General features: G+C 50.3%; 5 protein-coding genes and 1 long non-coding RNA gene across 13 annotated transcripts; 2 read left to right on the forward strand and 4 right to left on the reverse strand.

Annotated features, from left to right (window-relative positions):
- The first annotated feature begins 1,000 nt into the window (after positions 1-1,000).
- Positions 1,001-12,605, forward strand: Klhl30 (kelch like family member 30). Of its 3 annotated transcripts, XM_029538834.1 has the most exons (9): positions 1,067-1,115; positions 2,241-2,278; positions 3,595-4,440; positions 5,339-5,474; positions 7,214-7,300; positions 7,844-7,999; positions 8,904-9,092; positions 9,480-9,625; positions 11,204-12,605. In XM_029538834.1, exons 3-9 carry the CDS (start codon positions 3,667-3,669, stop codon positions 11,459-11,461), a joined length of 1,746 nt encoding a protein of 581 aa, XP_029394694.1. In that variant the 5' UTR covers positions 1,067-1,115; positions 2,241-2,278; positions 3,595-3,666; the 3' UTR covers positions 11,462-12,605. The 3 variants fall into 3 exon arrangements, with proteins under 3 accessions (XP_021054441.1, XP_029394695.1, XP_029394694.1); XM_021198782.1 differs by lacking the exon at positions 2,241-2,278 and having other exon boundaries at positions 1,001-1,115; XM_029538835.1 differs by lacking the exons at positions 2,241-2,278; positions 7,214-7,300 and having other exon boundaries at positions 1,029-1,115.
- A 3,802-nt stretch (positions 12,606-16,407) lies between these two features.
- On the forward strand, positions 16,408-23,885 carry Erfe (erythroferrone). Its single transcript, XM_021197829.1, has 8 exons — positions 16,408-16,623; positions 18,054-18,176; positions 19,095-19,197; positions 19,783-20,042; positions 20,115-20,223; positions 20,309-20,399; positions 21,076-21,154; positions 22,035-23,885. The coding sequence occupies exons 1-8, from the start codon at positions 16,456-16,458 to the stop codon at positions 22,131-22,133; spliced, it is 1,032 nt and encodes a 343-aa protein (XP_021053488.1). The 5' UTR covers positions 16,408-16,455; the 3' UTR covers positions 22,134-23,885.
- On the reverse strand, positions 23,534-49,114 carry Ilkap (ILK associated serine/threonine phosphatase). 3 transcript variants are annotated; one of them, XM_029538674.1, is made up of 12 exons: positions 48,933-49,114; positions 40,639-40,704; positions 40,114-40,170; positions 38,025-38,116; positions 36,897-37,023; positions 34,269-34,375; positions 33,615-33,708; positions 32,373-32,460; positions 30,973-31,094; positions 28,133-28,252; positions 25,968-26,049; positions 23,534-25,199 (listed from the first exon to the last, which is right to left on the reverse strand). In XM_029538674.1, the coding sequence occupies exons 5-12, from the start codon at positions 36,959-36,961 to the stop codon at positions 25,065-25,067; spliced, it is 813 nt and encodes a 270-aa protein (XP_029394534.1). In that variant the 5' UTR covers positions 36,962-37,023; positions 38,025-38,116; positions 40,114-40,170; positions 40,639-40,704; positions 48,933-49,114; the 3' UTR covers positions 23,534-25,064. The 3 variants fall into 3 exon arrangements, with proteins under 3 accessions (XP_029394534.1, XP_021053487.1, XP_029394533.1); XM_021197828.2 differs by lacking the exon at positions 23,534-25,199 and adding an exon at positions 25,487-25,742 and having other exon boundaries at positions 38,015-38,134; positions 48,933-49,108; XM_029538673.1 differs by lacking the exon at positions 23,534-25,199 and adding an exon at positions 25,487-25,742 and having other exon boundaries at positions 38,025-38,134; positions 48,933-49,106.
- A 6,553-nt stretch (positions 49,115-55,667) lies between these two features.
- On the reverse strand, positions 55,668-56,819 carry LOC110321163. Its single transcript, XR_002380503.1, has 3 exons — positions 56,686-56,819; positions 56,291-56,408; positions 55,668-55,975 (listed from the first exon to the last, which is right to left on the reverse strand). It is a non-coding gene; the product is annotated as an uncharacterized LOC110321163 (long non-coding RNA).
- Positions 56,820-62,132: 5,313 nt separating this feature from the next.
- On the reverse strand, positions 62,133-64,523 carry Hes6 (hes family bHLH transcription factor 6). 2 transcript variants are annotated; one of them, XM_021198351.2, is made up of 4 exons: positions 63,690-64,473; positions 63,526-63,612; positions 63,363-63,444; positions 62,133-63,124 (listed from the first exon to the last, which is right to left on the reverse strand). In XM_021198351.2, exons 1-4 carry the CDS (start codon positions 63,768-63,770, stop codon positions 62,700-62,702), a joined length of 675 nt encoding a protein of 224 aa, XP_021054010.1. In that variant the 5' UTR covers positions 63,771-64,473; the 3' UTR covers positions 62,133-62,699. The 2 variants fall into 2 exon arrangements, with proteins under 2 accessions (XP_021054010.1, XP_021054012.1); XM_021198353.2 differs by having other exon boundaries at positions 62,996-63,124; positions 63,403-63,444; positions 63,690-64,523.
- Positions 64,524-67,605: 3,082 nt separating this feature from the next.
- On the reverse strand, positions 67,606-110,413 carry Per2 (period circadian regulator 2). 3 transcript variants are annotated; one of them, XM_021197958.1, is made up of 23 exons: positions 110,264-110,413; positions 101,543-101,781; positions 100,724-100,789; positions 99,618-99,772; positions 96,372-96,493; positions 95,440-95,641; positions 91,664-91,715; positions 90,726-90,868; positions 89,237-89,315; positions 86,633-86,739; positions 86,002-86,155; positions 85,631-85,739; positions 84,407-84,532; positions 83,733-83,817; positions 81,653-81,815; positions 81,440-81,546; positions 80,010-80,174; positions 78,440-78,679; positions 74,266-75,062; positions 72,736-72,922; positions 71,775-71,967; positions 70,761-70,911; positions 67,606-69,657 (listed from the first exon to the last, which is right to left on the reverse strand). In XM_021197958.1, the coding sequence occupies exons 2-23, from the start codon at positions 101,761-101,763 to the stop codon at positions 69,508-69,510; spliced, it is 3,774 nt and encodes a 1,257-aa protein (XP_021053617.1). In that variant the 5' UTR covers positions 101,764-101,781; positions 110,264-110,413; the 3' UTR covers positions 67,606-69,507. The 3 variants fall into 3 exon arrangements, with proteins under 3 accessions (XP_021053617.1, XP_029394842.1, XP_029394841.1); XM_029538982.1 differs by having other exon boundaries at positions 67,691-69,657; positions 99,618-99,769; positions 110,264-110,345; XM_029538981.1 differs by lacking the exon at positions 110,264-110,413 and adding an exon at positions 106,643-106,724 and having other exon boundaries at positions 67,691-69,657.
- Between the last annotated feature and the right edge of the window lie 6,450 nt (positions 110,414-116,863).

The following is a 116,863-nucleotide window of genomic DNA, read 5'->3' on the forward strand; positions in this document are numbered from 1 at the left end:
CAGAGGTAGCCAAGGTTGTACCTTGTGCTGTGGCTGGACTTGGTAATGTGTAAGAGTTACTCAGGTGGTACTGGTTTTGAAGGCATGAAGGGGTCACGAAGAGCAGCTGAGCTCGGCACTGTGCGAGGCCATGGAAGGCCACTGGTGAAGATATAAATCCTTTCCTCCCCAACTTGCTGCCTGGTCATGATGTTTGTGCAGGAATAGAAACTGACTGAGATCCCCCTTACCTGGGAAGCTTGGCTCTTGCTCTCCTCAGTTCCCTGACACAACCTGCCCTTGGGTGACATCAGTAACCTAGACTCTGTCTGTGAAGTGTGTCCCCATGAACCAAACACTACATGGAAGATTACAAGCCTCAGCTGCTTTATTTTTAGATGACCCTATTTCTTCACTGCCTGGAGCACTCAGGGTGGAGGGAAACACCACCCCTGGAGGGTAGCCCAAGGCCAAGGCTTTGTTTATTGCATAGGGAGAACCCCAGGGTCTCCTACCTGCACACCCAGGTGTCAGGAAGCCTGTCCCTGCCCTGAGCACAGCCTTTACCCCTGAACTCTCACCCACTACCACTGTGGACCCCAAGCTTAGAGACTAGGCTGACCAACCTGTGCTTACTCACGATGTGACTGTCCCGTTCCACAGAGGGACCACGGCTATCTGGGTCCCTGTCAGTTCAGTGTGAAGCAGTTCAAGAAGGTCCTGAGCAACCTTCTGTGGCCCAACGGGCCCCAGGACAGACTCCTGCTGTCTCCATCCTGCATGTGTCTCTCTTACATTCTCAGCCCCCCCACCTCAGCCTGACTGCCCAGGATGAATTAAAGCACCAACTTGTCCAAGTTCCCTACTGTAACCCAGAGAGCCCCTGTGTGATAGAGACAGTGTGCGTTTTCTAAGGAGACAGTCTTCGAAGAGCTGTGACCTCACTCCTCCCCCTACCATCCCCCCCTTCCACCCATACAGAGGCTAAAAATACCCCTAAGTTCCCACGTGGCCTGCCCAGCCCAGCCCAGCCCAGCCCAGCCCAGCAGGCTCCTCGGTGGCCCACACTTCGGCCTAAGTCCTGCCCTTTGGTCTATGCTCTCATCCAGTAGTAGCCTTAAGGAGTCTACTCACAGGTAAGACCGGGGCTTCTACAAGGAGGTGGGTGCTGCTTAAGCTTAGCAGAGTCCTCTACAGGCAAGGGGCTCCTGGGAGCTGGATGGGCTCAGAGAGAAAAGTTGGACTTTAGGAATGCAGCCAGAGCCACACTAGCAAGGCTGCATTAAAGCTCTTGGCATGAACACGCCCTGAACTCCCACTTTACCCTCCAGCCTCTGTGGAGCTACAGGGCAGCAGGTGCCCGCAGGGATCTCTGAGGTGCCTTGGAGATGTGCAGTGTGCATGGGCCTGGTTGCACCATTGTAGCTATGGGCGATAGCCAAAGAGTCCAGCAGTGACCGGAATGCAAGGCCTGTGGGTGTTGCCTTGGGCACAACCCTTTCCTGCACGTGCCTCAGCTAAAATACTACAACCCCAACCAGAGGCCTCCCTAAGAGGTTAGGCAGGACGGATTCCTGGTGGCTTTGAGGGTCCTCTGTAGGCCTAAGCCAAGGCTGCTCCTTGAACATCCTCCTGAGTAGGTGCTTAGGCAGGTCCCTGTGCTGTAGGAAGCAGAGGGCAACCGGGGATGGGGGCGTGGGTCTCAAGCTCCCAGCCAGCCATCATGCCGCAGGCCCCGTGATTTGCCAGTTCACTGGAGAGTGCTCATCCTTTGATGTCCCTGTGTTCCAGGAATCCACCAGGCTCCTAATCCTCTATCACTGTGGTGGCTGTGTGAGGGACCCCTGGGAGGGCAATGCACTACCACTGTGCAGCTTTCAGCTGTGAGGGATGCGGCCTCTGTTTATACCCTCCCATCTCTCCTTTCCCTTGTCCCTCCCCTCCCTCTCCCCCTTCATGCTTTTTCTTTCTCAATTCCCTTCTTTCTTTTCCCCTCACCCCTTTCCCTTTCTCCCTCTTGCTCCGCCCCCCCCCCCCCCCCTTCTCCCCCCCCCCCCCCCCCCGCTCTGCTTGCTCCGGCCCATAGGTTCTTTATTTGTTTCTCATTATGGATGTTTTTGAGTCACCATGTAGTTGCTGGGATTTGAACTCATGACCTCTGGAAGAGCAGTCGATGCTTTTAACCGCTGAGCCATCTCTCCAGCCCAGTTCCCTTCTTTCTAAAAAAAGAAAACAATAATAATTTTTTTTTCTTTTACAAGGTCTCACTCTATAACCCAAGCAGACCTTGAACTTACTGGTAAGCCTCCTGCCTCAGCTTTGGGATTTGTAGGTGTGCCCCACTGTGACCAGCGACTGTTATCTTTGGCGGTTTTCTTAGGGCAAAATACCAGACATGCATACCGTTAGGTCTAGAAGCGGAATCTGCTGACAGGCCATGCACTCAACAGGACAGGAAGCTGCTGTGGTTATATTTTGAGTTCTATGGTTGCAAGCCAGGCTCTGAACTCAGGTTGCCGCCCCTTGCCCCGCCCCTCAACATCTGCTTCCTAGCTCCGTGGGCTTGGGTTGATGACTCAAAGTCCCTGGATCAGTTTCTCTGTAAAATATCCGCGCTCAGTTGGCAGAGTGGTGACAAGGCCAAGCGTGAACACAGGAAGAGGCCCGAGGGGCTATGCACAGGCGCTGCCTCAAGGGTGACTGCACCAGAGTTGACTCAAACCAATCGCCCAGCAAGTTCACGCAGACAGGCAGTAAAAACCAACGGCACAGAGTAAAACCTAAAAGCACCTCCGTGGCCAGCCCAGCAACATGGCGCCTGAGAGGGAGTTGCCTCTTGGGCTCTTGGAGCAGAGAGGTTCCCTAACTGTTGTGGGAAATATCTAGAGCTAGCCCCTGCACTTGCTCGGTCTCTCAGCCTGCCAACTCGCCAGCCCTACCGGGGCCCCCAAGTTCCTCTTGCCTTCACACAATGCCCCACACACCCCTGGTTAGCCATCTCAACACCTAATTACCCAGCAGAAACAAGTCTCTTAAGCTTATAGTTAACCAATCGGATTTACGTATTCATTTAATCACAACTTACAAGATGCCAATGCAATAATTTCAGAGCCAATCGATAATGATAAAGCTTTAACACAATTATTCTAACCTTTTGATAACACATCAGCCTCCATTCTGATTCTCTCTCTCTCTCCTGAGACCTCTCTTCTCAACTCCTCACTCCGCCTCCCTTTTCCTGTCCAATCACAAGCCTCCTGCTGCCCTAATGTGATTGGATGAGAAAAATCCTGCACCACCTAACCTTGGAGGTCTAAGCTGTAGAAGATAGGAGGCCCAGGGTTTGTGTGCTCTATATAATATGGTCCTGTGTTACCCTAATTACCTGGCTATGAGGAGTCTAGCCCTCAGCATTCTCCCTATAAAGTGTAAGCCACAGTTGCCTTACCCATAGGGCTGGGGACCTGGGATAGAGCAGGATGTGGGATGCCCGAAGTGGCCCTCACTGGCACTTGCCAGAGGTGAGGACGGACAGCTGATGTACAGACAGTCACACAATGAATCACAGGTGCACGAGACTGTAGCTTTCATGGCTGACCCTGCTTTTCTACTTAGGTCTTCAGGGGCGCCCCAGAACTACATCCGTGAAAGAGGGTGGGCTACAGGGGTCTCTGTGTGCACTGCATCATGGTGAGGAATGTAGACGACCTGGACTTCCATCTGCCTTCACACGCCCAAGACATGCTGGAAGGCCTGCAGCGTCTGCGCTCCCTGCCCAAGCTGGCCGATGTCACGCTGCTGGTCGGTGACCAGGAGCTGCCCTGTCACCGCAGCCTTCTGGCGCTCAATAGCCCCTACTTCCATGCCATGTTTGCCGGAGACTTCGCTGAGAGCTTTTCGGCACGTGTGGAGCTGCGAGACGTGGAGCCGGCTGCGGTGGGGCAGCTGGTGGACTTCGTGTACACGGGGCGGTTGACCATCACTCAGACTAACGTGGAGGCGCTCACCCGCTCCGCCTCACGCCTGCACTTCTCCACTGTACAGAAAGTCTGTGGCCGATACCTCCAGCAGCAGTTAGATGCCACCAACTGCCTAGGCATCTGCGAGTTTGGGGAACAGCAAGGCCTGTTAGGGGTGGCTGCCAAAGCCTGGGCTTTCTTGCGGGAGAACTTTGAGGCGGTGGCCCAAGAGGATGAATTCTTGCAGCTGCCAAGAGACCGGCTGGCCACCTGTCTAGCCAGCGACCTGCTGCAGGTACAACCAGAGCAGAGTCGGCTCGAGGCCCTGCTGCGCTGGGTGCGCCATGACCCCCAGGACCGGGCTGCCCACCTGCCGGAGCTCCTCAGCCTGGTGCACCTGGATGCTGTTCCTAGGCCCTGCGTGCAACAGTTGCTTGCCACGGAGCCACTGATCCAGGAGTCAGAGGCGTGTCAGGAGGCCCTGTCCCAGGGCCACAGTGCGGTGAGTGAGGGGGGGGGGACTTCGACCTAAGAAGTGGAGGAGAAGCCCCTGAGCCCCCATCTGAATGGAGAGAAAAGAGTGCCAGCATGCCTCCATCTTGCATGGCTCCCTTCTGAAGGCTGGTCTTCTGACAGAGCATCACCATCCATCTCTCAAGGGTGTCATGCTCTGAGGCCCAGGGGGAGGCGCCTAGAAGTGTCTCTACCTTTAAGAAGCCCATCACTGCTGGGTGGGTGGTGGCACACGCCTTTAATCCCAGCACTTGGGAGGTAGAGGCAGATGAATCTCTGAATTTGAGGCTAGCCTGGTCTACAGTGTGAGTTTCAGGTGGCCAAGGCTATCTGTCTCCAAAAAAACAAAACAAACAAAGAAAAAAGCAGACCCTTTGTACAGGGTGGAAAGGCCACCACTGGGAGGGTGCTAGGGGCATCAGGCACAGGCTGGCAGTTAGGAAGGACTCCCTGGAGGAGCTGGGCCTTAGAGGAGACACAGGAGTTGAAAGGAGGAAGATGAAGGAAAACCATCCAGGATGATGGGTAGCTGCATTGGGGTGGGACACTGTGAGAACTGGAAGCTGTCACCAAGTGCTCCTGAGTGGTTCTGACTGAACCCATATGGAATTCCATCTCTGCTCATACTGGCAGCAGGCAGATCCTAAGAGAGTGACAGGCCTGGTTCTCTAAAGGTACTCCAGAGCACTTGAGAAAGCACTTTGTGACTAGTGAGAGGCACAGCTCACCATGGGGTGGGGGTGTGGATAGGGTGGGGTGGGGGTATGGACTGGGTGGGGGGTACACCACTATGTTCAGCCTATGCACAGGCACTGAGAGAAGACTACACATGACTCTCAGGCTAGACAGACAACGGCTAGCCACTCTGACCTGGCTCCTGTCCACAGGAGCTTCCTGGTCTCCCACAGAAGATGCAGGAAGTGCTGGTGGTCGTCGGAGGACGGGCGCTGGAGGAGGAAGAGGACGGTGGTGAAGAACCCAGCCTCCACGCTGGGAACTTCGCTTTCTACAACACCAAGGCCAGTAAGTACCTGCCATGCTTGTCCTGGACATGATAGGGTACACCCAGTCAGGTGTCCAGTGAAGGGGGGGGCCTGCCTCTGGAAGGTTGAGTTTTGAACCTTACCAGAGTTGCTGAGGAGCCTGGTGGCCATGGGGAAGAGGGTGGGAATACTCAGTCCACTTCCCTCTGGTAGGAGCTCCACCTCTGGTTTTTGTTAGGCCCTGGGGGCTGGGACAAAAGGGCCTAGGCCAGACAGTACTATTAAGGGTGAATGTCTTCCTAGCCCATCAGTTGCTCTAGGTTCTCCTGCCCTGTGCATCCAGTGTGGGAACCAAGGCTCTAGGAGAAAACAAGAGGGTGCAAACAGCCCAGGAATGCGAGTTTGGGTTCTGGGTCAGCTCAAATTGGGATCCAGTCTGGCCCTGAAACAAGTCATCTAGCCTCCCTGGATATGTCTTGATTTTTCTCACCTGTGAAATGGGTTCCCCATGCCTCCCATATAGTTGTAAGGGAGCCTGGGGAAGGGGTAGTTGGTCACCCCGTAGGCCATCTCCCCAGGGGAGCTCTTGGGAAAATGCTGATGAGGGCTGGTTGGCTCGAGGGCCGAGGCTGGTCGCCAGCACCATCGCATCGGCTCTGGCGGGCTGGAGGAAGGCCAAGGCCAGCGGTCCAGGTCAGAGGCTTATAGTGGGGATTTGGGGTTGACGTCAGGAGAGAGCAGCTGGCTGGCAACAGTGGCCTGCCGATTGCTGTGCCATCCTCATCCTGGGGTGACACAGACATGAATCAGGGGACACTCCGTTCCTACCCATGGTGCCAGACTCTCGACTCACCAGGAGCCCTAGAATTCTACATGTTCCCAAAGTGTCATAAACAGTCAACAGTCCAGGGGACTTCCCCAGGGCCTGGTCTCCCACAAACACTTGCAAGGAGTGTCCATTCACAGGATTCAAGTTTCCCACGCCTATGGTCTTATGATGATCTCGTTCCAAACATTCCCCATCATGTCCCTCACAGTGGTGACAAGAGTGAGAACGGCTTAACAGTCACCGTGGTGGGCGTGTCACATGCATCACTCATCTCGTGCCTTTTTAAATTTGTGTTTTACACTTATTTATTGATATGGGGTGGGGGGATGTGTGCCACGGTGCGTGCACAGGTGGGAATCAGAGAACAACTCGTGGGAGTCGGTCAGTCACCTATCACTTGGCATCCAGGGATCAAACTCAGACCATCAACCCCCATGGCAAGTGCCGTCACTGGCTGAATCATCTCTCTGGCCCAGTTCATCCCCATTTGATAGTCAGGGAAACCAGGGCTGGGCCTTGTCTACATTCACACAACTGGCACACGCAAGGCAGGATTTGGACTTCACTCTACTGCTGCAAGGCTGGTATCTCGCTCTCTGTGCCTCTTGGCTGCCTTGGAAATGGAGAGAGGCTTGGGAGAGACACATGAATGGACGAGTGAACGAGTGCGTTACTACCTTCTAGTGATGCCCACACACAGTCGCTACCTTCCGGTCAGTGTGGCGAGTTTCAGGTCAGCGTGACAAGAGCCTGCAGATCCTGGGTTACACTTGTCTAGGCTGGGCCCCCAGGCTGGCACTGTGGGGGAGTACAATGAGCAGCACACTCCAGATCGTCTCTACCCACCTTTTTTTTGTCACTGCTAGTGACGGGGACATTTCTACAGTTCCTGGAAAAGACACCAAGGCATAGCCACTCTGACCCCCTGCCCACCTCTCTCTCCTCCCCAGGGCAGTGGATGGCACTCCCGGACTTCCCCGATTACCACAAGTGGGGCTTCTCCCTGGCCGCACTCAACAGTGATGTTTACGTCACAGGTGGGTGGCCCAGAGCTCCTAGGGACACCCTGATCGACTTGATAGAAGACAGGGCCCTCAAATCAACTCTCCCACCCAATAGGATCCTTGAAGGTCTCCCAAGACCTTCCAGGCCTTTCTACACCTCTGAAAGTGAGGGATCTCCAGAGGTAGAGATGGCAGGGTCAGAAACTGAGGGACATCCTTGGCTATATATAGCAAGCTCGAGGCCAACCTGACTCAAAAACAAGCACAAACCAAAATAATTTTAAAACAGATAAATAAGTTAAAAAACCAGAGTCCAGGGCTGGAGAGATGGCTCAGTGGTTAAGAGCACCGACTGTTCTTCTGAAGGTCCTGAGTTCAAATCTCGGCAACCACATGGTGGCTCACAGCCATCAGTAACAAGATCTGACTCCCTCTTCTGGAGTGTCTGAAGACAGCTACAGTGTACTTATATAGAATAAATAAATAAATCTTAAAAAAAACCAAAAAACAAAAAACCAGAGTCCACTGACAGGTGCTAGGAGCCACCACTGTGTATACTGAACTTCTCACCGACAGGTGGTTCACGGGGCACCAAAACAGATACCTGGTCGACTACCCAGGCCTGGTGCTTCCCACTGAAGGAAGCTGTCTGGAAGCCTGTGGCACCCATGCTGAAAGCCCGCACGAACCATGCCAGTACAGCGCTGAATGGAGAGATCTATGCCATCGGTGGTGAGACCTTCCTCCCTAGCACCATCCATACCCCTTGTTCCTAGAGCCACTGGTCCCCACCCCACATCATCACTGGATGCTACTAGGGAGAGCTCTCTGCCTTTGGGGGTCAGTGAGCCCCATGCTGATAGTCCTCAGAAGCCCTGGCTGGAGCATCCTGGGTAGCAAGGAACTAGCCAGCCCCTGGCTTCCTATCCTGAAGGACTCAGAGCCTCAGGGCCAGCAGGAATGACCACACATACCCAGGAACTAGGGCCTCGGCCCTCAGGTCAGGGTCACTGCAAACCTCTGAAGTGAATGACCCACAGCGACCTCTGTGTTGCTACCGGCTTCATGCTTCATCGTCCAGACAACCCGGTGCCACTTATGAATATTAAAATAAGACTCGCGGGCAGCCTGGAAGCCACTTCTAGTGTCTAATAGATGAGGGGGGGAGGGTCCCCTCTTCTCAAAGAATTGCTGTGTTCCTGGCCAGAAAGCAATGAACATACCTACTCTCCAAGTCCCAGGCACCTTGGGGACCCCAGGGTCTCACAGAAGCTTAGGCTAGGAAACATGTATCCCATAATAAGTTCTCACTTATGGCATACCCGTTCCACTGGGGGGGCTATCACCATAGTCTTATGCCTTACAACCTGCTCTCCCAGAACTGGCCTGAGGGACCAGTGCTCAGCGTCCCACGTGCATCCCACCTCTTGGTGTGGTCTTGGATAAGCCCTTCTGCCTATCAACAGGACCCAGGTCACAGAATCCCAAGGTCCTACCTCCTCCATTCACCCTCACTTCCTGGGGCTCTAGAGCCATCCTTGCTGCCTCCGAACATCCAGACCCTCAGCTTTTGGGAGGCTCTCCTATGCCTAGACCCCGGTACCCTGACCCTGCCACTTAAGACATCCTCTCACAGGCACTGCCCTGGATGCAGTGGAGGTAGAGCGTTATGATCCCTACACGGACAGCTGGGCTCCCGTCGGCCCTGCGCCCAAGTATGTCAGTAACTTCTCAGCTGCCAGCTGCCAAGGCCGCCTCTACCTGGTGGGCTCCAGTGCCTGCAAGTACAACATGCTGGCTCTCCAGTGCTACAGCCCCGTGACAGGTAGGAAGGCCACCTCCCTGGTGGCCTGTATTCTTGGGGTGACAAGGTCCAGCGGTTGGGAGAAGGAGGCCATGGTTTCTGGACCTGGCAGAAGAGAGCCACCTGCCCACCATGGGCTGGATAGATGCAGAGGCTCAGGGGTTCCCAGCAGCCTGTGGGAATGAGGTGGGACAGTAGCCAGGTCAAAGCCCCGTCCCTCCTGCCTGCTATACCTCCGTGAGAGAGGCAGGCTGGGCAGAGAGGCCTCACAGCACACTGCCCTGGGCTTATCCCATTGGCAGAGTGTGCTGTGTTTCTGTAGGCTTCGGGTTGGAGCCCTTCATGACTTCCCCCAGTGAGGAGGCGTCCCCACCTCCTGGTGACGTTATCGATGCATGTGCTCTGCAGATGCGTGGAGTGTCATCGCTTCGCCTTTCCTGCCCAAGTACCTGTCCTCTCCACGCTGTGCGGCTCTCAATGGAGCCCTGTATCTCATCGGTGACAACACTAAGAAGGTCTATGTGTACGATCCCGGGGCCAACCTGTGGCAGAAGGTGAGCCACCCCAGGTCTCCCTCCGTTGTTCCCTGGTGGAGCTTTGCTGGACTCCTGACACCTCAGAGATGCAATAGAACGGAGGTGTGTGGAGGAGCGCCAGAGAGGCCAGCAAAGAGCAGAGGCAAGCCCTTCAGGCTCTCTCTAGAGCAGCCACAGTGTCAGTGGTGATGGAGACACAGACGATGACTGTGGGTCACTGTCGGATCTCTTTCCCTTGAGCTCTTGTCTTCCTTCTCTGGGATCCAATCCATGCTTGGCGCTGAGCGCCTCTGGGACAGCCATGGACGGAAAGCGAGAATCACTTGTTAGTCAGGAGGTCATGAGCATCCCACTCTGGAAGGATCAAGCCAAGCTGGTGGATCCTGCACTAAGAGTGAGGAGAAACTATCTCCCCAGGACCATTCTACCTTGCCCCTGTTCTTCAGGCCCAGGAAAGGGTAGGAATTGAGCATGCCCAGATGCCAGCCTGGGGGGGGCCTTTCTCCTTAGTTCTAGGCTGGATGTTCTGGGTCAGTCCACCTACCTCAAGATTCTCAGTCCCTGATGAAATGGTGCCTCCTCTTCCCCCCAGCCACCAGTCACCCTGGTCATGCAGCCCCACTGTGTCCTCCTGCCCACAGCTGCCCTCTGGCTTCTATGTCCCACTGACTGGAAGCCCCGTTATAGTAGCCAAGCAGGTGCAGAGCAAGCCCTGCCAAGGTGCTCTTCCTTGAGCCTCCCAGCTGAGCCACAGCTGGGCCGGGCTCCCAGGAGTATGGATCCTACTTGGACTTTATCGGGTCGCAGGCAGGGCGGCTGCTTGCAGTCACCTTCACATGGAGGTAGTACCAGCCTTTTCTGGTGCATCTGTCTCCTCCAAGAGAGATGCAGGGGGGGGTGGTGGCAAGGCTCAACTCACACCCTGTCGGAGGCAGCTCTGGACTCAGACCTCAGCACCCTACTTGGATTCTGTGACTCCAGGGCCTGAAGGAGCCACCCTGTTAGATGTAGGCTGGAGAGAGACCAGGGACTCTCTGGTAAAGAGAACCTGATAGAGCCACAGCGAGCAGTGATCAGCTTTGGGATTCAGGGTCGGGCGGTGGCCCCATCAAGTGTTGTGATTATGAAAAGATAAAGAAATATAAGATATATGTTCTATGGGGGTGTGGTGAGGTATGGGGAAGGGGATGTCTCAGCAGGACCATGCCGAGGCATCCCTTCCCACTGAGGGACCAGACCCACAAGGGTATAGTTTAGGATAGAGTTTAATCAGGGCACTGGGACAGGAGTTAAGAGGGTAGTGGAGGCAGAGAAGGACAGAGAGGAGGAGAGAGTAGAGAAGTAGAGGCCGGCCATGACCGTGTGGAGAGAGGCAAGAGGGAAGGGAAGAGCCCAAGAGGGTAAGAGAGAAACAAGCGGGATGCGGGCGTAAGAGAGGGAGGATGGGCAAGCAGCCCCTTTTATAGCAGGCCAGGCCTATCTGGCTGTGGCCAGGTAACTAACTGTAGGGTGGAGTTTAGACAGAATGCTAACATCAAGGACATCCCTGTTTTGACCCTCCCATTGCCCCCTGGCCCTGATAATTGCCATCCACAGGTGCAGTCTCAACACAGCCTACACGAGAACGGCGCATTAGTGCCTCTGGGTGACCTGCTGTACGTGACGGGTGGTCGCTGGCAAGGCATGGATGGAGACTACCATGTGGAGATGGAGGCCTACGACACTGTGAGAGACGCCTGGGCCCGCCATGGCTCTCTACCCCGTCTCTGGCTCTACCATGGCGCCTCTACCATCTTTCTGGATGTCTCCAAATGGACACAGCCCTTCATCCCCACTGCCCCTCAGGAGCACTAAGGAGGGAGGAGTTCCTGGCTCTGCTCCTCATTGTCCTGTGCAATGCCACCCACCCCCCATGCATGTCCTCTGTTTACTGTGAGTTGCTGCCCCCTCCAAGGCATGGACTGGGCTCAGTATCAGATGACACAGCTCTGGGGCTACCAACTTTGCCACCAGTTGTAAGAGGGAGCGAGACCCTGATACTCAACTCACACAGTGGGGGAGAGAGCTCTGCTCTCCCTGAAGACCCCAGAGAAAAAAGCTAAGGGGTCCTGGACTGTACCCTCAGGGAAAACAGGCCCTTCTTGCCTGGTGGTGACGGCTCTTCTTGCTCTACCTACCGTGGTTTGGGCGGAGGGGGGAGCTGTGCAAATGGGGAGTTAAAATAGAATACCCCAAACACTGAGCCAGGGTCTCAAGCTTGGAGGCCCAGCCTAGAGCAGGCCATGAAATGCTCTTTGACCATGTCCACAGCTTCCTCTCTCCCCTCTTTCCTCAGATTCCACATCCGCCCCACATGGGGTGGCTTGATGAAGGCCGGGCTCTCCCCATCTCTAGCCTCTGTGTGTTGGCACTGCGTTTACATAGCTGCTTCTGGGAGGAAGGTGGCTCTGCTCCTCCCTGGGTACCTCTGCCACCAGGAAAGCAGCCCCGGAAGAGATGCTGGGAAGGCAGGGGATGCGGTACAGGGCAGGAGAGTGACAGGATTCTCTAGGAGAGTGGTTCTCACGCTTCCCAGGGCTGCGACCTTCAATACAGTTCTTCATGTTGTAGTGACTTTCGACCATAATACTGTCTTCATTGTTATTTCATAACGATAATTTTGCTACTGTTATGACTAAATATCAGATATGTAGGTTATCTGATAAATGAGTTAATGTTTGATATTCAGGGTATCTCACACCTGATCCCTCACCCTGGTCTGCAGGGATTCTAGGGGTGGCCCTGGGGTTTGTCAGAAGCTTGCTTCCGGTGGTCGGCTAAGATGGGGTGGAGCTAACATCTGATGGACCCTCCTGCCAGTTATGATATGATTTAGCATGACTCAGACCATGGTCTCATGAGGTCATGCAGTTTTTCAGTCTCCACATCTATGTCCCTTCCCCCTCTTGCTCTCCTCCAGACGAGGCGCCAGACAAACAATAAAGGGCTCTCACTGTGTGAGAGCGGCATGCTCTGTCTGCTACAGGCTGCTGAGGACCAAGACTGTAGGTTGGGAGTTGGTCTGGCCAACACCGGCTACTAGCCCACTGAGGCGTGAGTGGCCTCCAGCTCCCATTGAGTGCAGACTTCTTCTCTAGGACTAGCCCGGGGGCTCAGAGTGGTTCTTGACACGACTGAGTTCTGAGGACAGGACTCCAGGCTCTGCCCGGATTTTGCAAGTCTGGATTCACTTTGCTTCCAGACCTGACTTCATGCCTGTCTTTGGGACAATTGAGCCAACTCAGAGATCAAACAGGGCAGGGGGCAGAGGTGTTACTTCTAAGAGGACAGAACTCAAACCTGGGCTCTAACAGATCCCATGGTGTTAGGGGTTCGAATAAGACTCATATAGGCTCATATATATATGAATGCTTAGTCATCAGGGAGTAGAACTGTTTGAAAGGATTAGAAGGATTAGGAGGTGTGCCTTGTTAGAGAAAGTATGTTACTAGAAGTGGGCTTTAAGATTTCAAAAGTCTGTCTCATACCAGGCCTAGTCTCTCTTGGCCTACAGATCAGGATGTAGCTCTCATCCTGTGAAAACAGGATGAGTCTATACCATGGGGGATGTCCTATAGTGTTTCCCTGAGCTATCCCAGGGCTGAAAGAGTGAAGCTGACTTTAATCAGAAACAGGGAGTTGTTGGAAAGGCCACACATCCCTGGACGAGTGTGAGTGGGGGAAATCCTGGAGAGAGACACATGGTTCTCAGCTTTGCTGAACTGTGTTTCACCTGGTCATTCTGGTGTCAGTGGCATAACTGGTGTTCCAAGAGGAAAGGTCTTCCAGCTACGGAGCTGGAAGTCTCCAACTGGGGGCCAGTTTCAAGGGTATGCAGCTGGTGGGGCAGAGCTGTGGAGATGCCAGGTGCTAGCAACAATAGGGTGTCCTGACCACCACCAGCTTCTAGAGACCAGGGAAGAGGCAGATGCCGAGAGAACACAACTTTAGCTACAGTGTCTGCTGTGTGTATGTGTGTATGTGTGTGTGTGTGGGTGGGGGGGGAATGTCCCTACCTCTACTGTACCCATCTCCTGCTAGCAGCCTGACAACCACCCACTGAGCAAAGCAATCAGAACATATGGAGGGAAGACAAAACAATGGCAGAGTCCACTAAAGCCACCCTGGGGGCACAAAGTGAGCAGGAAGAGGGACAGCCACCAGCATAACACACAGAGACTGGAGCATACCAGACACTCAGGAGATCCTCCTGTAATGCAGGGATGGCCACAAGGCACCCCAAGAATCATACCCCAGAATCCTCAGGAAAACAAGGACTGGGACATCTGAAGCTAGTGAGGACTTCTAGTTAGAATATGGAGTGCTCAGTAGCACATAAAGCCTACAGGAGCACCCAGACCCCTCAGATCCCTCTGACCCCTCAGGAGAGCACTCAGACCCCACTGGAGCACTCAGAGCCTTCAGGAGCACTCAGAGCCTTCAGGAGCACTCAGAGTCTGAGAGTACTTGAGCCCCCATGCCTCAGTCAGTGTTCTAATACTGTGAAGAGACACCAGGACCAAACCAATTTTTTTAACGATTTACTTATTTATTTAATGTATATGAGTACACCATAGCTGTCTTCAGACACACCAGAAGAGGGCATCAGATCCCCATTACAGATGGTTGTGAGCCACCATGTGGTTGTTGGGAATCGAACTCAGGACCTCTGGAAGAACAGCCAGTGCTCTTAACTGCTGAGCCATCTCTCCAGCCCCAACCAAGGTAATTCTTACAGGAAAAGGCACCTAATTGGGGAATTGCTTCTAGTTTCAGAGGTTTAGTCTCTTAGCACCATGGAATTGAGCACAGCCGACATTCATGGTGCTGGAGTTTATCTGAGCTACATCATGAGCTGCAGGCCAGAGAGACTGGGCTCCCCCCTGGCATGGGCTTTGAAACCTCAAAGCCCACCCCTAGTAACACAGGTCCGCCATCAAGGCCACACCTCCTAATCCTTCTAATCCCTTCAAACAGTTTTATTCCCCGATGTCTAAGCATTCAAATATATGGGCCTATGGGGGCCATTGTTACTCAGACCACCACACCCTAGGAGCACTCAGAGCCCATAGGAGCATTCAGGGCCTACAGAGCTGCTGACTGCAAGACATGGTACCTGGGCCTGGGTGTGCCTTGGTTTGGGGAATCCTTGATGCTCCAAAGCTCTATCCCCCATTTTCCTCCTTGGTATGTTAGTTCTGATGGTCCATCCACATGCAAGGCATACATAGCAAATGACACCACTGCTAGCTGCAGGTACTCTTGAGGCCACACAGCCAGTCAGCCTCAGGCAGGCTCCCATTGTCTTTGAGTAAAGGGAAGATTTCATGCCCATGACCTCATCAGTCTACGGCCTTCCTTTGAAGAAAGAGGGACACGGAGAAATCTTGGCTCATTGAACTGCCAGGAAACTGGGTCAAGGCCATGACATGAGGTCCCAGGAATGAGGATTAGATTTCTGCCACGCAAGAAGGCGCAGGGAGGTCACTTGCTGCTCTGCCTGCCCGGGTCCGACTCACTCAGCATGTCCACTCAGACCCAGGCACCACCCTCAAGGGTCCCACTTCTGAAGAAAAGCTGCTGCTCCTTCAAGTCTGTGGACCCTATGCTTAGTGCCCTGTGAGCTTTACCATGCACTCCGGTCCTCCAGAGGATCTTGCTTGCAAACATACAGGAACCTTTCCTGAATGGCCAGAATTCTGGGGCTACGCGCCTGAACTGGACCGCGTCATTACCTTGAGCTAGGGTCCAGGAAGCCATGCCAGTACCAGAACTGTCTGGATCTGGGCCTCTGGAAGAACCCATGACATCACTGGGACAGTCCGTGGTTTGGGAAAATAACTACTTTCACATGGCAACAGATCTGGTTGTCAGCGCTCCAGCTGGGGCCCTCACTGTGAACAGAGTAGGGTCACTTGACATCTTAGAGTCATGCTTCCCAAAGCAAGTCCCTTCTTTGGAGCCCTCTTCTAGCCTTTAAGGGCACCTGGACTCACACAAATGCTTATGCACACAATTTAAGATGAAAACAAATCAAGCAAGCAAGCAAACAAAGAAAAAACACAACTCAAAGAAACCCAGGTGTACTGCTTTATCTACAGCCAATGTCATGACAGCAGCTCAAGGCAGATAGGCCTGCCTCTTTGGAGAACTACCCAGAAAAGGCCTCCTTGCAGATCATCCTTTAGGATTTGCCACATCTGTCCTGGTTGAATGCCCCGTGGTGGGCAATGGGCAGTCTGAGCTCCATCTGCCCGGCTTAGGACATCAGAGAGATCTGACCTTTCAGTCAGACTGGGTCAGTTCTCTGTAGCTTCTATTAGCAGATTCAGTAGCTGGAACCTGAGAGGCCCTAGCTGTGCAGATACATCCGGGGTGGGGAAGAGCAGGAAAACCTTACAAGTGCTCCAGGTTCCCCAGCTTGAAAAGGAGGAGCCATGAGGGCTGCCATATTCTCAGGTACTCAACTTGTCATCAAGGCCTGGAACCAGGAGATTGGAAGGAGCGGGGGTGGGGGGTGGGGGATCGTGCAGAATGGTGAAGTGGGTGTCCTTAGAGAAAAGAGGGTCTTAGAGAGCCACGGGTGCAGGTCTAGGAGAGGAGAAACTGACCCTGGGCTACAGCAAGTGGAGGCGTGCACGGACCGGATCGGGGCCCGCCTCCTCTCGGGGTCGCCCTGTGCCTGCAGAGCGTACCCTAGCCGCGAGGGGGCGACGGCAGTGAGGGCGGCGCGCGCGAGGCGGGGGATTCAAGCGCGTTATAAGGCGCCGACCTGACCAGCCGTGTTCTTTGCTGCCGCCGCCGCCAGCATGGCCTCGACCCGCAGCCCCGTCGGAGCGCGCACGCTGCTCGCCTGCGCCAGCCTACTCGCCGCCATGGGCCTCGGTGTCCCCGAGTCCGCCGAGCCCGTGGGGATTCATGCACGCCCGCAGCCGCCCGGGGCCGAGCTCCCCGCCCCGCCAGCCAATAGCCCGCCGGTAAGACGCAACCGCGCCTCACATCTTCCTGACCCGGGGGGCCCTGAGACGGTGGGGAAGGTGGCACCTCTTGCTGCGCAGTGTCCAACACTGGGGATACGCCGCTATGAGGGTCTCAGTGAGACCCTGGGTTGGGTGGATGCTCCCCCTGTACCGTGGCTTTGGCGGCAGAACTCCACTAGGCCAGTAGGAGAGATTGGGAAAGGTGTGAAATGCAGTTAACTTGCTCCTCGTGAAACTGGAAGACTGGTGGGAGAGCAGGGCTTTCAGATCTAGTTCCTTTTTGTTAGGTGACTGCGTCTGGGAAAGGAGTGATGTAACCAGGCTCTGCCTGTGATCCCTCCCAAGATCTCCACCTGAACTGCTGGGGTGGAGACGCTGGCTGGGGAGGGTGTGGCCAGAGGCCTGGGGAGGGCGGATTGGTAGCCTTCATTGGAGCGGGTCAGTCCTGTTGGTGAGAGCTCAGGGAAGAGTTTCAGGGTCTAGTTGTTCGCTCATGCTGTGGGCCAGGCACAAGGAAACCCCTGGCTAGCGTTCTTCAGTTCTCAGCACCGCAGGGGCCAACAAAACATCCACTAAGACAGCTGGAGATGGTTACAATACCTCCCTCTGCAAGGCATCCCTGGGTCCTTCCACCATTCCACACCTCCTTTGGTCGGAGTACAAATGTCCCTGTTGTCTGCAGCCTCCCCCCAAGCCCCAGTCAAAACTTTCATGAGATCCAGACATAGTCATCAGGAAGTGGGGAGTAGGCTGGGACCTCCCAGTGGAGAGTTGGCCTTGGAACCTCTTTGGGAGGGTCAAGGTGTCACCAGCTCCCACTCCAACTCCTGGGGCCCCGGACCAACATGGCTCCATGTATTTTCAGTGCTGCCCTCAAGCTGACAGTGGTCTGAGTCCAGTCCATACACAGGCCACCGGACCCCTGGACGGGTCAGTACACCTGTCCTGACCTATAATGAAAGCACTGCATCGCGAGTGTCCACTGAGGGCATCAGACCAGCAAGAAACATAGAAACCTCCATCTTCCCGACACAGCAGCCTGGCCTGTGACCCACAAGACACCGGTTTGGGTGGTTCTGAGATCCTGGGTCTTTCTGTCAGACACTGGAGTCTGTGCCCTTGACTTCTAAGGCCTCTTGAACCACTCATTCCTTTCCTAGCTGGTAGCCCTGCATGGAACCCAGACCATTTGAGGCTCACTAACTGCCCTATTTGCCAAAGGCCTCTGCTAGGAAACAGGGCCACTGGCAGAGCTTGGCTCCTTGGGCCAGTGTTTTAGAAGGCTGAGAAAGGTAAAGGTTCAACACAGTGGCCTAGAGTCGTGACATCTGGCTCCTCTGCCCCACTGCTCCCCATGATCTGTGACCATGGTGGCCCTGAGGGCAGGGTGCCACCAAGCAAACCAACTGTGGCCATCTGTGTTCCAGGAGCCCACCATTGCGCATGCACACAGTGTGGATCCCCGGGATGCTTGGATGCTGTTTGTCAAGCAGAGTGACAAGGGCATCAACAGTAAGAGGAGGAGCAGGACCAAAGCCAGGAGGCTGAAGGTGAGCAGCTTGTGCCCACCACCTCCACGAGCACCCTAGTACTCTTTCCAACAGCAGAAGCCATGGAAAGAAACACAGGTTCAAGAACGAAGCTGGCGTCCAGCAAGTCAGGAGTTAGCCTTCAGGATGCCAGGTCCTCCCTAGATTTTTCCTTTGTGGCCAGAGGGAGACGCTCGCCCAACATATGCTTAGGAGTTGGGTTAGCTTCAGGCTGCTGGAATGGTACAGGATGGGAGCCTCTCAGTATGGCCCTGGCTTGGGCAGGAAGCTGGCACTTGGACCTGATGGTTGACTCCTGCATTGAGTTCCTCTAAGTAACTCTGGATCAAGGCTGGGCTTCACTGTGTGTTGGGTTTCTCAATTGAGCGTCAGCCTTACCTGCCCAGGATATGACGAAGTGGGTCTGGGGGTGAGGTGGGGTGTGGTCAGCCCTGCCTTCATAGGCCACCTGGCCTTGCTTAGGCCTCTCTATGCAGGAGCTCACCTCCTTCCCTTAGGTCCTGACCCAGACCAGTATAAATTCCTTCAGGGGGTCCAGAACTAAATTCTGGGCCAAGTGCAGTGCTGACTTGTTATGTCTCAGGCCAGACTGAGATACATGTCCCCAGAAGCAGCCTGGGTGGTCCTTTACTGGGAATCACATCCAGAGAGGCAGCTGTAAGGCTCTTTTGCATACAGAGCCTGCCATGCCCCGTACAGCCCCTAAGAAGCTCCACATCTGCACAATCCCATCCTTGCCCATGGCCTGCATTCCCTGCTTGTTGACAGAGGAGTATGAGAGCCCTAAGGACCTCCACCAAGGAGGGAAGAGCCCACAGCTAAGGCGGGAGCTCTCCTGCCAGTCTTGCTGTAGGACCCGGCAGAGGGGTCATCCATGGTCTCCCCTCAAATGTTCTTATCACCAACCTTCTCTTCCAGCTTGGCCTGCCAGGACCACCAGGGCCACCAGGTCCTCAGGGCCCCCCAGGTCCCTTTATCCCAACTGAGATTCTGCTGAAGGAGTTCCAGCTGTTGCTGAAAGGTAGGGGTGCCACCCTCTGGGCACATATTGTGGTGTGGGCAAACCAACAGGGCATCTCTAGAGGGTAAAGTTCAGGATCCAGCAAACACCTGCAAACATGTTGCTTCCCTGTTGGCAGCCCTGCCTGCCATGGGGTGGGACTGTGAGTGGGAGCCATGCGGCAGGTGGAAGCCTCGGGAAGGAAGGCCTTTTATTGTTCTTCACGAGGACCAGCCCTGCAGCCTGCTGCTGGGGAGTGGCTGTCACTATCTTCTGCTAGGAGCCTTTCCTGTTTCCATGCCACAGCTTGTTTGGTTTTCAATAAGCTTCCAGAGGGTGAGGAACCTTTGTGTTTCTCCCAGTGTAGCCACAATAAGTATTTATATACAACTTTCCCAAAAACACAGGTGCGATAGAGGGTGAGGCTAGTGAACAAGGGTGCTGGGTGCTGGATATGCACTTGCTGGAGCTTGTGTGAGATGGTGAGACGGGAAAGTGGCAGCTGCTAGATCAGGCAGTAATGTCCCCAGGTCCACCAGTCTCAGTCACCACGCTCTAAGGCCACGGGCTGGTGAGCAGAGTAGTCCACTGACTGCTTTGTGTCAGGTGCAGTACGGCAGCGAGAGAACAGCGACCTGGAGCACTGCACCAGGGATCTCACTACACCAGCCTCGGGTAGCCCTTCCCGTGTCCCAGCCGCCCAGGAGCTTGATAGCCAGGACCCAGGGGCCTTGTTAGCTCTGCTGGCTGCGACCTTGGCCCAGGGCCCGCGGGCGCCACGTGTGGAGGCCGCGTTCCACTGTCGCTTGCGCCAGGATGTGCAGGTGGAGCGGCGTGCGCTACACGAGCTCGGGATCTACTACCTGGTGAGTGGGGATGCGGCTGGCTAGGTGGAGCAGGGTGGGGACCTAGGGTGACCTCGTCTGTGTGCTCTGTAGCCCGAAGTTGAAGGAGCCTTCCGCCGGGGCCTGGGCTTGAACCTGACCAGCGGCCAGTACACTGCACCTGTGGCTGGCTTCTATGCGCTTGCAGCCACTCTGCACGTGGGTGAGGTTCGGGGCGTGGCGATGGGAGGGACCGCCCACTGCCCTGGCCCTGCCAGGGTGACCACCATGACCTGTCCTCTCCGCAGCACTCACCGAGCAGCCAAGAAAGGGACCACCACGACCCCGGGATCGTTTGCGCCTACTGATCTGTATCCAGTCTCTCTGCCAGCACAACGCGTGAGTGGGTGCTGCGGCCTGGCCCTTTTTAGTGTAAAGACCCTCCTCCATTTCTACTACCCTTGGGGCATGGGGGACCTTGGCCCCTACCCTACCCTAACCCTTCCCAGGACCCATGAGATAGGCCCTTCCTGATTCCAGGACTCTCAGAGGAAGAGCCTCTGTAGGGCCTTTGTGGGATTCTAGGAGTCCTTCTTTGGTCATTCTCCTGCTCCTCCCTGGTGAATTTGCCCAGATGACTTTTATTCCTCATTATTGGTGGTGTCCACCCCGTGTGCCTCATTTGGTCCATGAGAACAGGGACTGTGACCCTCTGCCTGGTACCTGGAATGGACGCCAGGCAAAGGGCAGGTGCTCTGCATAGTTGGAAGAGGTGTGAGTGAATAGGGGGGAGGTCTCAGACTTAAGCTGGCTTTGGACTTCCTGAATCTGCTGCTTTTGTGTGTCACCTATCTTGGTTTCCCATCGGAGAACCAGGCCTTTGTGGCCTTGCATGGATCTGGCCTTCCCTGTCTTTCCTCCTGAGGACCCAGGTTCAAGCACCACCTCCTAGGGATGATGGCTCTGGACCTAGCACTTTACTCCTTATGGTGTTGACCACTGAATGCCTGCTGCTGAGTGCAGTGAAGCTGGTGAGCCTGGGCACAGGCTGACCCTCTTTCTGTCTTGGGCGCAGCTCCCTGGAGACTGTGATGGGGCTGGAGAATAGCAGCGAGCTCTTCACCATCTCAGTAAATGGTGTCCTCTACCTACAGGTGTGTGGGGCCGTGCTGGCCATGTGGGTAGGTGGTTTAGGGGGTGTTAGCAGGTGCTCCAGGTTATTGGCATAGCACCCTTGGACACACTCAAGTGCTGACGATGCTGGCTTGAGAAGAGGAGAGCTTCAGGTCCCATTCTCCCTCCAACTCTTGTCCCCCAGCCCGTGTTGGTGCAACAATAGTTTCATTTTCAGACCCTCCAAGAATCTGATGTGACAGACAGATGCTTCCAGCCACCCAGGCCCTCCATGGCCAGGAAGGTGGGGGGCACAGAACTTGATGAGGCCTGAGCCCCTGGGACTGTGGGAGACCCAAGATAGTTATATGTGGAACCTCAGTGACAGTCTCTTTTGTCACTGTGGTTGGCACTTAGTAGAAAGTAAAGAGGTGTGTAGAGCGCTCATGTAGTTCTGCGGAGTTCCAGGGTGGGTGGCTTGGGTCAAGCCAGCTGTAGTAGTGCTGTTAGCATGAGTTTCATTGAACTCAAAGGATGTGTACTACATGTGGGTCCTCAGAAGCAACTTCCCTGGGAGGGCCTCAGTTCTTATTCTGGCAGTTTCCAGGGAATGTGATGCCACATTGGGGCAGCCGGAGCGGAATAATGCTCATGATGGCTCTACAGGCCACAGCAGGCTGGGCCAGAGGAACCTGCTCCCATATACTGAGATGGAAACACTGGAGAGCAATAGAATAAGAGCCACTGTGTGGGGTTTGAGTGCGAGACTATCCAGCATTGGCTCTGGACTAAGGTGTGGTCTTCTCCCACGTGGGGCAGAGTAGGGCATAGTATGGACATGACTCGTGTTGAGCACTGTAGGCTGTCTAGGGTCTCTGCTGCAGGGCCAGCCAGATAACTGACATATGCTCTTCCCTCCAGGCAGGACACTACACCTCTGTCTTCTTGGACAATGCCAGCGGCTCCTCCCTGACGGTGCGCAGTGGCTCGCACTTCAGTGCTGTCCTCTTGGGCCTGTGAGCAGCTGCTGCAGGCTCTTACCCTTACCAAGCAGAGTGGTGACAGTGGCCCTGTGCACAAGGAAGCCCACTGGACCTCTGCACACGCTGGCTGTCGCAATGCCTCTTAGCATAGCCACTGTATTCCTACAGAGGTGATGGAAGCCGGCTCTCCCAGAACCAGGAGCAATTTGTGAATATCCTAAGCCCTGCTTGGCTCTTCTGGGACCATCCAGCTTACATGGTAGCACTTACTCTATTCCCAGCTACAGAACTGGCATCCTTGTAGCTCTATACAGGCTCAAATTCCTTCCTGTGGCCCAGCAAACTAGCCAGGCCACTCACTATCTGGGACAACTCAGCCTGCACAGGGCAGGACTATAGGGAAATGACTGTAGGTCCTTAGTGCCTAAGAGGGAAGCCCAGACCTTCTTGGACCATACACTGTCTACCTGGGCTCCTGGGTTCCTGTCCTGGAGTATTCTCTAAGTCTCTGCCTAGAGTACAGCCTCAGGGGCCTAGGGACTTCAGGGGCCAGCGATCCTGGGCCTGGCAGCAGTTTCTGTGTCTGGGGTAGGCACGATGACCTGCAGGCCCCTGGTGAGCACCCTAACACACTGGAGCTGTACTCCTTTGCCATCCCTCCCACAGGCAAGGCCATCCTTGTCCTCTACAAAGGCCACCAGCCAACTTCCCAACCCTCTGAGGCTCTGGCTCACTGCTAGGGCCCCACACTAAACCAAAGTTTGAGCACAGTTATCCACACAGGGCACCTGCTCACAAGTTTCCCTCCTGAGACTCCACTGCCAAGGGGGTGGGTGGTCTGGCTGAATAGGCAGCTTGGGAGGAAGAAGCTGACTGAGGGCTCTTCCCATGAGAAGATGCAGGGCTGCCACCCTGCAGCCTGTTTCAGTGGTTTTCCCATTTTTAACAAAACATGGGACCAGACCCTAATAGGCAGTGGAGAGGACTGGACCCTCCAAGTCCTGATGGCCTGCTGATGAAAGAGCCAGCATGTCCACACCCACCAGCTGCTTTGGGATCTCTTGGCCTAGCAGGAGTGCTCAAGCCTGGGACAGAGGGATAGCTCCAGTTGCTTCATCTTTCAGCTGACACCAAGATGAAGCTACCACATCAGAACGCCCTTCTATAATCGGACCTGTCCCCAAATCAGGCTGCCAACACAGAGCAGCAGGTGCCTGGGGGGCTGGCCGGATTCTCAGTATGGCTGGTACCCACCCTACCAGGAAGCACTGTGCTGCCCTGGGTCCTGACTCCCTGGCACTCTGATAAGGACATGAGGTGGACACACCCCACCCTTTTCTGGATTTCACTTTGTATCCAGTGGGCACAGACATGTCAGTGACGTTATCTTCTACCCTTGAGAAAGCCACATAAGCACATATCTTACCTTCCAACAACTGTGTTACACAGCAACTTAAAAGTATTTATTGTCATATTGCTAGGCAGGATATATTTATGTAATGGATCACACAAAGCCATAACAATGAAGGGCAGACCTGAGAAGCATGACCTCCTCTTTCCAGCTTACCTCACCAAAGACCATGAGGGGTAAGCTCTGGAAAGCAAGGGAGAAATGCCTTTGGGACTCCTACTGAAGTAGCAGGAGAGGCTCTTACTAACCAGGAAAGCCACAGTGCCAAGAGTCACCCAAACAGAAGCACTTGGGGACATGGGTCACAGCCTGTGGGGCACTGAATGGTTCCTGGGTTGCTATGAAATTGCTAAATTAAACTGTTTGGCTTTCTGATGAGTTGGCATTCTCTTTCAGTATGCCAGGCTGCCCAGGTCCTAGTCTCCAAGCAGGATTGCTGTCTCTCAGTCCCTGTAGGCAGGGTAGCACTGATGCTCTTGAAGTTACTTAAAATTTATTTGAATTACGTTTATTTGGGAGGTGCAGATATGGAGATCAGATGACAACCACAGCAGTTGGTTCTCTTACTTTGTGGGTCTTGGAGACTGAATCTGGGTGCTTAGGCTTGGCAGAAAGTGCAGCTGAACAAGCTCGCTGGGCTCACAGTGCTATTTTGAAAAGGTTTTATTTCTCTGTGTGTAGTACATGCAGAGGTCAACTTTGGGTGTTCCTCAGGAGCCAAGCACTTTGTTTTGTGGGGACAGGATCTTACTAGGTCCCAGATGCAAGGTCTGAGGATCTGCCTGTTCCCACCATTCCCAGAACAGGATTATAAGCTGTGTGCTACCACACTTGGCTTCTTGTGTGGATACTGGCAATTAAAGTCAGGCCCTCCCGTAAGGGAAAGCACTTTCACCAAATGAGCTGACTCCAGCTCGACACCCTCTCTAGTATGTTCGGTTTTTTTGTTTTGTTTTTTGAGCAGTGTCTCAGGCATCTCAGGCTGGCCTCAAACTGGCTATAGTGGAGGGTGGCCTTCCAATTTTGATCTTCCTGCCTCTAATTGGATGTTGGGGCTATAGGCATGTACTGCCATGCCTGGTTTATGGTGAAGGCACCCAGGATTCCAAGCATGCTAGGAAAGCCCTCCACCAAGATGTCTTCAGCCCTGAGTGGGTTCTGAGGCAGGGTCTTACTATGTAACCCAGGCTGGCCTTCTGAGTATTTAAATTTAGGGACATTTGTATGCATTCAATTTCTATTTATGGCTTTTCCATGACAGACCCTAAGAAGTCATCTATGGTTTGTACAGGATATTTTGAGGTCCTTGTAGCATCTGCAGTACATTTTCTAACTGGCCAATAGTGATATGGCTGTGGAGGAGGATAGTGACTATTATAAAACAGGTCTGGAAAGGCAGCTATGTAGTATTACAGTACCCAGCCAGTGTTTATACAAAATCTACAAAAGCACTTCACTAAACAGCCCCAACACTGATGTTCCTACACAGAAGGTGTTTGGAGAGAGGTTAGAAAGTTCTTTGGGGGCCAATCATGCCCAGAGGTTCCCTGCCATGGCTTAGACCATCCACTCAGGCAGCAGAACCAAGCACTCCTGAGATTGACTTGACAGCTGAGTGTAAGCCAGGATAGTAGTCATCTCAGGACTCACTTCAGGGAAACAGGAACGAGCTAAACATAGTTGTCTAGGAATCTGGTGAGACTGGCATGCCCATGTGGTAAATTCATTTATGGACCCAATTTCAGCCACACCTGAGCTCCTGCCAGAAATGTGCTCTGTATAGAAAACCAAACAGAGCCCTATTATCATCCTGTCATCCTACTGCAAGGTCCCACTTCCTCAAAGGGTCACAGTGAGAGCAAGAGCCTGTGAACTACTAACAGGTCATCATGAGTTTGTCCAAGAGGCCCATGATGGTTCTGACAAGGTCAGATCCAGAGCACATTCTAAAGCAGTTAACTCAGGACCAGTCACTCAAATAACTAGGAAAAAAAGAAACCTTTATTTACAACCATGGAAGTCCCACAGGAGTACACACAGCGTGCACAAACAAAATGAACCTGCAAGTCAAGAGCACATGTCAGTGTGCTGGCCTCAGTGTCCTATCCGCACCACCATCACCGTCACGTTGTCTGCCGAGCCCCGCTGTACCGCCTTGTTAGCCAGCCTGTTGCATGCTGCTTCATAGCGGGCATCAACAGCAGGCTTCCCTTCCCGGGTCTGGATCTTGTCATCCTACCAAAGGGATGGGATCTGAGTGAACAGGGCACCAGCCTCTGTCATTCTCTCAAGACACTGCGGCCAGGGCAGGGCCTGCTCTGTCCCTAACCCAGGCTGGCAGGACAGTGCCCGGTGAGCTTCACAACAGGGCTTATGCTGACAGTTCACAGATTACTCCTGACACAGGGGTCCGGGGACAAAGCAGCTGAGACAAGTGGCACACCCTCTAAGATGTCTCACCTCAAGGCAGGACAAGATGAAGTTCACAGCTTCTTCTGGGGTAAAGACCTTGAAAAGCCCGTCGCAAGCCAGCAAAATGAACCTTGGATACAGGAAGAAACAAGGGTCTCAGCCACAAGCTCCTGAACAAAGGTGACCTGAGAGGTCAGTGAGGAGCGGCTGGCTGCCACCGTTAAGGAAAGCCCTGGTTCCACTCAGTACCCTAAACATAAAAAGAATAATGGTACAAATATGTGTGTAATCTCAGCCCTCTAGAGGTAGAGAGGGGTTCATTCTGGCTACACAGCAAGTTTGACTCCAGTAGGGCAAGTTGTCTCAACAGACCCAAACCAACCAGGCTTGGCTGTTACACCTTTAATCCCAGTGCTCAGCTGGCAGAGGCAGGCGGATCTCTAGGCCAGCTGGTGTATATAGTGAGACCCTGTCTAGAAAAATAAAACAAGGGGCTGGAGAGATGGCTCAGCAGTTGGGAGTACTGACTGCTATTGCAGAGAACCCAGGCTCTACACCCACTTGGCAGCTCACAACTGTAACTCTAGGACCTCACACCCTCACACAGACATACTGAAGGCAAAACACCAAAGCACATAAAAAAAAAATAAAATGAAAATGAATCAAAAAAACAAACAAAAATCCTCAAAACCAATCCAGTAGCACTGTGCCTGCCCAACAACTCAATGGCCAAGAAAATTTTAAAGCAATAGAATTTGTGTAAGGAAGCTGAAACTCTTTAAAATGAGTTGTGGTTTACAGAGGGATGCTATATACCACAAGAGGGACATTTTCCCCCCTGTAAATAGAATCACAGAGACCTCAGAATGAGATGCTGCATTCTGGTTCCTTAGGGACAACCACGGCAGCAGGTATGTAGTGAACGTCCCTGTGAGCCACCACAGGCCCAAGGATGGAGAAGCAGCAGCACCCTTGGGTGTGCCTCCCTGCTGAGGGTCTGAGGTCCTAGAGTGGATATCCCCACTTTCTGGTCTGAACACAGCTCACTGTGCCTGAGATGCCCAGAGGAAGCCTCTGAGCATTTCTGTTCTGTTGTGGAAGCCGCTGTTCTCTTGGCCTGGCTTTAAAATAGCTTCCTGCTTTTGTTTCTTAGCCTGTCCAGAGTCTATTTTCTGACAGGGCACATGCCTAGACATATTTTGTGAGCACACAATCTGAGGTTGAGACATGGTGGGCACAAGTCTAAGCAGGCTACTCTTTCCAGTATTTTTCAATCAGACTCAGAATAGTCAATCACAGACATGGGCTTAGCATAGCACGGTCACTACACACTCCTGCTGTCATAGTTGTCCCTAAGGTGACATGCTATGAGAGCACAGAAGAGCCCAGGCAGGTGGCCTGTCCTAATCTGGGGCAGAGAATGCCATAACCGTACAAGGGGCCTCCAGAAACATATTTCAATACCCCAGGATAACTGACAACGTAGCCTAGGCAGGCAGGTGTCAGAGCTCGGCTTTTCCTGGCAGGTCTGGAGGCTGCCGTGTGGCCTATACGCTCTGCCACCAGCCCCTCCTCCAGCTCAGTCCTGTTTCCCTGAGCTCCTTCCATTCCTTCTGCTCATAGTTTGGCTCAGCCTTCCCCCATCCTGTTAGGGTCAAGACAGCTGCTACCTTGCCCTTAGTCAGTCTTGCTAGGTTCCCTGTGCTACCCTCACAAGCCTGTGCCTGGTCTTGAGCTACCTGCAACAGGATGTTTTTCTCAGCCACTCAGGCCTTGATTTATAAGCTAAAATCCAAATGCCTTGGCAACCCCACAGATCCTGCTCAATCTGTCCCCAGAACTTCTTCCCATTTTCCCCTCCATCCACCAAGTCCCTAGCCACCAAAGACCTGGCTGTTTCACGCTATACATGACTGAGTGAACATGGTCAGGATAGTCTCTCTAGAATGGATGCCTCTCCCCCACACTAAAGCCTCCTAGCACAACCCCTCCATTCCTGTGATAAGCAAGCATCCATCTCAATTGCTTTCTGACCACCATGGGCCCTGTGACACCAGAACCCATAGGTGTCTGTCTCTGTACCACAGGGCCAGACACACTGCACACCCCTCCCTAACTTCCCCCAGCAAAGGCTGAACGCAGATTGGAGGGAAGTCAGGAAGAGAAGCAAGCCCCTATATGGTACACCCACACTTTTGGTGGCCATTTTTTACCTGTCATTGGGGGTCAGCTGGCAGCGTCTGATATCAGGCACAGATGTGACCCCACAGCGCTTGTACTGCCCATCTCCAATGGAACGAGATACCTCCAGCACGCCCAAGACACGCCCATCTCTAAAATGAAGGGAACAACGTCAGACTGTCAGACTTGACTCATCCCAGGTCCCTGAAAGCAGAATCTGAGAGTCCACAATAGCTGAGTCTGACATTTCTTTTTGTTTAGTGTTTTTGAGACAGGGTTTGTGTAGCCCTGGCTATCCTAAAACTCATAGTATAGACCAGGCTGGCCTCCCAAGAGATCCACCTGCCTCTGCCCCGAGTGCTGGGATCAAAGGCACTCACCACCACCACTCAGATAGCCTAATATTTCTTTATTCCAGTGAGGTACAGACACAAACCGAGGTCATTCAGGTCTCGCTCCCCTCGGGGATGGGGACTACACAGCTATACACTAGCAGCAACAATGGGCACCATCTAACCTAACTGTTGATGAATTCAACAGTGAATCTCACAACAATGCCTATACCCCTTCCCCAACCTCCCATGCCCAGTTATTCTGACAAGATGATATGAGTCCTACGCCCCTTATGTGACTACACACACAGCCTGTTTGTGGATGGCCAGGAAAGAGGGTGGTTAGCATTCTAACTGTCGAAGCTAGGCTCAGAGGATATCTGAAGCTATGACTCCTAGCTGCTGAAGCACTTTCACATCAGCAGAGCTACAATCTCACTCATGATAATCTCTCTCACACTTTTTTGTGAAGGAAAAAACAGATGAGCTGTAAATCAAAGAGGTACCTTAGGCAGACACTATGATCAGAGAACCAGTGTGGAGTAACTGCCCCAAGAACTATGCTAGCCCAGGCTCTCATATTGACTCCCTGGGCTCTGAGGACAGCATTTTTAAGACTTACTAAATACCAAAGCAGTGTGGTGGTTTAGTATCCTTGAGGTTCCTGTCACAAATGAGATGCTGTACAGATAGATAGGTGGGACAGGAAGTTCCTCCTGGGCTGGTGCTACAGTTCTGGAGGCAGGACTCAGCCTGGCCATCACCCCCAGTGACTCAGTTCAGCCACCCTGAATCAATGTTTTTTAATCCCTAAAGACTTCTGCTGTTTCCTGGGGAAAAACAGAGCATTCTAGAATACAAATTATTAAACAGAACTTGAGTAATGGAAGTGCCTAGGAGCAGTACTGAACAGGAACAGTGAGGGTGCTCGGCTTGGGAGCACCCATATAGGAAGCAGCCCCAAACTTAAGAGCCTTGAGAGGACGTCTTCTGCAGCTCTCAGAGCTTAGCTATGTGCAGAGCCTTCCTACTCCAGTTCTCAAAAGCGAAGCCTCCTGCTCTCCCTGGGCCTGAGGCTCATCTGACTCCTGAAGAAAGTAGGAGACCACTGACTCCTTCAGCTGTGGGGAAGGGAAGAGTGCTCCACCCTGGAGAACAGCAGAAGCCCAAAGCCGTGACACTAGGACTTAGCCCAGCCTCAGGTACACGATGCCGATGGACTGCAATGCCAGTGTCTTCAGAAAGCCTGCCAGGCTAGACCCTTCCTTGTAAAAGAAAAGTAAACCTCTCTTCATGCGCCCAGAGGAAGCCCTGCTACACACTGCCTTCACTGTAAGGAACTCACACTACTAACAGGCTAGTCTTTGTCATTTGTCAATGGACACCACACTGCTGCCCCCTTGTGGCTGTTGAGGTGATGTAGAAATGGCTCTCAACTAATGACCCTTTAGTACAGTTCCTCAGGCTGTGGTGATCCCCAATCATAAAATTATTTTGTTGGTACTTCGTAACTGTAATTTTGATACCGTTATGAACCATAATGTAAATATCGTATATGCAACCCCTCTGATCATGACCCATAGGCTGGGAGCTGCTGGTGTACAAACTGTGGTGCCCCATCCTGCGTGACCCCGTGTAACCTGGCTGCCTCCCTCCATGCCCAGCAGCCATGCACAAAGCCTCCCGGCTCTCATACATTAGAGAAGAGAGACCCTTCAGGCTTCAAGTTCAAACACCCCAGCAGCTTAGCTAAAAGGACATTTTTTGAACACTTATCTCCAACAGAACAAAAAAAAAACTTAAGGACAAATTATAGAAAGAACCAGAAAACAGGGCCACATTTAGAAGGCAATGTCCATGAAGTGGAAGAATGAAGTCCTCATTTCACCTCTGGGCACACAAGTGATCGACTCTGGTCACATGGCCTTTGAAGACAGTGGTGTGTGAGCTGAGGTGGTACAGCAGCAGTCGTGACCCTCCCTCTGTGTCAGCAACAGCACACTCTGAAGGCATCCCTTTATTAACTAATTTTTCAGAAAGTGCCTCCCCACATTGCATAGGTGGACCTTGAACTCCTGAACTCAAATACTCTCCTGCCTCAACCTCCCAAGTACCTGGTCTACTAACCACTAGAGACTTTCAGTGCCACAGGGCAGTATATAAACTGGGCATGCTAAGGCAGGCCAATAATTCCAGAAGTGAGGAGCTGGAGGCAGGAAAATCAGAAGTTTAAGGCCAGCTTTGGCTATAGACTGAGGTGAGGCCAGCCTGGGCTAGATGTGACCCTGTACAAAAACCAAGCAAGGACATTATGAGAGAAGCTCCCCAGACACACTGAAAATAGCTGAGTGGTAAGTATTGACTTGAGACAGGTTTTGTCTTTTGTGTAGCCAGGGAGACACTTTCTACCTTTACTGAGACACAGATGAACTAAGTTATTGATAAGCACTGCAAGACCTGAGAGTGGGCCTTACTGTGCACATTAATCCTCAATGGTGTGGAGGCCCGAGTCCCTGGGACTCCCATAATGCCCTGGATACCTGACATTCCCTCCAGCCTTCTGTATCCTCATGCGCTCTTCATACTGAGTTGGATTGTGCTCTTTGCTGAGGCTTAAGGCTGCATGCTTTTGACTTTCCTCATTATATCGACAAAGGATTGCCTGGGAAGACAGATCACAAACCATGGATTCAGTGAGCAGCATCTAGGACTCAAAGGGAGACTTACAATGACTTCACATTCGGTTGCCCGCTGACATACAGAAGCTCAGAGAATCCAGCATCAAAGAAATAACTAATTGGAAAGCTGTTCTCACTCTCAGGGTGAGAAATCCCGTTTTGGTGTCAATTCTGGCATAAGCCTTGCTGGCTGACTGTAGCCAATCTCTCAAATGGCCATTGTTGGTGGCATCCATGACAAAGATGGGAGGCATTTAACAAATACCATGGCCAAAGTCAGAAGTCTGTGAGCTTATCTGAGAGTTGAGGATACGGGCAAGCACACACTGCACCCTGTGTGCTCCCACGGCCATGGTTCCTGTGTCCGTTTCACAGAGGACACTGAAGCCCAGAGGGGTAATTTGCCTAAAGTCACATAAAGAACCAGGGTTCATACTGTGTCTGGGTATGAAGAATTTTGGAGGAGGGGGGGAAATGACACATATTTCCTCCTGTTCTGGTTTGAGTAACTTGTTCTAAACACTTATATACTAGAATCTGTCCATAGAGGCTCCCAGGAACCTAAGCTCCCTGGGGACAGGCTGTCACCTCAGTTTACAGCTGCATTCCTCATGATGAGTACCAGCCCTAAGCACCAGAGGAAGAGTTGTAGAGGCTGCTTAGTATGAGTGGTCACTGGCAACTGAAGGACACAGGGCTGGGTGGAAAGCAACTTGTTGAACATAAGGCCACTCCCTATAGCACCTGACCTGTCCCCAGACTCCTGTGCAGATGTGCTTGGCCTTGGACTTCCCCTTCACAGCTCTCAAGCTACTCTGCAGTCAAACGCCTTGGAAAGGTGGAGTTAATACTTTCATTCAATACCAACTATGTCAGAAAAATGAGGATCTAAGTTACTTGCACACAGATTTCACTCCAAACAACAGCATCACTTAACAGTATGGCAAAAAAACCCCAAAAACAAAAACAAACAAAAAACCCCAATAAAACAAAAAACCCAAAAACAAAAACAAAAAACAAAACAAAAAAACAAAACCCTCTTGGCAGGGGGAGACAGCGTCTCGGTGTTAACCAGCCAGCTCGGGGTCCTCTGGGAGAACAGACTGCCCTGGCTCAGCTGCTGAGTCCTTCCCAGGCGCACACTGGAACACTCCTTGCAGAAACCCCACTAGAAGGCCCAACCAGCCACCAACACTTTAACTTGCTTAACTTCTCTCCTTGAGACATGCTGTCACCTAAGCAGGTGGCTCCGAGCCACATACCCGACTATCTCCAAGGTTGGCGATATACAGGATGTTGTCCACAGCCAGGACACACGTGGCAGTGGACCCGTCTTTCCAGGCAGGCTTCCTGGAGAAACACATCAGAAATGTAGTCACCACTACTGGCGAGTGCCCAGAGACTAACTTATAGAGCTAAGCAGCAAGTCTGCCAGGCTAAAAGAGATTGTATCCTCTGAATACTCCATAGTTTGGATATGGGTAGCGTCCCCAGATGCTCCTATGTCAAGGGTTGGGATCCCATGGTAATAGTAATGGATACTATTAGGAAGTACTGTGGACCTCTAGGAGATGGGGCCTTACAAGAGATCTTAGGTCACTGTGAAAGTTTCCTCATAAGGAGCTGTGGGATCTTACTGCAAAGTCCTTCAAGGGGACTGTGGGGCTCGGGCCCATTTTCCCTGTCTCTTGCTGTCTGGCTCATGAGCACACATGCTGACACTCACTGTCACTATAGTATGCCACTCGAATCAAAGGTCCGAACTAACTGTGCTGCTCCATGCTGTGCCTCAAGTCCAGAACAGTAAGCAGAAACAAAGCTCTTTGTTGGGGCATGGAGGGGTTACACACCTTTGGTTCTCTCCAGAGGCCAGCCAGGAACACACAGTCTCAAAACTAAAAACAGACACCAGACAATTCTTCCTAACATAGCCCAAGTCAAGGGCTTTCATTACTGTGATGCAGATACACACATCTTCCCCCCCCCCCCTTATATGTACGAGTGTTTTGTCTGCATGTATTCAAGTGCATACCTGCTGTTCCTGGAGCCCAGAAGAGGCCATTAGAACCCTTGGAACTGGAGTTACAGAAAACTGAGAGCCACCATGGGAGTGCTGGGTCCTCTAGAAGAGGCAGCCAGTGCTCTTAACCACTTAACCATCCATCTCTACAGCTCCAACATACATTTTTCTAAAAAGCATTTTTTCTGCTTTTTAAATTTACCTAAAAAAGTATTATTGTATGTGTGTGCATGGTGTGCGTGCATGCATGTGTGTGGAGGGAGTATCTCCTTTTACCCTATGGAACTGAACTCAGGGAATAAGAATAAGAATCATCCTGACTGGCTTCCCACTGGCCCCACATCCTCCTTAGTTAATGGTTGTAAGAGCTCATACACGGTGCTGGGTACTCCTGAGACAGAAAGCATTGTGCTAAACAGCATCACAAGACCTGAGGTGCTCAGGAAAACACCACACATTGAGCATTCTGCAAGGATATACTCACTGGCTTGAAGCCTGTTTCAGGAACTCTTCATCGGTGTGCTTAAAAGTATCTAGCAGGCACCTCTTTACAGTCTTCTCCACACTAATTATATCTCCTGGTAGAGAAGGGTCAAACAGAGTAATCTTTCAAGAGGAGAAGGCTGCTGCCCACTCTGTTGGTCATTTTCACATGTAAACTTTTTTCTAAGCATGTTCTTGTCAACAATCTATTTCCTCACCTGTAGGAGCACCATGCAAATTCCATTGTACTGGTTTCCACAGCGTGGAGGTAGACAAGACACTAACCACAACGCAGACACTTAACAAGCTAAGAAACGGTGCTTTACTTACACAGGCCTTCTGATCCCTAAGCTCACTCCTTTAAGCCTAAGATTTTTTTTTGGTGATAGAGATATATGTAGCCCAGGCTTCAAACTTACTGTGCAGCTGAAAATGATTTTTGAACTTCTCATCTGCCTCATGAACCATAATACCCAGTATACATGGTCCTGAGGATTGAATCTAGGGCCTCATGCATGCTATTCAGGTAAACTATCGACTGTGCAATATCCCCATCAATGACATTCTGCCAAAGCAAAACACCCAGTCCGACAGACTCAACCATGCCAACAGCAGAGGCAAGTCAAATGTCCACGGGTTCAGTTCTCAGTCTCACCTTTAGGAAATTTCCTGATTAAGTTCTGGTGCAAATTCTGTGCAGCAAATTTCGAGGCTCGTATTCCTCCATGTCCATCAAACACAGCAAAGTATGAAACCCGAGTACTAGAAGAACGAATTAAAAGTTGATTATATCCTTAAAATAATGAGCACACCTCGTCACTGACGCGTGCTTTACTGAGTTTTGAGATGGGGCTCCATATTTAGCCCAGTCTGGCCTCCAATTATAGAGCCTGTGCCCCTGCCCAGGGGTGCTGAGATTACACGGAGGTAATCTCACCACCGAAGCTTCATTAAAGCTTTGACGTCTCATCTCAAGCAATGATTATGAAATTCACATTGTTGAGATACCAGCCACACTGACATGTGGGGGAAAGTATTTAAGAGATTTAAGGTATTTAAGAGATTTAAGTAAGTTTCATCCATTTTAATCGTTAGAAACTCAAATTTGAGTTCAGTATAGTAGCTCACACCTGTTATCCCAGAACACAGGAGGCTGGAGCATGAGAAATGCTAAAATTGTGAGTTCCAAGATCTGCCTGGCCTACAGAGTTGAGACCTATCTTAGGACACAAAACAAACAAAACATTTGTTTCAAAAACTAAGCTGTGGCTGGAGAGATGGCTCAGCAGTAAAGAGCACTTACTGCTCTTGCAGAAGACGCAGGTTCGGTTCCCAGCATCCATTTCTCCAGTTCCAGGGAATTCAAAGCCTTCTTCTGACCTCTTTGGGTACCAAGCAAGCATTTGGTGCATATACACACACGAAGGTAAAAACTTATACACATAAATACAATTTATAAACTGAACTATATAATTTCTCAGTGAAATTAGAATTCAGAACTTTTATCCCATTAAAATCAGACTTTTGTTAAACAAATGAAAAAAGTTACTCATCCAACTCTTGTCAAAAACGCTCCTATCAACAAGGGAGAAGTTCCAGGACTGTTGCTTAAGTGCTGATTAATATCTAACTTCAAAGCTTATGCTGATCTTCTTATTCCTATTTCCTACCAACTTTTATCAGAAAACCCCCATAAATGGTAAAAGTCATTAATAACAAAAAAATCAGAGGCAGATGTGGTGGCGCACGCCTTTAATCCCAGCACCTGGAAGGCAGAGGCAGGAGAATCTCTGTGAGTCCAAGTGCAGCTTAGTCTACATGTTGAGCCAGCCAAGATTACACAGTGCTACCAATGTCTCCAAAAAAAACCTACTTCAGGGCCAGCTAGATGGTTAACTGGATAGAGCTTGGCTTGAAAGCCTGACAGCCTGCGTTCAATTCCTGGTACCCATGTAATGGTGGACAGAGAAAACCAACCCCACAAAGCTATCCACTGACAACTACACAGCACAGTTCCACCTGCATCATAATGCACACAATAATTTTAATTTAAAACTACACCAGAAAGAAAACTATTTATGAGAAATGACATTTAGGGTTAAGATCAACTTTTCTTTGATCAGTAAGAGCATTTATCAAAGGCTTCAGTTCCACGTGTGCACTGCTTTCTTTCTTCCAGGCCACTTTGACTATTTGGTCTCTCTGGGCCCTCATCATCTACCTTGTAAGACATTATGACCTATGAGAAAACAAGTCTCATCTGGCTTACAACTTGGAACCTGTCACTGTGCAATTGGTATTATCTAGGGTACTTCCTAAGTAAGGCTCTTTCCTGGCTTTGAACCCACTATGTCCTTGTCTCTGTCATGATCGTTGGCTCTGCAGCAGCCATAATGACAAGCTGGATGACAGCTGCTGGCACACTATGTTAATGAACAACTACTGTCAGGGAAAACCACAGCATGCACATTATGCAATTCTCGATTATAGAAATCACAGATGAAACATACAACTATGCAATGTATGTAGCAGAATGTTGGCAGTGATGCAATGTGCTACTGTCTGCTTGTTTCTTTGGGGTCTGAGAACCGATTAAAGGCTTCAGTTCCATGTGTGCACCGCTTTTTTTCTTCCAGGTCATATTGACTATTTTCGTCTTCCTGGGCCCAGAATCTAGCTGTACAGCCTCTCCCAATGCCATAAGACTCCGCTGGGTTTGTTTTGGAGACAAAGTCTTTTTGGTAGTTCTAAGACTTTCCAGGAACTCGACATCCACTGAGTGCTGGGAATTCAGGACAGGACGATGATCATGTACCACCACACCCACACTTCCTGCAGAGTTTACTCGGCAACTTTCAATCCATCCACTCTCTAGGACACAGAGTAAAAGCACTCAGCCCGAAGCTGATCATTCCCCGTGAGAGTACAACTGCCTGAAGTCCATAGCAGGGGAGGCAGTTCCCACTCAGCGGCACTAAGGTGCAACACTGAAGAAGTCTAGGCTGGGCAGATCTTTGTTGAGGGGCAGTCCCTTGTTTAGCAATGTAATATTCTTTTCTCTATCCACCAAATACCAATAGCCACGGGCTGCTCCACTGCGACAACAAAAACATCCTCAGATGGTAACAACTATCTCAAAAATATTCTCCACCTAAGATCCACTGATGCAAAAGGCAGGTTACTCATGGCATCAGTCTTTCTTGGAGAAGCATCCTAACAGTCCAAAACTTAGAACAGAGGAGAAATGAACATCACCCAGGCTTGCTGAAATGTAAACACTCACATGAGAGATGACGGAGGATTACACTCCTGAGTGATATCATTCAGGATGACATGGGCATCCTGCATCTCCTCCCTCTCACCCTTCCGCTCTGCCACATAGCCTTTCAGACCAAAGATCACCGAAGAGGCTGAGGAAAGAAAACAAAAAGCCAATACAAAACTGTGCCTGACCCTTTAGAAGCCCTAGTCCCAGAGCAAATGAGAGGTACTACGGCAGCCTAGCTCAGCAACATCACAGTGGTACAGATAAGCAATATTCCCTCAAGACACTTCCCTGTGGCCACAATTCAGGGCTCTGCCACAAAGCCTGGAGCCGTGACAGACATGTGAGCTGCACCTAAGGAGATCAGAGTCAAAAAAGTGCTGCCTCACACAGATGTGGGACTAAGGATCAGGAGAAAGTGATCCCCAAGGGGAAATTTAATCTGATGACAATTTAATGAGGACATAAAAACTCCCATTTCTAAAAACTTCAGATCAGTAGAGTTGCCAACTATGCTGCTGGAGACCCTGAAAGTATGCATCTGCATGCTCTAGGCTGCCAACCGTGGGAATAGGCACTTTCCTCCAACTGAGAAGTGAAAGGGCAGGGAGGTCTGCTGTAGCACAGAATGGTGTCGCACTCAGAGGCTGCCTAGTTTAAGCTCTCTACAGAGCTGGAACACTTCTAGAAGAGATGCCTTTGACCATGTCCAGCAGCACTGCCACATTAGTGCCACTGCTCTGAGGCGATTATTCATAGAAGTGAGAGTTTTCAGTCATTTCTCTCCATCAGTACAAAAAGGGAAGTCTACAGCTATTTCTCCTAGTCAGTGCTAATCAAGAGTTTTTAAACAAAGACTAGTAGTCAGAAAAAAATGGATGGTCATAAGTCAGGCATTTCTGAAGAGGACAGAGGAAAAAAATCCATCCTTTTCAATGCTGAGGAACAACATGGTTTCCTGTCAGGTCAGGCAAGTACATGAAAAGCAAAGGCAGTCTTACATATCATTTGCAAAAGGGGGCCACGCCCACCTCTTACACTCAAAGAAGTGCTACAGTTAGAAGCTGTCACTGGCTTTGCTCTGGGATGTTTAAGGTATAAGATCTGATACATTTGTTTTCAAACTGTCTGAAAACCTTTACAAACTTTCTTTTCCACAAGCTCTTCACCGCCATTCTTCTCTTCCTCAGGGGCTTTCCTCTTTGCTCCTTTCCCTTCATTCTTCACCACCTGGGAACCTGATGTGGCAAGAGAACCTAGAAATGAAGTAAAAGCCAGACAGAAACAGCTATAGACTGAAGAGTTGCCAGCAGACCAAGCTCTATCCACTCTAGCCTACAGACATAAATGCACTTTAGGCAAGGACCAACACATACTGTGCCCAGGCTAGAACTTATGGCTAGAAAGATAGAAGATAGGGCAACATCCACGCAGAGTCAAGAACCCAAGAGTCTCTGCCCCGGAGATTTCTCACAGTAGCATAACTTCGTTTGCAAACTTAAACTTCTAGCCTGTAGCATATTCATGATGTACTACATCCACAGACCCTTAGTGACTAACAGGGACATTTCCAAAAGCTGCAGCAAACTTGTATATTCCTGAACAAGTCCAAACAAACACACTCCTAAAGGCTTAAAATGAGTTAAAAGGCAGGCTCTACATGAAAAACAGAGTGCTGCTGGAGCTGCCCTACCTCTGTATCAAGCAAACCTAGCTGCTCCAGCAGTACTCATGTGTTGGTAGACCATAAGGTCTAGCTTCAGTTTCTAATCTTCCAGCTACAGTTTCTTCACAACATGGTGAGAGTATACTATCTCCAGAGACTGTGTGAACATCAATAGGGACAAGAAACAAACCAGCTACTGTGGTGCCTGTTACACCAAATGTCCCTAAATGCTCTCTATAGCCATTCATTCAACCTACTTGTTAGGAAAAAGAAGAAAAAGCTCTGTGGTAAGATTCATCTCCTTGCAAAAGAGCATATCCACAATGGTATTACAAAATGCATGACACACTGTATAAAAAAGAACAACTTAATGAGAAAATGTCATGGACATTTTAAGTCTCCTCCGTGTCTCTCCATCAGCATCACGCTGCTTACTGTTTGGGCTCCAGTTTTCCTTTCTGTATCCTTTCTAATTGCAAAATACAGAAGTACCCTGCTATTAACAGCCTCTAGGTGAGTTCCACTGCACCACAGGACTCGGTCTGTATGTTAAAGACTCTTCACTAGGCCCTGTCTTACAGACTAGCACATGGTCAATTCCCACAGACTATCTGCCCTCTTAAGAATCGGTTTTCCAAGAAATCCAAAATACTGAGTACCAGATTATACACGCTGTGTAAGTCTTCTAATGAGTAGCAGTACAGACTGAATTATTTTAAAGTTAACTCTACAAAAGCACTTGATTTGCATATCACCCTCATAATTAAGAGCACTGACTTTATTAGGAAAGTTTTCAAGGCTGAATGACAGGAGTGTGCTGCAGTTTTTCATATGAGTCCCTAGTCCTGAAAACTTTGGGATTCTCATAGAAGACAATTAAATGCTCTTTTTAAAAGCAACCCTACTGATTTCACAGGGATTAAAAAAAAAAAAACTATTTGGAAAAGTAGTAAATATTCTATTTGGCAACAAATGGAACTTTTAACCACAAAAAATAGAACCACCTGCAGCCTCTCCCCAGTCCCCACAGCGCAAAGAGGTTGTCAGTTAGATGGAATAATCAGCCTGCAGCTGTAACAGTACACCCATCACTCTTCCCTTCTGACACAAAACAGAACACTGTCATGTGGGGGACATAAGGCAAATCAGAGTAACAAACTGAACATTTAAAAAAGTTAATATGAAAGTTCAGAGTGAATTTCTGACCTTTTAAATGATTGTTATTATTGGGAGACATGGTCTCATTACATAGCTCAGGCTAGTCTGGAACTCAAGTTCCTTCTGTTTAACCTTCTAAATAGAGACTACAGGCAGGAGCCACATGCCGGGATTTTAATTCTTAAAAACTCAGCCTAGCAGGTGAAGGCAAAGTTAAGGACAAGAAACAAAATGGCTGATACAGCACTGAAGGCTCTAATCTCTGCTTGTATCTGAGCATGTCTGTTCCATTTTAATAGACCTCATCTGTACTATAATGTCATTCAAAATCCTGCTAAAACCTGTGCACACAGTTTACATAGTGGCACAATAAGGATTATCTCCAGCCACACCTCAAAACTGTTTGCCTACCTGAATTGCCACTGGCAGCAGGTGGAAGATCATCAAAGAGTAAAGGTCCCCCAGATCCTGAAACACAGAAGAACCCAGAGTGAGTCCACGATGACAAACCAGGCTTCAGCTTCAGAATCCATCCCACCAGGACACCTATGCAGCAGCTTATTGAGACAAATTCAGAACTTGTGTCAATCCAGTGCAACTCAGTCTGTAGGGAATATTATATCCGGAACCTATTTTAAAGTCCTATGTTTTCAAAGGAAATAGAAATTCTGTCTTAAATGAGCTGAATTTCACTTCAACTAGTAACACACTGAACTGAACCAGAGAAAAGGCTCGTCCTGTTTATGCAGCACTTCTCAGGGCTGCCTACTGCAGGTCTTTCTGCCTTACCTGAGGCCATGGGTTCAAAACTTAAAGACAGCCAACACCTAAAACATCTGTGTGTTAAAAATGGGGGAAAGGGAGAAAGATTGAGACAACTACAATCCCAGGATGAGTAGACGTTGACACACACCTGGGAAAGCCTGAAGACTGTACCTGAGTCAGTACTGCTGGCCGGGGGCAGGTCCTCAAAGAGCACGGGTCCTTCCTGTGCTTCTTTCCCTGAAACAGAAAACCTGTTTTTAGAGAGCAGATGGCCACCCAGGATAAACTTCTACAGGGTACACACCTGTGAGATAAGTGTGCCCATTCCTGATATGAGGTATGTTGCTATGAGTTAAATTTTCTCTTTTCTGTTAAGCAAACATACTTTTTAAAAAATCTCATCAGGACAGCTATTCACTATAAAAGGCCTGTTTCCAACAGCCACAGTCCATATAAAAACAAGGAAATGACACCCTAGCAGGTGCCAAATTTAAAACATATTTGGCTTTTTCTTTTGGTGGGGAGGGGTCAGGGGTTTACAATATAGCCCTGGCCTGAAACTCACAATAAAGACAAGCTGACCTCACACTCACAGAGATGCTCCTGCCTCTGCCTCCTGAGTGCTGAGTAAAAGGTATGCGTGTGCTGCCATGGCTCTTCCTCCCCTTTCTTTTCTAGCCCCAATACTAAGTGTAAAATGCATGCTAAGTGTGTGTTCTACCACTGAACTACATACGATATACCCTTGTTCCTAAAATCTTCCCTCGAGAGAATCACTGAAAGAGAAAAGTCGACCCGCACCTCAAGGCAGAGCTGAGAAGCAGAGGGTGCCTTCAGAGGCCTGTGGGAACTACTGAACGCCATTTGGTGACTTGTGCAACAGGAGAGAATCTGTTAGGACTTGGGTCACCAGCAATATGAGTCTATGGAGATCTATCTCACAGCTGAAGAGGACAGGTCTCAGAAGAAAGCCAAGGAATGTTTCTGGTTTTTCTTTTCTTTTCAATCTAAAAAGCTGAAGATTAAATTCTAGACGTCTTATGTCCCATTATCATTTTTCACATAAAATGTAATCATTATTCCTTACTCCCCAGCTTCTAAAAGTCTTCCAAAATTCTACTTAACTATTAAACATATGAGCTGACCCACAAGAATCTAGAGGAAAACACCCTGATGGTGAGGGGTAAGCAGACTCCTTACCTACCAGATTCAGTTATGCAGCATCACTGGCAGCCCAGTGGTATTAAATGGGAAATTATCAAAAGAACTTGTTTTCAACTGCACACCATTCTAAGTTAGCATAGTGAGATGTGTGCTATCCCTAACCCCTACCCACTGTGTATCTCATTATCCAGGCCATCTTTGCTCTCCCCATGCTGCCTGTCACTGAATCCCTCAGAAACCATTAGTGATTAGTAGCCATTGGGGGGGGGGGGGTGTCAGAGTGACTGATATAGAATTACACAATCTATATTCAAGCAACTTTTATTTAAGAAATGTCCCCAAAACACACATTATTTTTTATTATTTAATTTTATGTGTACAAGTGTTTTGCCTGTATGTCTGTCTGTACACCATGTGCATGCCTGATACTCAAAGATCAAAAGAAGGCCTTTGAAGCCTCTGGAACTGGAGCTGCAGATGGTTGCAAGCTACCATGTAGGTGCCGGGAATGGAACCTGTGTCTTCTATCAGAGCAAGTAGGGCTCTTAGTCACTGGGCCAATCTCTCAAGCCCCCAAAACACACAATTATGGCATGTTATGATTATTTTATTAGTTTCTGTCAAGCTCTCACACAAGTACAGGGAAGAACATAGTGTTTTACAGAGTTTTTTAGCATCTACATAGGTTCTTAGAATGTATAGCTGGGTTAAATGACCACTATACAGCATGCTCACCTCCTATGGCTCTCTTGCAGAGGCTTTGGGTTCAATTCCTAGCACCCACAAACCCAACACAGACCTGTAGTTTCTTAGAGCACATGTAAAATACCCTCATTTATATCAGTTCACTTAAATGTATATTCTTCAAGATGTTTATTTATGATCATGATTTGTTCTCCATATAAAGATGAGATGGGTATCAATTCTCCTTACATGTGTGTCTACATGTGAGTATGCTTACGTGCTGTGTGTGTATGTGTGTGTGTGTGTGTGTGTGTGTGTGTGTGTGTGTGTGTGGAAGACATAAGTAGACTCTGGCTGTCTTATTTGATCTCTCTCCACATTGTATATTGAGGCAGGGTCTTTTGAAGCTAGAGCATGCTCATTTGGCTCAGCTAGTAGCCAGTTTACTTCAGAAATCCATCTCTGCCCCCGAGTGTTGGGATTACATGTAGACCTCATGCTCACCCTGCATTTACATAGGCAGTGGGATCTGAACTTCATACTATGTGGCAAGCACTTACCCATCCCTGTAGCCTAATTCTTCTCTTTAAAACAAAAAGTAGAATCTATCAATTCCAAAGAAAGAAATGTCTTGGGGATATTTAGAAGTGCCTAAATAGTGCTGGTGAGATGGCTCAGCGGTTAAGAGTACTGACTACTCTTCCGGAGGTCGTGAGTTCATAATCCCAGCAACCACATGGTGGCTCACAACCATCTGTAATGAGAAACAAATAATAATAATAATAATAATATCCTATGGGCCAGCGCAAGGAGAAGGGAAGGGGAGGAAAAAAAGAAGTGCCTAAATAAACACACATCCCCTAAAGCTAACAAAGTCTCTTTTATTTTATTCCCATACAACAACCCTTAGAATTCTAATGCTCAGGATTCCCAACAAGCTGAGGAATCACAAACATTTTCATTTTTCTCATGAGGCACAAATGTATGGAAGCAGAAGGCAAAACTGTCTTTCATTGTCCCCAGATACCCTTGGGGTCAATGAACACTGCTTCTGGAACTAATATCCAAATCCAGAGATGACTGCTGTCTTATACAAATGTCATTTTACCCAAACAACTCACCAAGATCATCCTCTATATGTCACACCATCTCTAGAATATCTGTGCCCAGCACACAGTAAATACTACAAAAATGGCACCTAGACTGTGTCATTTAAGCAAAGCTAACTAGAAACCAGTCTACACATGCTTACAGCTTCTAAAAATCTGTTTCAATTCGTGGTACATAGAATCCACAAGTGTAGAACCCACAGATACAAGAGGGCTAACTCCATTCTAAGAAGCAGAACACTAAAGAGTGCTTACTCTAAGTATTAATTCCTCTATAAACCCCTAATAGTCTATCAGCTCACTTCCAAAGGTCTAACAATCAAAATGCCCATTCCCCTGACACTCCAAACTGTATTTGGTTGGGGGATGATGAGATACCTCAGTAATATTTCCTCTTGCAGAAGACTTATGTTCAATTCCTAGCGCCCACACGGTAGTTCACAACAATCCATAACTCTAGTTCCAGGGGAATCCAACACTGTCCTCTGATCTCTGGGGGCACCAGACACACATATGGTATACATATACACACAGGCAAAACACCCATATAACCTAAGTCTTTTAAAAATTAGATAATTAGGACACCTCATTCAGTGGGCCACGACAGCAGTGGGCCCAGCCTCTTAAGGACAGGGACATGTAAATTACAGCATGGAGGCCAATCTGAGCAGCAGCCCTCCTCATCTAAGCATGGTCTTTCCACTACTTTTGTCCAACAGGAAAAGTCTTTGCATAGATAACAGGTGTATCTTCAGTTCTCACAGGCACATCCTCACAGCAAATGTCTTGCTTCAGCCATAAGACTGAGTGTTCAAACAGCACTCTCTCACCCTAGAATACCACCAGAGGTACTTACTTAAACAAAGAGAGACTACCTTCCCATCTTACTGGCCACAACTGAGAATGAGCTGTAAAATGAAATTCTCACTGCTTGTAAGGCACTATATTAAGGGCCCTAAATGTTTTAACTCAACTGATTACTATAAGGATCCTATAAGGTACTGTTACTACTCCATGAAAAGGAAGCTGAGACACCAAGGCCAAATGCCTGCCCAGGATGGCTATGGGAGTGGAGTGGAGATTCAAACCCAGCTGACGGATTTCCCAGTGTGGGCTCTAGTTGGGCACCTGCCTTGGACTTCAACCAAGACCACGCCTTATTACCCTTACAGTTCTACAGCACAACCCCAAGCTGGCTCATGAAGACCTCTTTAGTCATCCTGCATATCATCCATCAGTATGGTCAAACATGTTTGTATCTGGATCCTTTAAAATGTCCTGTAGTTTATAAACACTACATTTGATCTTAGACAATGGATGTGGGTCATATTATACTATGGAACTTTTCCAAAACTTTGCACTGTTTTGAATAAACAGAAATCCAAACTACGTGAACTATAGTCGTCAGCTACCACCAGACAATATGCAACTTTGATCCATAACAACAACGGGAATGAACTGTGCACCTTTCCAATCATAGCTAGTATTAGCCATCGCCTCCTCCCCATTATCTATCCAGGCTCTACATCTTCTGGATATTATATATTATGATGACTTTTTTGTCATTTGTCTTCTGGAGTGTTTCACTATGTAGCCTGACTGCCCTGGAACTTCTGTGTAGACCTAGACCAGCCTGGCCTTGAATTTATAGAGATTTGCCTGCCTCTGCCTACTAAGTGCTGGGATTAAAGATGTGTACTAAGGGGTTGTCTTTTTATTAATCCTGTGAATCTTTCAATCATTAGGCATAACTATATTAATTCTTCAAAACATATATTGTCATTCTTTTCTCAGTTCACTTAACTATGACTTACTTTTTTTTCTTGCATATATACACTAAGTTTTAGAAGTAATGTTGTCTTCTGATTTTAACCTTTATGTTTGCATTTCCATTTCTCAAATAAATACTCATGTGACTGTGTGGGTGTATATACAAGAGTGTGTAAAGGCTAGAATCCTATGTCCACATACTTTAATTGCAGAGATTATAGAAATGAGTCTTCACACCGGCTCCTAAATTACATACTTCTAAGTTACTCTAGTGAGCAAATAGTCCTTGACAATTAAACATCAGTTGTATTTGAGGTGCTAAGAACTAGACTCAAGATTTTTCATGCTAAATTCCTGCTCTTGCACTGAGTGACAGCCCCAGGCTGACCGCCTAGTGTTTTGCCCTTTGGTACCAGTTCTGGACCCAGGGCCTTATACCTGATAGGTAGGTGTTCAACCATGTGCTTGTGCTCTAGCCTGACCCAGGGCCTTNTACCTGATAGGTAGGTGNTCAACCATGTGCTTGTGCTCTAGCCTGACCCAGGGCCTTATACCTGATAGGTAGGTGTTCAACCATGTGCTTGTGCTCTAGCCTGACCAGCAGTTTTGAACGAAATGTTCTAACAAGCAAACAAGTGAACCATTCTATGTAACCAAACAATCTATGTCAGCATTTTACGTATCTGTAAGTTCCACTACTGACAGAAAATAAGTATAATTCCTTTCTGCAAAAGATTGATCTTTTTTTTTTTAATTGAAATACTCAACTATCAAAATCTTAAGTCCTAGAGTGAAGCTGGAATTCAGGACATTATCTGTAGACATAAAACACATACTTTCTACATACTTATTCCAGGTTATAGAAATTTGTCTTGTGGGTATGAAGATGTGATACTAAAAAAACTGTGCTGAGTGGTGGTGTCATCTTCTGCCACACACATTGTACTTTTTACAGAATCAGTGCAACTGCCTCTTTACATTGTGGTTACAGTGCAGATCCTAGGGATGTTACCAGCCATCATCTACAAATCCCTGACTATAGAATCTAACCTGGGTCATGCATTCCACCAAAGGCACAGGTTCTCCTTATTCCACATAGTATCTGCAGGAGGCACCACTTATTACACACATTTGCCAGCGGTTCCTGAAGGTCAGAGGCAGTGCAAAGCTTGATCTGAAGACACAGCCACTTCCATTTCCCACACACCTTCCTATAGTATGTGAAAATGACTAGACTTATTTTTTAATTGCTCCTAGTACTATTTTGGAAAATGTGTTATACTGACCCATGAATGAGTAGGGTAAATATGCAATTTAGTCTTATCCTTAGGACTACTTAACAACCAACACCATTTAATAAAGCAAAGTATGGTGTCAGAACATGGTCTGAGAATGGAGTCCTGTGAGGAGAATTCTAAGTGCCTGTGAGAAAAAGACAAGAGTCTTGTGACCTCAGTTTCTTCAAAACACATAATTATTCTTGGAATGTGTTTTTGTGTTCTTCCCAGGTGGAGTGGATAGGAATGAGTTTATTTCAGATTACTCAGTATGTTTGCTGCTATTACTCAATTAAATGTTCATATACCTTTATGGACCTTTATGGAAAAAACATTTTTGCCAAGTGCAGCTTATCCTTGTGATTGTGTACTTTACTCATGTGATTCTTAACCCTCTGAATAAAGTTGACTATATTACAAGAGAGTTAGCCTCATTTATCAGCTCCAATCTCCCAGGTCCTACCACCAGCTAGAGATAATCAGGATAGTATGCAAATTACTTTTAAATCACAATATTAATGATTTAATGTTTAAAATATAGTATTAATTTTTAAATCATCATTTTGGAGCTAGAGTTGATGGCTCTGCAGTTAACACAAGCTTCTCAGTTTCAGCACAGAAATGGCAGCTCACTACTGTCTGTAACTCCAATTCCAAGGGGTTCTACTCCCTCCTCCTGGGCCTCTATAGGTACCAGACACAGGTGGTACAGACATACTGCACAGGCAAAATCACTTGTAGCCATCAAAAACAACTTCCTCTTATTAGGGTGTTATGTAACTATTTTGTTGGTACTGTTGCTGGTTTTTTTTTAAACAAAGTGGACCGTGTTCTGACACCATACTTTGCTTTATTAAATGGGGTTGGTTGTTAAGTCGACCTAAGGATAAGACTAAATTGCATACTGACCCTACTCATGATATGGTCCAGACTGGCCTGGTCCTCAAGAGCCTCCTATCTAGGCCTCTGTAAAGGACTGGGATTACAGGTGTTATGTAGGGAGAGGGGGACACGTTTATCTAAGGATGTTTTATTAGCTTGCTACAGTAACTCTGAATCTAAATTCTCTCAATCTCTTTCGTATTTAGCCCTCAGCTTTCTGTGCTCCACAAATTCTGGAAGCCTGTCTTGTCTTAAAACTTCAAGAATACATTGTAACAGTGTCCATATCCTCCAGGCAAGCAGGAAACAGTTCCCAAATCCACTCCAAAAGGCAAAAGATCGTAAACACCCCACTACCTCTATGCAAGGAAGTCAGCCTGGTTTGGAAGTTGAGCTGGAGGGAGGGAGGGAGGGAGAGAAGGGGCATGGGGAGGGGGTTGCGGAGACCAGGATGCGCCCTCTGCACGTATCTGCTAAGTCCCAAGTTGAGTTGTAAGGTTTTAGGTCATGTCAAGAGAGCCTTGACCACGGAGAAGACCCAAAATAACTTTGGATAAAAAGCAATATAGACTACTAATGATGACAGATTTCCAGGCACACCTGGCAATCCAAACTCTGGTCCGAGCACATTCAGACACAGGTTATACTCCAGTGACAGATGCAAGGCTGCCTGTATGAGACCAGCTTTACTCACAACTGTAACGGGTGGTTATCTTCAAAATGAATGGCTGAATCAAATTCACAGACTCAAGGCCTGTGACTTAGAAGCTCCTGCACCATCAGATTGGTTGGTGGGAGTAAGTAACGGTGCCACTACCCGGAGCAACTTCAAGAGGAGGACACTACAAGCGTCTCAGGAGTCTGGAGGTGCGCAGGTAACCAAAGCACAGGTGTGAAGAGGGCAGGTCCATACGTTCTCATGACCCCAAGCCCCAGCATTCTTCCATGCTAGCCCGTCCCGCTCTGCCAAGCTGGAGATCTGAGCTCTCCCACTTTTGAACATTGTCTCCTATCTAGAATCTCTGGAAACCATCAGCCGAAGCCCTTAGCTAAAGGCCACCTCCTTCCCCGGTCTTTCTCACTACTCTTCGGGTACCGTTACTCCGGACGCCTGGCGTTTCCCACGGTTTTTAACCTATGCGATCAGAACTGAACGCTCTGAAGGCAAAGGCTGGGTTCTCTCCACCTTCCTATTCCCTGCCAAAGACGTTGCCAAAACGTGGGCTGCATCCGCCACCCCCCACCCCCGGTTATCCAGCCGTAGCGCCCCGCATTGGCCGTGCAGGCGCCCCGCACCGAGGGGCTGGGAGTCGGAAACTTGTTAAGTTCTCGGGGTTTCCAGGACGCAGACAGGCCCGGGACCAGAACATTGCGCTGGGAGACTTGCTGTGGCCAAATTAAAGCCAGAGTGCCCCGACCCTTCGGCGCGGGACTTCGTGCGTGTGCCACGCGAGGCCTGGACAGGGACCGCGCGGTCGCTGCGGCCTCGGGAGCCAGAGGCCGAGACTGAGGCGGCGGTGGCGCGAAGATGGCGGAGGTTGCGCATCCCGGCGCCGCCCTTTTTCCCCGCGCCGCTTACCGGCAGACGGCCGCGGCGCGCGCTCGGGCTCCGGCAGGTCCCCGAAGAGATCCATGGCGGCGGGGCAGTGGAGCGGAGGCTCCGCGCTACCCTGGGCGGCGGCGACGGCGGCGGCGGCGGCGGCGCCGTCACTCACCGCGGGAGACCCTGCCAATCGCGCGCCGCGCAGCCGCCGCCCCAGAGTGCTACGCGCGGGGGCGGGGCGCGGGTGGGCTGCGCAAGCGCACAGGCGCTCTTGGCCTGGGCATTTGGTCCCGTGATAAATTGTTATGGCGTTTCCCCGGGAAGGGAGGAGTGGCGACGAACCTGACATCCAGACAGGCTTTTGGCCAGAGAGGCGGGTCTGCACCTGTCCACTGTTCCCTGTGCGACCGAGCAGGCAAAACACCTTCTGACCGCCCGGGAGAGGATGGCGCCCAGCGGGGTCTCAGCTGTCCCACTGGGATAGAGACCAGAAAACAACACCATCACTGGCCAAGCCACAAAAGTGCCAAATATTCCCTCATCTCAGCCACCAAATTGCTGCTGCTTTACCAATTACAAAGTTGTGCTGTGTATTCTCCCTGGTCTCAGAAAAGAGCCACTCATGGAATTAGTTCCTCTTCCTGCCATACAATCCACAAAGACTTCATTCACTTCCTTAAAGGTACCCAAATTTATTGGCTACACACCCAAATCCTACCAGCCCTTTCCAACACCACCTTACCTGCCCCCCCCCCCGTGTTGTGTGGACTTCTTGGTGCAGTAGGTAACAAGACATTGCTTCCTTGCAAATGTAAACCAGATATTCTCTAGCTGCAATAGGTGGGTCCACCCAGCAGACCCCCAAGCCACTGGTTGAAGTCTTTACTGCACTCAGACAGAACTGTCTCTTCCTTGACAAATGTAGGATTTTGAAATAACAGCACTTTATCTCTTGTCCATATGTCTCACCCACTTCTCAGCCCATCCCAACTTGACATCACTATGTCTCCAAAGCAGCTCTTGCTAAGTGTCTTAGGGCTTCCATTGCTGTGAACAGACGCCATGACCTAGGCAACTCTTATAAAAGACAACAATTGGGGCTGGCTTACAGGTTTAGAGATACAGTCCTTTATCATCATGGCAGGAAGCATGGCAGCATTCAAATAGGCATGGTGTTGGAGGACCTGAGAGTTCTAAATTTTCATCCAAAGGAAGCCAGGGGCAGACTTTCCTCAAGCAGTAAGGAGGAGGGTCTTGAAGCCCACCCCAAAAGTGACACACTTCCACCAATAAGTTCACACCTCCTCCAATAAGGCCACACCTCCTAATAGTGCCACTCTGAGGACCAAGCATATTCAAATCACCACACTAAACTTGATTTCCCACTCCTGCAAATAGACTTGTCGGTCATCATTCCACATGAATTCTGGCAGTGTTTGTCATGTGGCCTGTCTTTCCCTCATATGTATGAACATCTCTCCAGGTTTTACTTCTAATCATTGCTCCATCTCTACCTGGTTTACAGGCTCAACTTCTGACTGTTAAATACAATCTTTTGTGGAGACAAGAATTTGCTGGGTAGGCCAGGCTGGACTTGAACTCACAATGCCTCTACCTTCCCAGTGCTAGGACTATATATAAATCTGTGTCACCACCCCTGGCAATTGGAATTCTGACTTGACCCTAAGTTCTCTTCTGTTCTCTTTCCCTTCATAATCTCATGCACATCAGGCTTGAATTGCTACCCTTTTGGACATGACTTGTTAATTTTCCTACCACCAATAGATCTCTGGGTTCCACTAAGTCCCAAGAATGGGTTATGGGTAATCACAGTACCTCAACTCCCTGACAGATTTCATTTTCCCTACTACAAATCTTTTCCTTAGTCTGTTGCTTGACCTAAGATACTTGGGCAGAAAGCATGGCAATGGGAGTATGTGGTAAAGGAGGTTCTTCACTTCATGATGTATAAGAAACAGAGTGGAATGACATCAGGAAGGGACCAGGATAACATAATCCAAAAGGACAAGTTCCCAGTCACCTACTTTTTACAGTATCCACTTCCCACCACCCCACCACCTGACAACAATCTATTAAAATGTTAAACCTGCAATGAGTTAAACCTTTCACTAGGTCAGAACCTTGTGATCTAATTGTTTCAGAAAGCACACACTCTTGTCTTCCCCCCACACAATGTATTTTACTAGTTTTGTAGATATGGTAATCCAGTCAAGTTGACAGCCAATGTCAAGCCTCACAATGCCCATGTGCAGACATTTGTGTGGACTTAAGTTTTCTGCTTCTTTGACTAGAAGAGTGTGTTTGTTTGGTTATATAGGGAAAGCATATTTAGTTTTGGAAGAAATTATAAGTGTGTTTCAGTGTGGCTGTTCCATTTTACCTTCCCACCCATCCTGGGAGTGCCTGCTTCTGTATCTGTGCCAGCATGCCAACATTTGTTCTGTCTTCTGGAGTTTAACCATTCTAACATGTGTGTGGTTAAACTTTGAAGTCAAATTCTAATTGTAGACAAGTGCATGAATCATAAAGCTAAATGACTTTCACAAACCAAACACAGCCATATAACAAAGATCCAGAATAAAAGATTCTGTGCACTCTACACACACACAAAGCAGGCATGACCTCCTGAGATCATCACCGTTAGTGCTCTGCCCTGGAATTTGCCTGGACTTGAACTGCATGTGTGAAAAAACACAGGAAAACATACAGCATGTTCTTTCAACTGACTTTCCTTCAACATCATCTTTGTGGCATTCAGCCACATTGTTGAAACTGTAATCCACCCATTTACGTAGGCACACCACTCCTTGTCTATCTGCTCTTAGTGACCATGGAGGTTCTGACCTGTCTGGGAACTGTTACCCACAGTGCTGCTATGAGCGTTCTATATCCGTCTGGTGCACACAGGTTTTTTTTTTTTTTTTTTTTTGGTTTTTCAAGACAGGGTTTCTCTGTGTAGCCCTGGCTGTCCTGGAACTCACTCTGTAGACCAGGCTGGCCTTGAACTCAGAAATCCGCCTGCCTCTGCCTCCCGAGTGCTGGGATTAAAGGCATATGCTACCATGCCCGGCAGGTTTTCATTTCTATTGGAAAATGCTCAAAGATTGGATTGTTGGGTCAAAAGCCATCTTTATGACTATATTGAGCTATATTGTCAATAGCTGTAATCTTAGTTGGCCTGTGTTTTGTTGAAGTCTTGTGTAATCTAAGTCAAAATTTACCATGTGGGCCAGGGTGGCCTGAGACCTGGAGCAATCCCCCTGCCACGTTCTTCCAAGTGGATTACAGACACGTGCCACCATCTCACCTGGTGAACTATGATCAAGTGCACATCAAAGTTACAAGTTCAGTCCTGATTGTATGATCATGGTGTTAAGCACATTCATTGTGTCGCAAAGCATCACTGTAGGAACATGGTCCAAGAATGGAGTCCTGTAAGAATTCTGGGTGCTTGTGAGAAGTCTTGTGACCGGTCTCGTAGGAACGCAGACTTGGTCTGGAATGCTTTGTGCCCCTCCCAGGTGTGGTGTCTTTATTTCAGGGAACTCATTGCTTGCTGCTGTTAGCAATGAAATTGTTATGCCTCTATGGAAAAACACATTTTTGCCAAGTGCATCTTGTCCTTGTGATTGAACACTTTACTCATGTGATTCTTAACCCTCAAAATAAATTGATGCTCTGAATAAAGTTGGCTATTACATGAGACTGTAGTCCACCTCATTTATCAGCTCCATTCTCTCAGGCCCTTACTGACTCTATAGTAGTGACATACCATCTAGTTCCAGAGTTGTCCCTGTACTTTCCACTTTAATATTTTGAGAATTGCAGATATGCAGGTCATAGTCGCTCCCCACTGCACCTGCTCTGGGTAATGCGCATTGGCTTTTTGAGAGTTTGTCCTATTCTGCCTTGTGAATTTGCCTCCCAGGCGCCTCCTGTTAGAACCTTACACTATTTGTTCTGCATTTATTTAGTGTTTTATGATCCATGTGCACATATATCTGAACTTCATTCTCCATTGATAATGTCCCATTGCATGGACTGGTCATGTTTGCTTACATCTGCTTACCTGTTGCATTTTCAAGTTGCTCCCACCTTTGGCATACTGTCAGTTCTGTGGACACAGATGTTAAAACTGTGCTATAGCTCTCATATATGCCTAGGATTGCCACACAGGGTCGCATAACCATGTAATCTGAGAAACCACTGAATTTTTTCCACAAGAGCTATGCTAGTTTACCTTCTTAGCAACAAGTGATTACTATTTTAGTGCTGGGGCTGACCAGATGTGAAGTGGCTAGGTTTTGCAAATGAAGAATGGTACATTCAGGTGCATACCTACAATGTGGATCAACTTTGCTGTATGCTTGAGGAACAAGACAGTTCTATGTCTGGCTTCGATTGATGGCCTATTGAGGAGCTGGTGAAGGAACTCTGTTCCTTCCAGCCTACTGAGTCTATGGATGGTCAAGGTGGTTCTGGTTCAGATATCTGAAGGAGCAGGACAACAGAGGCAGAAAGGAATTTGGCACTGAGCAAGGGAAGGTACAGTGTAACTCTCTGGCTATTCCAGTATTCCTTCTATTTTGTCAAACAAAAGTATGTGCTTTCTGAAACAATTAGATCACAAGGTTCTGACCTAGTGAAAGGTTTAACTCATTGCAGGTTTAACATTTTAATAGATTGTTGTCAGGTGGTGGGGTGGTGGGAAGTGGATACTGTAAAAAGTAGGTGACTGGGAACTTGTCTTTTTGAGCAAATCAGAGGTTGAGGTTCCCCAGTAAAGAGATGAGCTTCGGGCAGAAGTTATGTTATATGTTTCTCACATATAACATAGGTTTCATCCATTGTACATTTTATCCCCAGTACAGACAGGCCTTGATAGATTGAGTTTATTACTTCTATAGACGAAATAACCAAAGGTGCCAGTACTTCATGGACCTTAAACAGGGAAATTCTAAGGAAAAAAACCCCAAAGTTACCAGAGATTGCTATGGAATGATGGAACATCCTGTTGCAGGACTGGTGGCTTTAGGGCAGGTGAGGGGGGAGTTCCAACTTCATCAAAGCCTTAGGGAGCTCTGAGGGTGAGTGCACCCAGTCTTCTCTAGGAGGATGAAGAGGTGCTCTCCCAAGATACGGGCTCTGGTGCTCTTCAGGCCTTAACCTATGTGACTCCTACAGATACAGGCAAGGACACGGGCACACTTCTCTACATGTTTAGCCATCATTTTTCCAAGTCTCAGGGATCTCTGAATTATCAGCTTCAGAGCAAGGCCCAAGCTTGTCCTTTAAGCAACAGCCTAACATCCCAGCTTATGCCTTATGCCACCCAGGGAAATCCAAAGGGATCAACTCCCTTGTAAAATGGTCAACAGATGCCAGAGGCAGCTCTAACAAGCATGTACCTCTGACTCCCTGGGTATATCTTAGGGTATTACAATTCAGTGTCTTAAAAGTGACACACTAGGGTAGCAAGATACTGAGCACAGTAGTGTCCCCAGGTGAGGACACTAACAGGGTTTGGAAGGTGTCATGGCAGGCTGTGGAGATGACCCAGGAGGTGGTCCTCAACGTTCCTCTTCCTGGTGTATGTAGTCCAGTGTGGACCTGCTTCCTTTTAGTCTGTATGGCCTTCAACTCAAACAAAACATTCCAGAATTTCCCTTATGAAGTCAAATGGATGACAGAGCCCACTTCCTCACTTGCTCTCTTGCTTGCTTAACCAGGTGGGAGGCACCTGTCATACTGGGAGGCACACTGTGGATAGGCGAAGAAGGCAGTGAGGCCTCCAGCCAAAAAGCAGAAGAAAATAAGTCAGCGAAGCCTCTAGCCAAAAAGCAGAAAATAAGACCCTTTGTGGGTTTTCTGGAAAGGAACTGAAATCTTGTCAACTGTACTTTGAGAGTGACAGCATCTCCTCTTGGCTGGGCCTTCACATGAGACACCATGGCCAGGGCAGCACACTCAGACTGTAGCCTGTGAGTGAGACACCACCAGAGATAACACTATATGTTTAAGCTGCTAAATTGTGGGGTACTTTGTTACACAGCAACAGAAATCCCTAGCTGATTTTCTTGATCCAAGGTGAACCCCTTGAGGGTTTCTGTGCACAGGTGCCATGTCCCATTTTTGCTCTGGTACTGCCCCACTGGCGCCTCTACCACGGGACAGTAGGGAGCATAACTGGATGGGATGGAGTCAACCTAGACCTCCAGTCCTGAGGAAGCCTCACGGGATCACGGTCCTTAAGGCACAAGCGCTGTACCCAGTGGGAAGGAGGTCAGTGGGAAGGAGCCACAGAAAGACAGAATTGCTGACCACTTCTGACATAGCCCGGCTCCTCCAAGGACAAGCTGCTTCCCTCATGCCCATTTCCCTTCCACGTTTGGAGGATAGGAACTTTATCTCAGGGATCGAGTTACTATAGGGATTTGCTGTGGAAATCAGAAATCTGAAAGACAAACCCAGTCCTCTGTCACTCTTGCCCACCTCCATGACCACAGCCTGCAGGGCTGATGGACTACTTTCTTGAGGCAGCCTTCCTTGGGGCCTGCCTGTCGGAGGGCATCTCAGCTTTTCCTCAACTCTCACCATGCTCATTATTCTGCTCTGACACATTGATGCTTGGAAAGTATCAACCCCTTTGAAACTACATTCTTAAGTCAGATGCTGTGGCCCCCAGGACTAGGCTGAATTTCCTGCTGAAACTCCTCCTGGTTACAAAGAGAAACACGCTGTCTCCAGTGATTTGTTCACAGAATTCCTAAATTGGATGGAGAGACTCCAGTCTCCTCCCTCATGCAGAGGGGTCAGGCCTGGTTGGGGCCCAACAAGACCCACATCTCGTTTGCTCTTGCAGAGCACAGGGACAGCCAGGCCTCCAAAGGAGCTCTCAGAGACCAGAGAACTGGTGCAGATGGGTCTTGAGCCAAGGCAAAGCTACAGGAGAAAGAGCAAGGGTCCAGTGCTGGCAGGACCTGTGGGGTTTCTGTGTGAGGCACCAGTTGGTGGCCAGCATCTTCTGGAAGTCTCAGGTTTCAAGTTCCCACCACATCCTTAGATAAAAAACAAACAGAAGTTTGGGCTCAGGGCCAATCCTGAAGCTCTTACATTCCATCCCATAGGCAATGGTCCTTCTCTTTCCCCCTCCATTGCCTTTGCCCAGCATCGCCACATCCCTCTGTAAGAGAGGATGCCCAGGGCTGCCTCTGTAGACTCTCAGTTCTGTGGACCGGGTGGTTCCTCCTCAACTACCACTCAAGACCAGCAGAAGCTGACTGGGAGCACTGGAGGAAGAACCAGGAAGGAAAGGCACTCGACCTCCCATTCCCAGGCTCTTCAGCCTGGTTCTCCTCCCATAGAGCACTCACCTAGGTGAAGTTAGGCAGGATCCTGGACATCCTGCTTTCTGGGCAGGATGTCCACAGCCTCCTTCAGCATGATGAATACAGCAGCTAAGGTGCTGCCCAGTGAGTGGCTGCTCAGATCCTGCAACAGGACAAGGGGAAGTCACCTGTCCTTAGAGGGCTGCACTATGGTTTCTGGCTCACCCATGGCGGGCGGGGGTGGGGGGGGAGTGGGGACTGGCTTGCTGGGTGGCAGGGGAGTTTGGGGTGAGAGCAAGCTTCCTAAGTAGAAGGATAGGGAAGAAAGCTAGAGCTTCAGTTGTGGCAGTCCACAGGGAAAGTTCATGGTGTGGCTACAGACATAGCTAAGATGGTTGAAGGTAAAAGGGGTTGGGTCTGGAGACGAGAGGGGCACCCACCAACGGTAAACCACCTCCATGGGTGTTCAGGGGCTTCGGAGATGCAGTGCCATGTGCGCTCCTCCTCCGGCAAGCCTGATCCCTCGGCAGCTCAGCAGAACGCGGCCGCTCCTCTTTCGGCTGCCAGCCCCTCTGGCGCCCTTGGCACCGTTGGCATCGTTGGCACCGTTGGCACCTGCTCGCGCACAGGTTTCTGAGAGCGCACGGGAACTGCCCGCTACAGGAGGGCCCGAGGCAGCTCTCGGAAGGGGCGGGGCCGAGGCTTGGGTCCCGCCTAGAGGTTCTGAACCTATGGCTCATCAATTCCTGGGTAGGCTCTACAGCCCCATTTCTCAGTTTCTCTGGTTCCCCAAGATGGGCTTCCGCAGTGGCAAGGAACACAGTGGAGATGAATTTACAAATGGTGGACTGACAGGAAGTGGGATGACAGGAAAATAAGGAAATCGCGGGTGACCGCACGATTTTTTTTTTTAATTTAAAAATAGTATTATATATTTGCCTGCATGTTTGTTCACCACGCGCATGTCTTGTGCATGCTTGGAGGCCAGAAGGCAGCACTAGATCCCCAGAAATTTGAGCTACAGATGTTTGTGAGCAGTTTTGTGAGTGCTGGAAACTGAACTGGGGTTCGCTGCAAAAGCAACCAGTGTTCTTAACCGCTGAGCTATCTCTCCAGGCTCCGTAGATTATCTATTTAATTATGTGTTTGTCCGTGGGTGGGGAGAGCAACAAGGTAGAGTTGGGAATTGTAGGATAAAAGGCGGGAAGGAAAAACATCCTGACCCTGACAACCCCAAGCCCAAGGCCAAGAAACACAATCCCACCAGTCCTGAGCTTGCCACAGAAGCACAGTATAAACCCTGCCTTCCGGTCCATTTCACTCCTGCTTCTTGCCTAAGGAGTTCCCCCACCCCCAACAAATCTCTTGTGTGAGGTTTTATTTTTGTACAATGTGACATTGTGGTATTCCTTGGCTCTGGACTGCCAGGATACCTCTCTGAGCAGAACTGTAACACTTTCTTTTGGGAAACCTCCCCCTGCCTGCCGGAACTGAGCTGCTACATTGGCATCAGCGGAAACTCTTCCCCCACAGCTGGAGCAGAGCTGTAATACCTCTCTATAGGGAAGTCTTTCCCTTCGGAGCTGCAACACTTAACATGGGTAGAACTTTAGGATGAAGAGAGATTAAAAAAAATTTTTTTTTGGATAAGGGAGTGATAACCCGGGAGAGGTTACATTGCACATGGAGATGGAACTGTGTCTTGAACATGACTCATGTATCACAGAGATGCAGACAGGTGTTTTGTTGTTGTTGTTGTTGTTGTTGTTGTTGTTGTTGTTGAATTCATACATAGCAAAGAGGGAATGACTCAAGGCAAATGAATCTTAACAACCAAGCAACTCAGCTCTAAGTGATGCCACTAATATCTGCAGGCAGGATTCCCTCACAGACACAAGGGGCACAGGTCAAGTTGCAACTCTGACTGCACAGCAAGGCATCACATCCACAGCCACTGGTGGCAAGGACAGTGACTCGGTGCTGGCTCTGTAGCAGATGTTCCTTGGGAGGAATGTTGGCCAGCCTCAGTTTTATTTAGCCAGGTAAACCAGGGTGCTAGGTACTCAATGGTCAGCAAGGGGAGAGCCAGGCCAGCAGAGCCTGGTGGAGAGGCATGGTCATTGGAAGGGTCCCTTGTTGTTGGCATATGTGGCTTGTGAGGTACATTGAAGACATCCTCTGATGAGCTGCCTAGAGCTTGGCTTGGTTGTTTTGTTTTATTGTTTGCTGTTTGTTTTTCCGAGGTAGGGTTTCTCTGTGTATCCCTGACTGTCCTGGAACTTGCTTTGTAGATAAGGCTGGTCTTGAACTGGGAGATCTGCCTGTCTCTGCCTCCCAAGTGCTAGGATTAAAGGTGTGGGCCACTACCATCTAGTTCTCATTTTTTCTTTCTTTTTCCTTCCTTCCTTCCTTTCTTTTTTTAAAAAAAGAATTATTTATTTATTTTATGTATATGAATATACTGTAGCTGTCTTCAGGCACACCAGAAGAGGCATCAGATCCCATTACAGATGGTTGTGAGTCACCAAGTGATTGCTGGAAATTAAACACAGAATCGCTGGGAAAAGCAATCAATGCTCTTAACAACTGGGTCATTTCTCGTGCCCTCATTTTTCCTTCCTTCCTTCCTTCCTTCCTTCCTTCCTTCCTTCCTTCCTTCCTTCCTCCCTCTTTCTTTCTTTCTTTCTTTCTTTCTTTCTTTCTTTCTTTCTTTCTTTCTTTCCTTCTTTTCTTTCTTTCTTTCTTTCTTTCTTTCTTTCTTTCTTTCTTTCTTTCTTTTCTTTCTTTCTTTTCTTCTTTTTAAAAACCCAACCAACTTCTGTCACTGCTGCCACGGCCACGTCAATATTAACTTACCTGACATTGCTACTTTAGCAGACAGTAAAGAATTAATTTCCTCAGTGAAAAGTGGAGAAAACAGTGTTTCAAGAGGCAGGGGTGGGTGTACATCTTCTGAGGGTGGGGAGACTACCTCCTAGGGTTCTGCTTTTTACTTAGTTTTGTAAAACTCTGAGGGTTCAGTGTTCTCAGCCTCGAGAGGGCCCTCCCACACATCTTCATCCCACGTTACAGGATCCCCCTCTTCACCAGCTAATGCCCTCCCATTACCCACCAACACTCCTTGAGGGTGGGACTTGAATTTTTGCTGTAATTCAGTCAACCGTATAATGAAAGCTTTGGTTTGATTTTTCCAATACTTGAGCTCTGTCACTGCCAGAGAGAAGATTCTCTTCCAGGCGCACTTAGAAATCTTTAGATTACTTATGTGCATCTAGAGCCAGCCAGTTTATCACAGAATTCGTAGTTGCCCTTCACTGTATTCTGAGATGCTAGAAGTTGCTTAGTTTGATCATGGAGCCCATTCTTTTCCTTGGTCACTTTATCCAAAGATGCCAGAATACCAACCGGCATCATCATTTTCCTTATTTTTCCACAAATTGTTAAAATTTTATAGGTAGGCTCACCAAATCTGTTGCCTCTCAATTGGTGACTCAGGATAATCAAATGCATTTGTCTCATGAAATCTGTTAAACAGTTCACATCATGGGCTTTCAGCACTCTTCCAAGTTGCTAGGAGAAGTGTCAGTAAGTGGAGAGGCTTTGGTAACTCTAGGTGCTGGCAAATTGGAAGGCCTATTCCAGATACTTAAGAAAATCCATCCCTATACTCCGGTTGTTCTAGAACCACTTCTGCTACCAAAATCAGGGTACTCTAGAAGAGCAGAACATATAGAATTAATCTGTATCTATATAGATTGATATAGCTATATAAAGGGGATTTTTAAGAATGGCTTTCAGGCTGTGGTTCAGCTAGTCCAACAATGGCTGTCTACCAATGGAAGGCCCAAGAATCCAGAAGTTGTTCAGTCCATGAGACTGGATGTCTCAGCTGGTCTTCAGTATACGCTGTAATCCTGAAGTAGGTTCTTGTGCCAGTGAAGGAATGAGCTTGCCAGTGAGTGGGAGAGCAGGCAGGCAAAGCAAGTAAGCTTCCTTCTTCCATGTCCTTCACACAGGCTGCCACCAAGAAGGTGTGGCTCAGATTAAAGGTGGATCTTCCTATCTCAAAAGATGAAAAGTGGGTCTCTCCACTTTCAATTTTTTTTAAGAAAAAAAAAACCCTCAGAAGTGTACCCAGCTGCTTGGGTTTTAGTTTATTCCAGCTGTAGTCAAGTTGGCGATCAAGAATAGGCATCACACAGCACAACCCTGCCTGTTGAAACCCTGATTTGGACTCCCAACTTATGGAAATGCTCGGTGTTTTAAGTCACCAAGTTTGTGGTCACTTATTTTGGCTATTACAGAAAATAAAGGATCAGAGGTTTGGGGCCAGGTGGCAACTTTCAGTGGAAACTCAGGCATCAAATGCTTTAAGCAGGAGGCCTGGGAGGAAGCCTAGGGACTGCAGAGAGGGGATGCAGGGTGAATGAAATAATGGGGTACCTGAAAACAGGATTTGTGCTCCTAGACTGTGCCTTAGGTAAAAACACTTCCCGGCTGAGGCCAAAGTAGTTGTTGCTCTGGAAGCCATTTCCACTTCTAAGAAAGAGACAGTGGGCTAAGGATCACAAAGAGGTTGGCTCTGGGTTGGAAGAGCACAGGGCTGGAGCAGCACAGGGCTGGAGCTCTGTCCGTGGGTCCTGGGCTCATTGGCACATTTATTCCAGGTCTCCTTGCAGAAGGAGTAAGGCCTCCCCTTTGTCCAGGGGACTGTGGAAAGATGCAAGTGCTGACATCAGAGCGAAATGCTCCTTCAATGCCCTCAACGGTGGCATCAGAGCTTAGTGCTTTGTCCTTTCGATAATGATAGAAGCCATGCAAGAGGGTCCATTATCTGTGTCCCTCTGGAACACTACACTAGTTTGAGGTAAAGAAAATAATCCCAGGAATAATGTTTCCATTCCCCCAGGTGCCCAGAGCTCAGCCCCAATGCTAAGATTAGGTTGCATGGATTTTAAACCTGGCATAGAGATGAACCCCAAAATACTAAAACTGTGGAGAACCTGAAGCTTTTGAGAAAGATGCTGTTAAAAGGCACATGACCTAAGATGACAACCCCAAAGCCTGCTTGCAGCCTAGTGAAAACCATGTGCTTTGGGGTCCTGGAGGGAAGGGGGTTCTCTAATGGTGCCACTGATGGCTGCCAACTGGTTATCTGTAGGCATACTACATACCCATCCTATCCACTTCTTCCTTCCTGAGGCTTCTGACCTCCAGTGTCTAACCTAACCTCAGGCTCAAGTTGTCTGGGCCCAAGGCACTTTCACATCAAGCACTCAGTCTCTACCCAGGCACCAGGGGAAATGCCTACCAAGCAAAGTGACAAGCGAGTGCACTGTATGGCTCAGCTAGTCAACAGGCTTCCCAAACTAACCCAAGGACCCAGGTTTGATCCTGGAGAACCATAATGGAAGGAGAGAACTCCCCAAAGTTATCCTTTGACTTCCTTATACATGCCTATAAGTACAAACACTTTAAGAAGGAAACAAACAAACAAAAAGTGGCAACCCGAGAAAGATTGACATCTGCACCATACTCATGAACCCGAGGCCAGGCCTTCGAAAGATACTCCCAAGGCAAAGAACTAGCAACTAGCCACCAGCATTAGTCCTGGGAGCTCAGGAGAGAACAGTGCAAGGACAGATCTTCTCCCTGGCTTAGTTACCCTGGAGACAAACCCAATGCTAGAGGAACCCTCGAGGACACATACTCCTAGGAAAGTGGCGGAGCACAGAGGAGCTGGCCAGCAGTAGGGGCGTCTCTATCAGCACCACAGGAATGTACTTTGCTGTCAAAGGGTGGACCCTTTAAAAAGGTATACACTAGTGTTGGATGCAGTTGAACATTCACACATGGGACACATCAATGACAGTACACCAGGAGCAACTAACTCCAAAGTTCTTTATTTAATTCCGTTGGAGCATCAGACTGGCAACCAAACTCACACGCGCAACTGTGTTACAAACGGGGAGCAGCTTCAGTGACTGCAGAATATGGCCGCCTCCCCTGGTCTTGTAGCCAAAGTAGCAAATCTGAACTTCTATTCAGGCCAGGATTGCTGTGGCTTGTGTGTCCCTGCCCAGGACTCTAATGCTCAGTCTCAAGATTGGCCACTTCTGCCCTAGATCCCCCAGAATGCCCAAAAGGCAGGGAGAGGTGAACATGAGGGAGCCCTGGCCGCTCTCCAAGAGTCTCCCGTCTTTCTGTAGTGTTCCCCCACCCCACCCCCGACCCCCATCCAGAGCTCTAGGATCCACGAAATCGATTCCCTCAAAAAATAGTGCTAGGGACCTGCAGGGGCTGGTCATCAGGGTTGCCATTCAAGTCATCCGTTGGAGAGTGGGGAGGGCATACCTGGGGAGCATCTTGGGCTGTCTCCACCTCCTCTGATACCCAGGGAGGAAGCAAACTTAAGGATGGCAGCCACCATTCACAGGTCCCTGGTAAGTGTTGGTCACCAAGGCCTCCACACACTCTGGGCCCGGCGAGCTGCGGTCAGGCTGCCTAAGGATGTAGGCACCAAATCTGGCCCCTCAGTAGGCACCCGGTTTAGTTCAGCCTCCGGGATCTCCTCTAGGTCAGAACACAGGTCGTCCCCGGGACCTGGGGGGCTGGACAATGGGGACTCAGGGGACCCTCCTGGAGGCCAGCTGCTCCTCCCAGAGCCTCCAGGCAGAGCAGCTAGGGAGTCCCCCAGCAGATCCCGAAAGCCGCTACTCTCGCGCAGCGGCATGGATTCTAGCAGGTGGTTCAGGAGTTCGGCTGAGACAGTGGCATCGATGGCTTGGCACGTGGACACGAACGTGTGCACCTCATGCATGCACTGGATGTAGCCAGCAGCGAAGCGCTCGCTTGCTTCAGCCTGCAGCTGCTCCCGCTCTGTGCAGGAGGGTGGGAAGAAGAGAGCAGCGCCCCGCACCGTGAGCAGTGACTATCGTGGCTCGGACGATCCGCTCCGCGGGTTCGGGGCTCACCCAGGAGACACAGTAGCGTGTCCCGCTCTGGGGGAAGCCCTCGCCATGGGTAGGACCGGGGCTCCGGGAGCCGACGTGTCCCACTGTAGGGTGGCAGGCGTGCCCGGTCAGCGCCCCCGCCCTCGATCCCCGCCGCCACTCACCGCGCGCCCGGCCTCGCAGCGCGCCCTGCACGCGCCTCACGGTCAGCTCCAGAACCTCGGCGTTCTCTAGCTTGGCCTGCACCTGCGCAGAGGGGAGGGGAGCTGAGTACCGCCGTGCGCTCCGGGGTGCGCCCTGAAGCCCCCCGCACCCTTCCCGTCGCACCTCGGTGCCGGCCAGCAGCAGCCGCAGCTCTTGAAGACTCTCGTTGATCCGCGCGCGTCGCTTCTTCTCCACCAGGGGCTTCCGGGCCTGTGGGAAGCGGCTACTGAGCCCCCTGGCCCGCGCAGCCTCCCCCAAGCCCAGCCACCCGCAGCCCCTGTCCGCACCTTTCGGTCCCCTCGTGCTTCCCAGCGGTCCTCATCCTCCTGGCCTGCACGGTCCCGGCTGGGCGCCTGGGACGGAGCCATGGTCTACAGCGCCCGGAGCCCGGAGCCCGGCGCCCGGCGCCCCAGTGCAAACCACTCGGCGAGGTGGGTCACAGCTAGGAGGCCCCCACTAGCTCTCCCGAGTCTTCCGGCCCCCGGGGCCCCGCCCCTTTTATAACAACTTATTTACATGTCAATGCACCGATTGGCTGTGCGTGGTCGGAGCGGCCAGCCGTGAGGCAGCCTGCAGCCAATGAGAGCGGCGCGCTTTGTCAGGCCCCGCCGGTCTCTGGCAGCTGGCGGGGCGGAGCCCACAGCCGGACCTCCTGCCACTTAGGCAGGGCTGGACTCCTGGGCAGTGACCTCCGGCTTCTCTCTTGCTGGTGTGCTTGTGCTTCCCTCCGCTGAGTTATGAGGCCAGATCTGTCTGTCTGTAAGCCTGGGCTTGGCTATACATTCTTCGGTCCGTATATCTATCCGTTCCTCCCTTCCACCCACCCCTTCACCCATCCATTGGTACAGGGCATTTGCTTCCCTTGCTATTCGGGAATAGCGCTCCAGTCCCAGGGCTGACTTCAGACAGGGCAGTGCCAAAGTCAAGTCCGTGACCTCGGGACCTGGAAGGGGCTTCGGGTCACCAGTGGCGAGAGTGCAAAGTCCAGGGAAAGTACGAGCCAATTTAGCAGCAGGAGCAGGACCCCTGTGTGTCTTTTTGTACCCATTAGGACACCTATAACCTTACTCCAAGATCCGCGGTCGTTCTTACTGAACCTCTATTTCTCTATGCTCTAAGTCACTTACCTAACCACTATCTTGTCTATTCTAGCCCTACCCCAACTGCCCCCAGCTTTTCCTTCCGTGTTCATCACCCCGTACCCGCCTAAGCTCCTCTCATTTCCCTCTAGTCCCTCCGCACCCCTTTCGGTGGTCTCACATATCCCTGTCCCCCAACCCCTCTCCACGCTCACCTCCCTTCCCCGCGAGTCCCCTTAGAGTCCCCCACCCCCTCTACCCCCAGTCCCTCTCAGCTCCTCCCCCTTCTATCCTTGGTTCCTGCAGGCCGAGGCTGCCGTCTGGCCCTGGTAACTTGATGCCCGTGACAGTTGGCAGCTGCAGCCGCTTCGGCAGAGAAAAGCGGCAGCCCGGCCAGGAGCGACAGGTGTTGGCCGCGCCTTTGTCTAGCTGGCTTTGTCCCGCAGGCTGCAACAGGCACGCCTGTGTCGGCCAGACGCCCAAGCCCCGCGTCGTCGGCGGTCCATCTGCCGGCCCTGCCTCGCCGCGGGGAGATATGTGTGTGTGTTTGTGTGTGTGTGTGTGTGTGTGTGTGTGTGTGTGTGTGTGTGTGTTTGTGTGTGTGTGTGTGTGTGTGTGTGTGTGTGTGTGTGTGTGTGTGTGTGTGCGCGCGCGCGCGCGCGCGCGCCCTTGAAACCCCTGGCTCTGCTCCAGCGTTCTTGGATTTCGGCGGCTGCTTTAGAGCCAGGACAAGGGGCCAGCTCCTAACCAGCCTTTACATACTCCATCCTTAGGCCTGGACACCACTAAGCACTTTAGTGGCTGCCTGGGCACCATTGAGGTCTTGGTAACTGGTGCTTCAGTCAGCCTGGCTGGAAGACCTTTGAGGAAGGGAAAGTACAAGCAGAGACTGTTGGGCAGGAAAACTCCTTACCCTCCTAAAGATGGGTCTGGCAGACTCCTTGTGGTTCCAAAGAGGAACCTCCAAAGGCTTCTGGTAGGATGAACTGGACGAGAGGTTTGAAGTTTGAAGATCTCCAGAGTCTCCTTACTGGTGTGACCCACTCCTGCCCTCTCACATTGCCTCTGAATTGTTGCTTTGTGTGCTGGTCCCAGGCATCTCCCCCAGCTTATTACTAGGAATATTCTGAATATTCCCAACATGCTAAAAAGTTTGGTTCTTTGCCACCGCCCTCCAGGGGCTGCTAAGGGTCCTCCACTTTTACTGGTAAGGCTCCTAGGTGGGGGTGGGAATGAATGCAGTGGAGCCGGTCATAGGTCATAGCTGGTTTGTGACTTTACTCTTTAGCAATCAGCTTCCAGTAAATGAAATTACAAAATGATTACTTTTAAATTTCCACTACTTTGAGGTAGACAAAAACCTTTGATTGTGTGTGTGTGTGTGTTCCCTAGTTTAAAAACTGTGTTGTACTTCTCCCTGTATCCAAATGAGCAAGGCCAAAGGATAGCTCCTGTTGGTACTACACAAGGCTCTCATTGGAGAGTTAAAGTGGGGACCTGTGGGGGGGGGGGGAAGGATCCAAAAAAAGGCAAATTGTGCAAGCGAACAATGAAAACCAAGAACTCCAGGGAAAACAGAGGAGAAATGTAAGCTTAGTCCATTCCTAGGTTCTCAAATCAATCACAGACTGCAAAGCTTTGTCCAACACTGTGTGGGTTGGGGGGTGATGCAGCGTGCTGTCTAGAACTGAGAGGAAAGAAAGATCAAGCCCTGGGGTGGGGGTGGGGGGATGGCTCAGTATGAGTGGGCATTCTTGGAAGGAAAGGGTAGAGACAGGGCAAGGCATGAGTCAGGAAATGGTTTGTTTGTTTGTTTGTTTGTTTGTTTTAGGTAGGGTTGTTGCTTGAGGTCCCATCTGCAAAGCTTCAATTTATTTTAGTGACTCCATTGGCCAGGTGGCTTTGACTCCATTGGTCCCAGCAGCTTGACTACCCAACGCATCTTGAGCTCAGGAAACCCTTCTCCTATTCACCTCCCTCAGCTAAACTACTAGTTCCTGCCATTTGTCCCCTGGACCATACCCTACCTTCAAAGTTTGCCTGCATGCAGACTTCCTTAGTATTAGGGCCTTTTGATCCCCACCCTCCACCACCCCCCACCCCCCAGGCAGGAACAGAGGACCCCCAGAGACTAGGCAGGGCCATGTTGGCCACAGGGTGACTAGTTAGCAGCAGAAATAACAGGCTGTAAATCCCCAGAGGGACAAAGGCAGCTGTAGGCCTGCAGGCTTTGTGGGCAATCTGCCCAGGAGACTCGGAGAATTTCCTTTTGGTTTGAAGAGAAAGGAGAGGGGCAGTCCTTTAGCTGCAAAGCTCAATTCAGAGTCCTCCACAGGAACTCCGAGAAACAGTCCTACCCGCTGCCACAAGAACTGTGTGTCAGACTGCAGCAGTACTTGCAGTCAGAGGACAGGTTCAGAGCACCCAGAAGCAGAGCGTGACGCCCAGTGTCATGTTGCCCCTCTGTTCTGGTCCCTGGGACCCTGGTTTGGAAAGAGGAAAGGGAAGCAGGTCTCTTCAGAGTAGCTCTCACAAGGCTGTCAATCAGGAAGGGCCAGGATAGGAGGCCTGTGTCCCCAGTGATGCCTATATACCGATTCTAACGCTATATAGGTCCTTTCTAGCATGGTACTCATCTGATTTCTCTGCGATCAGCCCTGAGACCAACACACAGGCAAATGGCCAAAGGCAGGATTAATGGGAGAGTGCATGCTGGGGGGTCATGCTAAGCTGAGAGTCAGCCTAGTGAATCTGCTAAACAACCGTACGCGTGTAAAAAGACACCAAGAAGAAGGGATCTAGGGATGCCTGGCTAGATCTGCATTATGGGCAATTCCTACAGTGGGCTAGGGAGATAGAGCATGTGAGAGACACACAGACAGGAGGTCGGCCAGCAAAGACCACTGTGCAAGGGAAGTGATGAGCTGCTGGCCTCTGGAACTGGAGATTTCCTAATGTATCATTTTTGAAGTTCTTAAAAAAATTTTTTTTGACAGTGTCATTCTTTTCGGTTTATTGGTCTACGTTATACAGCACTAGGGTATAGGTCAATGGTGGAACAGATACTTAATTTGCATGAGGTCCTGGGTTAAATCCCCACCATCAAATCAAACAAAGCATACAGTTGAAAATAAAAATATACTTGCTTTATTTAACAATTTTCTAAAAGGCAAAAAAGTCATAAAAAGACACAAGCAGTCACACAAATATATTGCACTGGGTGAAGGTACGTTTGGTTTGCGCATGAACAAACCTCTTGTCCGGCAAGGCTCACGAATCACCACAAACTCTGAGAGCTTATTTACATTAAAAAGAAGGCTCAGTTTAAAACAGAGACTGTCTCAGGACACCCGTGTAAGCACACATTCTAAAGAAAACAGGGCTGGATGCTTGGCATCTTGTAAACAGATTCACAAAATTATCCTAGGAAGTCAACTTCTTAGCAGTTAACAATCAAGGACTATATATTAAATAATCATAAAATAACGCTGATGGTAAACATTCAAGAGAGAAGAGAGAAGGTTTTGGCAGTTTTGTGTTTAAGTAACAAGCGTAGGCTTAGACCATCATCTATCTACCCTTAGGATCCGACTGGTCAGAGAGGCAGCTGTCTGTAACATTGAATTTCCTTTAAAACATGGCTACTACCTGATCATTGGGAAAGGTGGTGTTGCTTTAATAAAAAAAAAAAAAAAATAGAGTTCTTGTGTTTATGAAAAATAGGGGTAATATTCAGGCAACAGATGGCTTTGCCATGAAAACCAACTACAGCAGGACACGTCCCTAGTGGCCACTTCAGTCTCAGGAAACCCTGCTTCCTCTGCTCCAGACGCTGTCTATTTGTAAGTCCAACAGTTCCTCACTGGTGATGTCTCTTTCCACCAGGGGTCACCAGCAAGCATGTGGGAACAATCTTTGGATGTCTGATGCAGCATAAAGTTTTGTAGAGCTGGGCAGAGAGGTCCCCTTCTCCCCGCCGGTTCCAGTGATCCGAGGACTGGTAGCACAGACAGATGTGACAGAGACCCGAAGCCACAGTAGCTAGGAATATATACATATAGAGAGGGAGGCTGAGCTCCCTGCAAACTGGAGAACTCAGGGCGGCAGTGTGGGTGCCCTCTCCCCCGTGTTTAGTGGCTGCTTTCTGCTGGGAGCTGATGTCCGAAAGAGTCAAAACAAAGGAAAAACATATGGCGGTGTCCCCTACAGCAACAAAGCCTGGCTTGCAGAGGCCACCATGCAGACCCAGCGACATGGCTGATGCCACAGCTCTCTCTGCACACTGGCCATGATGGTCTCAAAAGGATACAAGAACGGCACAGAAATGTGCAGTGTGCGGGTGCTAGTCTGATGGCGTCACTCGCAGAAGCCACTGGGCTCCACTAGTCCAGGGCAGGCATTTCAACTTTGTTGACGAACAGAAGCCATGTCAGACTGGAATGTTAACCACCACAGGCAGGACCTGAAGCCAAAGCTGCCACACCATGCTCCAAACTATGTAAGGGAACGCAACGAGAGGATGTCAGTAGAGATGGTCTCTCTGCTTGGGAGAGACAATCTGATACAATCACACTGTGAGAAAGTTCCAGAAAGCCGGGCCCTTGGCGGAGAGCCTTGTGCGGCTTCCCCTTCATGTGCCACATCCTGGTGTTATGTTTCAGAACAACCCATAAGGGCCAGAGGACATTGGTACACTGGAAAGAGGTCTCATGGAGGTCAAGAGACTCCTGAGGGTCCAGAGGCGGCCTCCATGACACACAGACCACCTCAGTCTCAAGTTCAATGACAAATCTCACCCCAACCCCCAAATTCCGTATTTCTATTTTAATACAAAAACGGATTTCCTCCTAAACCTCCCCTCAGTTTTGTTCCACTGTCAGAAAACTATGGTGTTTTTGTTTTTTGTTTTTCTAAAACAAACAAACAAAAAAAGCAGTGTAGGTATGGGTTCATGTGATTAGAAACCACAAGATCTTCCACCTCTTCCGAGCACCGTCTAATGTCAACCTCTGGCTGGGGGACAGGGTTACGTCTGGGCCTCTTTCCTGGGGCTTGTCAGCTGTTCGCCTTCCTCCTCTTTGGCTTCTGAGGTATCACAGAGTCCCGGAGAAGGACTGTCTTCCTCATATGGCAGACAAATGTTGCCTTTCTCCTCACTCTCGCAGTAAACACAGCCCTTCAGAGAGAACAGGTCACATAGGTAAGAAGCAAGCAGCTGAAATCTTCTCTGTCATTCCCACTCAGCAGGATAGGGAGGAATGTTAGCCATGCACCTGGAGGTTGCTAACCAAAGAGGCACTCCCTGCCTCAGGAAGCTGCCTCCTGGTCATGAGTCCCTTTTCAGGAACGTCCATCAAAAGTGTTCCATGGCGCATGCTCAGGTGAAGAGGATACATGAGTGTGAGGGACAAGGGTGGGTGGCCAGATGACCACAAAGTCTTCGAAAAGGCCACTTCTCCCACAATAGGTAGAGCCTCACTTCCCTCCCCTTAAAGAGTGCTTAGACTTGGGAAGTGTACGACTTCTAAGATTGGGCACTCGGGGGGCCGTGCTGGAGGTGGTGGAATCTGGCTTCTGTCTACGTGTTAAAGTTGAGTGCTGTGATCTGTGAACAGATGGAGTAGGAGAGGCATGCTGGATGGCCCTAACGTTAGCAGCTTGGAAGGTGGGCCTTCATCCTGCAAGCTGGGAAGGGAACGGATATGGGCTAATGTTTGGTCTCTAGCTGCAGTCTGTAGTGAGGGGAGCTCACAACAAGCTGAGTATTGGGAACTGGGAAGCCAGAGGGATTCCTGGTGGCCAGGAACTGGAGCTATGAGCACTGAGAGCCACGACCTGGACGTGAGAGTGGCCGTCCTTATGCCACTGGACTGCAGTGGGGCCCCCACTGCCTGCGAGACAGCAGATGGGAGCAGAGGCCTGGGGAGCACATATGGTTTTGGGATTTTACGGCCCAGGAGCCATGGCAGGAAGAGCAAGGTGGACAGAGAAATGTTTGTGTTGCTCAACAGAAATCAGAAGGGTGGGAAGGGAAGCCATGGATGTCAGCAAGCTGTTCAAGCTGGCCACTTAAACCTCTGGAAGGAATCACCCCTAAGAGTCCTTAGGACCTTTTCTCTCTCTCTCTCTTTTTTTTTTTTTTTTTTTTTTTTTTGTGGCAGAATCTTCTATGTAGCCAGATTAGACACAGACCTGCAGTCCTCCTGCCTCAGTCTCCCAAGTGCTGGGGTGGCAGGCGTGTGCTACCATGCTTAGCCCAGGAAGGTTCTGCAAACTTACCGTCACGTCAATGGCTGTGGGCAGGCCCCCAGTGTGGACCCACGGATGAACCTCTTGTAGCTCTCGCCTCTGGCCCTCTGTGAACCGGGGCTGGGACCTCTGCAGCAGTTTCAGCTTCTCCTGGTCCTCCTTCAACACCGTCTGGAGATCCCTTCATGAAGAGTTAGGTATAGGTGAGTGTCACAGGCTGAAGGGATAATTCACTCATTGATTTGTTTTTCAATAACAACAATGTAATAGTAGATTATCCTTGAGATAAAGTAACTGTACCTCTCAGTAAATATTCTTTAGGTCACAATTTCAGTTTTTCATGAAACTAGGTAGGGGAGCCGGGCATCTTCAGGTGCTGTCTGGAGACCTGGGCTGGCTCTCACTGTGAGGTCAGCCTAGGAGACTCAACCATCTAGACTCTGGGACCACGGTGTCTCCTTCCTGTGCCTGGAGCACAGCTGTCACCCACCAGACTATCCAGCCTTTCCTCCCACATCACTGACCGGGGATCTGCTGATCCAGGAACCTCAGGGCTCCCTTCCTTTCTCTTAGCCCCTGCCTGGGGCTGTTCTGCAAAGGCAGTGACCTCACTGGTGTCACAGGGAAGCCTGACCTGCACTCAGATGGGCTCTGAATAACTCTGGCAGGCCCAGGGTTACCACAGACATGGGCCGATCACCCACCTAGACCTTTGATTTTTTTTTTTTTTTAACTCAGACAGACACACATCCCATTTACCCCTAAGGTAGGTGATGTACCACAGCTCAAGGGGCAACACTGCACCAATGTATGGCAAAAGAGGAGCGTGCTGCTGGCAAGAGGTTGGTCTCCTGGGTTCTAACTGCCTCGGGCAGTAGGCAGGCTGCTGCAGGCCCCCTGGGGTTACGAAGGAGAAGCCTTGTCCCTCTCCATTGCCTCTGCCAGGTCTAGCCAATGTTCCATGGGATCCTGCCTGCATGGATGACCTTGGTGTTGGAAACGCCTACCCAGCCCTCCAGGCTTCCCAGGAAGTGTAACAGTTACCGGGAAGGCAGCTGGTATGTCATCATGATGCTGTCGTCTGTGTTGGCCATCAGCAGCCAGATGGGGTCCTGCAAGACGTACTTAATGAACTGTTCACTTTCCTCCGTGTCTGTGATCATTTTTGCTTTGTGATTATTCTCCGAAGAGTCAATGCTTCCAAAGTATTTGCTGGTGTGACTCGTGTCACTACTGCCTTCAAATACATGAAATGCCGATTGTTATAACCTTGACATTAGAGAGTGACTCTTGCACAATGTGCTTATGTGTAGCCATGGCGGCTCTGGAGAGTGGGGTTCCTCGGGTAGAAACAGCCTGATCTGGACCCCCTTCCCCTTTGCTCTCCAATCTTAATGATCTCAATGATCCGATCGCAGGATACCTGCTAGCACAGAAGAGGTGACTCTCGCCCGGGGCGAACCTGAGCCCAGGCAGTGCCTTTCTTGGAGCACTGACCTTTGTCCCAAGTTTTCACTGTCTGTTGACTCTGGAAACAAATCCACCTTTAGAAACCCAGAGAAGAGTCCTAAGAGGGAGTTGCTGGCCTGACTTGTGCCCAGCTGCTGCCCTTGGGCAGAGAGGCCTGGGAGCAGGTTAAAGAAAGCTCACTTTAGGGCAGAAAAGGCATCAGGATTTTGAGGGTGGCCTTGCCCCTGGAGGCTCTAGGACACAAGTGGGTGAGTCCTTCCAGTAGACAATTGATGGTTAGTTGAGTCTGCACATGTGCCCAATGCCCAGGGAACCCACAGACTGACCCAGCAAGGGCTGGCATGAATGTAACATCCTCAGTGACACAGAAATTGGACGCTACCAGCTGGGACCCCCGATTATGATGACTAGAGCCTGCTGTGTTGCTGATTCGGGCAGGATGAGCTGCGTCCAGGTGAAAGGACAAGGGACAGAATGTTCCGTGAGCATCTTCTAGACTGGCTACCATACACCTGTGCCCTCAGCACAAACATACCTGCCCCACTTTGGGATGTGTCGCAGCCCAGCGAGCTGGAGCCCAGAGAGTCTGAGGTGGCGGACGCCCCGCTTCTAGACAGGGCTGAGCCGGTGGCTGAGCAGAGGTCCTCGCCCAGGAGGAGGTTGATCAGGTCACTTGACGTGGAGATGGCATCGCTATTCTGGGTGTCTGAGGGCTCGTTGCACTTCAGGGAAAGGAGAGACACCACTGACCATAGGGCTTACAGTGACAGCCCAGCACACAAAATACAATAAGGGGAGGCGGGACCAAGGGCGCGCCGAGTGAGGGTGGCTTTTGTGCAAAGATCAGTTACAGAGCACACGCCTTTCCTTTACCTGTCAGGCAGACAGATTTTGTGGTTATGGGGAGAGAGTAGCTGGTACCCTATGAATACCACCCAATAAAATGTGACTTTGGGACGGTCACAGCAGATAGCTTGGACTCCAGTGGATAAAGAGCCATGATGCTCCTCTGCCTCCCGGGCAGCAAGCCACCCATGACTGAGGCTCTGAGCCCCAGTGGGGCTGCTTGGCTTAATGTCTTAGAGGGCAGAGAGGCTCTGGGAGAACCACTGCCCACTCTTCTGTCCCCATGTTCTGAACAGCAGCGCCGACAACTTGCGAAGGCAGCGCTCAGCCCTGGACGCTCACGCCACACAGTGCACGGGGTTGACTTGGGCTGCTGCTACTATATAGATAGTCCTTCTGGAAACCATTACTGGAGAAAAGCCCTTGGCACCATCCTTAAGGCTCTCAGGCACACTGGCTCCTGAGCCGAAAGCGGAGGTCCTCGCTCATCCCTGTGAGCTCCGGGACCTGGATTTCACTGGGCAGGATCCTGCACTGCAGGCTGGAGTCTGGCCCTTTTCCCCGGGCTGGGTTCCATTCGTCTTTGTAGACTAGCCACACAAGGGCATGCTTTTAATCCCTGCACTCAGAGCTGAAGCAGACAGATCTCTGTGAATTTTAGGGCCAACCTGGTCTACATAGCAAATTCCAGGACAACCAGGGATAGAGTTAGACTCTGTCTCAAATTTAAAAAAAGAAAAGAAAAGGAAAGAAAAAAAGAAAAACAATTTTAAGACTCATTAGAAATGTGAGGTCTATCTGCGCAGTGGTGGTGCATGCCTTTAATACCAGCATTTGGGAGTCAGACACAGGCAGATCTCTGTGAGTTCAAGGCCAGCCTGGTCTACAGACTGAGTTCCAAGACAGCCAAGTTCCACAGAGAAACCCTGTCTTGAAAAACTAAAAGGACAACAAAACAAAACAAAACAAAAACAAAGCCAGGAAAAAAAGGAAAAGAAATGTGAGGCTCCTAAGTGCTCTCAAAGGCACACATTATTCCTGCATGCTGTCCCATGGTAGGGCCTCATAGCCATTAAGTGCACACTCCAGAAAAGGCACTGAACACAGGCCTGGAGGCTGGCAGGAAGCCCTCTATCCAGCAGCCCCTCTGACACGTGGGTGTGTGCTGGCCACCATGTGTACGGCCTGATAGGAAAGAGGCACAGCAGAGAAACCTTACTGTTGGAGGTGCCTTTGGCTGCCGATCCCGAGATGTGCCAGATGTGCAGTCCAGACCAGAAGCTGCTGTCCCTGTGGTCCCCAGGGTCCCTGCGGCCCCAGTGCTGCCTTCAGGCGCCTCCTCTAGCTGAAGCAGGTTAAGCTGCAGGGGACTGCTGCCTCGGGACTGGAAGAGCGGTGGGGAGGCCCTGCCCAGGGCCACTGTGCCGGCCGGAGGGGTGACCGGGCAAGCGCACGGCTGTCTGAGCGACGAGGTCCGACTAGGGAACTCAGCCTGGGAGGCTGGAGTTATTTCAGAGGCAAGCGTGGGGTGGGCTGGAAAGTGAGGCTGGCTGGGGAGGAAGGCCTGAGGCAGGTTTGGGGTTGCTGGTGGGAACGAGTAGCTGGGCAGCATGAAGGCCATGACAGGAGCCAAGGGGGCAGCGAACGGCAGGGGCTGCACTGCGAATTCAGGCTGGGTGCCCATAGGCACAACAGGCATGGTGAAGCCGGTGTGGGCGGCTGCAGGTGGCGCCACCACTGTCCCCGGTGTGGATACTATTCCGGGTGCCTGGAACACAGGTAGGGGGTAAGCTGGCACTGCGGCAGGGAAGGGTGCGGAGGGGCAGCTGGACTGGGATGTGTCGGAGGGTGACCAGGCTGTGGCATTCAGGCCCAGGAGGGGAGGTCGGTGGGACACCGGTCCTCCAGACCCTGTGCTCTCAGAAGAGTCCCGAGTCTTGACGCGCTTGGACTTCAGTTTCCTGTTCTTTCCAGTTTTTTTCCAAGATGACTCTATTCCAGAAGTATTTCTTAGTCCTGGGGCAGCCGAAATGTGGAGAAACACATTTAAAATTGCAAAGTGGCTACGAGCTCTATTGTGTCAGCTTCCAGGGGATGTGGAATGCCAGGCACCTGGTGGCTCAATTCCACAGCCCTGGATACAAGGCTCAGTTTTCCTCAATCCAGGGCTAGTGGGAGGAACTGAAGGAAAGGGGTAGGCTTTTTAGAAAACCAAATTTTTTCAACTTGAAGGTGCATCTTTAATTACAAGGCCAGAGTCCTACATTTCTTCCGGAAGTTCCACGTCCTCTCTCCTGTATGTTCGATGTCCATGGAGAGATCAAGTTGACATGGACCAGGAAACTTCCTCCTCACTGCCTAGCTCTCGAAATGCTAAATGGTGCTTTGAGGGCTGTTGAGGGGGGGAAAGTCACCAACTGTCTAATCTAGCTGTGAACTCTGAACTCCAATAACAAGCAGTGTAACAAGACAGCCCAGAGCAAGAGTGGCACCAATGTTATGGGGCGGGGGGGAGGGGGAGGGAACACACCACTTTCTGATGACCCTTCCACAAGAGGAAAGGCATGCCTGATCCTGCAGATCTGACCAGGAATCCATGGTGGGGAGATGACAGGCCCCAGAAGTTAATCTATCACCGTTATTTTGCTAACTACACACAGTAGCGAGCCGCCCTCTAGATTCAGATCTCTGCACCCACAGATTAGTGCAGCTCGTCACAAGTTGTCCGCTGCGTGGCCATTAACACAGAAACTCACAGCCAAGTGTCAGTGGAATACTCAGCCACAAACGGGGCGTCTACATCAAGCCTCATCCCAAGGCTCAGGGTACAACATCAAAGAGGGGCTAGGCAGACTTAAAGAGCCAGAGGTTGGGCAAGACCGGACCCACATAAATCTTCTGGGTCTGCCAGGACCACTCTGACAGCAGCTGTGGCTGCCTGTACAAGATCGAGCCAGTGAACGTTTTATCACGGAGGCAGAAGGGGCTTATGGGACCCCACCCCTAACTGAGGAGCTATGGAGAGTTGATTGTTTTGGAGTGAGGCTGAGGCAGAGCATGTTTTCTTTAAAGGCACTGGCCACAGTAGGCCAACTACGCTCACATACAGGGTCCCAAACCTGGAAGTCCATGAGCAACACAAATTAGACTCAGTGAGAGGATGGTGTGTGTGTGTGTGTGTGTGTGTGTGTGTGTGTGTGTGTGTATAAACATATGTTTTATGGAATTCTCAGAAATTACTAATTAAAAATATTCTTTATCCAAAATAAAACAGAAAATACAAAACCCTGCCCTTTTCTGCTATTACCTGCTATTTAGAAAAAAATACATATTGGTGTGCAGACCCCAAATGGCAGAATGGCTGGCTTCGCTTAACCTACCACTACTGTTCCCTAAAGGGAGGCTACAGGTTCCACCTGCCACAAGAGAGCCGGGGGTGGCTGCCAGGACCTAGAGTACTCCTGAAAGTCCATGTTCAGGGCTCAGTTGCTGCCCCTGGGGGACAAGGTGGAACCTTTAGAAGGTGGGGCCCAGCTGTGAGGAAGCCAGGCTGCTGAGGCCCTGAGATACTGGACTCACTTCTTGGCCTCTGGGGTGAGCGGCTCTTCAGTCACCATCTCTTGCCATGGTGTGCTGCTCTACCCCGACAAAGCTGAGCAGCTGTGGCCAGAAGCCCCCGGAATTGTGAGCCCAAATAAAGGTGGTCTCCCTATAAGTTGGTCCTCTTAGGTATTTGTCACAATGCTGGGAAGCTGACCAATAGTCCCAATAGCCCAGGAAGACATTCCCTTGTGTATTCCCACTGCCTTCCTGTGGAGCAGCCCAGGAGCCTGTCTTCTTTCCATTTCAGCAAGAGGTATGCAGGAGGCATCTGTGAGCTTGTGTCAAGGCCTCATACCTTTCTTACAGGTTGAGACAAACAGCCCAGTCCAGGCACACTGCCCTGCTCTACATTCAGTATCTATTTGCTGGTTTTCCTCCTGGAAATGTTTCCCCTCAGAAGGAAGAAGAGCAGTTGAAGTGCTAAGTATAGACTGTTGTCAGGACTTGCGGGGGGGGGGGGTGATCCATGTAATGTACACATCGCTGGGTCTGGGGTGTGTGGGAAATGGAACTATGTACACTTGGGTCTGCTCGGGATGGATGGGCATCCATCCATTTCCACTGAGGTTCCTGCGTGTGACAGACTTTGTGGGGAGGGGGCTGGAAAGACAGTGGGAAGGAAACCTGGGAAAAGCAGCCCTGGCTGGGGACATTGCTTAGAAGCAGAACAGCATGCTTGCTGCAGACAGACAGACAGAACAGCATGCTTGCTGAAGACAGACAGAACAACATGCTCACTGAAGACGGTTCAATCCCTGCCTTCAAAAGTAAGAAAGACGTGGCGCAGGCCTTTAATCCCAGCACTTGGGAGGCAGAGGCAGGCGGATTTCTGAGTTCGAGGCCAGCCTGGTCTACCAAGTGAGTTCCAGGACAGCCAGGGCTATACAGAGAAACCCTGTCTCAAAAAACCAAAAAAGAAGAAGAAAAAAAAAAAGTAAGAAAGACAGAAGAAAAGAAGTCATGGCTTCCTCAGGTCCTTCCAGCGTTTGTGGGGCTTGTCCTGGTGGTGTCTCCTGGGCCTGCTAGCTGGGACCCTGGACCAGAGCTCCAGAGCCAGGAGAAGAGCTGCTCTCTCTGGCCAGTGCAGCCCCTTGCCTCTGGGATACAAGTGGAGGTTTGGTTTAGGAGCCAGGAGAGTGTGTGGACTGAGCCAGATCCCACTGCGAGTGTGTGGACAGATGGCCAGACTCAAGAACCAGGCCCCTGTAACAGAAAGCCCTCAATCCACCCAGGGAGTATGGGCCTAAAGAGAAGTTTCATGCTAATGGGTTTGGCTGAGGTTTGGATGCACAGGGCAGCCCCAGGTCAGGAGGGTGAGTTCACAGGAAGGGGAAAGCCATCCCTCCATTCCCAACACTGCTTGCTAAAGGTTTCATGGCACAATGCTCATTCTTTGCAGGTTGAACTTACTCCAGGGTCTTAACTGGCGGTGGGGGTAGCCTCAAAAATCTGCTGAAGCTAGCCTAGCACTCTGCAACTATTTATGGTACTGTTCCCTTGGGAACATGAGGCTGTGTCCTCGAAAGAGTTCCCATACTGCATGGCCAGCAACATGACAGTGGCTACTCCACACAAACACCTCTGACCCGGGCACTGCTCAGTACATTAGCACCGGATACAGGTCTCCCAAGCACAGTGTTGAGGCAGGCCCGACTGCCCCCACCTGCCGTCCTAGCACTAGGGAGGCTGAGGCAGGAGGATTATTGTGAGTGCCAGGCTAGCATCACCCTGTCTTAAAAAGAGAACAAAGTGTTTAAAAAAATGCATGCTCAATTCATATCAGCGCTTACCTCGATCACTCGCCTGGGCTCGGGACCGCTCCTGGAGATAGTTCTGGCAGTGAGCCTGCAGGGCACTGAGCCTGCTCACTTCCCTGAACCTCTGCAGGAAGCCCTGCTCCTCTCTCTGCGTATGTGCAGCCAGAACTTCCTTGGTGAGGCCCAGCTTCTGAAGAGGCCCCTTTTCTTGGCTGAGGCCGCCGGCTGCACCATCCAGGGACTCGGGCCCACTGGCCACATCTTCTACTGTCTCTGCAGCAAGAAGCAGGCTCTGATCAGCGTGTGCTCGTCAGTGCAGCCTACTGTACAGACAACTCACACCCTGTTGACTCATGATGCCCACAACTGGGGGCAACATTCCCCATGCCTGCTTCAGATTTCCAAAGGAGTCCCAGGCAGCAAGCAGCAGGCAGAGACCTGAAGATCCACTTCTACTCGAGGCCTGAAGACATTCCAAAGCTGCTTTCAGCTTTGATATATAAGGGACAGGGCCAAAGTGCTACTACATCTTCCGGATCTCAGGGCCATGCATGGTGGCCACTGTGATATGTGGTCTACGGAGCAGAAAGGTCAGGGCATGCTGGTCAAGCCCTTGGGGGTCGACTCTTACATTGCTTCTCATCATTTCTTTCTTTCTGGTAACAAACAAGCTTATAATTCTCTGTGCTTGCGTGTGTGCTTGCGTGCGTGTGTGCATATGCACGTGAGCATGCATGCACTCAAGTACGTGTATGCATATGTGCACATGCAGGTGAAGGGGACAGAGGTCCACACTGGGTGTCCTCCTCCCTTGTTCTCCACCTTATTTTTTGAGATATGGTCTCTCATGGAACCCGGAACTTACCAACTCAGTTAAACTGACTGGCAGTGAGCCCCAGAAACCCCCATCTCTGCCTACCTAGTGCTAGAATTTCATAGGAGTCCACTGTTCCTGGGTTTTATGTGGGTCCCAGGGATGGAACACTGGTCCTCATGCTTGCTCAGCAGGCACATCAGCAACTGACTCATCTCCCCAGCATCAAGGCCTCATGAAGAACACTCAGTCACAGTCACTCTTCTTACTATGTGCTCTGGTTCTTTCCCCTATGTAGAAATGGGGCCTGCACCTTATGGAACAGACACTCAGGAAGACAACTGCCACCAGGTGGCGCCAGAGCACAGCAGAGACTAGTACTTGGGCCCTACCTAACTGGCCATATCCCACCTCTGAATTCTCAGTACCCAAATAGCCTTTACTGGGACTTTTCTGATAAGTTTGAATACGCATAAAAGTTCAAAGTGGAAGTTGGCAGTATCACTTTTCAGTCAGATTTGTGTGTGTGTGTTTGTGAGTCTGTGCATGCGAGCCGGAGGAAGATGCCAGCTGTTCCGTTCTGTTACTTCCCATTCTACTTCTTTGAGAGACAAGGCTGCTCAATGAACCTGGGGCTACTTTTTATGTGGGTGCTGGGGATGTGAACCTGGGTTCTCATCCTTAAACAGAAAGTGCTCTTACCCACCAGACCATCTCCCCAGCCTCCAGAGTTTCCTCATGAAACTCAGGCTGCTGTTGAAGCTCCCCAGGGATCTCTGGCGTACATACCTAGCTCGGGCTGTGGCTTTTTGTCGCCCACGTGCACGATGGTGCTACTGTAGCTGCACTGGCTGGTGAGGGACACCACACTCTCAGCCTTGCCTGGCAGTGTCAGGGAGCTCAGATGAGCACTGACTTCTGTGTGGCTGGTCACCTTGGAAGGCCGCGCCGCCTCTTGATGAGAGAAAGGCAGAAGCAAACACATATATGCAGGATGAAATATCACTGTCCAGTTAAGGAGCCAGAGACACAAGGGACCCATGGGGCCATGCTGGCCCCACCCCTGCCCCAGGGACGCTTGATCCTGTCCTTAGGAAAATGGTGAAGAGAAAATGACCGGAGCAACTTGAACTTCACTCTCAGAGTCCAGGACTTCTGTGTGTGTGTGGGGGGGGGGGTGTGTAGGGGGAAACAAAAAACATTTCGACCGGTGGTTCTCAACCTGTGGGTTGCAACCCCTCTGGGGGTGTTGTCGAATGAGCCTTTCACAGGGGTCTCCTCAGATCATAAGAAAACACAGATATTTACATTATGATCCACAACAGTAGCAAAATTACAGTTATGAAGTAGCAACAAAAATAACTTTATGGTTGGGGGGGTCACCACAATCTGAGGAGCTGTATTAAGGGCCATAGCATTGGGAAGGTTGAGAACCACTGCTCTAGATGGCTGTGAGTCATACCAGGGCCCTCTGGCAGGGGTGATCTGGGCTGTTCACCCTGCTCCATGCACAGCCATTCACTCTCTTGTGCTTCGTTTAATAAATGCGACACTCTACTTCTACTTTAAAATTTTACTATTATTATTATTATTATTATTATTATTATTATTATTATTGTGTGTATGGACTCGTGTGCCAGAAGAGAGCTCTGTGGGTCCAGGTCGGATCTGGGGATCAAACTCAGGCTGTCGAACTGGCACAGCAGCCACCTTCACACGCTGAGCCATCTTGCCAGCCTTGTTTCTTTTTCCTTTTGTAATTTTTTGAGAGAAAGTCTCAATATGTAGCCCAGGCTGGCCTCCGCCAGCCAAGTGCTGAGACGCTGGGCTGAGCTTTCAAATGGCCACAGAGCATGCTAGTGTTCACAGGCAAGGGCTCCTCTAGATAGACTAGGAGGCGTTTGCTCCAGGACCACTGAGGTTAGCATAGTCACAGGAGGGAGTGGAGCTCACGGCTGTCCCCTGGTCACCAGGCAGGCTTCCCAGGTCCCTGTTCTCAAAGCTGAGGTGGCTAGATATCACCTTGACCTGCAAGAAGGGTATTTATCAACTTTCTAGCTACTTTGGCCATTTAAAAGCATTGCTGGTGTATCTACAAAGTTATGAAAAATTAATTTAGGGGGAAGAAGGGACACCCGAGGGTTTACCAGATGGCTTCTGACCCCACCCTGGGAGATTGAAGGGGTCACAGGTTAGACAGCTCTGAATGGGAAGAATACCTCCAGAGTGCAGCCCCGGGCTGACTGTGGCCTTCCGGGATGGGATATTGGCTGGGAACTCGCACTTCCTTTTCAGGGTGGCTGCCTCACTGCAGCTCTCCAGGTACCTGCATGAGGGTTGGAAGGCGTCATGAGGGTGGGAGGGTGTGTGTGGGGGAGGGTGTGAGGGACGAGGACACCAATGGCAGGACAGATCAGAAGTGTCCTGTGTACCTGATGACACTGTCCAGGCAGCTGATCTGCTGGTAGGAGCAAGGAGGCTGGTTCTTATAGGTTAGTTCCTCTGGGAAGTTGGCCTTGGGTAGGCTGGCCCCTGAGCTGTCCCTTTCTATGGTGGTGACAGCTTTCACCTGAGCTGGGGGGCTGCTTTGCATTTCTGAAAGAAAAAACACACACACACACACACACAATTTTTTCATTTACTACCTTTTATCTGTCAAAAGATACTTTTGCATATTTATCAAGCATTTTATTCCACTCAAAGACAGAAGTAAGGATTCATAATGTACAGATATGAGACCCCAGTGACAGTCTGCATCCAGAATCCCTGCTGGTGGGACAGTTGTGGAGCTTTGGAGTGGGAGCTTAGAGTAACTTACTACCCAGGCAAGGCAAGGCCTGCTTCTGTCTGGGCTTAACTGCACGTTAGTACCATTCTCAGGACTCAGAGCTCAGGGTGGAAAAGGATGGGCCTTATAATATTGAACATGTGGCCAGTTAGACCCCAGATCCTCCTGGGCAGGGCAGGCTAGACTGAATACAGGGCCTTGTATGTGGGGCTCAGGTACTCTACCATGAACTACCTAACTAATCATTAGATGTTTGCTTGTTTGTTTGTTTGTTTAGAAACAAAGCCGCACTATGTAGCCCTGGCTGGCTTGGAACTTGTTATGTAGACCAGGCTGGCCTTGAACTCACAAAGATCTGCTGACTTCTGCCGCCCAAGTGCTGGGACCATCATACCTGGCTTTTTTTTTTTTTTTTTTTTCTTTCTTCTTTTCTTGACTGACTGACTGATTGATTGATTGATTGATTGAGATATGGTCTCACTAAGTTACCCAGGAGGCAGGCTGACTTTAAACTGTGGAACCCGGGCTTGCCTTAAATTTCTGCCTTAGTATCTAAGGCAGAAATATATCAAGACTCAGAGCACCATACAGCAATGGGTGCCCAGGCCTAGGCTGTGGATGCTGCTTGTGCTCCCCATGAGAGCCACATGCTCGCTCTCCTGAGGGATCTTGAGCAACAAGTGATACTTTATTCACTGGTGTATGCCCAACAGCCAGCACCTTACTGTCTACTGTGGGTGTTTTTGAGAACTGCAGGTACCTGAACACTCTGCCAAGGCAAATGTGTGTGTGTGTGTGTGTGTGTGTGTGTGCGCGTGTGCGTGTGCGTGTGTGTGTGTGTGTACCTGCAGGTGCTAGTTTGTACATGCATGAAGTGTGAGCACATGGTTAGTCCACTACTCTGGGGAGTGAGAGAAGCCACACCCTCCCCAACCCCCATGACCACAGCTCCCACTGCACTCAGTAGGCAGGTCCTAGGGAAACACGGATTGCATGCTCTAGTGGGCCACAAGGTAACCAGGGCCTTCTGCCTTCTGGACAGTAGGATCTGTACTTGTTGGCTGGACACAGAGGGGCAGCCCTTGTTGCTTTGCAGAGCAAGGATGAGGTTAAGCACACTCAGGGACTGGGGGGAGGGGACCTTCCCAGTCCTTACACAGAGCAATAAGCCAGAAAAGACAGCACCCCGCCCTGCTGTCCTGAGACAAAAGCAGAGGAAAGTGGGGTGTCTTTTGTTTTCTTTTTGTTGTTTTGTTTTGAAGCATGGTTTCTCTGTGCAGCCCTGGCTGTCCTGGAATTCATTCTGTAGAACAGGCTGGCCTCGAACTCAGAGATCTGCCTGCCTTTGCCTTCCAAGTGCTGGGATCAAAGGTGTAAGGTGTAGCCACCACCACCAGGCTTGTTGTTGCTCTCTCTCTCTCTCTCTCTCTCTCTCTCTCTCATTTTATGTGCATTGGTATTTTGCCTCTGTATATGTCTGTGTGAGGGTTTCAGATTCCTTGAAACTGGTATGACAGACAGTTATGAGCTGCTATGTGGGTTCAGAACCCAGAACTGAACCTAGGTCCTCTGGAAGAGCAGTCAGTGCTCCCAACCACTGAGCCATCTCTCCAGCCCTGGCTTGTTTTCTTTTTAAAAAGCAGAATAAATGTAGATTTCATAAGGAAAAGTGAGAGCTTCCTAGAGCCAGGGCTCCAGGAGGAGCCAGAGGACATCTTTTTTACCTGCAACAGACACTTCCTTCTGTCCTCCAGACTCATGAGAGACGTGACTTTTGGTTTGAATCTTGCCACTGGTTTTAAAAATTCCCTTGAAGAAAAACAATAAGGAACACGTTATTCATTCTAAGAGACCTTCTTCTGTCGGCCCCCCACAGTGAGGGCAGAGAAGCCAACAAGGGGTGGAGTGACAATGAGAATGACTTGGGGGCGGAGTCCAGGGCCTTGCACACACAGGGCGAGTGCTCACCACGGAGTGTACTCACTACTTCTAACCCAGACTGGGAAATCCTGACGGAGCCAGAAGGAGCTGGCGACAACTCCCATGATCCCCGAGGGAGACACAGTAAAGGCACTGCTGAGGTGGCCACACCACCCTCCAACTAAGGTTTTGTTTCCACTGCTTTGCCCGCCTAAGCCATTTTCCTTTATATATTTAACTACAGACTGGCTGCTGCGCCTGGAAATATGAAGCAAATCCCAGGGGAACTGAGCCGGAGGAGGAGGAGGAGGAGGAGGAGGAGGAGGAGGAGGAGGAGGAGGAGGAGGAGGAGGAGGAGGAGGAGGAGGAGGAGGAGGAGGCCACTGAGCACTGGTTTAGCCACTGCCTGGGTGTTTCTGATCATGCTCTCTAACTCGGGACTTGCGCTTCTCAGGGAGAGGAACAGAGAGGGACGTACGGATCTCCTCCGGCGAGACTCCTCCTGACCGTTGCTGTCGCTGGATGATGTCTGGCTCATGAGGTGTTCGTGGGATCCGTTACTGCCCAGGCTCCCATAGCCACTGGAGCCGCTGTGGGGGACAGGCTGGGGGGAAGGCACATAGAAAGGTGTAGAGGAAGTCACCATGAGTCTAGCTCAAACAGTGGTCTCAGCCTGCCCAAGGTTCCACAGAGAAGACGAGTGCAGGGCAGTGTGAACTCTGAGTCGTCTGGCCTTCATTCACAGTGTCCTATCCTCTGGCATGCAGCCACCAAGGAGATGCCATTAAAGCGAATATGTTTAGGTGGTACAGGCAGGCGCATGCCTTGAATCCCAGCACTTGAGAGGCAGAGAGGCAGGTGGATCTCTGTGAGTTCAAGGCCAGCCGGGTATACAGAGAGAACTCCAGGCCAGCCAAGAGTACACAGAGAGACCCTGTCTCAACACTACCCCTCGCCCCCAAAAGAAAAAAAGTGAAAAGACAAAAAGCAACCTTTGTGGTGATTTGCCTATTCTTGGCCTGTGGGAATGGCACTATTAGGAGGTGTGGCCTTGTTGGAATAGGTGTGGCCCTGTTGGAGGAAATGTGTCACTATGTAGGCAAGCTTTGAGGAATCTAAATGCTCAAGCTCCACCCAGTATGGAAGAGAACCTCCCTTCGGCTGCCTTCCAATCAAGATGTAGAACTCTCAACTCCCTTTCCAGCACCATGTCTGTCTGGATGCTGCCATGCTTCCCGCCTTGATGATAATGGACTGAACCTCTGAACCTGTAAGCCAGCCCCAATGAAATGTTGTCCTTTATAAGAGTTGCCTTGGTCATGGTGTCTGTTCACAGCAATGAAACCCTAAGACAATGTTCAACCAGTTAATTACTGCAAGCTAAGGTCTTTTGCAGTCTATCGAGGTTTTAAAAACATAAAACCAATTCAACTACAGTCACACTTTGAACTCTATAACCAAGAGGGGACATCCACTCAGTAGTGGGACTTACTGTGGATGAACTGACTTTACTGGAGGGTGATGTCACCAAGTTCCCAGTGTTGGTGACAGTGTTTTGGGAAAGAGTAGGACTTACACCAGTGGAAATCCCATCAGGACTGAAGGACAGGCTGTGGGGCATGGGCACCCTTCAACAGCTCACTCAGCATCATGGCTGCAACATGGACGATTCTAAGGCTAGGGAAACTCACTCAGCACTCACCTGCATCAGCAGACGGTGGATTTGCTCTGTGAGCTCCTGAACGCTGGGGTGCGGAGTCTTCTCCTCTGGGCACGGGGAGGCTGCGAACACATCCTCATTCAAAGGGCCTCTGCGTGATTGGAATGTGTTTCCTCAGAAGGGCCTGCCTGGCCTGAATGTGGTACCCACCTGGCCTCCTGGGGTCAGGATCTCCATTTCCATCCCACAGACCCCCAGCTGTATATAACTCTGCTTAAGAGAGTTCCTCCCACCTGGGCAGGTCATCCCTTGCCCATCCACATGGCCAGCAGCTCTCCCATGGGGAGATAACTCCCCATCTTTGCCCCCTGCTGTGAGAGGTGAGAACAGAGCGGAACCCTGGGAGCACTCACACCCTGACTTTGTGCCTCCCGATGATGAAAGATATCTTCCTGCTCCATGGGTTGATGAAGCTGGACCAGCTAGTGTCCAGTGTGATGTACTCCCCGTTGCGGGTGCGGAATCGAATGGGAGAATAATCGAAAGGCTGCCCACCGGCCTGTAGGACTAGAGGGTAAGAAGCGAGTCTCAGGGCTGGTATGTGAGGCAGGGAGCAGACACACACAGGCTGGCCAAGGTCACCTCCTCAAAGCCTCTGCTTTCAACTCCTGTGTCTGCTTCAAATCACACCAGGGATGGTTTCCAGGGGAGGCAGTTTCATCTCCTACATCAGGATGCAAATCTCTCAGTGCTAACCACGACTGCAAGGGCTTGGCTTGGAGGGGTCCTGTGCTGTCTACACCCAAGGATGGTCGGAACCTTCCTGCACCACAGCTCAGCAGCTCTCCCCAGTCACCAACACCAATACTATAAATGGGTCTCCAAGAACCCTTTGAGTTTTCCTCGCCCCGGTCTGCCTATAGCTGGTGGCACTAGGTCTCAGCCAGGATGTAGGGCATCCACCAGGGTTCAGCATTCCCAGTGGGTCCAACCCCTCCGAGTACCAGAGCACACAGGCCTTGGGGCTTAAAGAAGATGACCTACTCTTCTTGTGGATGGCGAGCATCAAGGGCCGGTCGCTGGGGTGGAGCTGCACGAGCACAGGGGTCTCGATCAGATCCTGAGGTAGATAGCCCAGGAGGGGGACTGCCCTGCGAGGCAAGGGACACGGGCAGTCAGCACGTGGAATACAAATGTCAGGCAGAGCTGGCAGACGCCGAGGGAGGGCCATCCCAGGGCACCTCCTCAGAGACAGACACAGGCTCCGAAGTCCCTCAGATGGAAAAGCAGAAGTAACGTTAGGGAATCTCAGGGTGGCAGCTTTCCAGCATCCCTGTGGTGTGGCAGTAAGTAAGCTACAGCATGGTGTTCAGCCTCCTAAAGGAATACATCATGACGTATTGATCTCATCTTGATCCGTTTCTAATATTGACCAGTTTGATGTGAGTCTCTGTTTAACCAGTTCTGGCTGAAAGCTGTCTTTTCTAAGAATGTCTTCCTTTCTGTCACTTTGAGACCCTATATTAGGCCATTTCCTGTGGCTCCCCAGGAAGTCCCCATGACGGGCTGGACCTCCTGTTCAGTGCCTGTCTATGCTTCTGTAAAGTGGAAGTCTCTTGGTGTTCTGGGCTGGTCTTTAGGGGTTCGAGGCAGCTGCCGATGCCTCTGTTTGCATCTAGCTTGGCTGGCTCCCGCTTCTTCCCCAGGCATCCAAGCATCCCAGCAGATGTTTCCTCAAACTCCCCTCTGCTCAGGTGGAAGGCCTTCTACACACACCCTCAGACTAGAACTTTCTAGAAGTCTGACTTTATCCTCAGTGACTGAGGCACACGCTCAGGCCTCCTGTTTCCCTTCGGGCAGAGTGTACAGAATGTTCCTGGCACCCTCCCAACACAAGCCTGGCTGGAGGGAATGGGGGAGGGGAGGAAGAATGGGGAAAAAGGAAGAAGAACTTGGGAAGTGGGAAAAGAAAGAAAGGGAGAGAGAGAGGAAAAGAGGAACGAAGCTGAGGAGGAAGGGCTCTATGCTTGATCCTGACCTCAGGCTTCCATGAAGGGGCCCTTTAGGTTCCACTCGCTGTGGAGAACTCGGCAGACTGCCTCGCACAGGCCCTGGCCTGCCCTCTTGCCTCACAGCTGGAACAAAACAGCTGGCAGTCTGCACACAGTCCTTAGGTCTATTTAGCAATGTCAGCCTCTTAGGTGGCTTTGAACATTCAGCCCCAAGATCTGCATCTAAGACTGTCTTTCTGGTCCCTGGACCACAGGTGACCTGCAAGGCACACCCAAGGGACCTAGGCCAGCAGTGGCAGGTCTCTGGCTGCCAATAGAGTGGAACCTTCCTGGAGGCAGTGCACCATGACTCAGAAGAGGAGACCTCGTGTCCCTGGCCAGGTAGACAGAGGAGGAGAACCCGATTCTCCAGGATCTAGGGGGTGGCTTGGTCTGTTTCTCTGTCCACTTCCTGTGGTATTTTCTTGAGACACGTTTCTTCAAACCACTCCTAATAGCCATTTGATTTCCCACTCCTCATCTGTCAGGGAGCCGGGGGAAGGCACACAGTGGACCACAATCTGTTGAGAAGCAAGCACTTTTGAATCTAGTCAGGACCTCTTACAGTACCCTCCATGGCAGACCCAGTGAGACAAGCCTGAGGAGCACTCTGAGAAAAGGTGTGGGGGGGAACCCCAGAAGACAGACTCCTGCTGAGGTCCTGCCAATGGCATCTCATCCTGACATCAGCCCTTGGCACCTCGTCCCTGATGATACTATCACCCATTAGATGGAGTTTAAACAGGGCTCAACTAAATAGTCCCCAGCTTTCCAGAGAGCTCCATTTGCAGTTTCATTTCTTAGGAACTGTGGTGTTTGTTTTCTGGCTTTTGTTCTTTTTGAAGTAGGATCTTGAACTCCTCGACGTTCCTGTCCCAACCTCATCACACCAAGATCACAAGTGCGTGCTCCCGCAAATGCACCTGTGAGTGTAATTTCAAATTGTTTTACTGCCTGTATAGTCACATGTTCTGTAAGAGTGAGACACAGCCTGAAAAAAAAATGCATCCTTAGGCAATTCTGTTGTACTAGCAGTGTTGGGCAAGCAAAGCCGAACTCCCACAACACAGATCAGTCACCGGGCCTGACTGCTGGTGTAATATAGAAACCCAGGGCACACAGAATTGTGAGGCTGCTGCTGGGTACCATGACATCCTGCCTTGTGAAATAAAGGGGACTTGCTAAATGACAAGTTGTAAATCATAAGCCAGAAACAACAGTGCATTGCTTCTCGGCCTTTTAGCTAAGATCAAGTGCAGAAACAACAGTGCTATACTGTGCACAGCTGTGGCTACTGTCCTACTGGAGCGTGGCATATGGCAGCCTTCACTAGATCATGGGATCACAACAGTGGATGTGGTCTGACTGAAGCATCACTGTGTCACAGAACAGCACAGTCACACATCCTTGTCCATTGCCATGTAGGGAAAATGACACACAATTTTGTCTTCAGCAATGATGTCAAAAGCAAGAAAGGTTCATTATTACCATTTTTGTTACCAGGACAATGAGGAAACTCTGAGTGTCTGTCCTAGGACCTGGTGACATGGAGGACACAGTACTGATTCCCAGACAAACAACAGTAGGCCCTACTTACCTTTCATCCACATCCTGGAACAAGCAGTTTGGTGTGTGGGTCGTTGTGAAAATTCTCTTCTCAGGAGGAATTCTAGGAGCTGAAAGAACAGAATTTTCACTTCTAAGAAACTTAGTTCTTAAAACTAACTTGGTTAGTTAGTTCTCCAACTAGGGAAATATTCAAGGACTGAAAGTGATGGGCAGGCAACGAGAAAATGAGAAGGGAGACTGAGTAACAGAGCCACCATGCTGAAGGCAGGGCAAGCCCCAACCAGACGGCCACCACAGCCTCTTTAACGTCTCTGGGAGCCAGTGGGAGCTGCCATGCTAGCTGATACATGTGGCCCTGGGACAGAAGACCACCTTCATGGTTTATAAGATGAAAACTATAATAGCCTAAAGAAATAACTTTTGTAAAGATGAGTTATATGACATATGGTTTGCCAAGGCCATTGAACAGGAGAACTTGACAATTTCCAGGGGACGGGGGAGGGGAGGGTGGGGAGGAGGGGCACAAAGACAATCCACCCCATACAGGAAGTTGTATGTCCAGTGTTTTTCCCAACTATCGAATTCTAAAATCTTTGGTTCTTGAAGGACATTCATGATTTGGGGTGACAAGTTGTCCCTCGTCTTTATACTCTTAGTGAATATTAGAAAGAGAATGTTCTGGATGCAGACATGCATCGCTGCGTTAGAGAGAAAAATCATGTTAGAATACACGGCTATCACTTTCAGGAAGTGCTTTGAAAAAAAATTACCAAAACAAAAAACTCGTGGCGAATCAAATTCCAGGGATAAATGTCCCTGGGCTGGGGTGAGGGTGAGGCTGATGTCAGGAGCTCATCAGTCCTGTGTGTCCTGAGTTGACACACAGAAAACAGACAGCTTCTAGCCAGGCACTGGAGTATACATAAGGACCACAGGATAAGAAAACAATACTTTTAGAGAAATCCCAAGAAGGCAGTCAGGACGGTACAGCTTTCCTGTCAGGAGGCAGGGTGGCCTGAGAGGTCCTCACTGATGGGACAGCACTGGGATAACTGGATGGCCTCTGGCTGTGCTGCAGAGAAAGCCAGGTGGAGGGAGGAGGGGCACGGTGAAGACTCGTGCTCAACAGAAACCACAAACTGGGAGGAAGGCAGGGTGGCCCAAAGTAGGGACAAGGATAGCCCAGCCCTGGAGGCTGAGGGAGGGAGTGGGGGTTCTGGGGGTACTGAGATGCCATGAGGCAGAGGCAAGGGTGAGGGATGAAGATAAGAGGGATACGGGGCCTCAGAGCTGGTGCCACTTTGTGGGGAGGGAGAAACAAACGAGCATAGCTGCCTCGGCTGCTACCGGAGGGCCACATAGCAAAGAGAACCGTGCTGAATTCAGAGAAGGAGACTGACAGGGTTGGGGAGAGGCCAAGGCGAATGAGCAGCCAGGGACACTTTAGACATCATGTGTCAATCCCAGGCAAGCAGGATGAGCTAACGTGGGTGCTCCCTGGTCAGGCATGGCTATACCTTCATAGCCTGAGTGTACCCTCTCTGCCAGCAGCAGGCAGCAGAGCTGGCTCTCAGCACCCTGCTGCTCTTGCACCTTGACCAGGTAGGGTGTCATGCGGAAGGGCTGGTAGCGAATCTCATTCTCGTGGTGTTTCCCAACACTGTGGAGAGAGGAGTGTGGAGAGAGTGAGGGTCAAGGTTCTGAGCCATGACGAAGAGAAGCCTTGGCCTGCTAGCGAGCCCTGCCCCTCGCTGTTTGTCTGTCTGTGAGGGCTGAGGGACTCCCCCACTTGTTGTACCAGAGGCCAAGGGTGCTCAGCCAGACTGGCGCAGCAAAACCTCTCGTGGGAACCCAGGCCATGCGGAAGGCAGCTCACATCTGTGCCCACCGGAGAAGCTGGCTAGAGCTCACCCTTAGGCGTTCTCCGTTATACCCGCATTGAATGGTCAATGGTCAGAGTCCATACAATGGGCAGTAGGAGGCCTTCCTGCCTTTCTCTTGAGCACTTTGCAGGTAGGCCAAGGCAAAGCAATTGGGAATGGGAAGTTGCTTCCTCAGAGAGATCCTGGGCCCAGCTTTCCATGGTGTCACATTGTCCTGGATGTCCTGCTCACCAAAAGCCTGCACACTACACTGTGACTCTAACCCAAGAAATGCAGGGGCACATTCAAGGGCTACGGGCACTGCCTGGGCCATGGCCCTAGGGAACGTCTTCCTGAGCAACAGAGGGGCAGACTGCCTTTTGAGGGAGAACAGGCTGACTCGTCCCCTCCCTTCATACAGTAGCATGTAATTCACTTCAGGGGGTTTTCACACAGACTCTGCAAAAGCTATATCTGGTCTCACTCTCAGAGTCGGGGGAGGGGCAAGCAATATACCCCAATTCTCCCACAAGTACAGGTGGTAGGCCGTCTACATTGCTTCCTGAGTTTGAAAGACTGGATGGTGGACTTACCTGACACGGCAGAAAAAAGATTTCTCCTCCATGCACTCCTGAGTGAAAGAATCTACAAGAAAAACCCAGAGTCATTCCCGTGTCAATGAGCACAGAATCAAACTGAGGTGTGCATCGTGAGGTGGCCCAAGTACCAAGTGAGTCCTTCATAGAGCTTTTATATTGGATACAATCCCAAAGGGTGCCGTAGACCAGATTACACTGCCCTACACGTTTACAGCCTTGCTTTGGAAAGGTTTGAGACGTGGTTGTACTATACAGCTCTGGCTGGCCTGGAACCTGCAGCTATCCTTCAGCCTCCGCCTCTAGAGTGCTGGGGTTACTGGCGAGAGCTAACAAACACGGTTGTTTAAAACGAGCTGCGACAGAGGCGCTACCAACACACTGGCAGTTCATCTCTGGAAGACACGGGGTGTGTGTACTTGCCAATAGACCCCTGGGCATTCTCACTCGCTTCTAACAGAAGCGACTCGAGGCTTTGGAAAATATCAACACTTTCTAAAATACCAACTTACTTTAAGATTTACAGGGTCTTGGGAAACATGAGCTGGCTGGACCTCAAGTCAGGAAAGGGAGCAGGCATCTCTAGAACAGCTTGAAGGTTAGAAACTCCTTCAACTTTGTCTTGGATATAGTATTTCTTCCATTCGAAAGAAATGAAGAAACACAGGAAATCACTAGTTACAGAAAATGATACAGAATTACCAGCCTGCAAAAGGCCTCTGAGAGGCCACCGGGTTCTCCTTTCCATTTAGAGCGTACTTTGGCTAGCCTCTTTCTGGAGAGGCAGCCCAGCCTGCTCAGCTGTCAGTCTACACGCCCAGCATTTCCTTTCCTTGATCCTGAACCATGCTCCTGTAACTCACACTGCAAATTTGTTTCTTTTTTTTTTTTTTTTTTTTAAAAACAGTCTCAGGGTTTAGGGAGAAAGTAGACAACCCTCTTCAGAGGAAGCCCTCAGACAAAACGGTTTATCTATCCCACTGCCCACTGAGGCCGTATGGTTGTTGAGCTGGCGAAGGACACAAAGGCAGTGTCCATCTCTGATGCTACAGAACAGGAATGGGGGGGGGGAGGATGTCAATGGGAGAGCTGGCCGGAGCCACTGCTTCAAGGTGGCGGTGGCAATGGTTGAGAAGCCATTGTGTAAGCAGAGATCAATGACCTGCCAGCCACAGACAGGATGGCAGATCATTCCCACTGACTAGCCCAGAGCAATCCTGTCTTGGTCCTGTTCCTCTGCTCTGGGCATCCAAAGCCCACAATGGGCTGTGACCATCAGCCATTGGTGGGCAGACACTAATGAACTCTTGCTGGCTACCCTTGTCAGTAGTGGTGGAGGCTAGCTCCTCCTCAGGCCTCCATCAGTGACAGTGCTGTGACCCTGGATGCCCTGAAGCTCTTGTAGAGGCAGAGTTTTCAGAGGAAGCTGGCAAAATACAATGAAGAACTGCAGAGTTCAACCACAAGAGGCCTGTAGCTAAAAGGACAGGAGAGAGGAGCTGCCAGTGTGGAGGTACATAATGGTCACAGTAATCCAGTCCCAGGAGAACAAAAGCACACCTGCTGATCCCTCTCTGTGACTTGGTCACCCCCTTAAAGACCAGTCATCCCACATTCCACAAGTGACCAAAGTTCAACATGAGCTTGAGAGGAGAGCAGCCCACAGGTGGCCCTTCTGGCTCGCCATAGCTCGTGTTCTTCTCATAACTATAATCAAGTCTGTCCCATAGTCTCCAGTGCCAACTGGAAAATCCAAAGTCCAGCTGTGAGCTCAAACCAATCATCTGCTCCAAGGCCACAGGATGAGGGACAGGCACGCTGCTCCCGCGCAAGACTAGCCAGAAAGGCGGGACAATGGGCCTCGTGAAAGGCTGAAACTAGGTCCCCATGGCCTTGTCCTAAAGCTGGGGAATCATCCTGTTACCCCAGCACCTGCTACACACTTGGTGTACGTGGGTAAGGCTGGACCATCAAAGCAGAAGGTAGCTCCGCCCCATGGCTTGCTGGGCTCAGTGCAGCTTTGGCTGTTAGGACTGCCTGTGGTTTGCCAGGGATGTGTGGCTTGCCTTTGATAGCTCAGCTTCCCAGCGTGGCAGCCCCTGACAGCAATGGCTGGCACAGTCTTGGTGATAGTCTGGGGCAGCTCTGCTCCTGTGGCAGAGGAAGCTAGGCCTCACCTGTCTGCCTACAGAATCAGTTCCACAGGAACAGTGGCAAGGGTTATCTTACACCTGATGGAGAATGTGGGGGTTGTGCCTGCATCACTGGGACCACAGCGAGAGCTGATGAGAGCTATGCGTGGATTGGGGGATCAGAGGCTTCCTGGAAGATCTCTGATGTGCCTTCAGGCCTTGCCCTGTGTTGAGGAGGTCTTCACTGCTATTTATCCCCACCCATGGAATCCCTTAGCAATCTGGTTGACTACACCCCTGCATTCCTCTGTACATGGCCAGACTGTGGCTAGTCTCTCCGACACTTCCATCAGCATGCTGGTCACAACCGTTTATGCAAATGAGAAAAGCTTCACGATTTCCCCAGACCTCCCGTCTTCTTCTGCCCTCCAACACCAGAACTGAATGAACCTCAACACTTGGGCCTTTTCTGGTTTTCATTTTGAAAACAGTTCAGCTGCTCCCAACTCCTAAGTTCCAAATCTGTTCTCTGCAGTTTCAGGGACCACTGCAGTGGCACGCGGTTCTCAGTAGAACTGTTTCAGTCCATTTTCCGTGGCTGTAAAAAGCTTCACCGGTTGACTTAGGGGGAGGATGAGGATGGGTAAATTTAGCTCGTAGGTTTGGAGGCTGGGATGTCCAAGAGCACAGGGCAAGGATCCTCTGTGCTGCTGCAGAGGGTCATGTGCTGCTTCAAATCATGGCAGGAAACGGTGTGAAGGACATGTGCAGAAGGGACAGCCTTGCTTTATAGCGACCCATCCATTCCCTCAGTGCTAGCTGAGTCCTGATAAGGAAGTCTGTTCCAGGAGAAAGGCATTAGTGTCTCCTCATGACCGCACTACCTCAAAGTCCCACCTCAGTACCGTGACACCAGCAAATCCCAACTGGAGTTTTGGAGAGGACAAACCATACTCGGACTACAGCTGACTGATTGGGGGCTGGGGGGTACTGGGAGGGCACAAGGAGAATGGCAAAACTGACTTTATGGAGAGAAGACACAGAGTGACCTGGCTGCCAGATAGGCAGGGCTGGGCCAGGGCAAGAAGCCTGGGCACAGGTGGATCACAAAGCCAGCGTACACACTTGCTAGTGAGTGGGGAGAGCTGCACAAGCCCAGAGAGCTTTATAACCTATACTTATGGTCCTGCCTCCAGCCAAGAGGAAGCTCCCCAGAAAGTCACCCTGACAAATGTCACCCCTGAACACTATGGCAGCTAAGGCCCTGAGGGGACTAACTGCTGCCTGCAGGCAGCTGCTGTTCCACCGAACACTCCTCTGCCTCACAGGATGCACCCCAGATCCCTGCAGGGCAGTTACCTCAAGGTTCCTCCTCTGAATAACTCCGTTTCTAAAATGCCTAATTCTAATGCCTAATTCTGACGACTCTCTGAAGTTTACAAAGAGGCTCTTCATTCTAGAGACAAACAACTGTTCGCCTCTTGCCATGGACAGATCAGTGGCTGGCAGCCCGTCGGGAGGGCTCCGTGGGTCATTCTGACATAGCTGAGAAGGGAAGCCAGCTCCCAACCTCTGCCCTTGCCACCAGCCTCCTCCACACTCTGACTCAGAGAGGACAAGACGCTGCAGCTGGGACCTCACCTAAGCCACTGCACACACTCCAGGGCGGAAGCTTGTAAGGGGTGGTGTAGCTGTGGAACACACTGACGTCATGAGGAGCCAGGAACTCCACAAACTTGGCGTCACTGAAGGCGTCCTTCTTGCAGTGAAAGATGGAGGCCACTTGGTTAGAGATGTACAGGATCTTCCCAGAAACCAGGGACACAGCCACAGCAAACATATCCTGGAAATGGAGAGTATGATCAGGTGACTATACTCACTATGGACTATAATATAGGCACTAAGGCTGGTAGGAGCATCCCGACACGAGAGCCAGGTTGCACCTGAGCCTCCCCAATCCTGTCCAACCTGACTTTCCTGTTGCAATGCAAAAGTCCAATGCAACACTATCAGGAATGCATTAGGCCGGCCTCCCCAAGCACCTGCGCTCCCCTAGCCTGGCCAAGTGACCTTTGCCAGCTGGCCTCTTTCAGGTTCTTGGGGTGGCCTGCCCATCTGAGCATAGGCCAGCTCCTTGGAGGGAGCTGCTAAGCAGAAAGAGGTAGGGAGGTTCAAGGAGCTAGGCTAACACAAGTTCAGCACTGCTTTTGCACATGCTAGATCTCTACAGGTTACTGTCTGTTCTAGTTGGGAGTCCGGGGGTAGGGTCTCTCCTCTCCTTTAGATGACATTTAGAAATATGGGCTTTGGACCAGACTTTATTACCAGGAAGCCTGTACAAACAGGCGGTTACTAAATCTGTCTCTTCATCCTGAGGCTACAAAAAAGCAGGAGCAAAAAGTTCTCTCGCAGCTGGGTTTCTCTGGTATTGGGAGCTGTGAGTCAGAGTTGGCCAGAGATGAAGACTTCACTCGAGAACCACCAACTTCGTGATTATATTCAGAGATCCGCCTCCTGACAGTGGACCAGCTGCCGTGCCCGAGGGAGAACTCGTGCCCTGTCAAAACACTCACCGCGTTCTTCACGATATACTCGGAGGTAATGCCCTCAACCTGCTCCATGGTGTAGGAAGGCACATCCACACTGCAGGGCTGGCTCTCACTGGACATTAGCAGCTGGTAGTACTCCTCATTAGCTGTAAGAGAAGCGACACCCATGGTCGGCAGATGGGACCCACATGACAGCATACTGTCGCTGGCCCCTGCAGGTGGGGTCCATTTTTCTTAAGTGAACAAATGGGAGGAGATAGAATTTTGAGGGGGGGAGGAGATCCAGAGGAGGCACCGACATGAGTGGCCAGCACTCAGGAACAGAGTTTCTCTGACATGCCAGGCCTTTGTTAGGAATTTTAAAACTCATAAATACATTACTTCAAGTCATAAGGGTGCACAGGTCCCTGAAGCGTGACGTAAGCACAACGGTCATACTTAGGATCCACTGAAGCACCCCTGCCACCTGTGCCTTGGGGTGGTCCCTTTAGAAACTTCCACACAGGCAGGATCGACTGCTTGAAAGAGGAACAGGTCCCAGAAGCCACATTGGAAAGAAAGTGCTGTGAGCAGCGTCTACAGATACTCTGGCTGCTCATCTGAGTCTGTATCTGGTGGGATTCTGGGGGCTCAGGCCACAGCTGCTCTCACTGCACATAGAATCAAGGCAGTTGGTCCTGCCTCTAAAGCTCCACATGCCCTTAGGTAGACGGAACCCAGGGTGGCTATGTCCTGGAGTTTGACCTTGGGATCCAGCCAAGCCTGTGTCGCTGCAGCGTGATGATGAGGTCTTTGGACTCGTGGTTGGGGCTTATCTAATGTTGATCTCTCCACCTTCACAGCCTGGTAAGTTTCTGAGCATGCTCTCTGCTGGAAAGCTAAGGAACATTCTTGATTTGGCAGAACTCCCAAGTTCCGAAGTTACTGTGGCCAAGCACGCAAACCAATAGTCCCTGGAGGGTGAGCTGCTTCCAGGTCAGCCTGATTCACGTAGCTACTCTTTCCAGAGAGCAGGGTCTTCCATAGGCACAGCCATCAGTATCAGCTACTACTGACGGAAAGCCATCCAGATACTCAGCAACAGGAGACTGTCTGAAGGGCAAGCTCATACCTAGACTACTGGCCACAAGCCTGGCCTACATGCTTGATAGCTTCAAGACAGCCAGCAATGCTTAAAGCAAAGCCCACGCTGCCTAGATTGCAGCCTTTTGGCTTTGTCTATTTTGATGTGTATTTGTAACATGTAGTACTCAGCCCTCATCACATGTATGTGACTGTGATCAAAGACACAGTCATGCAGCAGGGAGGTGTTCTCACAAGTGCCATACATGGGTGACGTGGCAGAGGGGGTTCCTGATTTCCACATCACCTGCCATGGCACCTGTCTTCCCTGCCCCAGTGGGATGGTTGCTTCTATCTGTTCACTGCAATTCCCAGCACATAGCCAGGGACATCCGCCACCATCCGTGGCTGGAAAGAATAGGGACTAAATACTTAACACCCTGAGCCAGGGCTTTATGAAGGCGCTTTCTTCACAGCAGAGCACCTGCAGAGCTCACTCACGCCTGTGCCTAGCAACTGACTAAACACGCCTTTCTGCCAATGCGTACAGCTGGACTATCCTGGGATGATCTACCCAGGGGACTGAGGCTGAACCTGGGAGATGGACTACCTGCTTTCTGCTTGGGCAGTGTTCCCTTCTTGTCTGAGAGTCAGGAACAACTGTAACTGCCTGAGCCAGGACAAGGGGGAAGCCGATCCGTGCAGATCCTGGGCAGGAGCAATGAAGGAGGACTGAGTCTGCTGGGGGTGCTAGAGACTCATTGCCTCCCTCATCAGGAAAGCACCCGAGCTCTTTTTCGGGTTCTTACTCCATAGCCCCAGTCTTCTAGTTCATGGGCCAGTCAAAATGCTCTACCGTAGTCTTCTAAAAGACCAAACGTGCCATCAGCAGCAGGATGATTGATGGACAGAGTTGTCCCTGATTGTGCATGCATGATGGTGAGAGCTGTCCTGTGACTGAACTTGAGTGACAGGTGGTGTTGCTGTGTGCCCTGTCGCCTTCCTTCTTGGTTGAAATAACCACCAGGGCAGAAAATGTTTTGTGGGTAAACATTTTTAAATCAACAGGAAATGAGTCATTTTAGTTATGTTCATGAATTAAGAAGTGCCTGGGTGAGCAGGCTGGAGAGATGATGTGGTGGCTAAGAGGACCAGGGTTCTATTCCCGACACCCACATGGTAGCATACAACTGTTTGTAATTCCAGTTCCATGGGATTTGATGCCCTCTTCTGGCTTCCACTGGCACTACAAACATTTGGTACATATGCTCAGGTACACACACACATTAACATACTTAAACACACACACACACACACACACACACACACACACACACACACGGTACCTGGGATTTAGCTCAGTTAGTAGAGTGCTTGCCTAGCAGGTATGAAGCCTTAAGTTAGATTCCCCAACAGCACATAAAACCAGATATGGTGGTGCACACCTGCAATCCTAGTATTTAAAGGTGGAGGCAAAGGGATCGAGAGGTTCAAGGTCATCCGCAGTTACACAGCAGGCGTGGTGAGTTTGGGTCAGCCTGGGCTACCTGAGATCCTGAATGCTGAGAGCTAGTGACCCCCTTTGTTTCCTCCCTCAGGCTACAGGTTGAAGGTGGTCAAGAGCTCAGGGATGTTCTACTTCAATCTCGTTCTCACCTACACTGCTTACAGGCACTGTGCGGCTATCTTTCTGAACTCACAGTCCCAAACACACTTCTGAGAATGACCTGATCATACGAGGAGTCCTGTCCCCTGGTTTTCGACCTATTTTTGGTTTTGCCTCTAAAAGTTGCAGTTCGATAGAAAACTGCAATGAGCTCAAGTCTCAACCAACTTGAGCATCATCAAATCTTTATTGCTGCCTTCGGCCATTTCCGGGATGAGTCTTTGAAAGCTGTGATTATTCGGAAGATAGTTTGGGACATTTAAGATGTGTTTCTGGGGCTGGCAAGACGCCTCAGAGAGTAAGAGCTTTGTTGTGCCAGCCTGGAGACCCATGTTCAATCTCTGGAACCTACATAAAGATAGAAGAAGATAATAACCCTGACTACACGGTTGTCCTCTGACTGCCCCACATACACACACACACACACACACACACACACACACACACACACACACGCGTGCATGCAAAAAGCTAGCAAAATCAAACAAACCAACTGAAACCTTGTTTCTATGGGTTTGAACAGACGTGCAAAGTAGACATACCCTTCACCTGCTTCACACTCCGCAGGGCATACTTCAGGGTTGCCAGTGTGCTGGCCTTCCCCTTGGCCTTCTTGTCTGCAGGGAGGTGGACCTTCAGTTCCCTCAGGGTCCTTATCAGTTCTTTGTGTGCATCAGCTTTGGCAGACTGCTCACTACTGTGGAATTTAAAAGGTGGGGGGTGGGGGGAATCAAATGTGAGCCTTCTAAAAAGAGTGGTGGGGGCAGGGACACCAGCACCCCTGACCTCCCTCAGTGTGGACCAGCACCTTCTCCGTGAAGTTACTAATGAGGTCTATAGACACAGATGCCAATGCTCTTCCAGGAGACCACAGACTGATAAGAATCGCTATTCTCACCCAGAGAGAGAAGCCTTCCAACTAGATCCTTATCCTGGGGTCTGGCTGGACCACATTTAGGAGGGCTGTTGGTCAACCCCTGGTACAGTGGTGTAGGCTTTACCACTCGGTTCTTCCTTCCCTAGCCCAGGCAAAGGGACACGGATGGTATGAAGGACAGAGAAAGAGCCCCTGGAGTCATGAGCATGGGTCAGGAGAACAGATGCGAGCAGAGGGGACTCTTAGGAAGGAATCCCAGTGAGGATAGCGAGCAGAGGAAGACAGGCCCAATAACAAGGAATTGCTGATGTAAACGACTTGTGTCAAGGAGAAGGTATCCAAAGAACGATGGGTCAGGTCCCTGAGACTTCAATGGCCAAGTGCCCACCTGCCTGGGAGGGCGGACTTTGCCCTGAAAACTGATTTAAAAAAATGTCCGTGGATGCACAGATAATCTGTTGCAAAAGGGTGAGAAGGTTCCTGCTGCATACACAGGGATGAGGCAAGGCTGCCTAGGGTACAGCTGGGCAGGAACCGGGTCCCCCAAGAACAACCAGGGTTCAGAAGTACAGTGCTGATATCGTAGTCACACTAACTGGCTGCTCAGACCAAGAGATTCATCAGAGCTAACGGGGTGACATGACTTCCAAATTCAGCCTGAGAGGAAGTCCTGCAACTCCTTGGAAGAGCATGAGGTGGGGTCTGTCTGTGGTGGGCTCCACATCACTGAAAGGGCATGAGGCGGGAGGTATGGTCTGTGGTGGGTCTCACCTGCAGCCACTCGTGGACGGGTTGTGCTCTGCCTCTGTCATCATGAGTCTGAAGGCATCATCAGGGCTGCAAGAGAAGATAGATAAATCATATCTCTGCATGCCTCTTCCCCCGACCAGCCGATAAAACTGACTAGGGATGTCACACCAGAGATTTTTAAGAAAATATTACCATATGCTGGGTGGTGGCTTTGGGACAAAGGACTTGCCTGGAGTGCCTGAGACCTGTAGCATGGTCTCCATGGCTCTCCTCAAAATAAAAGTCAGAGCTGGAGAATCAGCTCAGTGGTGAAGAGCGCCTTCAGAGGACCCAGGTTCGATTCCCAGCACCCACATGGCTGCTTATATCCATCTGTAACTCAGTTCCAGAGGATCCAATGCCTTCTTCTGTCCCCTATGGTCACCAAGTCTGCAAGTGGTGCACCAATATACACACAGGCAAAACACCCATATACTTTAAAGTTAAAATTTAAAAAAGAAAAAATCATGTTAAATCTGAAACATAAGAGCTTCAGATATTAGGAGACTTGAGCACTGAGAGACAGAAATGAAAAGGAATGTTCTGCGACCGGCTGGATGTGTGTGAGCAGACTCCTCCGAGAGCTTACTGGACTGTCTGTTAAGTGGCATCGGATACAAAAATGCAAAGATGACGTGTTATTGTTATTTAGAAGGACAAAGTATAATAAATACCATCTACAGGATTAAGAGGTACTGCTATCCTGCAAGTCCTGGTACTTGCTGCTTGAAGATAGACGACCGACTATTGAGGAAGCCACCAGTGTCCTGCGTGTGAGGGCCTGGTCTGAGGCTGACTTACCTGGGGTGAGTGTTGGAAGATTCCACTAGCATTCGCAGCTCCTTCCCACTGTCGTCGCAGTCACTGCCCTGAGAGTCCCGCCCCGTGGAGCAGTTCTCGTTTCCGCTGGAGCCGCTGCTCATGTCCACGTCTTCCTGGAGCACAGCCTGGGTGGGCTGGGGTGCCCCTGGCTCCTTGGTGGGGCTGGTGGGACTTGGGGAGAAGTCCACGTATCCATTCATGTCGGGCTCTGGCAGAAGCTGGTGGAAGGAGAAGATCGTTTGGGCAAACGTTCAAAGGCACCAGTGAGGCTGCGGCTAGAGATCGATGGTAAAGCACTCGCCTTGTCTGTGTGAGGCCCTCGGTTTGATTCCCAGTATCAGTGGCAGCACAGCTGCCATTTACTGCTGTGTTTATGTGTTCTTGATTCCTGATCTCCTACTGGCCCTGGATCAGGAGGGCAGCTGGCCCGAGAGCCTCAGCTGGGCTATGGAGGTGCTGACAGCTTTGTCAGTGGACAGACAAGGGCACAGACAGCCACCCTACGTGACAGTGGGGAAATATAGTCATGCTAAATGGTAAACCAGGCATGAGACTCCTCATCCTATTATCTCCTCAGGTAACGTTAAGCAGCAGGGCTCAGAAACAACTGAGTCACAACATGGCGTGTGCTGCAGAGAAGCTGGGGACAGCCAGGTCTCCTGTAGAGGTAATGCTGTTGGGTGAGGGGTGAAGAGGCCTTTATGCCATGGAGGAGTGCTGCAGGTACTAGGGGCTCCGTCCAGCACTGCAGAGAGCCTGGCATTGGCATAAGGTGGTGTGAGCGTGAAGGAGACTCAAGCTTAACCTGAGCCCTCAGAGGCCACTGAAGTGCCTAAGCACCAAATTCATGACTTGGTTTACATTTGGCCGGATCCCATGGCTACACTAAATAGAAACTTCAACTTGTGTGCTTAGGGATAGGTGGGCAGAAGGGGCCAACATCCCACCGCTAAGAAGGCTTCCATAGAAATCTGAACCCCATAAACGGTCACAGACTTAGTGGTTAGGAAGGGTGTTCACATCACCAGACAGAAGGCCACAGCTCAAGGATAAGAGACTGTTAGATGTCACTGGGAGGAAAAGGGAGGGCCAGGGATAATATTTCTAGCAGGACCCTGAAAGAAAGCAGATGTCACTTAAGCTGAGTCAGGTCACATTAAGTTTATGCAAACAGCTAAAAGCAGTTAAGGCTGGGCCCGGGAGAGGCAGTTACCACGACCCAAGGTGGTAGGAAAGAAGAAGGAGCGAAAGAAACCCGGACCACAGCAGGCAGAGGAAGAAATGCCTGGCTGCTCTCCCCTCCTGACCTCTACTCTGCCAAGCACATGAGGAAGTTGGAGGACAGGGGACTTGCTGGTCCTTGCTGGGAGGCCAAGTGGCAGCAGTAGTTTCTCTGAGAGTGTCCTAAAAGGCACAAGGAACCACAGGGTTCCTTGCAGTCAGGAAAACACCTGTAGTCAATGGAAGGCTGACACACATAGCCCAGGTCACATTACAACCACCACAAGCGCTGTACGTAGGATTCCATGCTGCTGATGACGTGATGGGGTAGGACCCTCACCCAGGGCCACATAAGGTTGGGTAACAGCCAGCTCCATGCTAGCCTGACTCAGGATGCTCTGGTGGGTCCTGTATCCACGCTAAGCTTAGAGGTCTCTGGGCTGCCGTGGCCCACCATGGCACTGCCTGTCTGCAGCATGTGCTCACCCTTCCCAGGGTGGACAAGGACAGGGATGCTTTCAAGACAGTCCCCCATCCCATTCTTAACTCAATCATGTGAAATAACCAAGGATTTAAAACTGCTCGTCAAACAATGTGGTTTTCTGAAGCCCAGGAAAGCTCCAAGGGTTTCAACTGCTTGCCACCAGTCAAGGTGTAGCAGTGTGGGAACAATAGTGTACCAGAAATGGCACTGGGGGTCTCACACCCTGCCCAGATGTCCCAGGTCCCAAGGAAGAGGATCAAGCACTACAGGTCACCCCCACTTGTGGGACAGTGGGACATCTTCCCAATAGCCATTGAGAAGATGCTAGCAGACAGACTATGGGGCAGAACAGCTTGAGGCCTACACCAAGAAAGTGGCCATATAGGCAGGAAACAAACTAGGTTTCACACATCCATTGAAAACCCTGATGATAGCATCGTAAGGCCCAACAGGATCCTTTATCCAGGAACTCTCCAGGTCTTACCCACTGAGGGATTGACTCCAAGGAGATGAGAGCCACACAGAAGCTAGCCACATTGTTTCTGGGAACATGTTCCTTGTCATGAGGGATGAGGCCTTGTTTGTCCACAATTAACAGACAAAAGTCAAAGTGGGGTCTTCGAGAAGGCTCCAACAAAGAAGCACTACCATCAGCCGTGAGGGAAGACCAACCCAGGACAGGTGGGCAGATGGTACCTACTCCTCCGCATGCACAGAAAGTCTACAGGAGATGGGTTTGACGAAACAGATGACAAAAACTGAGATAATGCCACAGGCCAAGACAAAAACATGACATCAGAACCAAAAAAAAAAAAAAAAAAAAAAGACATATCCGTCAAGAAGGGAGAAATATCTGTCATGGGGGATGTCTGAGAAAGCAACTTTTTGTTGTTGTTGCTGCTTTGGGTAAAATAAAGTCTTTCTATGTAGATAGAAGTTCAATAGTCTTGAACTTGTAATCCTTCTGCCTCAGCTTGCCACATGCTGGGACTACAGAGACTGCAGGTGTGCACACCACACCTGTCTAAGAAGGTGACATTACCTAGGAGTATGAAAGACCAACGGGAAGGTGGCCATTTTCATGCAGGGGAAAAAAAGCCTTGGAACACTGAGATGGGCAGGCTTGACTCTGCCAATCTGTGTACACCCTGGGTACCAGGTTCTACAAACCTAGAAGCCCTGGTTTAAACTATGTTTTCAAGAGTAAAGAAAGCGGTATTGGTATCCATCAAGGAAAAACAAACATGTGACCTACAACGTAGGAAGGGGGCGCCAGGCAGGGGCCCCAGGAGGCACTGCTTACACCCAGCTCTGTGAGGAAGAGGTACACAGGGAAGGGAAGACGCCCCAGATGGGACTTGTTTGCTGTTACAGACAGATGGAGCTCGACAGTATCCCAAGTCCAAATGCAGGAATTGTCCCAGCTAAAGTCAGAGTAAAATGTGCAAGTTCTGACCTTTTTCCTTTCTTTTTTTTTTCAAAGCAGTTTTGAAGTTGTGCCTAATTCAAGGAAAGATGGAAGGGAGACTTCAGGAGAATGCTGAAGCACACAGGCTCCACCGTGGGGCTTCCCACGGCGATACAGGAACTGATACAGGAATTGATGGAGAGACACTCAGACCACCAACACGAGGAAAACGCAAAAGAAGAAGTCTTGTCCACTGGTCACTGAACATTAGCTGGACCCACTGTATGGTGATGGTAAAGGTGGAGGACTGACGGCCTCAGGAGCTTAGGAATGTCACCACGGAGACTCTCTGAAAGGAGCATGTGACCTTTCCTCTTTCTAGGAACCGAGACACAGAAATGTCAAACCCCACACACAAGTCCTGAGCGCTTAGTCTGTGGAACAACAGAACTCAAGCAGTGCCGTAGGTAGAGGGTGGGGCGGGCGTCTCTGTATGATACCGGTATAGTGTGAACATTCTGGCTAGATGCCAGCCTCGACTTCCAAACCAAGCTACTACCTCCACCCGGCCCCACCGCAGTCAACACAGTAGGACAAGTGACTCTGGTGAATATATGTCACTTATACTAGGCCTGTGATCAGAGGACAGACTTTGTCTAAAAAAGAGACTGAAAGCTCTTTGAGGTCTAGCCGTCCCTAGGTCCACCTCTATCTACCCACCCCTTGGTCTAGTCTGTGTATATAGTCTCACTCCACAGACTTTGTGCTGCTATTCCCTCTGGGCCACAGCACTCTTCTTAGACCTTCATCATCCTCTCCCTGTGGGGCTTATGCCTGGATGGTGTTTCTGTTCCTCTCTAGAGAGCAAGAGTTTTGAGTGTTTCCTGCTGGACTCACAGGGCACAGTGCACACTATGGAAGGCACATGCCCGAGACTCTGCACTGAAGAGCACTGTGCACCTGCCAGGAGACAGGGAGCAGAAGGGGTAAGGGTGGGTGTGGGAGGGAATAGCATAGCCTAGGACTCTGCACCACAGATGACTGCGTACCGGCTGGAAGAAGCAGGCTAGCGCAGCCCAGCACTATCTACCCAAGAGTACTGGAAGAACTGGGATAGTGGAGACGGGGACACTGCAGCACACAGTTCTGTGTGCCCACTATGAAAGTGCTATGGGGGGAGTCCTAAACACTAAATCCACAGGGGCACGCCTGCAGACACTGTGCCAGGGATCTCTAGGGTGGCCTTCTAGCAGGCTAGAGAACAGGTGGTACCCTGTTCTCCCAGGCTTGCCTCCTAGAACACAAATGATCATTAAAAAACTAGAACGCATAGGATATGAAAAATCCTTAAAGGATGGGGTAGGCCAGGACTTGTGACTGGCGGGGGAGGATAAGGTGCAGGGGGCCCTCGGTGCACAGCACACTTGATACAGACTTGTCACTTGAGTTCCCTTGGGCTGACTCCAGGTTCAGTGCGGCCACCCAGTCCTCTTGAAGCCCCCAGAGTTGATTACCCCTGATCTCTAGTACTTTAGACCACATCCATCCCCTTACCACAGGCAGATGAGCAGCCATCTTTTTGTCTTAGGCTATGAAGCTGGGGGGGGGGGAAGGGGACAGCAGTGTGAGCCACACATTCTGCCGTATTCCACTGCTTCTTGGCTATGAGATCTTGATGAGTTCCTTAGCCTGCGTGCCATGCTTCCTTACCTTTATGATGGGAATAAAAACTGTCCCTCCCTCTTATTGGCATTTGGGAAGATTAAATGGTCTGATCTGTCTGGACTCCAGTAAATGACAGACAAATACCAGCTTTCAATATTGGGGCTAAATCACGACAGGGGAAACAGGCAGGTCACACAATAATCGGGGTAGGGTGGGGGAGCCAGCTGGTAGCACCTCTCTGGCTTACATGCAAAGGACTAAAATGCACAACCCATTCCACGCAACCCCACCCTGGTGCTACCTGGATAGTCTGTGTTAGGCTCAAATCCTGGGACTCCTAGTTTGTGCCCGGCAATTCCAATCCCTGAGCATCCATGTGAACGGGGTCACTGTTGCCAACAAGTTACTTTGGCAAGGAAGAGAAACTTTTTCACGGAGAGAGTCAGGCAGACATGGCAGAAATGTAAGGCACGAAACTAAGCTAAGTCACTGAAAACCTCATTATTCCAGAAAATGCACTGCTCAGCACAAGTAGCTCTAATGGACTGCCATCTATTTGCCAAGTTGGCAAAAACTGTTGCTGGTCCAAGCAAACTTTGCCTCCTGTACTTATGGTCTAGCGCTCGGTCCCAGCTCTGATGGGTGGGCAGGAGCCCCTGGGAGACAGGGTACAGTCTCAGGGAGGAGTCTGGGGGGGAAAGGGAGAACTTGGTGAGACCCTCCAGGCCTGAGCCCACACGCTCCCATATCCATCCACTAGCCTCTCCCATGGATAGTAGCCAGCCTGAGGGCAGGAGTTAAGCTGGGGTTGTTGACCCGGTCAGGTCACTTGGCCATGTTCGCTCTCCTCAGCCAGACAAAGGAAAAGAGCCCTGGCTGATGAGATCATGGCTCTGGGGTGGGGGAGGGTACCCCAGGCTGGCTGCTGGGAGTTCACAGGGTTGCTCTCTCAGCCTCTGCAGCTAGCTACACTTTCCACAAGAAATGGTTAAAAAACAGCAAACCACAATGACAAAACAGGACCAGGACTGGCAGCACAGCCTGACAAGACTCTGGCTTCCACTGCCAACCAGGGTCAGGCGTAAGGGCCTCTCACCCTCACCGCCTCCTGCTTAAGAGGGAAATGAATACATTTTCTGAGGGAAAAGAATAAGGAACCTATTTCCTTAAGAGAAAAGTAAAGACGCATGCATACATCATAAGATCCCCATTTGGTATACGTCCCTGATCCCTCTGACCAGCCAGCCAGAACAGCCTGCACCCGGCTAGTCACAACCCAGCAAACTCCTGACTGTTTTCCAACTTTATATAACAGCCCCCCCCCCCGACAGCCTGTACCTCGAGTCTGTGAGCCCCATGGTATTTTACAACCTCAAATATTATAACATGTTTTCTACTTCCTGGTAAGAGCCAACTCCCTGGGGCCCGCCTGCTGCAATCCGAAGAAAATGTTTGTCCTGTTAAATAAACAGCCATGCTCTCCATGGTGACGGTTGGGTAAGGGAGGAAAATGTGGCCAGGGCTGTCCAAATAAGGAGGGGAAGGAGGTGTGGGGGCGGGGTGCTGGCTCTCTAGGACTCCCCCACAGGCTCTTCAGTCCTTACCTAAGCTGAGGTACCTAACTGCAATTACTGAGGTACCTAGGTGACAGCTCCTGGTGGCTGAGGTGGGAGGGAACACCTTGAATGCTGGTGAGGCCTAGGAAGTCCAGACCTTTGTCCTCGAGGACCTGAGCTGATTTTATTTGACCAGGTGTTGCAGGGAACAGGCCCCGTTTTTTTCACAAAGCCCAGTGGGCCAAGATAAGTGAGGGCTGGTGAGATGGCTCAGGGGGCAAAGACACTTGCTGCAGAGACGGGACAACCTGAGTCTGAGCCCTAGAACTAAGGCCTTCAACTTGTCCTCTGACCTCTCCACACACATGATACATATACACACAGAAATAAAGTTTTTAAAGTCAATTGTGTGGCCTCTCTCCCTGCTTCTATCTTGCACTAGACTCTAGACTTGCCTACAGTGACCGGCTTGTTAGGATCATACTCCATGAGCAAAAGATTTCACGTGAGGGCCACGTCCCCAGTGGAAGTGCCATGGCTTGGGGACAGGCCAGCAGAGGCTCTCTGCACCAGATTGTTCTCCCAGGAGTCTGGTGCTAAGCAGCTTCCCACAAGCGTTGGGTGAAGAGGGTTCCACAGGGCTGTGGGCTATGCGTTTCTAGTCACTTAACACAGTCATTTTCAAGGGTCACTCCAATATCCTGTGAGGATCTTTCCTCTTTCTCCATGCTCCAGCCATTCACCGGCTCCTCAGAGCTGGAGCTGGTGGTCCACTGAGATTGGAGGAAACTATACCATTATAATAGGCCCCCATACCTCCCAGGGTTTTCTAGGTTTGGAGTTTGAGAGAGAAGCTGTATAAATATCAGGAACCTCTCCTAGTTCATTTAGGCATAGCAGATACGTCTCACACAGGGACGTCATGTGACACCAGCGGGGTTTCACAAACTTCTCACCATCTTAGGCAGGTGCCTGAGAAAAGGGTCCGCAGACACAGAACTCCAAACATGCACGGGGCCAGATCTCAGACTGTCTCAGATGAGGAAACTAGGGCCCAGGGTAAGCCGAGGTACCCAGTAGCTGTCAGCTGGCTGATGCAGGGCTCCCCCATTGCTCAGAACTCCAGCCTCCACAGACAGCCTGAGCTGCACCAGTTATGTACCAATGAATCACACCAAGATGACAGTGACAGATAACTGCAGCCACCCACAGTGCCATTCCATGCCGGCACACTGTACAGCTACCACTAAAATAAAGGAGTCCCTGGCTTTCTTAGATTCCGACAACACACAAAAAGTGATTCTCTCCATATCTTTAAAAAAAAAAAAAGAAACCCGATTTTTCAATTGAAGCCTTGAGGCAGACATTCTAGTTATCACACCAATCCGACCTAGACTCCAGAGAATAAGGCAGAGTGGACATGCTCCCCTTCAGGTCTGCACCTCTGGTAAGCATGTGGACCAAGGAGGTGAAATGGATCCTGAGACTGCCAGGCCCAGTTTTTACAGTGGTACAGCCTGCCAGCCTGTGACTGTGCCTCTCTGAGCTAGGGGTTACACTGGATGATTTCCAGGGAGCCTTCTGGCTCCCTTGTTCCGTATGAATCAGCTTTCCAAACTGGTTCCTTGTGTATGTTACAGAAACCCTGGCAACCAGGGTTCCTGCAGAAGAAGCAGGCCACTGCCCACCTCTTGGTCCATGTCTGTGCTTGGCAGCCAAGGGTGGACTTCTCCCCCCTCCCCTGACACACTCCCAGTCCATCTGGAGACAGGAAATACTGGCGTGGAGGATGACATGGAAGTCAAAGTGGGTGGACAAAGTGGGTTTGTCGCCTCCCTGACATGGAGGCGAGGAGGGGCAGGTGTAGCTTGGCACTGGGTATTTCTCTGTTCAACCCCTTTTCCACTGCTGGGAGTCAGCGCCTACCAGTGGTCCTTCCCCCAGGACCAGACTTGACTCTCTGGACTCATACCAGGAAGCCAGCTCCTCAGGGGATCCTCTGGATCCATCCTAGGAACAGTTTGCACTGACCCTGGCTTCCTCGGACATCACCATGGGAGTCGGCGCGCGCAGTCTGGTGTGGTGATCACTCAATGTCTCTGCGTCCTCGGACAAGATGCCTAACTAATCTCCGCGACCTCAGTGCCTAACCTGAGAAATGGGGGCAGCAGTGTGCACCTGGAAGAGGGTCACCGCGCAGTCCCATCTACACTCTGCCGAGTTGCAGCCCTTTGCACAGTCGGCAACTCCTGGCTCAGGACCCCAGCTCCAGCTGTCCGAGCCGCCGGTTACGTAAGACGACCACGGCCGTCCAGGTCCGCGCCACCGCCCAGCGCCGCGCCACCGCCCAGCGCCGCGCCACTCACCGCTTCGCCGCGTCCACCCGCGCGTCTGTCTCTTGCTCGGCCCGTCACTTGGTGCGCTCGGCCTGCGCCGCAGCCGCCCGGAGCCGCTAGTCCCAGTAGCGCCGCTGCCGCCGCGTCGCCCTCCGCTGTCACATAGTGGAAAACGTGACCGCGCGCACTGAGCCCGCCCCTGCGCGCGCCATTGGTCGGGGCGCCGCCTCATTTGCATACTGGAGGGGCGGAACCTGAAAGTTACGCGCATCAATTGGTGGAGACGCCCGTCGCTCTCTTTACATAAGACGCACATGGAACTCCATGTTCGCCGCCCGGGTTCCTCAATGAAGACGCTGCGCGCTCTTGCGCCCCCCCGCGCCCGGGCGAGTAGGCTCGTCCACTTCCGGCCTGCGGGACTTCCATTCACCTGGCACGGCGGTGGCCCGCTCGTGCAGCCCGGAGTGGCGCGTACCACTGCGACGCGGGGGAATGGTGCTTGGCTGCTGCGCAACTCAAGGCCGGCGGAGACTAGGGCCACCCGCCTATCACCTGCGATGACATGACCAGCCTCGGTAATCCGAAGGACGGAGAAAGCTCTCTGCCGACACCTTTCGCTCACCCAGTCCAGTTCATTCATTTCCTCTCATTCATTCATGGCGAGGCGCAGATAGGGCAGCCTCTCTGGATCTGCTGCTGCGCACCTTCCCAGGACAGCCTGGGTGACCCTAGGACAGGCCCCCAGGCTGACCGTCATCCCAGACGTGCCAAAGCACAAAACTCCCACTTAGCCTTTCTTGTTTCTGAAACTGCGTGTTGCTACCTAGTGTTGATTTAGGAAATAAGGTCATGATTGCTGAGCAGAGATACAAAGGAAAGAAGTGATTTCTTCCTGCCCTCAATCACATAGAGAGAGAAGAATGACGTTCTACAGGGAAGCTTAACCAAATGCGGTGGTGTAGTTTATTAACCCTACAGGATCTATGGAAGCGGGGTACTTGAGGATGGGTAGATGATATGCATCTGGAACATCAGGGCTTTTCTGAAGTGGAAACTACAGACACTAGCTAGTCAGGGGAGGGAACTCCCCCAGGGATAGGACAGCCCTGCCCCTGTGGAACCTTGGTTGAGGCTATTTGGTTCTTTCAAGAGCACTGTCTGGAAGCCTACTAAGCGTTCAGACTCCTGTCCAAAGGGTCAAAGGAGGGAGTAGAACTTTCCCTGGAACTGGTTTGAGGCTGAAGAAGTACCTGTCTGACAGAGAACAACTTAAAGACTCATGCAGGGTGTGATGGAGAAGGCAAGCTTGTCATGTCTCTGAAGGGTGGAAAGGTCACTTGTCATTGCCCAGGAACCTGAAACCTAGTAACATCCACTACTCTGAATCTTTCCCTGGGGTGTCCTAGGAACCAGGAAGGGAAAGGAGGCAAAACATTATCAACAGAAGTCTGAGAACAAACTGAGCTGCTGGTGTATACAGCCGGCTAACCCACATTCAAGAATTCCTGTGTGGGAGCCACTTCTTTCTATCTGCCATGCAGGACAGGCATGCAATTCCTCAGATGCAGACGGGGGCAGAGCCTAAGTTCATTTCAGCAGCCCTTTCCAAAGGAGCCCCGGGGAAGCCAGATGTTGACTCACACTCCAGGGGGCAGGGCAGCAACTCTGGTTCCTCTCACACTGACACTTCACCACACTCCCCAACACACACAAACCCTGAGCAGAGCTGGGCTAAGCTGCACCCTGCACACACCCAAAGAGCCTTTTGTTTCCTCGCTTACATTGACGTCAATGGTGGCTACATTGTTCTGGAAACAAGAGTACACAGCTCATCCACCTGGCAGAGTCTCCTTCATGCTCAGCTTTTTCTTGTCTTGCTCCACATTTGGCCTGCAATGTAATGTCACAGTTCCTCCCTAAATTTAGCCTTTTCTATTTCCACCAGTAAATCTAGAAAGACATAGTAATCAATTCTTTTGGAAACTCAATACTGTGGGAACTCTAGAACTCTTTGGAATCTAATTTGTCTCTGGTTTCTCACTCGGTTGGATTCTACTTTCATGTTGCTGGAAAATTTCATATATTCCACAAATATTTGCTAACACCTGAAGTTGGAGAGAAATGTAAAAATAAATCTTCCTCTTCCTCTTCCTCTTCCTCCTCCTCCTCCTCCTCCTCCTCCTCCTCCTCCTCCTCTTCTTCTTCTTCTTCTTCTTCTTCTTCTTCTTCTTCTTCTTCTTCTTCTTCTTCTTCTTCTTCTTCTTCTTCTTCAACAGTGTCTAACCCTGTATCCCACACTGGCTTGAGTTATAGATTGTTGTGAGTTGCCATATGGGTGCTGGAAACCAAAACCTGAATCCTCTGTAAAGGCAATATGCATTTTTAAGTGCTAAACTATCTCTTCGGCCCTGAAGACTCAGTTTTAAAAGAAGCCCCCTCCCAGACTAAAACGATTTGCTGCCATGCTATGCAAGAAGAGACTGAAGCATCAACTTTCCGGGTTATAAGGACAGCCAATGGCTTGACTGAGATAAGAGTTGTCTTTTGGTGGGGGATGGGTGGTCATGTGGATGACAGTCCTCAGAGTTGGTTCTGTAGATCAAGCTTTGGGAACTTGGGAATTGAGTTGTGGATCAAGGTTTTCTGAGACTCTTTCCAGGGTTTTGTGGCCACTCATATCTCTCACAATTTTGAAGGAGCCCACAGGAAGACATTCTGTCACAAGACATCTGTGTCCAAAGTGATGCACTACCTATGAGGTGCTCCCCATGTCTTGAGTGCCCCTCATGTCTGATATAACACCCAATGTCTGAGGCAATGCCCTGTATCATTTACTTTTATTTTCTTAAAATGTTTGTGTATATGTATATTTTGACTGCATGTATATCTGTACACCATGTATGTGTCTGGTTCCCTCAGAGGTTCTACAACCTCCAAAAATGACACTAACAGCCAAGGGCTAAGTGCTCTGACATCAGAGCCGGTGGGAAAAATATCACATTCAAACTATAAAATGCCCCATGTCTGAAATGATTGACCCTTGGACCTGGAGTAGTCTCCACATCCCAGGTGATCCTCCATACTCAAGGTGAAATCCTGCTATAATTTGGTTATGGAATGTCTTCAAACACCTGTACATTAAAGAATAGGTTACCAACATGCTGTGGCTGGGAAGTGGTGAGACCTTGGAGGATTGGGTCCTCAGAGGAGGTTTTAGGTGATTGGAGAAATGCCCTTAAAGGGACTATGAAACAGCTCCCTCTCATTTCAGTCATGAAGTCAACTATTTCCCACATGCTGGTACAGTGATCACTTGCCCTTGCTATAGGCCAAAAAGTAACAGTGATAATCAGTTATGAACTGAAGCCTTCAGAACTATGGCCCCAAATAAACTTTTTCTCCATATAAACCAACTGCCTGTGTATTTGTATTCAAATACATTTTGTGTTCAAAGTGACACCACAGCTAAGGTGAATGGCACACCTGAGGTGACCTGCATGCATGTCTGAGGTGATCCTCTATATCTGAGGTGATTCTCCATATTTGAGGTGATCTTCCGTGTCTGAGGTGACCTTTATGGTAATCTTCCATGGCTGAGGTGATCCTCCATGACTGAGGTGATCCTTTATGACTGAGGTGATTCCCCCATGTCTAAGGTGATCATATCTGAGGTGATCCTCCATGTCTGAGGTGATCCTCCATGTCTGAGGTGATCCTCCATGTCTATGTCGAAGCTCTATATCTGAGGCGATCCTCCATGTCTGAAGTGATCCTCCATGTCTGAGGTGATCCTCCATGCCTATGATAATCTTTCATGTTTAAGGTGATCCTCCATGTCTGAGGTGATTTCATTGTTTGTTATCCTCATGTTTGAAGTGATCCCCATACATGAGAATCTTCTTCCCTCACAAGGAAAAAGGCTTTCCTATTAGTCAGGGGCTGATCTCACTGTTCTTCTAAGCCATAGGTTTCTCCTAGAAGTCCTTCCTGTTCCTCCTCTACTCATGTGTCCCCAAGAAAGTCACCTCAGTCTCCTTCCACCATTGTTAGTGGCACTGAATGACAGCTTCCCTGCTCTTCTCCCCTCCCCCTAACATAGATGTGCTGGAGTGGCATCAGGAATGGAGGCCTTTCATGCCCTGAGGAAAATCAAAGCTAGTCACCAACAGGGCACTTGACCCTGGGTGATACAAAAGAAAGCAGGAGGCTGAGGCTGGAGATTCATGTTCATGGATGGCTGTGGCCATTAGGGACCTGCCTTGACTGCACAAAGCTGTGATTGCCCCATGCTCAAAGGAGTTGTGCTTGGCACTACCGTGTCGTCTCTTACTTAATCCTCACAGCTGTATGAGGTGTATGCTTATTCCCAATGCTCCTCCGCACAAGACATTCCCAAGTCTCAATGTGGCAGGAATCATGCCTCCGATGACCTTTGTCTGCTGCATGAGCTCATGATCACCCTCGCCGCTCCACCCTACAGAGCCTGGGAAAGGAAAAGACACAGGTTATGTATGAGCAAAGTCCAAGCTCCAACGGTCTGCCTCTGGAATATTCTCCCCGGCAGGAAGCTCATTGTGATGTGGCTGGCAAAGTGTGCCATGGATTTTTCTGATTTCCTTCTAAACCTATAAAGGCTGGAGAGAAGGCTTCCTTGTGGGTTACTACCCCTGACTCATCCCTCTAGCTCTGTCAGGCTGCCATGAATCTTCTAGCAGGACAAGCTCCAGGGTCACTGTGAGCCTTGCCTGGTTACCTGCCTACAAGCCTACCCTTTAGTGAGGTCTTCCCAAGCCTGCTGAGTACCGTGTGGTTTGGGGGTTGTCATCTCCTGCTGACTTCTTAAAGCCTAACATGTAAAAACACCACTCACTGTTCCCAGACCAAGGCTTGTAGAAAATAACAAACGGGCCTCACTGAGCTGCCCTCAAAAGGACTCCAAGATGAAACACTGGAAACTAGACAAACTTCTGTAAGTACCCTCTTAGCCAAGATCTCAGTCTGGAATTGAACCTTTTACCATGTACAACTGAGCTGTTTTCAACACTGCGATGAGAGGCTACTTTGTGAAGAAAAGAAGCTTATGTAACCCACAGATTTGGAGACAGAAAGTCCAAGGTCAGGTGGCCCTTGGATTATGGCTTTGGTGAGAACCTAGTCTTGGACGGCACTGTAGCAGAAGCACACCCAAGAAGGAGAGATTACATCACCAGAAATAAAGACAGGGAGACAATAAAAGGCCATGGCCCTTACTCCAGAACTAACCAAATATGTCCCATGCCCTCTACCTTGATCCTCAGCAGCCTCAATGATCTAAGGAACTCCCACTGTCCCCACCTCTTAAAAGGTGCTCAGCACGTCCAGATGTCACCACTCTGAGGACCGGGCTCCCGAGGCATGGAACTTTGAGGGACGAGTCCCACTGTAAGACACAAAGCATATCCCAAGCACACCTGTCCCTATGGGACCATAGTCACCAGGGATCATTAAACTATGTCTTGCCAGTCAAATCTGGCTCAAGGCCAGCTTTGGCCTAGCCTGTGAGTTAAAGGGAAAGGGGAGAGGGAAGAAAGGTTTTCTGATCCCTGCTAATAACCTAGTCGTGGGTAGCACTTCAGTTATTAGACTTTTAACCTCTAGACAGCTGTAATGGGGTGGGGCACAGAGGGTACGAGGCACTGGGCAATGCTCGGTGAGAGTGGTGACAATGGCAATGACAGTGAAGAAGGTGGCTTGTGTTTGATGCTGGACCTGGACAAATGGGAAAGGAAAGGGCTTTGGACAGTGAATCTCCCATTTAAGACAAATTTTGAAAACCTTGGGGCTCTAAGGCAGCTTAGGAAATTTTAATCTCCTATAGTACTGGGTAGATTATTGAAAAAATCAGACCTAGAACTAGGGGCCTGGAATCAGAGACCCAAATCCCAGCCTTGACATGCATCCAGTGTTCAAATGTGACCCTGACCCTGTGATATAGACCGTGTAGGTAGGTGGGCTAAGAATCTCACCCCTTCAAGTCTCCTGAAGCCTCAATGCAACAGGAACCATTACTTCCCCAGGGGACTCTGCTCTTGCCAGATCCCTCCTGTGGGTCAGGTGCCTGCTGGGTGGTATTTGGTTTAAGCCTCTAACCTTCCCTCACCTCTCAGGTTACAGGCCTCCAGCCAGGGGCAGTTCAGAGCCTGCCAGAGCTTAAGCTCACTCTGGCAGGAGCTAGTCCAGTAGCCACATAGCTGCAGAGCTGGCTGTCGACTTGCTGCGAGGCCCTGCAGGCACATGTAGGATAATGGATCTTCACTGAGCCATGGGGGATGGAGAGCAGGGCTCAACCTGCATTCCATTCGGTTCTCCTCTGTGATGTGGAGTGTGCTGTCTGCAGTGTCTGGAGAGGCACCAGGAACTAATTCCACTCAACTCTGATATCGATACCAATAGAGTGGTAGTGAATGTTTAACAACTTGGTTTGCTAAAGAGGGGGTGGGGGTGGGGAGCAGAAAAAGAAAGCCAAAGCGTTACAGCATGTACCTATTTCTATGATGAAAGAGGGAGGGAGGGAGGGAGGGAGGGAGGGAGGGAAGAGGGAAGGGAGAGAGAGAGAGAGAGAGAGAGAGAGAGAGAGAGAGAGAGAGAGAG

The sequence above is a fragment of the Mus pahari genome, chromosome 5, assembly GCF_900095145.1.
Source record: "Mus pahari chromosome 5, PAHARI_EIJ_v1.1, whole genome shotgun sequence".
Lineage (NCBI taxonomy): Eukaryota > Metazoa > Chordata > Mammalia > Rodentia > Muridae > Mus > Mus pahari.

What these genes read in the sequence shown, in the direction of transcription:
- Klhl30 (XM_021198782.1), top strand. Translation starts at nt 3,667, where the DNA reads ATGGTGAGGAATGTAGACGACCTGGACTTCCATCTGCCTTCACACGCC. An exon ending in CAGTGATGTTTACGTCACAG is followed by an intron (nt 7,301 to 7,843) that starts GTGGGTGGCCCA and finishes TCTCACCGACAG; the next exon opens with GTGGTTCACGGGGCACCAAA. An exon ending in GGGCCAACCTGTGGCAGAAG is followed by an intron (nt 9,626 to 11,203) that starts GTGAGCCACCCC and finishes TGCCATCCACAG; the next exon opens with GTGCAGTCTCAACACAGCCT.
- Erfe (XM_021197829.1), top strand. Translation starts at nt 16,456, where the DNA reads ATGGCCTCGACCCGCAGCCCCGTCGGAGCGCGCACGCTGCTCGCCTGC. An exon ending in CGCCAGCCAATAGCCCGCCG is followed by an intron (nt 16,624 to 18,053) that starts GTAAGACGCAAC and finishes TCTGTGTTCCAG; the next exon opens with GAGCCCACCATTGCGCATGC. An exon ending in TGCAGCCACTCTGCACGTGG is followed by an intron (nt 20,224 to 20,308) that starts GTGAGGTTCGGG and finishes TCCTCTCCGCAG; the next exon opens with CACTCACCGAGCAGCCAAGA.
- Ilkap (XM_021197828.2), bottom strand. Translation starts at nt 48,987, where the DNA reads ATGGATCTCTTCGGGGACCTGCCGGAGCCCGAGCGCGCGCCGCGGCCG. An exon ending in TGCTGCCAGTGGCAATTCAG is followed by an intron (nt 38,135 to 40,113) that starts GTAGGCAAACAG and finishes CTTCATTTCTAG; the next exon opens with GTTCTCTTGCCACATCAGGT. An exon ending in AATCAGGAAATTTCCTAAAG is followed by an intron (nt 33,709 to 34,268) that starts GTGAGACTGAGA and finishes CTTCTCTACCAG; the next exon opens with GAGATATAATTAGTGTGGAG.
- Hes6 (XM_021198351.2), bottom strand. Translation starts at nt 63,770, where the DNA reads ATGGCTCCGTCCCAGGCGCCCAGCCGGGACCGTGCAGGCCAGGAGGAT. An exon ending in AAGCACGAGGGGACCGAAAG is followed by an intron (nt 63,613 to 63,689) that starts GTGCGGACAGGG and finishes CGCTTCCCACAG; the next exon opens with GCCCGGAAGCCCCTGGTGGA. An exon ending in TGCTGCTGGCCGGCACCGAG is followed by an intron (nt 63,445 to 63,525) that starts GTGCGACGGGAA and finishes CCCTCTGCGCAG; the next exon opens with GTGCAGGCCAAGCTAGAGAA.
- Per2 (XM_021197958.1), bottom strand. Translation starts at nt 101,763, where the DNA reads ATGAATGGATACGTGGACTTCTCCCCAAGTCCCACCAGCCCCACCAAG. An exon ending in TCTTCCAACACTCACCCCAG is followed by an intron (nt 100,790 to 101,542) that starts GTAAGTCAGCCT and finishes CTTCTCTTGCAG; the next exon opens with CCCTGATGATGCCTTCAGAC. An exon ending in CCGTCCACGAGTGGCTGCAG is followed by an intron (nt 99,773 to 100,723) that starts GTGAGACCCACC and finishes TAAATTCCACAG; the next exon opens with TAGTGAGCAGTCTGCCAAAG.